A 144179-nucleotide genomic window follows, 5' to 3' on the forward strand; every position below is an offset into this window, starting at 1 on the left:
TTTTCTGTCCGCAGAAACGTATCGCACGCTGGATGAACGGTGTTTCGTAATAATTGTTGGGTTTTAACGTCCGAAAACCGCGATATGAAGGACGCCGTGGCGGAGAGCTCCGGAAATTTCGACCACCAGGGGTATTTTTGAACGTGCACCTAAATCTAAGTACATGGGCATCAAGCATTCTCGCCTCCACCGAAAACGCGGCCGCCGCGAGTCGATCCCGCGACCTTCGGGTCAGCACTCGAGCACCGTGGCGGGTGAATGACCGGTGTCGCACGCACCCGGAAAGGACGCGAAGATATTCGACGATCGTAACAAAAGAGATTTGCCGACAAGGAGAGGGTATGCGTTGGAAGAACGCGCGATCCACTCGAAAACTGTCGATGTACGAACTGATCGGGAGTTCTTCGAAAGCGCGCGGGCCGATATTTATGCTGCCAGATATCTCCGCAATTCCTCGCCGCAAAAGCGTCTGAGCCAGACACGTGAGCTGAATCTCATCTGTAAGCGCACCGCTTAACGGCGCATGTCAGGTGCGGTGTTCTCGCAGATCGGGTGATTAATTTACTTGAATCTTTGCTCGTCTCGCAAATGTGTAAGCGCGCTGCTAGTTAAAAAGAAGCAGTATAAGTTATAGCATCTTAGAAAGGTTACAGCGCACACAGACGGGGAGAGAGTGAAGAAGGAAAGGCACATCGCTCATTCTGTCTGTGTGTGTGCGCGCTGTAAGCTTTCTAAGATGCAATACCATCTAGCAAACCAAGCCATCCTCGCGAAGTTCACAGCAGCTCGCACGCAGAAGTTGTTGGTCTTTTGCAGGTCCTTCGAGTTATTAAAGCAGGTAAACGTGTTGCTTAGGTCGCTTATTAAGTGACATGAATTATTCGCAGATGGTGAGTGGTGTGCTGCGGCGTTATCACGTTAGTGTCGCCGCTCAGTGGAGCGAAGCACCCACGATTCAGTCGATGAGTAGTGCTTAAGGTATCATTCGGTGCCAGTTGAGCTACAAATTCGTGTTCACCGATGTTCACTGAAAAAGCCGTATGTCAGTGTTTCCAAATAGGGTGAGCAACCAAGTGCCGTTGCACTGCCGCAATTCGACCGACACCTCCACAAATTCCCGGTTACAACCGGCCTTTCACAGTTGGGTTTCTTCTATAACCAATTAGTAGAACCAATGCACCGCATAAAGCGGGGCCACCCTCAAAGTGCTCTCTTTCGGTGACGAGACGTGTGAATCTGCAACTTGTACGCGCACCGAGGTAAATGTACACTCAGGTTGATTTCATCAGCGCTGGTCAATCCGTATTGAACGGCGAAAACCCGCTTCAAGCAGCGAAATATCGAGCTCGGCATTGGGATCTGTAAGTGCAACTTCTTCCGCTTGCACCGGGCCCTACCGGTGAAGCTCCCGTTTGCGATTTCGGTTTCAACCGAAGCTCAGTGAAGGTGCGAGCGGTTTACAAATGCAAACCGCGCAACAATACTTACTCATTGGCTATTGCTTCGGTGCCGTTTGCGTCCGAGCCGGCGAGCAACGGCAGCGCAGAAACCACCAAGAAGAGAAGCACGGGCGACGAAAACCGGCGCCAGCAGCACCACGGTTGGTGGTAGCGACGGTCGCGCAGTGGTGGTGCTAGTAGTCTGGGTCGCACGTCGGCCGTCCAGCGCTCGGAGCCGCGGCTGATCCCCATGGGTGTCGACACTCACGTGGGAATCCCGACGCACGCGTCCATCGGCCGGCGGGGTGTCCTAGCCGAGCACCGTGAGCGCATCACGCATGGCGGCCGGAGCTCCGGCCCGCGCGCCACCGACGCGCACTCGCACTCGACGGCATCACCAACACGAGCGTGCAATTTCTCACTCGCACCTGCGCGAGGTTTGCTTGTTTTGCACAGCGGAACGGATCGCACACTCGGATAACGTTGCACACAGCACAGAAAAGGTAGTCGCACGAATCCTGCAGGCGTGCGGGAATCAAGCCGGCGCGCGCACGAGAAACCTTCCTTTCCAGAGAGCAGCGGCGGCGACGGTAGCACACGCCACGCACGCCCAGCCCCGGCGCTCTTTTCGGCGATAAACCGTCGCGCTAACGGAGAAGGGCTGGAGGGTGAAAAAAAAATGTAATAGCGGAGAGCGAGAGAACAGGAGGGTCTAGCGTCGTTAGCGTCGTCGCCGTTGGCGGCGCGCCGGCTGGCTTGGCTGCGCCGGCTGACGCGGCGAGCCGACGCGATCCAAAGACGGTGTGCGCAGATGAGAGGCGAGAGAGGGAGTGAACGTGAGCATCAGGGGGTTCGGGCTCACTCCCACCCCGCAGGGCATGCTTGCCCGCACTCTACCGGCGTATAGTGGAAAAGCCGAAGCTGCAGAGGCTCGTTTCTCTGCACGGCAGCGTCGGCTCGCTCGATGCCTGCCACGGGAACGTATTCCCTCGAGCGTTGTGTGCCTTCTTCTCTCGCAAGGCTCTAAGGCCATTCGTGCGAGTGAAAGACCACGTGTCCCGGTCCCTGGCCGATGACGTAGCGCCTCTGGCGAGGCTCCTCTCGATCGGTGTAGCGAATGCGCTCGGCGCGCCTTGTTCGTGCTGGAAGATATGTTGCTTGCCGCGATGTGTCGGCGGTTGCATCCAATGTTGCATATTTTTGTGTTTCCATAACGTATGCTCCAATAGTACTCAAAATAGCAGTAACAAAAATTATGATAGTACGATAAGTGGCCATTGTGTAAATTTTAAAAACTACAGCGCGTCATCAAGAATTTGGTAACTAGAACTCTAGCTTGAGTAGCGCTAATTTTACATGCAGTGCCCACTTTTGAGGCTGGGCTTCCGCGATATAAAGGATAACAGCACGTAAGGCGGCAAGCTCCGCTGCTGTTGATGTCGTCCTGTGGGACACCCTGAACTTGACAGTCACTTGGCAGGCCGGAATAACAACAGCACCCGTGGAGCAGCGCCCTGAGCCCTCGGTGAACTTATACCATTATTATCATTTCTTTCGACTGCAATAGAAAGATTTTTTTAACCTATCGTCTGGTGTTATGCCTGCACATTGGCAGATTACGAACGTTATCCCCATTTTTAAAAGTAGAGATAAACTAATGCCCGAAACATGAGGGTCATGTAAGCTTCTTGAACACATAATCACTTCGCACATTTATTCGCACCTCGAAAAGAATAACTTTTACATCAGAGCTGTTACGCTCTGCTGTAAAACATTGTAACTTATGTTTTGATTATTTTTTGGTAATTATTCATCCCACACCTTGTGTAGTACCCCCCTGGGGGTCTTTAAGGAAAAGGAACTGACTGATTGCAGACTCTGAAGGGGTGCCCTAGAGTCGCAAAAGACAGCCTACTATTGAGGCTGGGCTTCCGCGATATAAAGGATAGCAGCATAAGGCGGCAGGCTCCGCTGATGTTGATGTCGTCCTGTGGGACACCCTGAACTTGACAGTCACTTGGCAGGCCGGAATAACAACAGCACCTGTGGAGCTGTCGGCTAAAACCGATCCATCGGTGTAAATGTGCACGAAGGGTGCACGAGCAGTTAGTAAACGAAATGAGAGAAGCTCTTCACCAAGCTTTATCGAAGGGACATTACGTTGTGTTCCAATGGCTGCCGGGGCATGGCGGTGTTGTGGGTAACAACCACGCTGCTGATGATGCCAGGTCCGCCCGCGAGGATGCCCAGACAGCCCCAATACCCTTGTCAAGGACAGACGCTGCAAGGGGTCTGCGCTCGTTCGCTGACACAATGTCACAAACTTGGTTGAGTGACCCCAGTGTCTGGAATCGTCGCTTTCATCAACTAGACCCATCGAGGAAGCTTCAAGTTCTATCGCGCCTCTCGCGCCGTGATGCAACTTTACTGTGCCACCTGTGGTTAGGAGTAGCTTTCACGAAGGCGTACGCTTTTCGCATAGGAATGGCAGATACCTCCAGATGCGACTCTTGCAATAGCGATGACACGATAGAACATCTGCTGTGCTTCTGTGAACGTCTTGTGAACGAACGAAACGTTCTGTGCAATGCGCTGGACAAGCTAGACGACAGACCATTTTCCGAAGAGAAGATTCTCGGATCGTGGCCCTACGCATCACAGGCCAACAAAACGACGCGAGCATTGCTACTATTATTGCGATAGCAATTACATGGACAGTCTCGGCTGGAAAATGTCCGTCCCCGTCGCCGTCATTCACCGTATATGTATAAGTATGTATATAAAGGGTGTTTCAAGAAATGTGTCCAACCTTCTCAAAAAGTCAGGAAAATGCGATATTTGCTCGGGGCTTTCAGAATTGCTTTTTCTGTATCGGCCGGAATCTTAAGGTAGTTAAGGACATCATTTAGGACAGTAATTAAGAAAGTTACATTAATTACCTTTTTAATTAGTGGAGTTATGTGATTGTGTCAAATAGAAGGATTGAAGTTCTTCATGCGAGGTACCCATCTGAGCTTTGAGATTTCGAAAAAGCGCCCTGTAGTAATTGTTGTGGCGTAATGAAATTCAACCAAATGCAACGGCTTTCAACAGCGAAAGCCATCGAATTCGATTGAATTTCATTGCTTCGTAATTATTACTAGAGGCCGCTTTTTCGAAATCTCAATGTTGGGATGGGTTTCTGGCACGAAGAACTTCAATTCCCCAATTTGACACAGTCACCTAACAACACTAATTAAAAAGTTAATTAATTTAACTTTCTTAATTACTGTCTCTGGTCATGTCTATAACCATCTTAAGATGCCTAGCACTACAGAAAAAGTCATTCACTGATTTTGGACTTCTCAGAGGAATATGGCAGTTGCGTTCTTCCATGTTTCTGTTCAGGCTTCGCCATTGAATTTGGTTGAATTTCATTACTTCGTAATTATTACTATATGTCACTTTTTCGAACTCTTAAAGTTGGGTTGGGTTTCTGGCATGAAGAACTTCAATTCTCCCATTTAACACAACCACCTAACTCCTCGAATTAAAAAGTTAATTAATTTAACTTTTTTAATTACAGTCCCAAATAATTTCTTTAACCATCTTAAAATCCCTGCCACTACGGCAAAACCAATTCTGAAGGCAGCAATCAAATATCGCATTTTCCTGATTTTTGAGAAGGTTGGACACATTTCTTGAAACAACCTGTATATAGAAAAGCCACAAAGAAAAATAATTCAGAAATTCTTTCCGACGCGCGGAATCGAACGGGCGACCTCTCGCTTTGCAGCCCGCCGCGTTAGACGTTAGGCCACAACAGCACCGTCTTTCAACCTGCTAACGGTGAGCTATTTATATTGGCGTCGAGGAGTTACGGAGTCGCCCTCTATCGGACGCGCCTCGATTGCGTGCTAGGCAGGATACCGACGGCGCGCTCCCCATAGGTTTTGCTGTCGGCGCTCTACAAAAACACCTCGCGGAAGCCCTCCAGGGCATTTCTGTAAGTACTTTTGAAATGAACTGTGTTCTTTACTGTCAAAATAATCATTTTCGACGAAGTGAAAGCACAAGATTGTCTACAGTTGCTGTCTCTTTGCAGAAAACCGAGCACCCGCTTCACGCTGTCACCGCGTTTGAGACCCCTGAACCGTCTTCTTGCGTGAAAGGTAGTCACTCGCTGAGTGCAAACTATGTGAAATATCTCGTTAGAGTAGATTGCCTGTATAACCGAACGGAGCATAACAAAAAGAAGCCTCAAGCCAGCGATCGCACGGGTTCGCGACGACTGACGGTGCCTCTGCATGTATGAGCGTCTGCATGTATGTTCGTACTGATGGTTCCGCTTTTGCTACGAGCGCGTTTTGGCACCGCGGTGTGAACTTTAGGCCGCAAAATATGAGAATTTGTGAGTAAACAAACAACTACTGTTGCGCGAACGCTATCAGAGCAGTTCAAAAACAATTTCCTTTTAACTGCGGCTTCGGTGCGCATGGCAACTTTGTGATCTGCCGTTCCGACGATTCAGTGTTTTTTTTTTTTTCGGTCTAAATTCGGGTACGTTTAAATGTCATTTGACAAGTTGTCTCGCACTGCGTATTGATCGGTCTTCTCAGCGGGCAAATGCCGCTGCTTCTGTTTCTTTATTCAGTGCATTCGTTTCGTTTGGTGCTCACACAAAACGTGAGCAAATGCGACGCCTTTTTTAATGCTCCTTAATTATCGTTTCGTTTGCATTCCAGTGAACTTGCCGCTCTCTGCCATCAACAAATTCATAGACCAAAGCTTTACCACTTCGAGATTGCTGGTGGAAGGAGAACCAGTCTACGAGACCGAGCATGTAGTAGCATGCGACGCCTAGGAAAAGAAAGAAAAAAAATTCGGCAGATCCCACGTGCCGTGAGAATCGATGTTATGCGAAGCATGAGCGGGATAGTGTCAGCAACATGAGTGTTAACCAACACCAGAGGCAATAAGCTGATATGTAGTGCTTATATTCTTCAATACTAGATAGCGCGAATTCGAACAAGACAAAGAAAGAACCCAGATGCAAGGACAGGCGTTACTTGCAACTAAGCTTAATTTAGGAAAGTCTCCCTGGATATATACAACACCTAGTGGCGCGCGCAGGCGCACTGCAAGTACGTTAGTCACAGTTGCCGTATGACAGTTATACTTTTGCGTTATGACGGAGAATTCACGCACTTTTCACGAACCCGTGTGAATGTGTGAAAAGGGTTCTTGACAGTTCTTGAACAAGGTCATCATCACCGTGATCAGTGAGCCCCAGCAGCTGGACCGGACTTGTTAATCGGATCCGTTCGTGATCGCGGCTACGAGCTCGGGTCTAAGTGCAGTGAAGTGCGAGGTATAGTACAGCTGGTGGAAATCCTGGATGCTTCTTACGATGAAATGTTCTATGATGTCTCCTGTCCTGGATGTGGCAGCGAGGTCTTTTGATGCCCTGTCCACATCCAAGCCGTCTTTCACGCAGTATAAGGACCAGGCGTTGTTCGGTCATGATAAATCAATGCTGAAGTCACCGGTAATGATGAGAGGCCTGGTTCTCTCGGCAGATTTATTATAAGAAGCATCGATCCCGGTTGTTGCGTAATCCACGTGGTCCACGTTGCGGACCACGTGGACGAGTGAGTGGTAGTTGAGCGTCTTGCAAGTGTTTTCTGTCTTCAGCTTCCTCGCTTCCCTTGCGTCCGCTGCGGTGGTGTAGCGGTTACGGTGCGCGGCTGCTGACCCTAAGGTCGCAGGTTCGATCCCAGCCGTGGCGGTCGAACTTCGATGGAGGCAAAATGCTAGATGCCCGTGTACTGTGCGATCATGGTACACAATAAAGAATACCAGTTGGTCAAAATTTCCGGAGCCCTTCGCTACGGCGTCTCTCATAATCATACCGTAGTTTTGAGACATAAACCAAACAATTATTATTGTAATCACTTTCCTTGTGTGTCAATGTGTGTGTCTTCGTGGTTACTGTGTTGGTTGAGACTCTGTATCACCTGTGGCACATACCCGCATAACATGAACTCTAGTATTCGGGTATGTGCCACACGTGACTGAGAGAAAGGGTTTTATGACGTACGCGACAGGTATTTTGCGTTATTCATGTCATGACCAGTGAATCGTGTTCGTCATATACTGATCCCCTGCTATGCCAATTTTGGCATATTACAAGTTATGGAGACGAGCAGGAGAGCGCCCAGACGTAGGCGGCTAGATAGATAGATAGATAGATAGATAGATACGTAGATAGAAACGGCCAAAGTGCCTGAGGTTCGCTAAGAAATGCTTCGCATTTAATACAGTAACGTACGTTTGCCGGACTTGTTCTGCAAACGTCGGCTGTGAACTAGGACCCACATGAGCTTGAAATGGCGGTGAATAAAATAGAAGGTATTGCAGCAACCAGCAGCCGCAAAACAGGATAGTAATTATTTGGCGTGTGCCCCAGCAATTTTGGCAGCAGTGTCGTGTCTAACGCCAACAGGGTGGCATCTTTCCCACGTAAATAAATGAGGCTCCAAGAAAATACATGGGGTTGGCCGGTGGGCCGATCATCGGTGGGCCGATCACGGAGGCAATGCAAAATTTATGTAGCTTATGAAGCAATGCATGCCTCATCAAATGGGAAGGTTGCCCGTCGGCGTCCCGCGTCGGCGGCGTCAACACGAGTGATGCAATAAATAATCGTCACGTGATGGTGTCAGCATATGAAGTCATCATGACGTCACAGATCGCCAAAATATGTAGCGTCATTAGGACGCCACATAATGTGACGTCATGATGACGTATTCACACGTCATGGTCGCTTTGCATTGCCTCCGTGATCGGTCACAGAGGCCGTGCAAAACCGCGTTAGGTGCAGAACGCTTTTGAGGGGGGGGGGCGGTAGGACCGGTACATCGACTGATAAGAAGAAGATGGCTTTCGCCTTCTAGTCATCTTTAACGAATGCATAGGGGACCCTGTGCGCTTTTTAATTCAACGTATCTAAACAAGGACTTGCGCATCTGCAGCCGATTTTGTGGACGCTGAGCACAGGGCCGACGATCAAGAGGTCGCATTGGAGGGTTCTGAGATGGCGTCGCACGTGGTAAAAGGTAGCGCTTTTACCATCCTGTGGCAGATAAGCATCATTTGCCGGCGGGAATCGCGCGCGAGCCATTGTCTCAGTGCGCGCTGTCTGCTACTCACCGAACATCGCAGGCCCGACGCAGTAACAAGTCTTCGTCGCGGAAGTGCTTGTTGCACACAAGACTCGTAGCGAATGGCTACTTGCCGGTTCTTAGCTTTACAACTCATGCTTCACGCTGTTTCTTGTCCCGCGGTTACCGGTGCAGGCTGACAGTGGGCTCCTTTGCGTAAGCGCGGCACTGCGGCACCGAGCGGTAGAACCCCATGTTCGTCGCCTTCGGAGGCAGCCACTCTATTACAATGGTTTCAATTGAGTAGAAAATGAGTGAAAACTTCCGAATTTCAACAGACCGCAGCGCATGTGGGACCTGAAACTCGTTTTCAAGGCACGCGGCAGTGCGCCACAAGCAGCCGACGCGGCCGCTGAGACCACGTGATCCTGCCAAGCACGTCACGCCGACGGTGGCGCCGGCGTTTCCAGTGGTGGGCCTCGAGGCCAATACACCATGTAATTCAGCATGCTTTCTTAGTGGCCACATAGATGGCGCGGCGTGCGCGCGTGTGGCGCGCTTTAAAGGGGTACTGACACGAATATTTTCAGTTGTTGTTTTTTTGCGTCAAATGAAAGGTGAAGCCCTCAAGAGCCTAGAAAAGGCAGTGCTAAGCGCGAGTGCGCCCTGGAAAAGTAATTACAGTATGTTTTTAAAAGCTAGTTTCGGTTCCTACTGTACCCTGACGTCACAACACGGTATGAGATTCTCGTCACGTGCTCGCACAATATATAGTGACGTTTCCACGGTCGCTCCGCACCGTGGCTCCGTTGGTGACGCACAAGCGGCCATTTTGGAAGTTTTGGTACCCAACGTCATCACAACTAGCCAGACTGCTGCGTGAAGTCACCAGAAGTTGTACTGTAGCCTGACGTCAGGCTAGTGTCGATATCAGTAGGTGCGCTATGGAAAAAATGACTTTAATATCAAATTAAAATATCTTATCGGCATTTGCTGAGCTTCGCACTTGCTCAGAGCCGTCTCTGCATACAGGAGATTTGTATGGCAGAGTAAACTCGCCTTCGGAAAAAGGTGTCAGTACCCCTTTAAAGATCGTCGCCCCGCTCCAGCGAACGCCGTTGCTCTTCGCTCTACAGGGCGTGGTCGCTTTCGTGCGTTTATCTCGAGGAAAGGGGCGGCCGGTGGGGTGCTTCGCTTCGCTTGCTGCAGCGGCCGCGTTTGCGAAAGGAGCGCGCTGTTCAAACAGAAATAAGTAACAACTGTGACAATTAGTTCGCGCTCGTCTTGTGTGTACCTCTTCGTTCGTTTCGTGCGTCCAGCTTTATGTTTCAGCAGTGCGCTTCAAATATCGAGCTGTGACGCACCATAGTTCGCGCTCGTCCTGTATGCGTTCTTTTCGTGCGTCCTTTGGCCTCGAGCGACCCGCTGGCAATTTCGAGCTGCTTTCCGTTCTTCGCGTTGCATTCCAATTCATTGCTATCGCATTCATTGCTTCGCCGTTATGGCGAAACTGTGACCTTTTTTTTAAGATCGACTGGTTTAAGCGACCGCTTGTAGGCATTCAATAAACAGGCGCATATGTACTCTGACAGTGCCTCCTTCCCTCTTCTTTCTTTCTTTTAACCCCTTCATTCATTTCCCCCAGTGTAGGGTAGCAAACCGGACGCGCGTCTGGTTAACCTCCCTCCCTTTCATTCAATTCCTTCCTCCTCCTCCTAAACTGACTTTTCTAAACTAAATTCTCAAAAGCATTCTATTGCGTTGCCCATTACCGTCTCATTTCTAAACTTTCTCATCTATAGCCATCGACTCACAAACCCTTTCTTGGCTTAGGGACTATACACACGCTATCCGCAAACCCGCTCCGCACGTGGCGGGACACCTGCCGCCCGCAAAGGGAGGAGGAAAAACCGGAAAGACGCCAATCGTCGCACACGGGGTACCGGTTTTTCCTCCTCCGTTTGCGGGCGGCAGGTGACCCGCCACGTGCGGAGCGGGTGTGCGGATAGCGCGTGTATAGTCCCTTAGGAAGTTCTTATCGCTTCGTCGTCAGTTTACGGTTGTCAACAGCTGTCCTTCTCCTATCGCTGTCACGTCTGGTGTACCACAGGGGAGTGTCTTGGGGTCTTTAATTTCCTAATAATTATTAACGATTTACTTTCAAACATTACCTCCTGTATACGTCTGTTTGCCGACAACTGCGTTGTTTACCGAGCAATTAATTGCATTAACGATCACTACAACCTGCAGCATGACTTTCAAACTATTACCGATTGGTGTAACATATGGAAAATATCTCTTAGCCCTTCTAAATGCAAAATTGTATCGTTCTCACGCAAGCGCACTAATTCCACGTTTACAACCAACTTGGCGTGAACCTCACCACTAACCTGTCCTGGTGCTTGCATATTACCACAATCTGCGCTACTGCGTCTGAAACACTTGACTTTCTGAATTCGCATACCCGATATTAGCATGCCCGCAATTAGAATTTGAATCCCCTGTATCGGCACATTACCAAGAATATTTAATATGCATGCTTGAACGCGTACAGAAAAGCGCTTAACAAAACAGGTTGTGGGGCTAGTTGGCGATGCATATTTTTCTTTTTGAAAGTCATCATCATCAGCCTGTCTACGCCCACTGCAGGGCAAAGGGCCTCCCATGTTCCGCCAATCAACCCGGTCCTGTGCTTTCTGCTGCCACGTTATACCTACAAACTTCTTAATCTCATCTACCCACCTAATTTTCTGTCTCCCCCTCACGCGTTTGTCATGGAATCCAGTCAGTTACCCTTAATGACCACCGGTTATCCTGCCGACGTGCTACGTGCCCGGCCCATATCCATTTCTTCTTCTTGATTTCAACTATGATATCCTTAACCCCCGTTTGTTCCCTGACCCACTCTGCTCTCTTCCTGTCTCTTATGGTTACACCTATCATTTCCTTTCCATCGCTCGCTGCGTCGTCCTCAATTTAAGTCGAACCCTCTTTGTAAGTCTCCAGGTTTCTGCTCCGTAGGTAAGTACCGGTAAGATGCAGCTGTTATATACCTTCCTCTTGAGGGATGATGGTAGACTACCATTCATGATTTGATAATGCTTGCCGAATGAGCCCCATCCCATTCCTATTCTTCTAGTTATTTCACTCTCATGGTTCGGCTCCGCGGTTACTACCTGTCCTAAGTAGACGTACTCCTTTACAACTTCCAGTGTCTCGCCACCTATCGTAAAGCGCTGTTCTCTGCCAAGATTGTTCCAGATTACTTTAGTTTTATGCATACTAATTTTCAGACCTACTCTTCTACTTTCCGTATCCAGTTCAGTAATCATGAAGTTTTGAAAGTATTGAGCGCTAAACATCAAACACGTGCACACAGAAAGACATGACGGGAGGGCACCCGTCCCGTCATGTCTTTCTTTGTGCTTGTGTTTAAAGTTTAGCGCTGAATTCTTTGACAAAGAAAAAAAAACAGAAAAGAGCTGCGTGGTATAGACAATTTTACGGACGGGTTTCGGTGCCGCCATGCTAGGCTGTTAACCTTGCCGTGTTTAATCTTGAACAACTAAGCGAACAGTGTTACAGTTGGGGTATACACATGAAAACTGTTGGGTTGGTGCATTCGGCGTTTCATGACTTTATCAGTTCGCGTCAGGGGACATAAAAAAAGAAAACATTCGTTTAACAGCCCATGATGGCGGCGCCCATATGCCTTACGTAACATAGTTTATAGAACTGGAAATTAAGACCGGAAGTCCAGTATAACGGAGATTAAGCTCGGTGTTTCCTTAGAGCCCCTACACATGCGTCACGACGTTGCTTTGCTCTGTCTACTTCATAAATAGGTTCACTCCGTTAAGCCCCATTCTCGAAACAAGCCGCCGTGGTGGTCCAGTGGTTATAGTGCTCGACTGCTGACCCGAAAGTCGCGCTATCGAATACCGGCCGCGGTGGCCGCATTTCTACGGACACCACGATAATCACATCGTGGTGTTCCCTTAAAACCCCAGATGTTATTATTACAGCCTCTAACCTACAAAAAAAAAACAAAAAACGCATTGATTACAAAGTAAGACAACAGAAAGTTCTTAAGAACACGTTTTCAGTGCTCTTTTATCCTTACCCCGTACAAAAATTATTACAAAATACATTCATCTGTCTACTAACGTCATGTTCTATTCATTTTGACGTTGAGATGCAGGTGAATATCGTGTACTATTTCTACGAGGCACAAGTTACCCAGACTGCCGTACATCTGTGACTTTCGAAATTCATTTGTCACGACAAATGCAAGTTCTGGTTACATTACCTTGTCGTTAGATTTGGTTCTTCGTTAAAGAAGACCACGTAGTTAAGGTTAATCCGAAGTCCCCCGCCACGGTATGCTTCATAATCATATTGTGGTCTTGGCGCGTAAAACCCCAGAATTTAATTTTTGCAGTTAAGTTGTAACATTTAATTCTGGGATTAATTCTAAGCTAAACCAAATTTCTTCCATCCTATGGGCGCAAAAACTGCTAGCATGTATGTGCCAGTGAAGCTGGACGAGCCTCGTCACTACTCAACATTGGTCCACTAAGAATGAAGTCATTCGCGGGCAAAAATCTATGTGCCACAGAAATTGGGCAACTCCCACTACTCACCGCTGGTCCACATAAGGAAACATACGGGCGGCAAACACCAATTGAGATTTCTGGACCCTACTAATTGAGAAAGACTTCAACGAACCGTCCGGATTAACCCAGTGATGAACAACGTGGCGGCGCGTTTTAGCTTCAGTGGTTAAGCATCTGTTCGGAGTACTTGGATGGTGTTTTTTTTTTTTGTTGTTGTTTAATTCGTGCTATGGGCGCTTATTTCCTGCAGAAAGACTCCAGCAGCGACACGTGCATTCGCCGTCCACTCTTTCTTTTTCATTCTTATCATTTCTTTAGGCACGCGGCGTCCGGCTCGATCAATCACGTGGTCTGTCACGTGGTCCTCGCCCTTTGAACCGCTCTCTTCGGGGCATCTACCGCCCCCTACTGACGATACTGCGAACATACGCGCAAAAGAAGTGAACAGAGTATAGATATTACCTTTGCTAGACGCGCTACGCAATTTTCGCTGCTGGCCTGCAATGCAGGTCCAGGAGTATTGAGAGTGTCCGGGTGTTTAGTAAATCTGCTACATTCTCCTGCTTTTTATTACCGCTTGGGAAACATTCAATTATGATTTTCTAATAAAGTATTCGTTGTGTTTCTCGCTGCTCTGGTTTATGTCAGCTGGTGCTTTGCGGTGTAACTTTTATAGATCTCTTTGACTTTATTTATTAACGCGATATCGTTAAAGAGCTCATTTCGCAGGAATTCCGGTGTCGGCATGGGCGTCGCTGGTTGTGAGCGAATAGACATCATCTTGTCCGTGACCGAAAAATTGAGAAAGGTGCAAATAAAATAAACAGCAAAAAATTTCAGTTCGACTGACAATCGAACCTAAGCCGTCTGCGTGGCAAGCAGGTGTCCTACCACAGAGAATTAGAACAATTAGTAAAATTATTATCAAAATATACAAAGAGAAAAAACATACAATTCTGACATTACATCCATTAATGCAGCGTTCAACAATTATCTTGGTCGCTGAAAAAAAGCAATCCCTCGGCAATAATAATGAATACAATTGTATTCGTTATTGTACGCATTATTGCATTACCACTCTATGTGAGATAGGAATGAAGTACAGCCGAGGTGTATCTTAAACATCAGTTCACAGAGCACGCTTTTCGTCTGAGAACAGAACTGAAGCGTAAGCAGTGTCATGCTGCGCTCGGAGATCAGTTTGTACGAACTTCTGAAGCACCGATCGTCACGGACGCCTCGCATCGGAAGCGTTCTATACGCCGTCGTTCTCGAACAACCACGTTTGCATTCGGCGCTGGAAAAATATCTTTCCGGTTGAAAACAAACAAAAAAAACGGCAAAATGAAAGATTCATTCCGGAGGCACATGGTTTTGAGATCGCCAGCTCGCCCACGCTGAGACAACGTATAGCATTTTCGGTTCATTTCTTGTTTTCTCTTTCTTTTATATAATACTGCATGCGCGCACATGCACTCTCGAACCGCGAATCCGGAGCAGGATGAAGCAAGTAAACTCTTCAGCGTCACAGAAGCGAAGGGGGGGGGGGGGTGGACGACGTGATACGGGAAAAAAAGTGGAAGACAATTTGTCTCCCAGCTGACAGCGAGCTCCGTGAGTCGACCGCTCCGAGTCTGTTTTCCGATGCGGAGAGCTTCCACCTCTACGCGCAGAGCTTTTCACCTCCATCTTTCAATTCCGTTACTCCTCCTCTCCACCTCCAGCCTTTCGTCTTGCCCTCCTCCTCTCCACCTCCAGCCTTCATCTCGCCCGCTTCAACGGCCATCGTCTACAAAACCCAGCCCGCCGTTCTCTTTCTTCAGTTTCCAACCGCCATTGTAAACATTTCACAACGCGATAGAACGCGTATGTATATATTTCACTTTCCCGAAAAAAGCTTTCACTGGTGACAGCGCCCAGCCGAGATGTTCTCTGAGCGAGTCGGCTCCCCCGCCTCGGCTTCTGGAACTTGAACGTGTGCTTGGTATAGTGTGTGTGGTCCTTTGTTTGCATAATAGTTTTTCCTCTTTTCGATTAAATTTGTATCTCGTACTGCACTCGAGCTCGATTTCCCCCGTGCCCACCTTGCTCGTATCATAGGCTCGTCTTCTTCCTTTCGATGAATAATGCACGTGGCTGCCTCTGCGCTCGGAACCCCTCGACTGAGGAGGAGTGAGCTTCTGCAAGTGCACTCTCAGCACTATAAGAGCGCGTAGGAAGCGCCGTCGTTGAGAAGACGACAGATATTTGTGTGTGTATATGCGTTTGTGTTTAAAATTTAAAAACATTATGCGCACCATCAACTGACATAACGTTGCGAAGGCCGATTAAACAGCGGAGCTGATGGCATCAGCGTTAGCGTGGCCATTGCCGAACATTTCATAACGAAAGCGAGACCTTCAGTTTTTCCAGTATGGACATCAGCCGGTCCTTCTCTTCACACTCCGCTTCGCTTCCGCCACAACTTCGCCTTTGCTCTCCTCCTTTCTACTCAGCTTCACCCTCTCCACGTCGCTACCCTTTCTCTATCAGGCTCTGCTCGCTACACTAGGCTCCTCTCTCAACCACTTAGCTTTGCACGTACCTTCCGTCTCGTCGGGCTTCGCTCTCGCAGTTGGGCTTAAAAGAGCATACGACGGATCCCCAGGGATTTACTTCGGCCTTAAACAACTCCGCTGTTAAAGGGACACTAAAGAGGAAAACGATTTTTCTCGCATTAGTAAAGTAGTCTTCTACGATACCAAAAACACCGCGCTTTCTGCGCGAAGACGCTTAATAAGCGAGAAAACGCGCAAAAAGAAAATACAGGTGGCGACGCCACCTTGGAATTCCCGCGCCATTTGCCGTGACGTCACATATTTTTGACGGCGCCTGCTTGGGCCTACGTAGTTCCTAATCGGTTAAATCGAAGTATATTGTCCTCTGAGGGGGCCAGAGACTTGACATAACGAGTTTGTGGAAATTTCGTCGAGCCAGTGGTGCCAAAATACGTTAAATGCTCTTTGAAGTCTTTTACGTCACGAATTACAAAGTTCGGCGCGAAATTTAAAAAGGAAACTTTGAACTTGGTTTTCTCCTCTAATAATAAATCTATGGTGGTGAAATAAACTACACTGGAGTTCTCCGAGCACACTTTATCAATCTAAACCAATTCATTGTTTCTCTTTAGTGCCCCTTTAAAAAAAAACAATGAAATGAATATGCACGAAGTTCCACACACCAGGTTCAGCTTGAAGTTCCATATACCAAGCCATGACTCCGCGATTAGCTCTGGCGGAGCCGATCGCGGAGGCAACGTCTCAAGGCGAGTATTTCGTGCCGCCGCCACCAGAGGCGCAGGCCACATCCAAGTTCCTTGAGCGTTCGTGCCGAGAGCGCCGCCTGCGTGTTGTCCCTCTGGACACGTTGGCTCCCTTGTCGCGGCGTGTAATCCAAGCGTGTAGACTTCTCGTCCTTGGCTAGAGCGAGACATGCTATAAAGTTACACCTGCGAAAACCAAGGGTCTCTTAATTTCCCAAAGCAAGCAAAACAGAGCTGTCGCTCGAGAAACTTAGTCTAACCGCGTTCAATCAAGAAAAAATTTCATTCCCACAATAGCGTGAAAGCCTTTGCCAACGATTTCCAGTTTGCCGTATCTTGAGCAAGTTGATTCCATTTTATGCCTGAAAATTTTATGAGTCCATCACTCCGTTTCACTTTCTGCAATTCTCGGCTGCTCTTTCCGCCCACTGGTATTGCCCTTCCTTTCAACCTAACTGGCCTACGGTTATCTGCCCTATTTATTACGTGACATACCCAACTCCACCTTTTTTTTTTACGTTTTAATATCAACTAAAACATCAGCTACCCCTGTTTCCTTTCTGATCCACCATACTGTCTTCCGATTTCATAATGTATCACGCCTGCCATTTTCCGTTTCGTAGCGCGCTGGCATCTTCTCGAGGTTCTTTTGTTATCCTCCAACTGTCTGGCCTCGCAAGTTTCCATGTGTATCAAGACGACTACGGCACACGCCGAGCACGTACTGATGTTGACACATGCAACGGCGAAAGAATAAAATTCAGGAGCCCTTCTTCTAACGGGAAAATGGGAGCAAGGGAAGCTTGGCGTGTGCGTGCCTCACATATACTACTTTTCTTTCTTTCTTTCTTTCTTTCTTTCTTTCTTTCTTTCTTTCTTTCTTTCTTTCTTTCTTTCTTTCTTTCTTTCTTTCTTTCTTCCTTTCTTTATTTCTTTCTTTCTTTCTTTCTTTCTTTCTTTATTTCTTTCTTTCTTTCTCATTGCACATGTACAATGCCCCCTGCTAATTGTTGCCTTCCTCCATGCCGGGAATATGACCGTCATCCACGTGTTTAGCAGCGGAATACTTCCGTTGCTACAGGCAACAACGACGGTTATGCGTTCATATCTAGGCAACGATGTAATGCGGCAACGCGAAATGGCCAGTCACCTCGATAGCCTCGATAAACGATCAGATAGGAGCATCCGAAACGGCTGGTTGCCGACAAGGCCGCGATTGATCGCGCATCAATTATTGGAGAACAGCGCGTATACATATGCGCATGAGTCCGGCGCACCTCGAATTTGTATTCACATGCGCCGGTCACAGGCTCACCTCATACGTGTATGTACACTGCGCCGGTCACAGGCTCACCTCATTTGGGTATGTACACAGTCACGCTCAATATGACTTGCAACACGGGGGCGCGTGGCCTCACGAGTTCAAAGACTGCGCATGGCCACAACTTGCCTTAATTTCCGCAACTAAATTATATTTTCTTATTTGGGACCATCCCCAAGTTAGATTAACAGCATTTAGTGGTGAACAAAAAAATAGTGAAAGACATGGGTGACTTGGGTGTTGCAAGTCATATTGAGCGTGACTGTACACCCGCATTTTTGTGCACTTGCGGGCGCCGGGCTTTTTTTGCGGTTACAGCTACCAATACAATTTGTGATGCCGCACAAGTTTCGCTTGAAAAACTAACTTAAACGAACCAAGCCGCAGCCAGCATATGTGAGGGACTCTTATGACGGGCTTCTCGTCAGGTGCAGGGACGACGTTTCACGCCGTTGTCCTCGCCAATGCTCGTGTTTTCTGGGGTTGGCGTTGTGACCTTAGTATCTGGCTTTGAAGCTGTTCTCTACACCGGCTCAAGCTCTCGTTCTTTTGTTGTTCTTGTTTTTTCTCGTTTTCGTCTTGGTTTGACGATGGCACCCCTCTGAAACGGCCAGGGACCGACCTGTAGTCACGTAGCCTCTGCTTTGTATTATTTCGACTTAGCATCCTGGCTCTCTCATTCTTTATTCTTTCTTCATACAAACTTCTTTTCTCATGATGAACTGTTATAATGCTACGTGTTATTTATTGCTGCGAGACCACGCGTTGTGCTCGGAAATCATGGCGAAACAAATTGTAGCTCGCGTGAAGAGGTGGCGAAGTTGAAGTGCAAACTCCGGTCGCTTTTGTGCTTGGGCATGAGCACGGAAATATGAACTGAACGTTTCGTCTACCGGTGTCGCGTACGTGATACGGATGCACGACACACACACACACACTCGTCTTCCTCCTTTGTGCATAACTTAGGCATGCGAATTTGAATATAGCTGCGACTCGCAGGAATCGCAGTGGCGCTCTTTTCTCTTGGCTCTCTTTCTATACGTTATAGGGCCCGTCTGTCTCGTTCGTGTTTCTGTTTTCTCTTACGAAGGAAAGAGCGAATACTTTCACTGTGCATTTAGAGTGGCTCGGACCATGCGCCAGCCCATATTTAAAGACAGAGTGAGGCAGGAGAGTTTGCAACAGCGCTGAGTAATCTCACACATATGCGAAAAGTATTTATTAATACTATCTGGGGTTTAACGTCGCAAAACCACGATATGATTATGAGATACGCCGTAGTGGAGGACTCTGGAGGGCTCTGGGCCCAGCACGAAATGTGTACTTTTACCGACCGGGCGTGGTCACCCGCTGTCGCGTGCGCTGTGTCTCGTATCTTTAGAGGCGCTCAGCAGACGGCTGATACCTTTGTATGTGTTCTGCTCTCATCGAAAAGTTTGCGTTGAAGCCATGAACAGCACGAAGGTCACTTCACTCGCTGCAGCGGCCGCGTATCCTAAAGGAGTGAGCTGCTAACCTTACTTCGTATAATATTACAATACGTTGCTATCGCATTCATTGCTTCGCCTTTGCGGCGAAACTGACTTCTATGCATAAGTGACATACACAGAAAGCGCCACCCAGGCCTGGTGAATTCTTAGCACAGCGTAATAACTGTTTGGGTCTTGCGTCCGAAAACCACGATGCGATCTTGAGAGGCGCCATAGTAGACGGCTCCGGAAATTTCGGCTACCTAGGGTTCCTTAATGTGCTCCTGAATCTAAGCACCCAGGCCTCTAGCATTCTGCGCCTCCATCGAAATTCGACTGCCGCGGCTGAGATTCGATCCCGCGACCGTCGTGTAAGCAGTTGAGCACAACAACCACTACACCGCCGCGGCGGACTTAGCACAGTGTCGTGATGTAGGGAAGGAAGCAGACACAAACGGACAAAGAGTGTCGCGCAAGCGTTATTTGAGCTCGCATACAAACGCTCATTTGGCATCACGTTTACTGCAGGCTCTCAGGAAGACAAAGCCGTATCAGTCGCGTGCCACTTCGACACCCCGACGTCGTCGTGCTCGTAATGCAGGCCTGCGATCGCGTGACGTCGACGTCGTCGGCGGCGCCTGTCATAGAAGGAGGGCACACACATGTAGGATCCCCGGAGGCGACAGCACAGGTACGGGTATGGGCAGTCCTCGGGCGCCGAGCACGCGTTGAAGAAGAAGCCGCCACTGTTGTACGGCGGGCAAAAGCGGGGCCGCGCTGCGAATAGCAGGCAAAAGCTAGTGTAGTCGGGACCGGGGTTTAAAGAATTCGCAGCTGGTCTAGTTGATAATAGTTCCTGAAAATCTTGAAAGCAGCGCAAGTTGCGACAGGTGCAGCAGGATATTGAAGGACGCAACACATGAGCGCTGCTGTGTGTCCTTCAATCTCCTCCAGTCCGTGTCGTAATTTGCGTTGTTTTCAAAATGTTCAAGGGGTTAAAAGCAAGGGGGGAAGGAGCTCAGCGGTACGAATCCTTCTAACGTCGCATGATGCACATACAAAGCCCCGGCAAGCGCATACATACATACATACATACATACATACATACATACATACATACATACATACATACATACATACATACATACATACATACATACATACATACATACATACATACATACATACATACATTCGTGCCACAAGAAGTCGATTACCTCTCCTGTAATATCGTGTATTCTTGTTTTAGAATGTACAAGACACACTTTCCACGGTGTTACCGCTTTCATTTTAACAAACTCAATTTAGCGCGAATAAAGACGGACACAAAGACGGGGCAGACAAGGACAGGTGCCGTCTTTGTCTGTCTCATCTTTGTGCCCGTCGTTATTTGCGCTGATTTAACTTTGTTAAAATGCAATAGCAACTAGCCCAACAGTCTGTTCAACTGAATTAATAGTTTGAAGTGCGCAAAACACAAATATTTAATGCCGACATGATGAAGACAATACTTCTGCTATAACAGTGGAGAGCCAACATCAGGCGGCATTAGGCGTCAACTGGCAAGCTCCAGCTGACGTCAGCCACTGCAGGTTGTGCGCTAGCAAGTGAGGTCATTGAATTTGGCCCAATCCTATACCGTGGACGACAACGTCAAATCCGTTTAATATGAAAAGTTCACAGGACGGTTGTCGCTACAAGTTTTCTTGGCTATGAAGGGAAAGCTACGGCCGCGGAGCTTCCGCACATGTACTTCTACGCGAAGTAGTCCGATATGGCCGCGTGATAGCCGCGTAGCACAAGCGTTTAGTACCATTTGATTTGTCTGCTTAGACAACCATTTGTGGGTAAGGCTCGACGCAAGTTTCTGAGGCGAGTAGACGGAGCAGCCAGAATGAGACGGGCGCTGACCTCAAGCATTTGTACTCATGCATTTTTTTTTTCAATGCAGTTGCGTTGGACCCTGCTTGAGGCCTAGTCAGGCGACTCATAATGTTGCCTTTAGTCTCCTGCACCACGATAATCATGTATTGTCAAATAAATAAATAAAATAAAATAAAAATAAGATGCGGACGGCATTAGCGTTCGAGGGACACGTTAAGGACTCGACCTTCTCACCCGTCCGAAAAGACGAAATGACAACGTATAGCGCAAAACAACTATAAATATCTCACTGGTGTGTGCTGCAACCTGCCCCAAAGAGCTTCCTGTAGAAAATGAGGGATATTTGTTTTATTTCTCGACCAGAAAATCCGGACGCAATGATGGGACTACATTCATTAGCGGTAGCATTCGCACAATTTGGCTCTATTCGCGAGTTTCACGGCCTGTAGGAGGCGCAACGCGTCTTACAACATGGCGCCCAACTAGATTATCGCGCCGAGCTGTTCTTCTGCGGTAACCTGAAAACTCGCTGCCGCTGGGTTTTTTTGGGGAGTTTGGGGGGGTTTTTTTGCCTATAGCTACTACTTTGCGAAACGATGGCAGCACTGAACTATCGGGGCTGTCTTCTCTATGTCGGCGACCGAAAACGGCGACTGAAAGAGAACGAAGATGTGCTCAGTGCCCGATTCGAAATTGCGGTGCAATTATTTACACGCCACTTAAACAGATTCATCATTATGAAATGGCGCCACAGAATGACGAGAAGAACGACCACGCTCGAGAAACGACGCACGCGTCCGCTGCCAGTGGTAATCGAGATGGTGCTTCCGCTTCGCGCCGCATGGGGGCGCGTCGATCTGTGAAACACGAGAATGAAGAAAAGTTGTCAACGAGTACAGTCTTACTGCGCTTCTATTTATAATTACTTACGTCTTACGGGCACCTTAATGACGGGACACGGCTTGGACTGCTGGATGCAGCTGTCGCCCCTGCTCAGGCCGTAGACGCAGCACTCGTTGGGAAGGCAGTCTTCGTGAGAGGAGCAGGGCCGGAAGGTGCCTTTGTACACCTGCGTGCCGCCGACCACACGGCCAAGGCTGCACGTTGTTTCATTTACCTTATTTTACATTGTTTCAATCTACTGTCAATCTCAAAAAAATGTAGCGCTAATTCGGCTCTATAATTCAGCTCTAAGTCTGCGGTTAATGAAGCGCCAATATATTTCTTCCGTAGGTCTTGGTGTAGTTATCAATCGCACGCTTGAACATACGCTATTGGCGTTCTTGTGTAGGTCTCCGCGCATTTCTAAATCCTGCGCTTAATGCCGCTCCACTACCGTGAAACGTTAAGAAGTGCGTGTAGCACGGGCAGCCCAGCGAATTCCTTGGCAATCGCGATCTTTCCGAGGCGGTGGCGCCCTCTCTCGCGCGGCGCCGGCATCAGCCGAATGTTTCAGAAGAGTTTTGATGCGAAGCAGCTATGCTCGACCCTACCTCCCGTGTGAGACGCCGTCCACTCTAGTTACCGCTCCGCCCGCTAGAGGCACTGCTCAAGGAATTTCTTGGGTTTTAGGGACAACAATGGAAAGCTGAACACACCCGCAATTGAAATAAGTAAGAGATGGTTACAGCATTGGGGGCAGAAATTTATAGAGAAAGGACAAAAATAAATATTCGAAAAAAATAAGGACATTCTGCCGTAAAGGGCAGAGAACTGAGCTGAAAATTTGCGTTTTTTTTTTCTGTAGTAAGATAGAGTTAATTGAAGCAGACACATTAGGCCAACATTAAGAAAAAGAAGAGAAAAGGAATATATATATATATATATATATATATATATATATATATATATATATATATATATATATATATTTGTCGAGCCTGGTGGCATACTTGTCACCGCCCCGTTATACAGGGGACGCTCCATCCATCTTTGAAGAATCCGCTACAAGGCGCTGGTCCGCGTGCAATAAACCGAGGTTGCGCGCGGTAGCGCGCGCATTCCTTCAGTGAGCGCATCGGTATGAGCGGTAAACGGCAGTGTGACTCATCCGCAGCTGCTGCTCGGCGCGCTCCAGCCGCTGCCGCGAAACGGCAGCGGCGCCAAGCCGACCCTGAACTTCGGGCAAGGGAAGCTGAAGCTCGACGGAAGCGCCGCCACGCCGCTTCTGAAGAGACGAAGGCTCGCGCGGCTGCAGCGCAACGTGATGCCAGCAAGCGGACCCGGAGCTTCGTGCCAGGGAAGCTACAGGGAAACGTAAACTGCAGGGCTGAAGCTGCAGGGAAGCTGCAGCTGGGGGGGACGCCCCACCACCAACAACAACAAACAACAACTACACCCTAACCACGAACCATCCATCACCAAGGTGCACCAAACAGAACGCATTTGCGGGAACCCCACGGCGACCCAAGCTGCTTCGCATGCCCATCAGGGTTCCCTTACAGGGAGATGTGTGTAATTTTTTTTCTGATTTTAGGTAAATTGTGGCGATTAATTCTGGGTTACTTCTGTAGTTTATATAATTTCAGACCTCGTTTAATTTGCACTGGTTTTGAGCATTGTTAGGCTTGTTTTAGGCCTGTATTGACCACTGCGTGACCATGCGACATGAGACGGTGGATGGACGACAAGCCGAGCCCCTAAAGTGCTACACACTTAGAAGGGTTCATGCTAGGAGACGGGCATGTGTACAGCACATCTATTTGCGACACGGCGTCCTCATTTCTCATGACGGCAAATATTTCAAAAATGCTGAATCATTACTCCTAACTGCGTTTACATTTTCCTTAACACAGTTAGTTACCGATGCCACAAGAATTTCCAGTTCTTCTGTACTTGACCTTGTGTTTGCAAAGTGCCTCGTTTCCAGATTGCTCCGTCAGTGTCAAGGATGGGATATCTGATCACCAGTTCCTTGTTCTTGAGTGTCCTGTTGGGGCTTGCGATCGTATGTCAAACCTTCTGACACATTTGTGAGAGACTATACGAATGCGGATGATGATGGAGTTATTAGTTGTATGGAATCCTTATTCCCTTCCTTTAATGAGACAAATGACGTTAATGAGCTTTGGTCGAAGTTCAAAGACATGGTCATTCATTGTGAAAGCACCTACATGCCTTTAAAAAAGAAGCGTATCGACAGGGAGCACCCGTGGATGGATCGTAATCCCATACATCTGAAGCGCAAGATAAAACGCTCTCGAAAACGTGGCGACACGAAACAACTTCTAAGTCTAGTACTCACTTTTCAGGATAAAGTGCGAGCTGCACGAGATCAGTTCTTTTCTTGCACCTTGTCTTCGTTCATGTCTGAACAACCAAGAAAATTTTGGCGATATTTATCTAAAGATAAAAGCCGCATCACAGAGATCAGAACATCTGGCATAGGCATAGACGAACCTTTTTACCATTGCCAATGGATTCAACCGATTCTTTCAGCCCGTGTTTACTATGAACGCATCGCACGCACACTTGCAGCCTTACACGCTTCGTCATCCGATTCCCGAAATAAATTTAAGCAAAAACGGCGTTCCTAGTCGTTTGCGTATTTTCGACATAAAAAAAGTCAACAGGTCCAGACAAAATATCAAATGTTCTTCTCAACAGGTACGCAGTCTGGGTAGCAGAGTACTTATGTGTATTATTTATGGCGTCCTTAGAATCTCGTGTGGTACCCGATGACTGGCGCTCTGCAAAGATAGTTCGTGTTTACAAGTCCGGTTCCCCTTTAGAATTAAATAATTACAGGCCAGTTTCCTTAACATCCACAACTTGTAAACTGCTAGAACATATCTTATTTAAAGCAGTTATGACACATCTAGAGAACAATCATTTACTTCATGCAAATCAACATGGCTTTAGGGCTGGTTTATCCACAATAACACAGTTAGCTGAGATAACGGATGATTTTTTAAATGCACTGAATATGAGGGGTCAGATTGATGCAGTGTTTTTGGACTTTTCCAAAGCGTTTGATGTTGTTCCGCATGTTGATTTAGTCACTAAACTGCACCGTATGGGCATTGAACACAATATCGTCCCTTGGATAGCATGTTATTTGTCCTCAAGAAAACAATGCGTGGCTGTTAAAGACTGCGTTACTGATACACCAGATGTACGCTCGGGAGTACCAGAAGGGTCTGTGCTCGGTCCTTTAATGTTCTTGGTTTATATAAATGATATCTATTTGTCTGTTCAATCGCCTGTGAAGATCCGACTCTTTGCGGACGATTGTGTTGCTTATGCTAATCTAACTCAACACTCCGATCAAGTTAGACTCAATGATGCGTTGCACTCAATTAGTGTATGGTGTGAAACAAGCGGTTTGAAGCTTAGTACTTCGAAGACGGCAAGTATTACATTTACGAACAAAAAAGAACCCTTAGAATTTGCATATGCTATTAATAATGCTTATAATAAAAAACCCAGCAAATGAGGTGTTTAGGTGTTACACTCACAAACAATTTAGGTTGGGAACCCCATATAGAAAACGTCTGCAGCAACGCGCTGAAAAAGCTGGCATTTTTGAAACGTAAATTGCGCCGTACCCCCTCGACCGTAAAATTAACAGCGTACACAGCTCTCGTCAGACCAAAATTAGAATATGCGGATCTGATCTGGAGCCTACATCAGAAATACTTAATCAAAAAAATAAAAAGAGTGCAAAATTTAGCCTTGAGGTTCATATACACCACATATTCGCCTTTTTCAAGTATGTCCCTTCTTCGCGACAGGGCAAAATTGAAGAAACTGTCACATCACAGAACTGTATCTCGCATCAAATTTTTATATTAGATGTACCACTGTCACTACAAAATACGGCGAGAAAGTTACTTAACTGAGCCCACCGTGTGGTCTGGTCGTACAAACCACAATAAAACAATTAAGAAACCGCTTAGTAATATTAACACACATCAATATTCTCTTTTTTCCTATGCAATTTCACTATGGAATAAATTACCAGAGGAAGTAGTTAACGCTAACACATCAGAATCGTTCGTTGCGCTTTTAAATAACCTTTCCTTTGACGTCTAAAATTATTTTTCTAATCTCCAGACGGGGTCTTAAGGACTATACACGCGCTATCCGCACACCCGCTCCGCACGTGGCGGGACACCTGCCGCCCGCAAACGGAGGAGGAAAAACCGGTACCCCGTGTGCGACGATTGGCGTCGTTCCGGTTTTTCCTCCTCCGTTTGCGGGCGGCAGGTGTCCCGCCACGTGCGGAGCGGGTGTGCGGATAGCGCGTGTATAGTCCCTTACCCCTCTAGGGGCTTTCTGAGCATACTTCATTCGGATATTGATCCACTTTGCCCATATTGTGGTGAATTTGGCTCTTTGAGTCGCATGCTCTGGCAGTGCCCTGCGTTACAGGATTTTAAAAGAAAGGAAGACTGGACGACGGCAATCACAGACCCCAGACAAGACGTCCAGCTTCAGGCAGTCCAGAGGTCTCGTGAACGAGCGGAGGGGCATGGCCTCTCTGTTCCGACATGGGACTAGCCAACGGCTGGGTGGGGACCTGCCTAGTTGGCCCGCTGCCTGGCCTCTCAGGACCACAATAAAGTTGTTTGTCTGTCTGTTTGTCTACTGTGTCTCAATGAAGGTAATTGCGTCTTGCGCTCGCTTTTTCATCTGATGCATAGTCTTACGTGTTGCATAGCCTTATTTATACATTTGCCTGATGTGTTGAATTGTTGTATGTACATGTTTTTCTTACTCTTATGTTACTCTTATGTTACTCTTATGTGCCGAATTGCGAAGCACATTTTTTGCTTATTGATTGTAAACATGTATGCGGCAATGTACGTTGGCGACAGTTGTAATTATTCTTGTTGGTGTTGTTTTTGTATATTCATGTACCCACTCCTGCTTGGGCCCGAGTAGGGCCTGCGGTATTTCTAAATAAAAAAAAATAAAAAAGATTTGTAAATGCAACTTACTTTTGCCATTTATGTGCATTATTGGCAAGGAAGAGACCGCGGACACTGACCTAACGGTAAATTAAGTTTTATAGTTGCCCAAACTTTTATATCCCTTCTGGTTGAAATATTTTGCTACACACGATCGCTTTGGTATATAGGCAGTGCCGTGTTTAACGAGAAGTTGGACATGGGTGTGTTTCTGCAGGAATTACAAAAAAAAAAATTGCCCTTTAGGAATGGTCGCTGCCAGCAGGTAACTATCGCATGTAATTTAAGTGGGTCGTTGAACTCGTTTTATGAAGAAATACAGCATATTTGTCTGTATATCAATTAGATAATTATTTACGTTTTAATTAAGATTAATCTCTTTAACATACACTATCATTAATTGTAACGCTTCGACTTGCCTTAAATTTGGTCTCCAGAACAATGGCGTCAAATAATCTACATTTCCCGCATTTATAGACGGTGGAGCATTATGCGTGTTGCAAAAAGATGTAGGATACTTTGATCAGCGGTAATAGCAATGGCGCAACGGCAAGTTCAATCACAAATGACTAAAATCTGTGTTAAATCAAAAGCAGTTCAAGATACGAGTGACATGTATAGACGCGTACAGTAATATCAGAGCCCCCTGCCTCCTGGAAGGAGGAGGACGCCAGCCTCGGGCGAAGGCTTTCAGTTTTCTAACCAACGAAGGTCATTCATTATCATCAGCATCATCATTAGCCGACAGGATAAACCAAGGAGCAAACTGCGATTGTTGTAACAGAGTGGTGCTTGAGTGCTACTGCTACATTAGCAAAATGGTTATTCAGTATCTTTAGAGCAAAATAAAAAGAATGCGTTCTTGTATAAATCAGTCAGGTGTGAAGCCCACGTGACAGCCTTAGGGCAGGTTTCGACGGTACCGATACAACCAGGCCCTTACGCAGAGGGATCGCGTGACTTAGATAAGTACAAGTTACCTGGTTAAACATGATCGCAGTGACAAAGGCAAACAAGTGCGACGCCCTTTAGTATTGCGTTTAGTCGACAATCTGATTTCGTTAATAGGGCGCTTAGATGTTCATGAAAACTTACGTTAATAGGTAAATAATTGAAATGAAATCCAAGCGTTCCACTATAAGATAACGCTGACATTTAAGATGCCACCTTTATACTTACGGGACTTCTAGCTCCACCACTGTTTGGCTTGTACGGAGGTAGCGGCTGCGTAACGAAAAAAATATATATTTAATTGCTTATTAAGCACATTTGCATGAAAATAAAAACTAAGCTATGTTTTTTTATAGAACATCAACAATGTCGTGCCCTCTCAGCCGCCGCGGAAGGTGACCAAACCACGGCCGTCACTAAAGTAACCCTGTCCCTGGAGAAAGAAACGAAACACAATCCAACTCGACTACATCGCACTCGGGTAAATCGAATTATGCTTTACATTGAACGATTTTTTTAACACGGCAATGTTTTCGCGAAAATGCATAGTACAATCTACGGCTACATGGAGCAAAAATAGCTGGAACACTTGATGTATCAACGTCGGACCGCGCGAAACGCCCCAAGAAGTTGGCTTTCCCTCACAAATTTTAACGGCGGGGCTGCTTAAGCCGAGCGTAAGTCCGTCCGCCGTGGTACAGTGGTCGTGGGCAAAAAAAACCTCGGGCGGGTATGGGCCACAGGAATTGGGCAAGCCCCAGTATACAGAGTACAGCAGGTGCGAGCGTTACACAAAATCACACCATCTCCCGCTAGAGGGGACCATGAGGCGATGCGAAGCAGCGTTTCGTCATGTAGAGCCCGCGTTTCAGAGGGGGAACGGAGAGGAGGAGGAGGAGAGAGAGGGAGGGGGAGAGAGGGAAACGGGAGAGGAGGAGTGAGAGAGGGGAAAGGGGAGAGGGGTGGGGGACAGAGGAAGTCGGAGGGGGAGGGAGAAAGGGGAAGTGGAGAGGAGGAGAGGAGGTGTGTGAAGATGGCTTGCGCATGCGCAGTAAGGGTGGTCACGCCGCACACCCCTACCACCGGATTGAACTTTACTATAAGATGCTTCACATCTAAAGACATTGCTCGCGAAGTGGAGAGGAGAAAGGAAATGAGGAGGAGAGGAGACGTGAAGTGGAGAGGAGGAGGAGAAGGCGAAATCAATAAAAAAAAAGAAGTAAAATTTCCTCGCGAAACGAAATCAAATATCGCTTCGCGAGGAGAGACTCCATCGGTCGTGTACAGAAGGTATCATCATCATGAGAGCAATAAATTGTCCGTCACGCGCTCCCTTCGTTCTCTTCGCCATCTTCGGCTTCGCTCCCTTAACACGCGCGCCGATATGTCCGGCGTTGGAATGCAATAATTCAGATGGGCGCGAGAACGAGAACAGAGAAAGAGGGAGAGGGAGAAAGAAGGAGATGGAAAAATAGAGGAACAGAGAGACACAAAGGGAATAAAGAAATAAAAATATAGAAAGACAAAGAGCAAGACCGAAAGAGAAACAAAGACAGAAATTGAGAGAAAGAGAGATAAATAGAGAGGGAAAGAGAAAGGGAAGAAAGAGAAAGAAAGACTGAAAGAGAAACTGAAAAATTCGCTTCATATCAAATCATAATGCAACAGTCATTTGTAGACATTGTTTTCAGATACGTTCTTATTCGCACTTATACATATTACAGAATGAATTCCTGTTGCTTTAATTACATCGCGTTATCGTGTCGGTAATGTTTTTATTCTTTCGTAACGGTGACCATTGCCTATGAAACCACGTTCTCTCTTGATATCTGTTTTCTTGTGTTTTTGATAAATAAATATTCCCTTCTCATGCTGTTGCCATTTAGAGTTTTTGATGTTATAATGCGGTTAGGGACCATTTAACAATTTTGTTGGGTCCCTAAAAGTGTAAATACATGTACCACAAGAATAATGAAATAAACTTCAAACTTCAACTTCAAATTCAACTTCAAAGAGAGAAAGAGCGAGAAAGAGAAAGAAAGAAAAAGAAAAGAACAGAGACAAAAAGAGATAGAAAAAAGAGAGAGAAAGAGAAATAAAGAGAAGAAGAAAGAAAGACAAAAATGAAGACAAAACAAGGAAGGCCGTCCCCGGCTCCACTCTTCCTTCAGGCTTGGCACCACGAGCGCAAAGCTGCCTTTACTTTTTTTTGGCTTTTACTCACGGAAGGGGACCTTTCAGCATACATTTTGGAGAGTGAGCAATAAATTCATTAAAAGTTGTATGTCAAAATATACAATATATCGAAATAATCCGCGTTTTTAAATACTCGAAGAAGTTTTGTGGTTTAACGTTGTGGTTTAACGTCTCAAAACCACGATACGATCATGAGGGAAGCCGTAGTGGAGGGCTCCGGAAATTTCGACCACCTGGGGTTCTGTAACTTGCACCTAAATCTAAGTGCACGGGCCTCAAGCGTTTTCGCCTCCGTCGAAAATGCGGCCGCCGCGACCGAGATTCTTAATCTTTCTTTATTTTTCTTTGTGGCCTTTTTATATATATACATACTTATACATATACGGTGAATGACGGCGACGGCGACGGACATTTTCCAGCCGAGACTGTCCATATAATTGCTATCGCAATAAAAATCCTTGCATCACACAACCAGCCTTAGCAAGCGCAACTCTCCGTGAAGCCATTCTCCACGATCTTTTTATTCTTGCTCTACCGCCTCATCACGTGGCCTCTGAGACTCGGCGCATTAACGCGATAGCGTTAAAGAGCTCGTTTCGCAGAAATTCCGGCGTCGGCGTAGGGGTCGGCGTCGGCGTCCTTGGTTGTGAGGGAAAAATCAGCGTTGTCCATGACCGAAAAATCAAGAAAGGTGCAAATAAAATAAATAATAAATATCAGTTCGCGTGAGAATCGAATCCAGGCATGCTGCATGGCAAGCAGGTGTTCTACCACAGGGCCACGCCACTGTTTGAAACTGCTTCGAAAAAGAAAACACTATATGAATGCCATGTAATTTGAGGAGTCTCCTTAACGCGTGTAATATTGCGTTGCAGAAACGCAAAATCAGGCCAGGCGTCAAAACATGTGGATTGCGGAACGAGCGGGTGTTTTAAAGGCCCACCCATTACAAAGCGCTCAGACACATTTAGGCATCATCGTCAGCAAAAGCATCAACAAGGTGAGCGGCTGCGTAGGTTCGCGTGTTTCCTTACGGACGCGTGGTGTGCCCTTCGCTGATTCGCGAAAGGGAGAATTGTGGCGTAGTGGCCACTGTCCAACTGTACTTGCAGTAGGAATTCTAGGATAGTTTGAAACGGCCAATGTTACGCGTACAGACGCTTCGTTTCCTTGCGGCACGATTGAGACATTCACCAAGAAACGAGAAGGCGATGCGCACGAGACCCGATTACGCCATCGCGTTCTGCTCTTGAAGGCGAAGGCTCAAGCGTCCTCAAAGCTTTTTGACAGTGTTCGGACGCGCAGCCACAGCTTCGCATGCAGTGCACGTGTAGTGATAATAGCATATCTCGAGCACATTTCACTCGGTAAGTAAAAAATAAATTTTGACAGAAACTTCTGGGCATGCTGGGACATTACCATAGTGTATTTTTGTACGAAGCCTTCTCTGTTTTGCGTAGTTTTTATTTGTTGTCCGGGTACAAGTGTACGTAGCTCCTATGGAGGCGAACAGGGTTCGGGTAGGACTTTGTAACTATCGGTACTCCACCGCTTGCTTTCTATGTAGACTCGGGTGGGGTGCGGGGAAGACGCACCTTGGCTTTTTGTAGTGTTCTGTGTATCCTGTGTAACTTGTAAATCTATCTTTGAGTGGTAGGTCGGTGGCGCCAGGGATGTGCATCACCGAGAGGTCCGTTCGGGTTGCGCGGTGGGTTCATTCTCGCGTCAACTCGTGGGCGAAGTCGTTCGGGTTGGCGACATCAACCTCTGTGTGCACAGGGAACTATATTAGGTGTTTGGGTTCATGAACAATATTTATCTCCTTTCCGCGTAGAATATTACGATATCTTAGATAAAAGGGATACGTGGCTGTCTTAATGCTCCTGTAATGCCTTGATAAATATTAATTCGACTAATGACTAAACACAATAGGTCAGTGAAATGGACAAATGTTATTGTCACATTTCTGACGGGTGTGCAGAGTGGCATCTGGAAGATGTCGTACCTTACGGTTTGTGCCAATAAAAGAACGCTCCTTTGTTTCTGGGAACACATGATATAGCACTCTAAATCGTGAACCGTTTCCCAAAACCGCTCAAAAACACATTCGTCATTGCTGTCGATTGCCCTTGTGTCGTCAGGGGCGGCTACATACAGCCCTCCCCTAGTAATAGGGGATATTCATAATGCTTGGTCCTACGGCAACACTTGGCGCGTCCGGCATTTTTTGTTGAGGAGTCAACCTTGAGCTGAACGTGCACGCCGGGTAAATGTAAAAGTGGTCACTCTGCCCATAAGCACCAGTTCCTGCGTTCAGCATCGGTTAAGTGCTGCGCTCTGAAACAGCTCCGAAAGCTGACTGCCGATGTGAGACTGATCTAAGTGTTTTAACCAAAGTATGTAACCTTTGTCCCTACGGCCAGTCAACCGAGTCTGTCTCAGTTCCAGTTCTCCAGCTGGTGCGATATGAAGTGTTCGTTTAAACGGAGCCGGAATCGTATTTTCTGAATACAGGAAAGTATGCGCAGCCAACGAGAGCATCTGTAGAGTTTCTCAGCATGCAAATGGCTAAAACATACGTAGATAACTATGCCACCACACAATAAATAGGACGAATCATTACAGGCTGTAGAGCTAGTAAATATTTAGTGTACCTCGCAATAACTACAGTGAGCTTCCGAAGTGCACAATACCACTGCGGTCCCTGGAAATACCACGACACGACAGGCTTGGGAGCCATTCAAACCGTAATTGGCTCTAGCTTTTTAGTGGACCAAGGCGGTAAGTGCGATGCAGCCCCATTTCACTGACGCGCTTAGTCGCCGCTGCTGGCGACGCTGTCGTGATGCTATTTTACGATCGCCAAGTGCATACTCACGCGCAAGTTGCGAATTATCATTCCCGCGTGCACGTGCAGCTGCCCATAGCGAACTCAGAAATGTTGAGAACGGAATAAGGGGACTCCAGGGAGCTTTAAACGTACACAAGATGTGTTTATTAACAACGGCATGGCATGACAAAGAACGAAATGTATGCATAGCGCAGTCAAGAATGAATGAAATTGAGAAAGAAAGAAGGAAGGAAAGAAATAGCGAGTAGCTGAGGAACAAGTCATATCGTCTTGAACGATCTCTGAAATAAAATTTAAAAGAAAGGTTTAAGTTCCCGAGGTCTAATTTCCATACACGCGAAACTACGTAGAACGGAGAATGTTTTCTAAACAAGTAACCAGTCGGTCAATTTCGCTGAAACTTGTCGCACTTGAGATGCAAAGGAATGTTATGTTCAAGTAACTTCAGGAAGCTGAATTTTTTATTTTTGGACCTTGTACGTATACAACTTTTCACGATACACATACGATTGCATATAAACAACCGCCCTCAAGTTATTGAAAAAGTTATAAGGATTTTGTTGATTACTCATTTGAATGTAACTTTACTTGCGGCAAAGTATTTGCGCTTCGCCATAGAGTTCGTGCGCGAAGACTGCAGCTGCCAACTATCATGGCATTGTTAAAAAATCTGTATTTCTAAAGAAAACACCCTGTAGAGATCGCTTGGTTTGTTTATAGAGTTTAACGTCCCAATGCGACTAAGGCTAGCTTATTGTACAGAACATGGTATGCTTAATGGGTGGACACTGCGGAATAGAGGGTGGAGACCACAGGCGGTACGGTATAAAAGGGTGCACTATACGGGATAGTTGAAGGGTGGACAGAAAAGTGTGCGTACACATTTTTTGGCCGTCCGCCGCGGTGGTGTAGCGGTTATGGTGCTCAGCTGCTGACCTGAAGGTCGCGGGTTCGATCCCGGCCTCGGCGGTCGCATTTCGATGGAGGCGAAATGCTAGAGGCCCGTGTACTGTGCAACGTCAGTGCACATTAAAGAACACTAGATGGGCAAAATTTCCGGAGCCCTCCACTACGGCGTGCCTCATTATCATATCATGGTTTTGGCACGTAAAACCCCAGGTGATATTATTATTACAGATTTTGGCCGGTGATGGTATTTGTAATATGGTCTTTCAAAGTTGGCTCTGGTGAAGCAGCTGAACTCACCGTTGTGACTTTACTTGTTGGCAAGGCCTGGTTGACCACATCCCGTGAGCCAGTCGAACCCACATTGGAGCAGAAGTTTTTGAAAAAAGAAGAACGGGCACGAAATAAGGATTTTAGCGTTAGTCGTTGTTCACATATGGGTCGCCACAATGGGGGTCAGTGAAAGTATTTTGTCACTTTCGCACACGACGGCGACCCAGGTAATGGGGCTTGTACGTTACCATTATTTGCATCTTGTCACCACGGAACATTGGCTAGTCGATGTTCAACGTAAATAGACACAACATTCTAACTACCGCGAGGTTTCTCATATACGTTCACAAAAACTCGAGCAAGTGCATTAATGCTAAGCGTGTCGTTTTTGGCCCCGTTGGTGAAACAAAACAAAAAAAAAACGATGTCGAACGCGAATACATTTTGCGACAAACATGTAGGATACATTTTTAAAAGTTCTGTTAGTTCACAACATTTTTATAATATAGAGCGCTATCTAGACCATTAACCAATTCACAGGCTTATTGCTGTAATCAACAAAAATCCATTTGGGCCTAGTTGGTCCATATTGCTGAGGTTAAATGTAGGATACGTAGGAAATGCTATAATCAATGCTGGTTCGACTGTCGCATTCCCCTGTTGCTTGTTGCAAAACAAAGAAGAAACGGTCATCCCGAGTCAGCTATTCTGTAGCCGTTGTGTAGTCTTAGTACCAGCTGGCCTATACGTACATGGTTTATTCGTACATCGAGGCGGGGCACCCCGAAAAGAAAACGCTGGAACAATGACTGTATACCTGTGGTGAGGACGCGTCGTCGTCCTCCTCACGAACGTTATCCGAAGCAGCCTCGCCGCCTTTCGAGTTAGGGCGAGACGAACTCGATGTGTTCGCCGGCGGAGAAGACGTCGCTCGCTCGTCTTGACACGTCGCCGGAGCAGGCAGCACCGTGCAAATCAAAACAAAGCACAACGCCGCCGAAGCAGCTTTCCCTGCCAAAGCGACCGACGCGGCCATTCAGCACACCCAGCCAGCCTCTCCGTTTCTTATACCCTTCTTAAAAACGTCAATATTACGTCTATCTCGAGACCAGTTCTAGCTCTGCCTCGCTTCTTCCCAGCTAATCCTCGACGCCTGCCTCTTTCCTTTCCAAGAACGGGCGTTATAATACTCGTTCCAAATCGCGTGCATGCCGGCTGCTCACGGCAGATAAAACTTTTGTCTCGCGACTGCCTTCCGCAAGATGTCTCACTCTAGCTCTCTACCCTCGCCCGCATTCACAGGCCTCCCTAGCAAGATGGCCTCCGTGTGAGGGAGGGTTGTCCTGGCTTCTTCAGAAAGGAGAATATCTGAATAGCCGCGAGTTTGAAATGAAAAGCACCTCGAGCTATCGGCGGCTGCGAATGCGTTTTCCCTTTAACGACCGGCGGACCATGAAAAGTCGTTACACTTAAAGGTTACGCCCATAAGGGCTGCGCTCCGAAAAGCCTTCGCGCGCAAGGAAACGCTTGGGACGTCTGTGTGTTTACGAACGCATCGACGCCAGGACCGTTTGAGACCTCGTTCTGAAGTTATTGCCCGTGGCTGTTGGCGATCGTCGTTTCCTACACACATTTGCTGTCTCTGCGTTATTCTGTAAAAAAAAAAATACTGTATCTCTTTTCTTTAGCTTTTTTAAGAGGACTTAAAGGGAAGCCGTCGAGGATGTTTATTTTGTATTTAGACGGCAGCAACCTCTGGGGTAGTATTTATTTTATGGCCCCTAACGTATACGGGTAGTAAAGAGCCAGCTACAATATGCTTGAACTTTCAGAAGGAATATTCGCGTTTCTCTTTTCGGTTGATGATGGTGGTTCTTTTTTATTTAGACTGATACTTTAGTATGTCTTGCCGCTCGACTGTCGTCATTGTAGCTAGTTTTGAAAAAGGAAAATTCCTTAGTCGGCCTTCGCCAAATAACACAGTTTGAAGTAAGTAAAAAGACGGACGTATCTGTTGTTCCCGCGCACTGCCGCATGTGTGAACATCTAGGCTGTGGAAACTCTTTCTAAAATTTGGATCACCAGGACGAATCGTGCCATTCTTGTGCGTTCCATGATATTCTGTTCGCGTGACTGCATTTCGTTCGCCTTTCTAACATTTTTTTTTTACTTCAGGTGCGATTATTATTCGCGCGGTATTGAACTGTGTTTATGAGTCAGCCTCTGTCTATTATATTATTGGGGGCATTGTGGTACTTAATCTAACTGCTATGTTTCTTTTGGCTTATGGGGTTTACTTTAACATCACAAAGTGGCTCAGGTCATGGTAGACTCCGTAGTGGAGGACTCCGGAGAATTTCTGCCGCCTGGGGTCCTTTAACGTGCACTGGCATGGCGCGGTACGCGGGCCTCTAGCATTTCGACTCCTCTGAAATGCGGCTGCCGCGGCCGGGATCGAAACCATGATCGAAACAGCAGCCGAGCACCGTAACCACCGAGCCACCGCGGCGGACAATTACGTTGCAATATGTTTAACTGTCGTCGCTATCATGTCTGCATATGATATACAGATACAGTGCGGAAAACAAGAACCGGAAACCATACTCTGCGAATGCACCTCCTTCTCCCTTTGTTTTTAGTGGAACGAGCACCTCGTGCCACTCGTGTTTCTCTTCCAAGCACTTCCGGTCGAGCACTCACTTCCGGTTTTTCAGAATATTCATAAAAAGACTTCTAGAAATAGAAATCGATCGTTCTGCTTCAAATTAAGAGTTATATTGGATACGTATGACTCGGAGCATGACTTTACTTAACATAGGGGCCAATTAAACGCCTCGATAATTAATGAAAATTATTTGAGTTCATTGAAGGATTGTGAGCTGCTTAGGGAGCCAGGAATATCGCAATGGTGGCCTCGAATTCGATTTTTTTTAATTGTTGACACTAAATTTACTTCGACTCAAAGTTTCCTGGCGAACGTTGTTATGCTGCTCAGTTATATGCGCTTTTCTTGCGTATGCTTTTTTTTTTTCATGAGCCACCTGGGTGTATTACCATTGTCTAAGCATGGACCAATATAGAAGATTTTTGGGTGTGTGAAATTCAGGCATCCACGTTGGAGCCTTCGCCGCGCACAGAAACCAGCATGAAATTTTAGCTGATAGAACGTTCTTGGGACAGGTCTATAAGAATGATTCCAGGGTTTCTTTCCAGTCCTTACTTTTTAAAATTTTCGTAAAGCGCTCTAATTTGCACATTTCCGCATCGGTGTTGAGGGTTGACAAACATAAAAGTACGTTATGACATTGTTTATTAATGAAATAAAAATGTGCTGACAACGCACAAACGTATACTTTAACGCGGTGCACAAAACGGCCGCTTCACGAGACAAAGATGTTCGCACTTGGTTTTCCATCATTTCGCAGAATTCAATCCATCTCCAGCTTTCCATCTATCAACCTCCCCCATCCTGTTCTAATGTTTAGGGTAGCAAACCGGTTGTCCTACAGTAATTAATCTCCCCGCCCTTCCATCTCTACCAATTCTTCTATCTCTCGTAAAATTAAAATAGCCCTCCACTGCGCAAAATATATTTCTGCTCAGAATATCTTGGGAAATACTGTCCAAATAATGAAGGAGAGAGGATGGCTTTTAAGGGCATCTTTTCGTCCACTTTACTTTCTTCACATTTATATCCTAATTACTACAAATAACATCCCCTATACTTTCCTTGGCATTATTGTCTGCTAGTTCTCACTAATATTGTGTCTAACAAAGATAAACGAGCCCTTAAAAGCCATCTTCTTTCCTTCATTCATAGCAAAGGTCTCGTCCTGGCAGACTTGATGCCTTCAGGTAGTATGCGAGGGATTATTGGTCAGCTGCCAGCTCGTAAAAAGATCACATGCTACGTGACGCCAAAAGGCAAAAAAAGAGTGTTCCACACTCGCCGCCATGGCTGCGATCGGCGCTGACTAACACTCCTAGGTTAAAATGCACATATATACCCTATAAAATGGACGGGGGGATGACCGCCGCCGTAGCTCAGAGGTAGAGCATCGGATGCGTTATTCGAAGGTCGCAGGTTCGGTCCCTGCCGGCGGCAAGTTATCTTTTCGTCCACTTTACTTTCTTCACATTTATATCCTAATTACTACAAATAACATCTCCTATACTTTCCTTGGCATTATTGTCAGCTAGTTCTCGTCCAAATAATGCACATACGAGTTTAACATAAAAAAAAAATATTCGGGAAAATGGATTTTGACAGAGCGTCACAGATTTCCCGGGACGGTTGCTATGGAGTGACCCCAATATGTCTGCGCAAGCTTTTGTTCACTTGATGTAAAAAAAAAACAAAACAAGCTCGTTCTTTTAAAAGAGACGACATGCCCTATTGGTTGCCGTTAAGTAAACGAGAACGAAGGAGGCAGGGCCAAATAAATAACCGAACGCGGCACTCCGCGATAGCGCTACTGACAGGGCAATTCAGGGAATCGCAAGTGCAGCAGGGAAAATAGCAAACGAGTTAACAACGACAAAGTTGAGAGCAGGGTGAAAAAATAGTCACAGTTTCGCCGCAAGGGCTAAGCAGTAGGGGTGTGCGAATACCAAATTTTTCGAATACGAATCGAATACGAATATCCACCTTCGAATATCGAATCGAATATCGAATATCAAAGGAAAAATGCCTCCACAGTAACAATATTTTATTTAACATGTAGCTATGTGAAGAAAAAAAAAACATTAACAGCCTGACTGGCAACACAACATACACTGCTATCTCCAGAACACAATGTCCAGGCTAGCAAAATGCGCATCACAACACAAGCAAATATCACGGCACAATGGAAGTAATGACTACATGTTATCATGAAGAAATATGAGTGGCTCCACATGATCAGGCAGCAGGCGCTCCCTTATAACAGAGACAACCCCCCCTCCCCTGCCACTGAAAAGGCACGCTCGCTTGGAACAGCAGTGGCTGGTATAGGGAGGTACATGGGGCAAAGCTTTGCCAGAGTGGGGTATCTGAAGGTGCCTACAGTCCGCCACCAGTCACATGGGTCACTGTCTTTCTTCAGAAGTGGTCCCGTATAGTGAACGAGTGGTAGTGCGGCACGTTACGGCCGCATAATATTGAAAATGTACGGTTACATGATCGCCAACAGCGCTGCACGTCGGAGATGCACCAGCAATAAATCATGCGTATTGGGGCGCTCGTCGCAGGCAGATATCGTGCCTCCGTGTACTTACAATGTTTATCGCTCCTCTCGGCAACGTTTTTAGCGAAACTAACGCAGCAGAAATGTGGAAGACGAGTTATTTTATGCATGATAATCGAATAGCATATTCGAATTTTTCGATTATTCGAAGTTATCGAATATTCGAAACTTTTCGAATACACGATTTTCGAATCGAATACGAATATTACGAATGTGATATTCGACAAATATTCGAAACTTTCGAATATTCGCACACCTCTACTAAGCAGTGAATGCGATAGCAACAAACTGCAATGTCACACGAAGTTTGCCTATCACTTAACTTCTTTTGCATCATCATCATCAACATCATCAGCTTGTGTACGCTCACTGCAATTCAAAGGCCTCTCCCATGTTCCGCCAATCAACCCGGTCCTGTGCTTTCTGCTGCCGCGTTATACCTACAAACTTCTTAATCTCATCTACCCACCTAATTTTCTGTCTCCCCCTCACGCGTTTGCCATCTCTTGGAATCCAGTCAGTTGCCCTTAATGACCACCGGTTATCCTGCCGACGTGCTACGTGCCCGGCCCATATCCATTTCTTCTTCTTAATTTCAGCTATGATATCCTTAACCCCCATTTGTTCCCTGACCCACTCTGCTCTCTTCCTGTCTCTTAAGGTTACACAAATCATTTTCCTTTCCATCGCTCGCTGCGTCGTCCTCAATTTAAGTTGAACCCTCTTTGTAAGTCTCCAGGTTTCTGCTCCGTAGGAAAGTACCGGTAAGATGCAGCTGTTATATACCTTCCTCTTGAGGGATAGTGGTAGACTACCATTCATGATTTGATAATGCTTGCCGAATGATCCCCATCCCATCCTTATTCTTCTAGTTATTTCACTCTCATGGTCCGGCTCCGCGGTTACTACCTGTCCTAAGTAGACGTACTCCTTTACAATTTCTAGTGTCTCGCCACCTATCGCAAAGCGCTGTTCTCTGCCAAGATTGTTCCACATTACTTTAGTTTTATGCATATTAATTTTCAGACCTACTCTTCTACTTTCCGTATCCAGTTCAGTAATCATGAGCTGTAATTCGTCTCCCAGGTTACTCATTAATGCAATGTCATCAGCGAATCGCAGGTTACTGAGATACTTTCCATTAACTCTTATCGCTAGTTCTTCCCAATCTAGGGCCCTGAAAACCTCCTGTAAACACGCGGTGAATAGCATTGTAGCGATCGTGTCTCCCTGCCGTACGCCCTTCTTTATTGGGATTCTGTCGCTTTCTTTATGGAGGACTATGGTGGCTGTGGATCCGCTGTAGATTTCTTCCATCATGTTTATATAGGCTTCGTCGATGCCCTGATTCCGCAGTGCCTGCATGACTGCTGCTGTCTCCACCGAATCAAATGCCTTCTCGTAATCTATGAAGGCTATGTATAGGAGTTGGTTGTATTCAGCGCATTTCTCTATCACCTGATTGATAGTATGAATATGGTCTATTGTTGAGAAGCCTGTACGAAATCCTGCCTGGTCCCTTGGTTGATTAAACTCTAATGTCGTATTAATTCTGTTAGCAATTACTTTTGTAAGTAGCTTGTAGTCGACGGACAGTAAGCTGATGGGCATGTAATTTTTCAGGTCCTTGACGTCCCTTTTCTTATGGATCAAGACTATCTTGTCATTCTTCCAAGATTCTGGTATCCTCCCCGTCGAGAGACACTTCGTATACAGGGTGGCGAGTTTTTCTAACCTAATCTCTCCACCGTTTTTCAACAGGTCTGATGTTACCTGATCCTCACCAGCGGCTTTGCCTCTTTGCATTCCCTTTAGGGCTTTCTTTACTTATCCTGTCAATACTGGTGGGATGTCAGATTCCTCTGGGCTATTACTGCTTCTTACGTTATCATCCTGACTGTCTCGTCTGCTGTACAGATCTCTGTAGAACTCTTCCGCTACCTCAACTATTCAATCCATATTGGTTGTGACCTTGCCTTCCTTGCCCCTAATGTATACATCTGATTTTTGCCTATGCACAGTTTTGTCTTCATAGCTTTGAGGCTTCTTCCATTCTTTAGAGCATGCTCAATTCTCTCCATATTATACTTTCTTATGTCGGCTACTTTACGCCTATTGATTAACTTCGAAAGCTCCGTCAGCTCTATTTTGTCTGTTGCATTTGAGGCTTTCATGGTTTGACATTTCTTAATGAGGTTTTTCGTCTCTTGGGATAGCTTACCAGTGTCCTGTCTAACGACTGCACCCCCGACTTCCACTGCACACTTCTTAATGATACTAGTCAAATGATCATTTATTGCGTCAACGCTAAGGTCGGTTTCCTCGGTTAAAGCCACGTACCTATTGTGAAGTGAAACTCTTAATTCCTGTACTTTCCCTCTCAGAGCTAGTTCATTAATCGGTTTCTTGCATACCAGTTTCTGCCGTTCCTTGCTCAATTACTCGATATGCGCTTGTTCAAAGGGTCACATTAGGCGAGAGAAACGCCGAGGTGTGCGCAAGTCTAGTTGAATTATAGATCTTACCATTCTATGGTCACTGCATCGGATCTTGTTAACTACTTCCACATCCTGTACAATGCCCGGGTGCACGCACATTATGAAGTCTATTTCGTTTTTAGTTTCGCCATTAGGACTCCTCCACGTCCACTTACGAGTAGCCCATTTTCTGTAGAAGGTATTCAAGATCCGTAAATTATTGCGTTCTGCGAACTCTACTACTAAATGGCCTCTGGCGTTTCTAGAGCCGATGCCATATTTCCCAACTGCATGATCTCCAGCCTGCTTCTTGCCTACCTTTGCATTAAAGTCGCCCATCACTACAGTACACTGTGTCTTTACCTTACTCATTGCTGATTCTACGTCTTCGTAGAAGCGTTCAACCAGTTTATCATCATGACTGGATGTAGGCGCGTAGGCCTGTACCCCCTTCATCTTGTACCTCTTGTTAAACTTAATTACGATACATATCACCCTCTCATTAATGCTATAGTATTCCTCTATATTGCCAGCTATATTTTTATGAATAAGGAACCCCACCCCTAGTTCTCTTCTGCCAGCTAAGCCACGATAGCATAGGACGTGTCCGTTCTTCAGCACTGTATAAGCCTCCTGTGTCCTCCTAACCTCACTGAGCCCTCTTACATCCCATTTAACACCCTCTAATTCCTCGAATAGTAGAGCTAGACTCGCCTCACTAGATAAAGTTCTAGCGTTATACGTAGCCAAGTTCAGATTCCAATGGCGGCCTGTCCGGACCCAGAGATTCTTAGCACCCTCTGCTGCGTCGCAGGTCTGACCGCCGCCTTGGTCAGTTGCTTCGCAGCCGCTGGGGACTGTGGGCCGAGGGTTAATTGGTGGATTCATGTGGAAGGTAGTGGCCAAGTGCTACACCAGGGTGGCCAATCCTGCTCTAGTGAGGGAATGCATTGCTGGCTGTGGTCGCCAGTGAGGCTGCACCCCAGGCCTTTTTACACAATTCCATCACGCGGATTTTTTATTAATCCGGTTGGGAATTGTCCGGCACCGGGATTCGAACCACGGACCTCCTGCATGCGAGGCTGATGCTCTACCACTACGCTACCGCTGCACATTTGCATCGCTGTCACTTTTGCATCAACGTGGCGTAATTCAACAAAACGCCTGCGTAATTGCGGCCGCTGCAGCGAACGAAGCAGACCTTCGCGCTGTAATATCACTTCATCGCAAACGGAGCGAGAAAACAGCAAGTATAAAGGTATGAGCCATCTACTGATCGCTGTCCCGGCAAAGCGCGCGCGCGACCGCACGTGGCCGAGTAAAGTAGTAGTGGTGATTCTGAGAAAGGAAGAAAAAGGCGTTAATTTCTGTCTCCCAAGTGGGGATACGGTTAAACGCCTTATCCGAGTGAAGTGCGGAAATGCTGCCAGAGCCACGCAGCTCCCCCCCGCCCCTCCCCAACCCATCCCTCTTTCTCGCAACGAAACACTTCCCTCTTACTACCCCTTTACTTCCCCTTCTCCTGTGAGTGTTTCGGTTGATGTGCCCTCAGTAGAAAGACAGTTGTCGTGCTCTCCAAACCCAATTTCATGACTTTTCTGTCAATAATCATCATAGAGACTGCCAGCGCATTTCCTTGCTGCTTGATTGATTGTGTGATTAGAGGAAGAATAAGACGCCTAATTTCTGCAGCCCTATAGGGAGCACGGCGCAGCGTCTGTTGCTGCTTGAGCCGCATGAGCCGCAACCGATCGTGGCGCTGCAGCCATTCCTAGAATTTGAGGACATCTGTGCGTGGCGCCATCTCTCGGCGGTAGCAACGGTGTCCTGCCACAACTCAATAGAAAATAGACGAAAAAAATGATATCTCTTGAAAAAATCTAGTTATCAAAAGCGACTCGGGGTTCTATACCACAAATACCTACTGGAACCAGGCCCGTAGCCAGGGGGGGGGGGGCGCCCCCCCCCCCGAAATTTGTATGATACATGGTGCTTTACCAAAAATAAATAATGAAAATAGGCGTTTTTCTCAAATAGTCGAGGTTTTCAGCAAGTGAGCCCCCCCCCCCCCCCTCCCCGAAAAAAATTCCTGGCTGTGGGCCTGACTGGAACATTTTGGTAAAATTGCAGTATCGCGCTAGAAAGCGTGTGGTTTCCCAGGACAATTGAACACCGATCATTAGAAACACATGGGGCCCCATTGTAAAATATTAACCCTTTGAGACGCCACCTATGAATGCGTGTAAATGCGTGAAGTCGATACAACGTTATTTCAAGGCACTCAATATTATGTGGCAACAAAATTATTGTCGCAATACGTTCATTTTTGTGTGTTATAGTAGTCATTCCTAATTACTTTGTAAATAATTATATATTTATTTTGAAGCCAATCACGCTCTGCTTTTTTTGCATAAATAGAATGAAATCTCAGGCTAGAAACATAGTGCAAATACGTTTTCAGTTATGTCCATGTTGAACAAAGAAAAATTATACTTTGCACGTGGCTTGCGAGAAGCGGCACGTCGAACGACTCGTCAAACATGGTAGTGCCTTCAGCGAAGTGATTATATATGCAACAGTGCACTGCAGAATCAAGTTAACTGAAAACAAATTTATTATGCAGGAGGTTTATTTCATCCAAAGCTCGATGTATCATGCTTTTTGTTAGCCCCTTGTCGATACAAATAGCAAAAACGAGTCGTGTACACAATTATGTACATAGTGTCTCAAAGAGTTAAACACTCTGGGAAGCCACGCGGTCTGTAGTGCGACACTATAATTTTAACAGAATGTTGAAATACGTCTCCTGTATATAACCGGGAGTCGTTTTTGATAACTAGCTTTTTTTGTCAGATATGATTTCTTTCTCCTATTTCCCAAACAGTTACGGCAGGCCACCACTCTTACCGACGAGAGATGGCGCTACGTGCTAATATACCCAAATCCTGGTCAGGACGCAGGTGTTTGCCAGGTCGAAAAGACAAAATGTAGCCACCGAAAATCAGAAAAAAAAACTAGCCATAAAATAGCCAATTTAAGCGAAGAGCAGTAAAAGTAGCCACAAGTAGCCAAGATTCTGTGAAACTACGACGTTTTCCTTCAAACTGCCAAGTGGAATGGGCTTCTGGCGAAAACTAAATAAGTAGTGTGCCCGGATTTAAGCCTAACTGCCCGGATTTAAGCCTAACTTGTTGGTTTCAGATAAGATATTGCGCCGAGTGACGAAGCGTCTCGCGTTGTTGCAAAAGTGACACTCTTCATGCGTCTTGCGTGACTTTTCCTTAGAAGACCAGAAGTAACTGACATTACATTTAGAATAAAAAAACGCCAGACCTGCGCGGAAAGCGCAGCACAGTGACAGCGAAAGCTGCGAGAGCGACATTTCTAGAGCCTATTGTAAACACTCTTGGGGCTACTAATACAAATACAGTAGCAAAATACCCACTACGCCATTAATCATAATTTTTGTGAAGTAGGGAATCATCCACTGCGCGATTATTCTTCATTCTGCGGAGAAGCGAGATACCAGCTACACATCTGTAAGGCGTTATGTGCACTTTGTTGATGTGACAGCTGATGACGGTGAAGAATTATAGCTGAGCCCTTTGTAATGGGTTGGAAGCTTTAAACGACCCACTAGTTACGTAATTCGTATTGTGTGACACCCGGTCGTTATTTCACTCCCACCACGCTATATAACATACGTTAACGTGAGAAAGAGAGAGAGGGAAAGAACTTTACTGAGGCCCCGAGGAAATGGATCATGCGCTTATGGGCTTCCTTGGCAACCAATAGAAGTGCACTTGAGAGGAACCCACTACGCTATAAATCATCATAATTTTTGGGAAGTAGGAAAGCAGCCACTATGCCACTTTTTGTCATTCTGCGGAGACCGTGGTTCAAGTTAAACACCTGTAAGGCATTACGTGCACTTTGTTGATGCTGTGCCTGATGACGATGAAGAACTATGACTGAGCCCTTTGTAATGGGTTGGAAGCATTCAACAACCCACTCGTTGCGCGATTCGCACTGTGTGACGCCTGGTTACAGAATGCGCGTTGTGTGATGCCTGGTTGTCGTTTTACTCTTCTACCACGCCATATTACATATGTTAATGTGGTTCCTACCCTACATAAAGCCGGTATAGGGTCTCTTTGCAAAGAAGCTTCAAGCGCCGGCATGGCTCCGTGGTAGAATACTGGGCTCCCACGCAAAGGGCGCAGGTTCGAACCCCGTTCCATCCTGGATATCCTTTGTTATTTCGTTTACTTTTTCTTATTTTGCGCGATAGCGGTTACGGACAACGGCGGCGGCGCCAAAAACTTCGTTGTTGTCACCTCATAACAGCTTTCGCTGTAAAATAAATACGGCGTCAGTACGCCCGACATCGCGATTGCCGGCATTCAAGCATGAATTGTAGTGTTCTGCCTCATAATCATTTCTTGTGAGATGACGAAATTCGCGCCGTTAATATTTATAGTGAAAGTCCGAACTTAATCCTAAGGACTGACAGAAAAACATTGTCGGACATTCGATTTATCGTGTTGAGTGCAGAGCGCCCTCGATGCGGAGCGCGGAGCTCCTCCCACTGTCTTGTTTGCTTCGGAGTGTCCAAAGTAACGTTCACCAGCAGGTGCTGGGCAAACTGATGTTTGTTTATCTTTAATTTTTATTTTGCGACACCCCCGCTTAACATTCAGTTGCTTTTATTCAGGTGGACAAACTACAGCCATGGGCGATACTGTTTCCCTAGTTCCAACCCCGTGTACGATGTATTTGTTTATTGCAAGCGCCAAATGCAATGTTGGAGGCCGGAAACACGCAATGACCGCCGTGTTTTTATACCACATACGCGGACGCCAGTCCGTGCCATGTCACCAGATGTCTATATCTCGGAGAAAGTCGACAGAAGGCAAAGTAGCCAAAAACTAGCCAAGTAGCCAAGAGAGATACAAATAGATGAAAAGGAAATGCCAGGGAGGTTAGCCTAGAATAAGTAACCGGTTTGCTACCCTGCACAGGGGTGGGGAAATAGGGGTCGGCAAGAGGACAAAGAGAGAGAGAGATATATATAAAATAAAAGCGAAAAAAAAAAATTGCTCACATGCACACACATGCAGAACGTTCCAATCAGAGCCGTTCTGATAGACCATTTTAACGCAGAAAGGGCAGTAGCGCTTGCACAGCCTTCTGCTGTGACGTTAAGCCCTGACGATGGCTCAGGATTCTTTCTTCCGAAAGAGTTTGGTCGTCCAATTTATCGGGCGCGTTGCAAAGCGACTGTCTCGGCGAACAGTACTGTGGGCAGTCGCACAGAATACGTCTAATCGTTTTATCACTGCCGCAGCGGTCACATGCTGCGGTGTCGGCCATTCCTATGCGGACCGCTTAAGCATAGGTAAATGCGACACCCAACCACAAGCTGCAAAGAAGGGTATCGTCACCTCGGCGAAGTCCTGGGGATATTCTAAGGCGGAGAGTGGGGTCTAGGGAATTAGCCGTGCGTGCTTGAAGCGCGGCTCGTTCCACTGCGACGTACGGGCATTGGCGAGCAAGCACGCGGAGTTTCCTTGCAGCGTCAGTCCTGGAGAGCGGTATTAATATTTGACTGTTTTCTGTGTGGGTAGAACGGGCAGCTTCACGCTCATTTCCGATAATCCCACAGTGACTTGGAAGCCACTGAAAAAACATGGCTTATCCCTCTGTCATAGGAATCGGTATAACACGAAAGTGAAACGTGTCTTCACAGACGTAGTTGAGCGTTCGTTGCGCATTCGTTCGCCCCAAGGGCGAAGGAATGAATGCTACAGCAACAAATTGTAATGTCACGCGAAGAATGGCACGCAACTCGAAACTTGCAACGTGCTGCTCAAGGAGAAAGGACGCACGGAATGAAGATACACAGGATGAGAGCGAACTAGCTGCCACATTTGTAACTTATTTCTGCGTGAGCACGGCGCTCCTTTCGCAAAAGCGGCCGCTGCAGCGAGCCAAGTGACCTTCGTGCTCTCAACGCGAGACGTACAGACCACCGCGATCACGAGATAAGCGCACGCACAAGCGACCACGCCCTGTAGACGCGGGCGCTTGTCGCAGCGGCGACGACCTTTCAAGCGCGCTCTTTGAGCTCTTCGCGCCATCTCGCTAGCGATAACAAAAACACACTGTAACACAGATCTCTGAGTACAGCCACCGACAAATGGTGTATAAAAATAGCTCGCCGTTAGCAATGCGAAGAACGTGTCGTCCGTGGCCGAATCGTTTCACGCTGCGCGCTGCGGAGCGAGGGGTCGTAAGTTTGATTCCCGGCAACGGAACTTTTTCTTCTGGTTTTTTGCTTTGCCCACTGGTAGTCTTTATATTTTACAACGTCATATCCGTGACGGAAATACGTCAGTGGAGCCGTGGTGGACCCCGGCATAAAACACTTTCGTGTTAAAAGTTATTTCATGTCCTTTCTCAGTAAAATGGTGCGTCTTTTCTGCAATCTCAAATAGCAGTTGCTCGTGCGGGCCGCGGCGTAAAAGTGACAGAAGAGACTGCAGTGCCGCCTTGAAATCACTGAACATAGTCCATTTTGTGCTGGTTCATCACCTATGAAGTGTAATGCGATACGGAGCTAAATCGGCGCAAAGTAGCCAAACCTGGCAGCCCTGGAACGGCGCTTTTAGCCGACGAGCCGACGAACGCGTTCACTGTTGACTCGTGCACAACTGCAACGCCACAACTAAATTTCGACCTCTGGGTTGTTTAGGGGCCCTTCAACAATTGCAGGCAAACAGCATATCTTTCTTTGCAATCAGGCATACAGCATAGAGCTCAGTATTCGTTCCGATAAAGAAACCCACAAAACTAGCGTCAAAACCGCATGTCGGATGATAAGACGCCAGTCAACAATGGGAACACCCTTCCACGCATTCCCGGTAAAGATTAGGTTGCAGCTGCTTTGTACTTCGCACGAGGGCTTCGAATGACGTCAAACGGCCCTTCCACTTCCTCGTGTGTGTTTCCCGCTTTCATATATGAAAGCGAGACCCGTCTAGCAACTGATTCAGTTCATTCTAAGAATGCCATGGCTAGAGCACGGAAATTAAAGACACCAGAAGAACAGTGTGAATACCATGCCGTACGAAAGGAACGAATTCGCCTTGCTGAAAATGATCGCGGAGCTAATCACGGTCTACCAAAGTGACCACAAAGCGATTATTGTTACCGTCCAGGCCCTTGATGCTGGTGATCAAATTGACGCAATATTCATAGGGCCAAACAACGAAACATTCCTTTCCTCAGTAAGGAAGCCTTCATTTTGGTGAGGCCGCCTTATGTCACTCTGAAAGCTTCCTCACTGAGGAGCCCTCGGTGAAGGCTTCCTTGGCGCTTCCTCAGCTTAAGGTTGCTTTGGGGCTACCTTCGTGCGCCCTTAGGTCCGCTCCTGGCCCTGAACGAGCGCTTCACCTCACAGCTAGCCCACGTGATGAGCTAGCCCACGTGATGTTTGTTTCCGAGGCAACCCTCCCACCCCACCTCTGCGGGGAGACGCGAGCGTGCGTGCACGTTAGACTGACAGCGTTTAAAGAGGCGGGCGCTTCAGTGTTGCTAGAACGCACCACGTTTTGCGCTCGACTACGGTGGCTTTTCACATTCAGCAATCGCAGTTGGAAGAAAGCGTGCACGCGTCTCTACATTAACACTTCATTTTGGAAGTGATGTGGTGACCCAACTTTTTTTTACAGAATAAACGCTTGTGAGCAAAGCTTATATTCGATAATCTCGAACGCAGGAGCGCGGCAACCATTCCTACCGCGAGAACGGGTGAAGGAAGCTTTCAGAGTACGCTTGCTTCCTCCGTCGGTACTTGGCTGTAGGGAGGCCTCACGTAACGTGAGGACGCGGTCGAAGGAAAGGAACGTTTCGTTGTTTGGCCCATAGACTTTTCCAAAGCTTTCGACTCTGTTTCACATTACAAATTGTTAAAAAAGCTCACTGTTCTTAAAAACGAAGCATTTAGTAAACTGGATTTCTTATTTCCTATGCAATAGGTCTCACTCTTCAAGTCTTCTCATTCCTCCACTTGCACTGTAACGTCTGGCGTCCCTCAAGGTTCAATATTAGGCCCACTGCTATTTTTGATTTTCATTAACGATCTGTCAAGTAATGTTCCTGTTCAAATCCGCATGTATGCTGATGATTGTGTTTTGTCTCATACGATTAAAACTGCTCATGATCAGATCATCCTTAACGATTCATTTGCATCATTTTAATCATGGTGTGACACTTGGCAAATGCAAATCAACTTCCGAAAAACGGTATCCATGTCATTTACCAAGCGTTCTTCCCCCCCCTCCATTTACCTATTCGTTTAATGGTTGCCCTCTCGGAAATGTTTCACAATACAAATATCTAGGTCTCCTTTTCACTCAGGATTTATCTTGGTCTCATCACAACGAACTCATGTGCAACAGTGCGCTTAGAAACTTAGGCTACCTGCAACGCACTTTACGTTCAGCACCTCTCAGCATACGACTCCTCAATTATAAAACACTGGTTCGTCCAATATTCGAATATGCGTCCGTTGTGTGGAACCCACACAAGATATAGGATATCAACAAAACAGAATCTGTTCAGAAGAAAGCTGTACGCTTCATTTATCGTCGCTTTGACAGGTATTTTTCACCTAGTTCCCATCTTCCTATCCTACAGCTTACCAGTCTCTCTTTCCGTCGTCACGTTGAATGTTTGAAGTTTCTTTATACCTTAATTAATTCCCCACGGTTCCGCCTACTCAGCAAATACATCGCACCCGCTAGACCAACAACCACCCGAAATTACCATGAGTTGAACATGTATACTTTTATCCATCGTACGGTGGCGTTTTAATATAGTTTTTTTGTTCATTCTATTTAATTTTGGAATGCTTTACCTGGTTACGTTCGATCTTTATCACTCGATGACTTCTTATTGTATATTACGAGCCATTGATGTTGAGCGCACTTGTTATGCTCTTCTATGTATGTATTTGCCCACTCCGGCGATAGCCCTGCGGGGCTGCAGTATGTTGAAATAAATAAATAAATAAACAAACAAATAAATAAATAAATAAATAAATAAATAGGTTATTATAAAGCAGCAATAAAACATCTCCCCCATCAGCATGTGGTGTTTGTTAGAGCTTATTATTTATTTATTTATTTATTTATTTATTTATTTATTTATTTATTTATTTATTTATTTATTTATTTATTTATTTATTTATTTATTTATACTGTCAACCCTCATAGAGGGTCATAACAGAGAGGACAATACGAATACATACACAAAAATGTACAAGGTACATAAAGTTGCATAATGTTTGGCACTTCACAATGAAAACAGGCATTTCCTTGAACAACAATTCAAAACCAAAAATAACAATTCAAAATTCTCTGACATTTTTGACACGGCGTTAAAAGTAGTCCATTGACTCGGCTCTACACGAGCCTACGGTATGCAGCCTCCGTCTTATATCTCTCGGCTCTGGTGTACGTACAGCTGCACGGGCTGCGGTTCATATTAATTTGCATTGAAGGACAGAGAGCTACGGTGCGTCATACGAGTCCCTCTCTTTATATCGGTGCGGCCCGCACGCGTAGCGCCGATTTATGCAGCTGGCTCCCATGTAGCCATCACTGTCAGCAGTGAACTCTTGCTGTGTGACATGACTGGGATTGAGGTCACACGAATCACAGTCTGCTATTGAGCCCCGTAGCAATGCATCGTTTATATACCGCACTCACCTGCGTTCTCCACATGCTCGCGCACTTGTAGCCGGAGCGCTCGCCGTCAGAAAGGAACGACGCATACGCCTACAGCGTATAGACAACAAAAGTTGTGTCAAAGATTTTAATATGCAGCGTGCGGGGCGCTTCATCGCCGAAGTGCTCAGAAAGTTGAAGTACACAGAGGGATTCGTTGACAAGGTAAATACTTTTTTCCCTTCACTATAAGATGAAGAAAAGATTACCTGTTACACTTTTTGGTGAGCCTTGATTTGCCTTGATAATCCTCTATAAAAATCACAGCATATCCACGGAGTGAATGATGATGAGTGGGCGAAGCTGCGGAGGTTCATCGGTAAACCGTGAATCTTCCGTGAATTCTGCCCAGTACATCATCACCGACGTGAGATCGGGCGCGCTTATACTAAAGGTTCGATGAGTTATGACGACTTGCAGCTCACTTTAATTTTACATGTACGCTGTGAATTTTCATTGTTTAGAAAACCATTGCTTTAGAAAACATCTGGCGTCTTTCGTTGGTTTATTTCATCAATCAACGGCGTTTTGAACAAAATTTTTGTTGTTTAATTACGCACAGGAGAAATCTCACCAGGCACTACCTTGGAGGTAAACAATGGCTGCTAATGGGAATGAGAGACAGAAGAAGTCGGCTTTTAGCTATAACTTACACTTCTACTTCTACTAACGTTTCCTACTGGAACATGCCAATGGCTGCTAATGGGGAATGAGATACAGAAGAATTCGGCTTTTAGTTAACGCGCACGCTGCGAATTTTTTATCGTTCAACAACGCACAGGAAAAATCTCCCACCGGCACCACCTTGGAGGTCAAAGCGTAAGACTGGTTACGCACTACGACTACTACTACGACTACGAGGGACGAACGGGTGCCGCCTTAAGGAGCTTCGCCCCTAAAAATACACGTTGACTCCCTTTTTGGAGTTCATTATACTCCCTTCGGAGAGTCGTGGGAGTCGCGACTGTCCCAAAGAGAGTTAACGTTTATCTGTAAAGAGTGTTATATATATGGCAAGTCACGACTCGACAAAAAGAATGGTAGCTGTTATCTTTTTGTCACAGATGTCACAGATGAAATACTCCGACGTTTCTGAACAAGCGCTAGAACTGTTGTAATGCAGAACTTCCGTTAGAGCTGCGATATTAAAAGTTGATTATACAACATTTGTTAATTATCCAGCATAACGGAGCGGCAGTTATTTTAGAACAACACAATCCGACGTTTCTGCACAAGCGCTACAACTGTTGTATTGAAGATTTTTCGCTAGAATTACAATTTCAAAGGTTAATTAATCAATATTTGTTAATTACTTAGCTTGGCGGATTGAAAAAAAAATGTCATGACGTGCTGCATATGGCAAAAGAAAAATACTACGCCAATATGACACGCGTAGCGCATGCTTGTTTTTTAATACTTGCCGCAAGTTCGATGAAACACTGCACACTGGAAACTCAAATATGCCTCTTCCATTTGCAGCACGAATCAAGATTACTTAGTTCACAATTAAGAAGCAATATAACATTGTGCACCCAGAATTATAATTTCCAGATGCCGCCCTGAAGAAAGCGTCAGCGCAATTAAATCCCTAGGACTCAAACCCTTCGTCTTCCGCAAGAAAATTGCAAGGCTGTGTATTTTCTACCTACCATGTTATTACTTTCCATAAACACATTAAAAACTCATCCCACAAACCCGTACATCTCGTTGCCTTTTTAACTCTTGTAGCATCCAGCGATTGCAGAGTTGAACAGCTCATTGTAACCAATCGTTTTTGCCTAGCGCCATCGTATAGAGGAACAATTTACACGATAAAGTTGTCGACGAACGTAACCCCGTTACGTGCAACAAACTGCTTACTGAGGACCTAAAATATTGACCTTCATAACGACCTTACCGTGCTTTTTTTTTTCTTTTTTGACGATTTGCAGCTCGCACTGTGACTTTTCTACTGATTTATGTTGTACTAGATTCAGTATGTCTCTCGGTTTCTTGTCTTGGTTTTCATTTTTGTTCTCTTCTTCAAACGAACTCACAGGCTCAGTCGTGTTGGGATCTCTAACCATGTCTTTGTGTCCTATTCTTATCTTCCGTAAGTCCGCAGGGTTGTGTCCAGATAAGATCGAACACGAAGTCCCGGTCACCATTCCCGATTTTGATCAAATTTACGGCAGGCCTAGGCATCAGACTCGAAGTTCGAAGTCTCGAGGTTTCGAAGTTAGTTTTGTGAAAAAAAATTGTTCGCCTGAGATGTATATATATATATATATATATATATATATATATATATATATAATATATATATATATATATATATATATATATATATTGGCCACAAAAACACTTTTCCGCCAATTTCGCGATTTCTGAGTTTTGAGCGCACCTATGGATAAAACGGTGCACTTCTTGGTGTCACAATACTTATTCCCCTGAAAGAAAAAGTAAAATACAATCTTATGAGTCTAATATTTCCCTTACCTGTTTAGTATTTTCAAAGAAAAAGAATCACAAACATTGAAATCGCACCAAATACCTGTATTTCTGGAATTTATTGCTTCAAACAAGTTAAAGTGAGGATAATAAAACTCGGTACATATTAACTTTGATATTTGCGCTCACTTTTCAAATAATTCCCATGGTTTTATCGAGCTCCATTTGACTCCATAATTGGGCTGTAAAATAAGGGGTTTACCAAAAAAGCCGTAGTTTGAGAATAGTTTCCTCAGCTCAAAAAGGCCTTCTTTAATTTTTTTTAAATCCCTCTGATTGAAGTCAAGGACGTCATCTACCATTCTGCGTGAAAAAACGTTGCATTATTTTGGTTATTGGCAAGTTCTAAGCCGTCACATGTGACCAAGTCAGCCTGGCGGCCACGCCTATCGTTATGTGCTGAAAATCGGATATAAGTTGTTCAAAATAATTGTACGCGACGTAATCACAGAGCAGCAGCTCCACAACAACAACTCTGCAGCCAGGTGTCATGGTGCAGCAAGCATTGTCTTGCGATTAGCCGCTTGAGAAACTTGAAGCAGCGACAGTTCGGTGGTGCGGGCGCTAACCTCAGTGCCGCTTCGACTGCGGACGAGCACCGCTTGCGCGCCAAACTACGCTCACGTGATGAATGAAACAAGGAATGCTTCACTGTGAAAGGTAAAGGCTGTTAAGTGCTAACAAAGGCCATATCATACAACTAAAACTCTGCCGGCCATTTTGCAACGAGCGCCTGCAGCAGTGCGCTCATGTGTTGCTTCTTCTCTTCTGATGGTCTAAAGATAATTAGGTTCACTCTATCAGCAACATATGACACAAAAGCAAGCCACTGACATCGAAAGAAAGCTGTCAAACGTGCTTCCGATGGTCGAACAACTCAAACTGCAGTTGTCCTCCATCTCGTGCCAGAACACTTGTGTCAGCCGGCAGTGCACAGAAGTGTGTCCAAGTGGTCTGCTTTCTTAAAACATTGCTTTCACAATACTGTATTCTTGTGCGTCCGCATATATAATATTTAACGCAAGCCGCGCGTTTATCGCGATATTCTGTGGCTTCGGGCATAATAGCAGGGGCAAAAATACATGCGTTCTCTACTGAAGGCGCTCACTGCAAAATTGCCGGCAGAGTTTTCGTTATATAATATGGCTTTTGTTGGCACTTCACAGCCTTCAACTGTCACAATGATGCCTTCCTTCTCTCCTTCGTCCTCTCAGCGTAGTTTGTTGCGCAAGCGGAGCTCGCCCGCTGCCGAAGCGGCCCTCATGTAGTATAATGTGAGCGCCAGCAGCATCGAGCCGCCGTTGCTGCGGGTTTGTCAAGCGGCTGATCGCAAGACAAAGCTTGCTGCACCATGACACCTGGCTCCGGAGTTGTTGTGGAGCTGCTGCTCTGTGATTGCGTCGCGTACAATCATTTTGAACAACTTACATCCAATTTTCAGCACATAACGAACGGCGTGGCCGCCAGGCTGACTTGGTCACTTGTGACGGCTTATAACTTGCCAATAACCAAAATAATGCAACGTTTTTTTTTTACGCAGAATGGTAGATGACGTCCTTGATTTCAATCAGAGGGATTTAAAAAAATAAAAAAAAAGGCTTTTTTGAGTTGAGGGAACTATTTTCAAACTAGGGAGTTTTTGGTAAATCGCTTATTTTTCAGCCCAATGGAATAAAACGGACTGCGATATAACCATGGAAATTATTTTCAAAGAGAGCGCAAATGTCAAAGTCAACATGCACCGAGTTTTAATATCCTCACTTTAACTTGCTTGAGCAATAAATTCCAGAAATACAGGTATGTTGTGCGATCTGCCATGTTTGTGATTTTGTTCTTTAAAGGTGCTTCGACGGGTAAGGGAAATAATGGACTCATATGATTGTATTTTACTTCTTCTTTCAGCGGAATAAATATTGTGACGAAGCAATGCACCGTTTTATCCCTAGTTGCGGTCAAAATTAAGAAATCGCGAAATTGGCTAAAAAGTATTTTTTTGCGGCCAAAATGTGTATATATTTTTTACAGGCGGACAAAATATTTTTGCACAAAACCAACTTCGAAATCACTGTTCTGGGTCTAATGCCTAAGGCTGATGTAAGTTTCATCAAGAGAGAGAGAAAGAATGTAGGAAAGGCAGGCAGGTTAACTAGACAATGCGTCCAGTTTGCTACCCTACACATTGGGAGGGGGCATCAAAATCGGGAATGGTTACCAGGACCTCGTGTTCGATCTTATCTGGACAACCCCCCCACCTCCGCTCCCTTTATGCAGTACCCTGACAGGGGCCCTCAAGGAACAATGAAGGTTTATAATGACGAAGATTATGAACAAAGCCAGCCCGCCATGAAAAAAACAAGAGGCTCGTACTTCTCGCTCACTGATTCCTTCAATAAGCTGCTCCGAGCCAACAAAAATCTTGCTTGACTTTTTACGTCCGGCTTATTTGCAAGCCCCTCAGTCAAACAGATTCTTTTTTTTTGGGGGGGGGGGGGGGGATGAAGTCGGATTTTCCGGTAATGATTACCATCTCATCGGTACTGTTTTCCATATCGGAAAAAGGAATCTGTTCCGTACGTAAGAAGCGGTCGCCTTTTATGTTGTTAAATGAAATAAGTCAAAAAAGGAACAGCCCTTTGGAGCAAGTGACTCGTAAGTTTGTATGCAGGCTATATATATATATATCAAACAGAGGCAATCATGGGAAAGTCATATGAAACTTATAGTCAACGCTGCACACAACAACAGGAGGTACAAATAATCATATAGTGTCGCCACCGGCAGCAGATGAAGCTCAATATGGTTGGTGCAATTGCTGCATCTGGTGCAGACTTACGACTTATTTTTACAGATTGTTTGCCCACCCGCAATGTAAGGTAGCTAACCGAATGTTGTCCTAGTTAACCTCTCAGTATTTGCATCCTTTCACGCATCTCTCTGTCTCTATCACTGTGTATGTGTGCGCACAGGAGTGCGTGCGTGTGCGTGTGCGCGTGCGTGTGGGTGTGTGCGCGCGTGTGCGTTTACTCACCAAGCCCGAGGGGCGGTTAATGACCACTTCAGGTACCTTCCGAACTACATTAAAATAATTCCAAGCGTGTTTCTTTTCTTTCATTTCTTTCCTAAGGGTGAGACACTTTATTCGCCGAACTTGTGCCCAGAAGGAAGTGACACACAGAGTGAAACGATAGCCTCGACTCTCGAGAATAATCGTCGGCCGTCGGTAATCTGATCAAAGGTAAAACACGCCGGCATTCATACATGTGGTATCGAAGTTTTGAGCCTTATCGCTGGTGGCCCCGTTAGTTACAAACTAAACTCTCTTGTCCCGCGTTGTGCGCGCAACCTCATCGGAAAACTCTAAAATGCTGAATGTTGCCAGATATTTGCGCGCGGTTTGTGCAAAGCAGTGGTCACACATGTGACGTGCCGGTTGCATAAAAATAAAAAAGGAGAAGCACGCGTGGTAATAAGAAAAAAAATTTTTTTGGCCATGCTTATTTACGGAATGCCGCAGCTGAAACTTGACGTGTCAACAGCAGCAAAATTGACATAGCATTTCCGCAGTATATTTATAGTAGCGTATAAACATATATCATGGTTGAACAACACGGTCGTTCCGGAGCGCTGTGGCAGCGCTGAGAACTTCACATATAGCAACAGTAAAAAACGACGACTGCTGGAGTGATCCACCTATGCGAAGCAAAGCCAGCAGACGGCGTGATCCACCTATGAGAAGAAAAGATCATCGCATGCATACTTCATTGTCCGCGTAATACAGCCTTAAAGCTTCGTGGTACGAAGAGAGTACTCTCAAACGATCACCAGCATGCTAAGCACAGACAGTTGATTCGGCTTACAGGGGGGGGGGGGGCTATTTTGTAAGCGTTCTGTCACAGAACGGAGGCGGTCCGTTCTATCGGGCCACATGCGATCGGTGGAGGCTCGTTTGACGGTCAAGACGTGAGAATAGGCAAGAACGGTCTCCGGCTCCGTTCTATCGATAGAACGGATACAAAACGGTCTCCGGACGACTTTGATAGGATCAAAATTCCATTCCCTGGCCCCAGCGCTTATGTTTCGATAAAATACAAGTCGCCCGGAGACCTGTTTTTATCCGTTCTATCGATATAACGGAGCCGAAGACCGTTCTATGACCGTTCTTGCCTATTCTCAAGTCTTGACCGTCAAACGAGCCTCCACCAGTCGCGTATGGCGCGATAGAACGGACCACCTCCGTTCTGTGACAGAACGCTTACAAAAAGCCCCCAAGGTTGCAAACAGTCTTCTGAAACATCGTTCAACGCACAAATGTACACGTACCCGCAAAAGAGGACACCAAGAATGATTCCGACGTTCTTGGTGTCCTCTTTTGCTCGTCCAGGATACCAAGAACATCAGGACACCAAAACAGGAACGCAAAGAACGGCAGGAAAGCACGGACGCCACTAACGCCAGAACACTAAGAACTTCAAGGACGTCGGCGCTCGCAGTGTCCTTGGTGTCCTGGCGTTCTTAGAGTACTCTCGTCCATGTTTTCCTCTGATCGGCACTGTTTATCTGCGCACTGCAAGCTGTTTCATAGGGCTATAAAACCAAAATGTGTTGTTAGTGCCACAGTCAAGCTTCAAAATTTCCTCCTAAGCAGCACTGGTTCCTCCACACCCACTGCACCACTTGAAGTTCATTTTGATGTAACCACTGCTAGTCCCTGTATACGCAGGTGAAGCCAGTTGCTTCGGCGCGTGACGGAGAAGTGCAGTACGAGCTTCAACTCGAGAAACATCACTGCGACCTGCACGGCAATCTGCACGCAGGCATGGCGTTCGCCCTAGTGGACCTGTACACGTGGACGACGGCCTGCACGCGGTACGACCAGGACGCGCCATTCGTCAGTCTCAACCTAACAGCCAGGTATTCGCATAACACGCAGTGTATATGTGTACGGTTATGTCACAGCTCGCTTCGAACCACTTGTTCCCGTTCTTTATTTTATACTTTTTGCTGCGATAGCAATTATATGACACTCTCTACAAGATTTAGCCGTCGCCGTCATTTTCCGTATAAAGTCAAATCGATAATATCGCTCCGCGCATCGTATGTTCGACCCGCGACGAACGCGGCTGAAGCAGAGACGAAACGAGCCGACCATCTCCGTCGCACGGAGAGCACATGCGATAACGCCACCACGCGTGCAAGGCCTGCCGTCGATCGCTCCTCAAGAAGAGGGGAAACGCCCAACCCGTCTTTCGTAAGGAGCATGAAGGGCCGCCAGGAGAGATGAGGGGGAGGGGGGGAAGGCTGCGTCGCACGAGGGGCGCGTTCGCGCGCGCTATCTCGACAGACATCAGGAGACTGCTCGTAAACGTGCTGTGCTCCCAACGCTTGCCTAGTGAATAGAGAACTGACAGCACCAAAACCGCTTTAGTCCTTGGAGCGGCCGTATTCCCTTAAACCACTGTTTTGTTGAGTTACGCGAGATCGGATCCAGAAGAGGTGATTGTTAGTCTTACTTCGTATAACATTACAATTTGTTGCTATCGCATTCAATGCTTCGCCCTTAAGCGAAACAGTGATTTGTTTCTGTCACAGCGCAGACGTGAAGTAATTAACGCCACTTCCTGCATATCAAATGACTCTGATATGTGCATTACTTACGCGTCCGTGTGTCTAAACCACACTGAAGTCCAACAGTAACTCAGGAAAAGTACTTTTTTAAAGCGGAAATGTTTCATGCCATCTTTCAGCAGGAACTTATCGACAAAAGTGACAATAACAGTGAACAAAGCCGGTCGTTTTCTAGCACCTGCGCCAGATGTATCTTTTTCCATTGCCGGTTTCCTCTTTCGATCTCTAATTCCACTTCCTACTTTCACTTCCTGCCTGTTTATTCACTTCCTGTTTCCTCCTCTCGGTCTTTAAATTCACTTCCGTTGTTCACCTCTTTCTGTCAATTCATTCCCGGTTTCTCTTTATGTAAATCAACTTCAGGTTTTCACCTCTTTCTGTTATTTTACTTCCGGTTCCCTCGGTCTCTAAATACACATTCGGTTTCCACTTTCTTGATTCACTTGCGGTTTCCACTTCCTGTAATAAAAAACTGCGAAATAGACAGAGAACCAGTAAAAGAAGGACACAGAAAATAGCACTGGTCCTCAGTCTTGTGCGTTGTTTTAACGCAGTAGCGTTAAAGGGATCGTTTCGCAGAAATTCCGGTGTCGGCGTCGTCGGTTGTGAGCGAAAAATCAGCGCTGTCCGTGAGCCAAAATTCGAGGTAGATGCGAATAAAGAAGTTATAAAAAATCTTGGATTCCAGTGGCACCCAGGGATTCGAACCTTCGAGCCGTCGCTGCGCGACGCGATGCGTTTAGCCGCTCGGCTACCACGCATACGTCCTCTAGCATGCCAACGACGAGCTATTTATATACACCGTTTACGGTTGGTGGTACGCACATCTTGGAGGTGCTTCAGCGTGGCAGTGTGTTGGCTATCACCCGCGAGATGGCGCAAAGGACTCACGGGCGCGCTTTGAACGGTAACGGTCCGCCGTGTTTCGTCGCGCCGCATGCGTGGATATTGGAGGCGGAGGGCGTCCGCACTGTGGCTTTCGTTGCGGCACGGTTTAGGTCTCCACCGAGAGGCGAAGCCAGGCTAGCGATTGGGAAGGCGATACGAACACGGTCCGATTACGCTATCACGTTCCACTCTTGAAAGCGAAGCCCAAGCGTCCTCCAAGTTTTATTTCAAGTATGTCGTACCAATTCACCCAAGCATCTACATTAGCCACTTTTTGCCTCTTGGTCCAATTCTGGTTTCCACATCACTTACCGTTACAGCCTAGCTAAGGAAGACCTCCGTGACGAGTTCGTTCAGAAACGATAGTCAACATCGTGGGCATCATACCACGCTCCAGAAAGAAGATGGAAGGGACACAGGAATACATACGTCTCATCGTTAGCATCGGAGCATTGGGTGAACGACGAACAAGGAGCTTCGCTCTAGATAGAATGCAAAAGAGCGTGTTGGATCGACTGCCATCTTTACAGCGGAGCTATAACTGGCACACCCTGATTTTGCGGCGTCCGTTCACGTGTCCGCGTACAAAAAAAAAAAACCTCCGCGACCTCCTCCGAGCAAGTTGTGGCGTCACAGATCACAAAAATTGGTGACGTCATCGACTGAAATTGTCACCCGGTCAACCGTGGGCCGATCCCTGACGCAGCGCCACACCACGTGAGATGCAGAGAGCGTCAGTGTTGCGGCATGGCCTCCGAGATGGCGGGCGCGCGGCGGGTTTGAAAACCCGCCGCGCGCCCGCCATCTCAGAGGCTATGGTAGCGGTACGCGTTTCGTATACGTGTTTCGCCCCATCAGATCGAGTCTAGGCGTTGCGTTGGCGCGATTGTGCATGACAGGCGTGGGTGGAACGCGCATTGTGAGAGAACGCCCGAGGAGCAGCGCTCTCATGAAGAACGCCCACGAGAACGGAGACGGGAGTGCGCCCGTCAGCTCTACCTTCCCATTGTGAATGGCCCCGAGTTTTCAATCGAAGCTCGTGTTGCCTCATAAGCGCCGTCGGCGTTGTAGGTGTAAGCGCTGAAACCCCGGCGCCCGCGATCGCAAAGAAGTGTGGCCTCGAAGGTACGCCTCACATGAGTATTTGCATGCGCCGTTTTCCAATAAATGATGCTCGCTGTAAATAGGTAGTCGAGATTATATACAGGAGTCCAATGGGAAGTTAGTGCCTGCGTACGTTAAGAAGCTCAGTAGAGAAAAGCAATGAAGTGCCGCTTACGCGTCCTCTTCATCGGCACTGAATTTCCGGCTGGAAGCTGTCTTCGTCCGCCGTATTCATCCTCATGCAGTCCTACGCTACTAATGATGACGGTAACGGTCACGCTTACGGCGTGCTTGAGACACAGGTCGCTCATAGAGTTGTTAGTAGCCATAGTTTCCAGCCAATGCTAAGGCTTTAAACATATTACTAGCGAAGGCCGCTGGTCACTTGCAAATAAAATTTACGAAGCGAGAGAGAGAGAGTAAGAGGAGCTGCGCAGAAATCTCTGTGCTAGACTTAGAAATAAATCATTCACCTTCGTTTTACCTTCTATTAATAAAGCTATGATGATAAAATTGACATTAGAATTCTTAATATTAATTTATCTATGTAAATCCATTGAGTATTTCACTGTAATGCCTCTTTGATAGTGTATGTTGCAGCGGGACATGACCACACAATGTGGTCGAACAACCCCGCACGCCTCGCATCGCGTCGAATTTACGAACGAAAAGATTTGCGCATTCGGGCCCCGATTCCTGCCTCTCTGTTAGCACGGGCTATCCTGTAAACCATAGGACGACTAGTAAACGTGACGGCGACACTATCAAAGCAAAAAGCTATTGGACGCTACGAGCGCGGATCGTGCGGCAGCTGCAGTGCGAGGAAACAAAAACACGACCCCCAATGTCTCTCCCAGGTTCCTCTCTCCGCCGAGGCTTGGTGACGTCGTTCTCATGGACTCCCGTATCGTCCACGCAGGAAGGAGGGTCGTCTACGTCGAGATGGACATTCTTGATAGGGCCACGAGGCGCCTGCTGGTTCAAGGCTCCCACATGATGTTCATTGTGTCAAGACCTGCATTTCGCGCTCGTTGAAAGAATCACTGGGCTCGCATTCAGAAATTCCGGGAAAATGCATTACGCCAAGTATGTTCGTAAGAGAATACTTCAGCCAATCCTAACGCCGTACATATCATTATCGATGTCAGTCGGCCAATGACAAAAAAAAAAGAAGCACTTACGAAAAAGAAGTCTCGTGAATGCAGCCCCTGCATTCTGATAAAAAAAAAAAAAAAAAAAAAAACTCGCTATGCTTTCATCTTTTCGTCTTTTAGTGGCACGACCACCGAGTGACGCCCTTGTTTCTCTTCAGAGCACTTCCGGTCGGTCACTTCGGTTTTCCGAATATCCATAAAAAAGTCTCCTAAAAATAGAAAGCGATGTTTCTGGTAAGAGAGCTATGTCGTATACATACGACATCAAAGCATAACTTGACTTAAGATAAGGACCAATTAACTGTCAGGATAATTAGTAAAAATCGATTGAGTTAATTTAAATATTGTGAGTAGCTGGGATCGTTGCGGAACCTGACGGAGCAGATCTCAACCACGCGCTTCTTTAGCACGTCGTCCTCTGAGATCCGCTTTCGGCAGCACGCGAAGCAACCAAGTTAACCCAAGGAACACACCATGGCACACGAACGCCGCCGTGCAAGTGCCCCACCCAGATACCTGTCATTAGGGTGTTCTCCAAAATATAGTTTTTTTTGGATGCTACCACCCACTGTGTTTGTGTTAATCTTAATAAAAGCTCGTTGGAGTAATGCTACTACACGCCTGCATTTGTTTGTTCACGTGAACTTCGTGCGTTATTGAATGGTAAGTGTCACTTGAACCACAGCGCTGCATTTTTTTATTGCGGGACTATTACCCATGCACAAGATTTGCGCATGGATAAATTTTATAGCGTGCCTACTACGTATTTCGAACTAGTTTGTACGTACACTGCTTTGTTCATATACAATGCTGCAGCGTCCGCTGTTCATTCTTGGAGTGCAGCTCTTGGGCGCCCGCTCCTGCGCTGAGCGCCGTCGCCGTTGCCGTCGGTGGCGTAACCGGAAGACGTAAAAGGTTAACTGAGAGACATGAAAAAATAAAGAGGAAAAAAAATACCCAGGAACGAATGGCATCTGAACACGGTCCCTCCGCGTGGCAGTCGAGTATTCTACCACAGAGCCACGCTGGTTTCTTTTTTTCTTTCATGGTATTTATTATAATGCGTATTTGAAATTATCACAAACGCTACGACGTAGTGATGCATTCACTTAGCGGCAATATTCGCACAAGCAGTGCACAAGCATTCAAAGGCTTACATGCATATATACTGTGCAAGTCCAGTAAACATGTAATGTTCTTCAAAGCTTGTCACCCAGGGAGGCTGGTAAGGATGAACAGCTCATCAAGATGGGGTGCCAGTCTGGTCCGACGTCAAGTTCTTCAGTTAACTGTCGTCTCTGCGATGTACCAGAGACAGTAGAACACTGTTTTATTAGCTGCAAAGATGTCATTCTGCTTTGGGACATCCTTCAACGAACTGTCAAAAAATATTTTAACATTATTTCACACACTATACTTTACCTTCTCTCAACGTCTCTTCATGAAGTGCCCTTTGAGATGTTTTTTTTCCTTATGGGACTGCACAGTCTGTGGAAAACGCGCATGCAAGACCGTAATGCAGAACTAACCACTGCTTCAAGTATGCATTTCATGCGTATGGCTCTCCATCTAAAGGACATTTACACAGAGCTACGCTGGTGCTTGAAACTCATTTGCAAAAACACTCTATTCAGGCGTCATGCCGGGCAAGAAATCGCGTTAACCTATGTGATATAGCGTGACAGAAGACTAAAATAACCAGTCATCACACAATGCTAACTGCTCAACGAGTGGGTGGTTTAAAGCTTCACGCCCACTGCAAAGTGCTCAGCCATAATTATCGTCATCAGCCACATGCAGCATCAACAAAGTGCACATAATACCTTACAGATGTGTAGCGGCTACCTCGCTTATCCGCAGAAAGACGAACAATGGCGTAGTGGGTGCTGTCCTCTATTTCACAAATATTAAGATTTATGGCGTAGTCGATACCTTGCGGAAAGCAGAAACTTCAAACACAGTTGGCGTTACCGCAACGCGAAGATGCGCTCATATTTCGCATTAGCCAGTATCGTACTCGTCGGTGAATTTTTAGTTGTTGGTTACTTGGTTACTTTGCACCGTGGTGCGAATATTCCGCACCCTTATTTTAGGAAATTGCGCATGCGATGTCAGTTATTCTTCTGAAGAAAGTAAAACAACAGCTGGATTCATGAATTACAGAGTGAACTTGATCTATCGTTCACGGTTATTCAGGAATCGCGCCAGTCCAGCGCGCTATTTTAGGCGGATTAGATGTCTCATCAAATGCGCAGATCAACCGTACGCGTCCCGCGGTGTCGGCGCACACACGAGTGATGCGAAAACAATCATCATGTGATGACGTCATCATATGACGTCAGCATGACACCACATAGCGCCAAAATTTATGACGTCACAATGACGTCATCGCATGACATCGTCGCTTGGTCAAAAGTGGGCCGATAACAGAGGCAGTGCAAACCAGGTGAGGTGCAGAATGCTTGCAAATCCTCCGATCCTGGAAACAGTGCAAAACCATGTTAGGTGCTGAAAGCTTTTGGAAGAGATCAGGGTATAGGATCAATACAGTGACTGAGAAGTTAAGGAGATGAATTAAGCCTTCTAGTCTACTTAGGCGAATGCGTAAGGCACCCGGTGAGTTTTTTTTTATCACCTTACGTCTTTTCAGCCCCCTTTCACGTCACAACTTCGCATCACTCCAACCCTCCATTTTCTCCTGAACTTGTGCCCTGTTCGTGACGTCACACTAACGATCAGGTGCTGAAGTCTAGCCACGGAATTCGCGAGTGAAACTTTGGCCGCAATACTTTTTCAGTCAGTGAAGCTATCAGTGCGATATTAACGACAATAGAGTTCTGAACGAACAATTTAACTCTCTATTAAACTGAATTTCCGCGTTCCGCGTTCCAGCGTCCATTTGAAACACGTTTTGGCTCGACCTCAACACGCTGCACGCCGCTTATCATACGGGTCTACGTTTGGCACACTTTGCAGAGAGGCAGCTTGCCGGAAGCCCGCGTAAATACTCGACCCTTTTGGGAATTTTTTTTATCGCCGCAAGGAGTCCCAACCGGCGCGCGACGCTCGTTACGTTTGGCTCATTTAACAGCGCAGTCCATCTTGTCAGATGCAGTCGACGACCGCAATTTTTCGGGAACCCCGGCAGCCGCAATCTCCATTATCAGGCTTTTCGGCAGGCACAATACCGTCATGTACCACTAGGAACGAATGTTCAGCGGCAACTAAAATTTCAGTTCTGGCACGATCTCCCTTTCCAGTCTTTCTCCCATCTTTTCTGAAGTAAATGTGCTCCTATAGGCGCTTTCCGAACACGTTCTGTAACGTCTATATCCGATTTCTGGACGAATAAACAGCGAGCAAAAGACGCAGAGATCATGTACTCCCTTTTCCGACTTCCGGGTACTCAATTCCCTTCCACTCACATCTTCCGGTCTCTCAATTCACTTCCGTTTTCGACTTCTAGTCTCTGAAGACATTTCTGCTTCTCACTTCCGATTCAAGTTCGCTTCCAATTTCTACTTCCGATCTCTTGATCCTGAATATAACGCGGAGACTTAGAAATGTGAAAATGCAACATTCTTTTCGCGCAGCCTCAAGCCCGTTGATTTTTTAAAGACGATAGTCTTTCTTGGGGAAAATAAAAGTTGTTTTCATAAAAAAATAAAAGTTGTTTTCATTCATTCATTCATTCTTGGGGAACTTAAACGCAGAAATTTTGGTCTGTGCGTGTCTGTCTTTCTGTCTGTCTGTCTGCCTGTCTGCCTGTGTGTCTGGCTGTCACACGATTCAATTTCAGCCACCCGGCCGCAGTTTAAGCACTTGCTGAACGCCCAGCCATCTTGAACTGGTAGCTGTGTTCATACTTGTGAACACTGTCGATCGAAAAGCCAATATTACGTATTGATGTTACGCCTCAGACATGCGTAAGTATTAAGGTGGTGTGTTCCTTTACTAGAAATACATAAGATACGTAATTCTAGATTCTAGTGTTTCTTAGGCTGCGCTGAAACGGCGCAGAAGCGGCCTGCAGAAGGCTATCGTCTTTCGACGACATTTGCAGCGTAGCACGCAGATACACGGCCAATTTTCCTTTGAAATAGCCCAGGCGAAGTTGCGAAAATGGCGGCCATGCCTGAAGCGCTGCTATACACAATGTAGAAGTAAGTCAGAATTGGAGAAGTGCAGCCAGAAGTGGCTGCACCTTCCAGAAGGCAGAAGTGCGGCCACTCTCCTCCGCGTCTCTAGATATCATCACCGCAGTGTGGGTACACTGTTATTAACGCGATAGCGTTAAAGAGCTTGTCTCGCAGGGATTCCGGTGTCGGCATCATTGGTTGTGAAGGAAAAATCAGCATTGTCGGTGCGCGAAAAATTGAACTAGATTCAAATAAATAAAACAATAAAAACTTTCGATTCGAGTTGGAATCGAACCCACGCCTTCTGCGTGACAAGCAGGAGTTCTACCACATGGCCACGCCAGTGCTTGAAACAGTTTCCGAGAAACCTTAGCGCATTTAATATTTCGTGGCAGCAGCGAACACCAGGCGTCAAAACATATGAATTGCGCAACGAGTGGGTGCTTTAAAGGGCTCCCATGACAAAGCGCTCCGGCATAATTAATCCTAATCATCAGCAACAGCACCAGCAAGGTGGGTGTGAGGTTCGTAAGGGAACACGCGCAGGTGCGCGTGTTCCCTTACGAATAAGTGGTCACATGGAAAATGTCTATACGCGCGAGGCCAAATCGGTATTTTTTAAGAAAGTAGGTAGGTCTCGATGGGCCTGGTCACGCCGAGCAGCACAAACCCCCGGGAACAGGCAATCATCAAGGTTCGTACACTTCAGGCCAATAAGTCCATATTCCTTGATGAGCAGTGCTCGCTGCATAACGAATGCGGTACACTAAAAAATTATGTGTTCTAGTGTCTCGCAGACACGACGTACATGATGGATTGTCTGCACGACCTTGTCGGTATAATCGCTCACGCACTAATACAGAGCCAACTCTTAGCTTATTTAAGAGGGCTCTGTCACGACGAGGCAATGCACGACCACGAATACGGGGAGGGAAAAATCCGCTTGCTACACGTTGGTCAGGGTGCTGCTTTAAATGATGTCGGCGGATCAACGGACGAGCGTTGTCTAACAGGCATGATATTTCTTGGCAGTCACTGGTTGTGGGCACAACTTGAAGCTAGGTGATCGGCCCCTTCATAGCCAGCAATACCCACATGAGAAGGTATCCACTGGCAAATGAGGGACACCCCACTAGAAATAATGTTTGTGGCAGATTTTACAATGTTGCATGTAATTGGACCGTCGCAGTCTTTTCTCAGCAGTCTGCTAAGGGCAGCACGAGAATCTGTGAGTACGACAACCTTTGGTGCTCCTATTTCTTCTTGAACAGGAAGTGCGTAACCTTCATGCACGTCAGGTGTTTACTTTCGGTCTCATGATTAATTTTTGTTTCCACATCCGGACTGCTAATTTTCCACTTCCGGTCTCTTCCTTCAAAATAAGGAGCGGAAACTACAAGAAAACGAAAAATTCCACCTTGTCTTTTTTGAAGTAGCGGGTGCACGAAGGAGTTGTTGTCGCCATTTCTTGGCCACGGCTACCGCCTTCCACTTGGTTGTTAGGGCAAAAAAATTAAGAAACAGAAAAAATATCTATACATAAGGTATACAGTCCTGCATCTGGTTAGTTTCCAAATGTCTCGTCTTAACAGAGCACACACACACACACAATTGGAGTGCACACTTTCAATGTAGTTCGCTCAATAGTAATCACAAATATTAGTGCCTTCAAAACGAACGCTGAAGCACTTTCAGTGCTTTGTGATTTATCCGTGACAGCCATGGGCAGGCCTGTAGCAAGGGGGGTGGTCCCTCGGGGCTCTGCCCCCCCCCCCCCCGAAATTTTGGTGGAGGGGGTGTTTTACCGAAAATGAATAATGAAAATAGATGTTTTTCTCAAATAGTCAAAGGTCTTAAGCAAGTGCCCCCCCCCCCCCCAACCCACCCAGAAAAAAATTCCTGGCTTCGGGCCTGGCCATGGGCCTAGCATTTTCGCCAATGAGAACGTTCGTAGCTATGTGAACAGCGCGGGAGAGACGCGAAGACAAGGGACCGACGAGGACCGGCATTGTAGAATGCCAACTAGCCCGGTAACGCACCTTGCTTCAGAGAGCGTTCGCTCTGAATCCTGTGTGTAGAGTTCCAGTTCAAGTCGCTCCCTATGTGTTATGTACTTGGGACAGTCGATCAACCAAGGAGGACTCCATGCGACCAACAGATTATGCATATCCTCGTCGTCTTCGTTCAACCTGTGGAAAAAGGGAGGTGTCTAGCAATTTTTTAAGAATCCTTAACGCGACACTTAACGCGTGGCCTCCGCGATCAGCTCTGGCAGCGCGTTGTAGCCGATCGCGGAGGCCACAGTTGAGACCAAGGAGGTTTAAATATTTTTAACTCTTTGTATCCCAGTGTCTACATATATGTGGACAAAATATATCACTGAAGTGGGATCAGACTAGCCAATGCATTGCCTTAAAAATCGATTTGAAATGTTGGCATTACTTCAGCATTTCATAAAAAACATCTATATGTGTCAATTGCTGTAAAGAAACAGCGGTAAGTGCGCACAGAACAATGGCGTTCTTTTCGAGTCGCCTGCAGAGGTGTATGCCTACATTTTCTTTTTTATGAGTCCACACCATATTCTTAATAGTTTTTAAATTACTCGGCTTTATTCGAGAAAATGTAGGGTTTATCTTGTTTTTGTGTGACTTTTGTTCCACTGTGAGCGACCAAAGTTTTGTAAGTTGGGTTGTCGCTGCGGCGTCCAGCGTTTGTGGGCGCCAGGCATACCGAGTTCGTGTAAGAAGCTGATAGAATGCCGCATGGTAGTAGGACCCGCTTCGGTTGCCGTGCGGCTATACACAGAACATTATCACTATTATAGCAAAATACGCCTTTTAGAAGTCATTTAAAATTTATTTGCTTTTATGGGGACGTGGATTAATTGATGAAGACATACATGCGATAATTTTCGAGCTGACTAGCGGAAGCCAATTTCCCCGATTTGGAGAGCACTGATTATTAGCGAGTTGAAGCAGAGCCATCAATAGGCAAGTGCCTGTTGAACAATGCTACTGCTGATGCCGAAATCATTCAGTTTGAACGTAACCATGAACGCATTGGCAATGATGTCCAACGATGATAAAGATGATGACGAAAACGTTCAAGTACAGCTGTGGGCAAGCAAATGGGCCTGAATGTTGATGATGGAAGTGTTGAAAATGAGAATTAACGCGTTGATGATGGCGACAATGAACGATCATGATGAAAGTGTTGTATCAGAGCCGTTAGCAAGCGGTCACATGAATGTTTATGATGATGATGATGATATTAATAATGAACGCGTTGGACTGGTGATGAAGGCGCTGATTATGGTAAGTAGTGATGATGATACTGATTAATGCGCTTAAACAGAGCCGTTCGCAAGCAAATTTCCTATGTACGATAAAGAAGGATGATGGACCGAGCGTGATTGGTGTTCCCAAAGTACACATATGTGAACACTTGTTTTAGAGGCGAAGCTCCTTATAGCGGCACCCGTTCGTGTTCGTTCCTCGTAGCGTAGTATGTAACCAGTCTTACGCTTTGACCTGCAAGGTGGTGCCGGTGGGAGATTTCTCCTGTGCGTTGTTGAACAATAAAAAAAATTCGCAGCGTGCGCGTTAACTAAAAGCCGAATTCTTCTGTCTCTCATTTCCCATTAGCAGCCATTGGCACGTTCCAGTAGGAAACGTTAGTAGAAGTAGAAGTGTAAGTGTTAGCTAAAAGCCGACTTCTGCTGTCTCCCATTCCCAGTAGCAGCCATTGTTTATCTCCAAGGTAGTGCCTGGTGAGATTTCTCCTGTGCGTGGTTAAACAATAAAAATTTTGTTCAAAACGCCGTTGATTGATGAAATAAACCAACGAAAGACGCCAGATGTTTTGTAAAAGCAAAACGAAAGAACGCCAGATGTTTCTAAAGCAAAACGAAAAGACGCCAGCTGCTTAACGAAAGACGCCAGATGTTTTCTAAGCAATGGTTTTCTAAACAATGAAAATTCACAGCGTACATGTAAAATTAAAGTGCGCTGCAAGTCGTCATAACTCATCGAACCTTTAGTATAAGCGCGCCCGATCTCACGTCGGTGATGATGTACTGGGCAGAATTCACGGAAGATCCACGGTTTACCGATGAACCTCCGCAGCTTCGCCCACTCATCATCATTCACTCCGTGGATATGCTGTGACTTTTCTTCTAGAACCAAAGCTAAAGTTCATTCATCCATCCATCCAACCAAAGCTAAAATTTGCAGGGTTTTTTTATATTCCTACTGTCGTATGTATTCTAATTGCATACGCAAACAAAATTTACATGCGCAATTTGGATTGGCCGTGGGATACACAGGGCTAAAACTCCTTGGTCGAGACACAACCAGTGTTGCCGCTAGGTTGCCCCTACTACGCTGATAGCGTAGTAGGGGCAACCCTTGGCTATCTAACGATAGCCAAGGGTCGTGGTGAGCTGCGCAGCGCTAGCGCGCGTGCAAGTCAGCGCACTGTGGATGTCGAACGCGCTGAAAGGCTTGCTACGATAAAGCTGCGGATCCGATCATGCCGCATTTTCATCAAATCGTTACCAACGCCCTGAAGAAACTGAAGTACGCCAAGAGTTTCACTGACCAGGTATGGCGTCCGACTCGAGATTTCTCGATTACTAAACTAAGAGTTTTCGTTAGCGTGTAACTTCATTTGCGCAAGAAGATGTAAATAGCTGTAACTCTAGGAATGTTGCATTCGTGATGCAAACTACTCATTCTTCCACTGGATTCAGTGAATGCACTTGTGCAGGATGTTTGCTCGCTTGCTAATCCAGGTATCGCTGTTGTACACGTGGGTTAGCCTCGTCGTCTTCTAAACACAGTACCGCATTGTGTTGAACTTCGAACATTTATTAAGGTGATAAAATCCGGGACAGCTTACCGCTATCCCATGGTAGGTTAGTACCCTAAATCGTTAATGATTTGTTCTAAACACACCGCATATACTCATGTATAGGCCGCCTCCGTGTATAGCCCGCACACTCGATATTGGTCTCAATAACATGAAAAAAAGAAGAGAGAACTAAAACGAGCAAAAAACGCACCTAGTCCCACAAAGGGATCCACTTAGTTTTCGCCACTCGCCGCACACAAGCGTGCTTCAACCGCTCGACGTTTGCGCAAGTAGGTCATTGAAGGCGAAATTTCGGTGGTACTACTACGAGTGGATGGCCGCGGACAACCACGAAAGAACACCGACAGGGCGACTGAAGCGAGCGTCTCTTCAGCAAGCGCGAGTTTGGATCCTGGACTCGTGGCATTCGTTGATAGTGGACACCATCGCAAAAGGGCTTTAGAATCATGGGGCTACCAAACGCCTCGAACGGCACAGAGGACGATCAGCTTTGGGAGAGTCCCGAAGAGCTGAGCTCGTCCGCCAGTGAATTTTCCGACAGTTCGAAAGACGAATCGAACACGCAGCTCGAGCCACGAGTCCAGCGGTGGTCATGTTACTTTAGGCCGAGTCACGCTAACGCCGTTTTTCATATTCCTTTAGTCACGCGAACGCCGCAATGACGAAGTGAACGCGCAGCTTGCGAGTCTTTAGCTACGAGGCGTGCGGTTGGTCACGTGATTTTGATGGCAATATCAATTATACAGACACTCCAGGCGCATTGCTGCCGTCGCCGTGATGTTCCGTATAAAGTTCAAATAGATAACATCGGCCCGCGTGTCATATGTTCTACGTGCGAGTGAAAGCGTGCGAGGGCCGCCGACGATTGCCACTCAAGGAGAGAGGTACCAGACCGGCCGTGTCAGTCACGCGAAAGGCGCATGATGGGGTGCCGGAGGGGGGCTGCGTGGCTCCGGCAGAAAACGTGTACTCTGAAAGGTCGGGCGTGACCACCCAAGGTAGCACGTGTGGTATCTTCACAGGGAATCAGCACACGGCTTATACCTTTGTAGGTGTTGCGTTCTTATCGCAAAGTTTGCGTTGAAGCCAAGCCGCTCGAAGTTCGCTTCGCTCGCTGTAGCAGCCTCATTTTCTTACTCCAGCGTTTTGTTGAGTTACGCCAAGCCGCATGCAAAACAAGTGTGCTGCTAGCCTTACTTCGTATAATATTCAAATTTCTTGTTGTCGCATTCATCGCTTCGCCGTTGCGCAAAACTGAATTTTTTATACCGCGCGCGGTTTTTCGCTCAAGGTCACGATGGCATGACATATAAGACTTTGCTAGGCGACTGCTGGTGATCGTCTTGTTTCAATGGGGATGCGAATAAATATCAACATTTACCTTCATCGTTACATAAGCAATCTTTGAAGTGAGAGTCAAGGAACGCGATTCATCGCGGGCGCTTACACTGCGCAGTCCCTGCGCCTTAACTTACAACACTAACAAAAGCACCGCTGTGCTCGCAGGTGAAGATCGTGACGGCGCAAAAGGGAGTCGCCCAGTTCGAGCTTCGGCTGGAAAAGGAGCACTGCGACCTGCAAGGCACTATGCACAATGGCACGGCATTCACCCTGATAGACCTGTACACGTGGGCGACTGCCTGCACGCTGTACGATGAAGGCACGTCGTTCACGAGCCTGAACATCGAGGCCAGGTATATGCAAGATCGCATTGATATTATTGTTGCGAGGCTTTTAGGTGGAAGTGCACCAGTATTTCTTTGAGTCGTATTATTCCGTCATCATTAATGATATCACTGTCCGAGATAACATATGAAAAAGAAAAAAAAAACCAAGAAAGAGCTCGAGTGGTGTACATTGTGACATACAAGCTATCATATTGTCGCGTGGCTGTGAAGGTGAAGAAAGCAGTATTTGGTGAAACCGGTAAGGATTGTACTCTGTTAGCTGAAGTTGTGCCAGGAAAACAAACAACACTCACAGAACAACGATGGCGAGTAGCAAGGTCATCGGTCGTCAAACTTTGACCTATGGTGATACGTGTTTTTATCGCTGTAGCATTTGTATGGACACTCCAGGTGCATTTTCGCCGTCGCCGTGAGGTTCCGTATAAAGTTCAAGTTGCGAAACATCGCCCCGCACGTCTTATGTTAACGTGCGAGTGAAAGCGTGCAATGGTAGCCGACGATCCCCGCTGAAGTGGAGAAGAAACATGCTGGTCGTCTTTCGTCGCGTGAAAGGCCCATCAGAGCATAGAGTTTCCTACAATATTTACAAGAAAAAACTTTGGCGCGAGGTCGGGTGCTAAAGGAGTTACCTGTTAGTCTTGCTTCGTATAATTTTTCTATTTGCTGCTATCGCATTCATCGCTTCGTCCTTGCGGCGACAATGTGACTTATTTTAGCTCATTTCTCTCCTAGATCAACTTTTTTTATTTATTTAGTTTTTGCTCCCTTCCTATAGCACTGTTTCTTCAGGGTTTGACTTCCTGTTCGTTGAGTAACAAAATTGCACACTTACTAAGTAGGGCCTATAACTGCTCATGGGCACCTTAAGAAATGAATGAATTTGCTACCTTCTAGGCCGAATGAAGTCTTGTCAAAGGTTTCGGTATTTTCCGTAGGTTTCTGGCTCCAGCGGCGCTTGGAAGCGAGATCTTCATCGACTCCCGGGCGGCCGACCCAGGCGGCAGGACTGCTTTCGTGGAAATGGATATTCTCGACAAGACCACCCAGCAGATCCTTGTCCAAGGAACTCACACTATGTTCATGCTCTCGAGCAGAGTGGGGCGAAATACTCGACGCGATAATAGAAAATTTATAACGTGCGATAAATAAACGTTCCGTCGCAAAATCAGATCATTATCCCAGTAATATTCAATTATATGGGGTGGTGGCTGTTGCAAACAAGTGTACCCTAGGTAATATGCCGTATTCAAGCGCCTCTTCTAACACAGGTAAAGCTCGATTAAGTTATTCTAGATATATCCGGAGATAACTTCTTGTATTAGATGTGAAGCATCTTATAGCGGAGTTCAATCCGGTGGTGGTGGTGGTGGTGTGCGGCGTGACCACCCTTACTGCGCATGCGCAAGCCATCTCCACACACCTCATCTCCCTCTCAACACCCCCTCTCCCCTCTCCACTTCCCCTATCCTCATCCTCTCTCTCCCCCTTTCCCTCTCTCCCCTTTCCCCTCTGAAACGCGGGCTCTACATGCCGAAACGCTGCTTCGCATCGCCTGATGGTCCCCTTTAGCGGGAGATGGTGTGATTTTTGTTAGTAAAATGATTCGCATGCAGTGCACTGCCATTGTTCATGATGAATTCAGTGCTTGAATGTCTAACGGGAGTGGAGACGCATAACGGATCGTATATGTACAGCTAGACGAAACGTGTTACTGTGAGTAAATGTGTGATGGAGGTTAGCCAGCCATGGAAGAAGCGCCCAGAGGCAAACGCACGTCACACGTGCACATATCAACGGACACGGGACGGAGCACAAAGACGCAACGATAAACATATAATATAGGCTTGTAGTAATTATAACGTTAGCGTTAGTGAAGTATACCACAACAATTACAGTTCGGCTGACCTACAGACACGTCAGCCGCTCGTCACCAGACAAGGCACCAAGAGACAAAGAGGAAGGCTTTTATAGACATGTAAAGAGAGATGCCAGCACAAAGCCAATAACGATAACCATACAAGCTTGTAGCACTTATACCGTGAACAGTAGTGAAATATACCGCGACACTCATAGTTCGGCTTACGTAGCTGTTCTATAAGCGCATTCAGTGTGGTTGCTTTTACGAACTGGACTCGAACCAGACGTTTACTAATGCCAGATCGGAAGCTTAGATTAAGTGATTGATTTCGCCCCTATCGACATGCGGCTGCCCCTATCTGTATTCGACACAGCTTGCTTGGGCAGTGGTCACACTGAAGTAAGTATCTATTTAGACACGGACCAGAAACACACAAAGAATCACGGTGACGCTTACAACTTTCTAAGAATGCGAAGGCGAAAGACTAGTTCAACCCATAGCGATGTGGAATCAAGCTCTCAGCCCACGCGGTGACGTATAGGCAACACTTATAGGCGCCAGGCCCGTAGCCAGGGGAGGGGGGGGGGCTACCCCCCCCCCCCTTCCCCGAAATTTTGATGAAGTAGGTGTACTTCCGGGTACTGAATTCCCTTCCGCTCACATCTTCCGGTCTCTCAATTCACTTCCGTTTCCGACTTCTGGTCTCGTAAGTCACCTCTGCTTATCACTTCCGATTCAAGTTCGCTTCCAATTTCTGCTTCCGATCTCTTGATTCGGAATATAACGCGGAAACTTAGAAACGTGAAAATGCAACATTCTTTTCGCGCAGTCTCAAGCCAGTTGATTTTTTAAAGACGATAGTCTTTCTTGGGGAACTTAAACGCAGAAATTTTGGTCTGTGTGTCTGTCTGTCTGTCTGTCACACGATTCAATTTCAGCCCCCCCCCCCCCCCCGCCAACACGATTCAATTTCAGCCCCCCCCCCCCCCCCCCGCCAAAGTTTAACCACTTGCTGAACGCCCAGCCATCTTGAACTGGTAGCGCCGTTCATACTTGTGAACATTATCTATCAAAAAGCAAATGTTACGCATATCTGAGGCGCAACATGAATACGTACGTATTAAGTGATGTGTTCGTTTACTAGAAAATACACAGATACGTAATACTAAAGACCCTAGTGTTTCTTAGGCTGCGCTGAAAATGCTAGTGTTTCTTGGGCTGCGCTGCAAATGCTACGCTATGAGCCAGACGCGGCGATTCAACATAGAGGAGGAGGACTCATGTAGTACGGCCGGTAGAAGACTATCGTCTTTCGACAGACATATGCAGCGAAGCACGCAGATACGCGGTCAATTTTTTCATGTATACCCCGTTGCAGACAACCTATCAAGCAACCCTCCGCCCCCTGCCCCCTCTGAAAAATCCTGTATACGCCTTCGATTAACATGTCACCAGGGGTGAATCCGCCGACTATCAACTGTCGCTCTGTCGTTTTAAACACAGGAGAATTAAGGCGCTGGTACTGCGTGTTTTCCCACTTTACCCTAGTTCTCGCTGTTTCAACATATATTGTATCCAAATTGGACGAAGGGAGTGTTGCATTTTACAGTATTTTTGAAGTTACCGCGTCGGACTTCTTTCAATAAATGTCGCAGGTAGAATTAAGACCGGAAGTGGAAGCCCGAATGGAATGTAAGGCAGGAAGTGCGTAACCTTCATGCAGGTCAGGTTTTTACTTTCGGTCTCATGATTCATTTTTGTTTCCACATCCGGACTGCTAATATTCCGCTTCCGGTCTCTTCCTTCAAAATAAGGAGAGGGAACTACGAGAAAAGAAAAATTCTACCTTGTCTTTTTTTGAAGTAGCGGGTGCACGAAGGAGTTGTTGTCACCATTTCTTGGCCACGGCTACCCCTTTCCACTTGGTTGTTGGGGCAAAAAAATATTAAGAAACAACAAGAATATCTATACATACAGACATATACAGTCCAGCATCTGGTTAGTTCAACATTTCTCGTTTTAACAGAGCACACACACACAATTGGAGTACACACTTTCAATGTAGTTCGCTCAATGGTAATCACAAATATCAGCGCCTTCAAAGCGAACGCTGAAGCACTTTCATTGCTTTGTGATTTTTCCGTGAAGGCCATCACCCCCCCCCCCCCGAAATTTCGGTGGAGGGGTGTTTTACCGAAAATAAATAATAAAAATAGTTGTATTTCTCAATTAGTTAAGGCCTTCAGCAAATGTCCCCCGTCCCCCCCCCCCTTGAAAAAATTCCAGGCTACGGGCCTGGCCATGGACCTAGCATTTTCGCCAATGAGAACGTTCGTAGCTATGTGAACAGCGCGGGAGAGACACAAAGACATTGTTTAGTTTTTACCAAAACTAAACAATGAAAACAGGTGTTTTTATCAAATAATCAAGGTTTTCATCAAGCCCCCCCCCCCCCCCCCCGCCCGGAAACTTTCCTGCCTACGGGCCTGATAGGCACCGTGCAATCAACACCTCCTATGGTGCAATGGGCTTTTCCAAATGGGACAACAGCGCAAGGACCCACAGCCCAGCGAGCACAAGCAGCCAAATTGGGCCTTGTCCAGACTACAATAGAATCGAACGCGGTTCGCGCGTCTCCCCCCCGCCTAGACCATGCATGTTGGGCAGGGCCACCGCCATCGGACCAATGGGGAGCACGCGTCTCATCCTTCTTCACGACCCTACTGCGCTGCTACTCACGCGAGCGGCGCAAATACAAGGTGGACGCGCAGCTCGCACGCACACGTTCTTTTATTTCAATAGGAATTATGTGGAAACTCGAAGCGTATTTTTGCCGTCACCGTGACGTTCCGCATAAAGTTCATATACATCGTCCCAGGCATCATATTTTCTATGTGCGAGTGAAAGCGCGCCAGAGCTGCCAACGATCGCTGCTCAAGCGGAGAGGAAATGCGCCGGTAGTCTCCGTCGCGCAAAAGGCTCGTGGAGGACTGCCGGAGTGAGGGCTGCGTGGGCACGGAAGGCAGTGCGTATCTTGACCTGCCGGGCATGGTCGCCAGCGGCCGTGCCCGTATCACTAGAGGGGGTCAGCAGACTGATCATACCGTTCTACGTGTTGTGTTCTCACCGTTCAATTTGAGATGAAGTGATAGAAAAAACAAAGGTCGCTTCGCTCGCTGCAGCCACCGCGTTTCCTTACGCCAGCGTTTTGTTGAGTTACGCTAAGCCGCATGCAAAAGGAGTCAGTTGCGAGCCTTACTTCGTATAACATTCCAATTTGTTGCTATCGCATTCATTGCTATCGTCGTTATTTGTTGCTATATGTTGCTATCGCATTCAAAACAAACAAAAGAGATCAAAAAGACAAAACGTGCCACCTGCTACAAAAGTCTGTGGAAGGGGAGATGGTAGGTGATCACACAGGCTTGTACCAGTCGCAGCAGGTCCCGCTCTCGAAGTCCCGAGCGCCTGTTTGAAACCCGTCGCATCATGGCGAGAATCTGTTCGGTTTGTCGGGACAGGAGAGAGAGTTTGCTTTCCCGTTTGCTTGAACGTGTAGCCCAAGTATGCGAGCACGCTCCACATGAGGGACGGGAACGCCATCCACGTGCACCACGATCTTGGGTGGAGGGGTAATGCTACGCGCCCGGATGAGATAGAAATCAAGCGAATTGGCCGCGCATCTGCGTGCTGTTGTGCCAGAGCAACTGACCGAATGGGGAGGCGAATAAACACTTGCACTTCGTTGGAAGTCCACGGCATCGCGGTCAGCGTCTACCCTGCGACCAAGCAAAGGGCCCGCACCTGCCACCTGGAGGCAGGGACTTAGCCCTGCATGCATTGTCTGAAATCCAGTCGTTTCAGCCAGTCCCGTCGATTGACGCCAGTCGTTTCAGCCAGCCACGTCGATTGACGCCTGTCGTTTCAGCCAGCCACGTCGATTGACGCCTGTCGTTTCAGCCAGCCCCATCGATTGACGCCAGTCGTTCTTCGAAGCTACCCAGCTACGGAAAGCAGCATTCCTGAGGACGATGGAAAGGCTGCTCCACACCTGGGACCAAAGAGCCACCCTGTCAACAATGGACTGGTCCCCTATTTAAGACCGGCCTGGTCCGTTGTTAGAGAGACGCCCCAGCCGACTTGGTCGTGCTGGCAGGCTCTGTCCTGCTATAACCTGCTATAAACTGCGATAACCTGCTATAACCTGCTATTACCTGCTATACCTGCTATAAACGTTGTTACGTTTTCATAAACGTTTGGCCTCCTTGATCTGCTCATAAGCGATAGTCCGATCTCGGCATCATCGGCTTGCCAGCCTCCCGGCTTTTTATCGACATGCAACCCCCATTCCTAACAGTGCTTCGCTGCAAATGTCGTCGAAAGACGATAGCCTTCTACCGGCCGTACTACACAAGTCCTGGTCTCAACCGCGGCCACCCGTGATGCTGTTCCCAGGGCCACTCCCAGCTGGCAGCACCATATCGTCGGCAGAGGCTTTTTGGTGCATAGCGTCGCATTTTCAGCGCAACCTAAGAAACACTAGGGTCTTTAGAATTACGTATCTATGTATTTTCTAGTAACACAACATCTAATACTTACATATTGATGTTGCGCCTCAGATATGCGTAATATTTGCTTTTTGATCGACAATGTTCACAGGTATGACCGCAGCTACCAGTTCAAGATGGCTGGGCGTTCAGAAAGTGCTTAAACTTTGAACGGGTGGCTGAATTGTGTGACAGACAGAAAGACAGACCGAAATTTCTGCGTTAGAGTATCCCTAGAAATACTATCGTCTTTAAAAGAAAAGCTCAAGCAGACGGGCCCCAAAGACTTGCGCCGTGATTGCACGTGTTGTTGACGTTGGCGCAACACATGCTCGCAAATGCATGGGGGTGGGGTCCACACCCCGGCAACAGACGCATGAGGACGTTCACATCCCCGCTCCCACAATCCTCTCCTCAGAAATTTTTCACTTTTGCATGCGTGACCATAACGCACGCATGAACATACATAAAGGGCGATTGCGCCCCTTGTTGCCGGCCAACACACAGGCGCATTTTTGCCGTCCCCGTCATTCTCCGCATGAACTCTAAATCCATTACATCACCGGAAGCGGCGTACGTTGTGTGTGCGAATGAAATCATGCGAGCGCTGCCAACGACCGCTGCTCAAGGAGAGAGTAAAGGCGCCGGCTGTCTTTCGTCGCGCGAAAGGCGCATAGAGAGAAAAGCCGGAGAGGGGGGGCGGCTGAGTGGCTCAGGCAGGAAATGCACACTTTGACCGGCCGGGCTGGTCGCCTACACCGCATCTTTAGATTAGATCAGCAGGCGGCTCGTGCCTTTGTACGTGTTGTGCTTTCATCCCAAAGTTTGCGTTGAAGCCATCGACAGCACTGTCACTTCGCTCGCTGCAGCGGCCGCGTCTCCTCATACGCCTGCGTTTTGTGGAGTTACGCCAGGTCGCATGCTCAAAGAGCGAGCTGATAGCCTGACTTCGTAAACCATTTCAATTTGTTGCTATTGCATTCATTGATTCACCCTTGCGGCGAAACGCTAACTTTTTTTTTAAAATTAATGTCATCACTTCGCAGGCGCCCCCATATCCTATAATTTTCATTGGAAACATAACAGTAACAAGCATAGGTCGGCAAGACGTGTGGAGCTCACTCAGACTCCCTCATGAAATATATTTTGACTTTAGGGCTCACACTCACCAAAATTTTTCTCATCCGGACTCAGACTCACTGAAATTTTTCTGAACCGGACTCACTCGTACTCAAACTCACCAAAATCTTGCCCACTCGGACTCACGGCTCAATCTGAGTCTGAGTGAGTCAACTCATGAGTCCATTAGCGTATACTAACTTTTAACATCAATATCTCATATCTGCTGCTCTACTTGGCGCGTTTTGATCTCGTACCTTCAAATACGAGTTATCAATGGTTACAATTCTGTAAGGGCGTTTGTATTGAAAGAGATGACTCTCACGAGATATTTTTATCAAGAATTTCCCGTGAAAGACTTTGCTGGAGGGAGGTCAAATCCCCCTCACCCCACCCTTCTCCGTAACTGACGCCTCTGATAAATAAATATTAGACTAAATAAATAGACTCCGCCACCGCCGCGCGCGACTCGCCACCGCCGGTCCGCGCTTTCCAGAGGAGTGACGTCGTAGCCTTGGCAGACGTATTGGCGCCAGCGCGCGCGTAGCTATTCGCCTTCGCTGTGCAGTCGCCGTCTGACACTGTGCTGGAGCCGCTTGATAGCGCCTCTGACTGGCATTTGCAGTTGGGTAACGCCATGGAGAAGGAGAGCGCAAATGCTGCTCAACGGCGCAGAAGAGCCGAGAAGCTTATCTCATCGAATCCCGAAGTAGTTGCCTGGCAATTAGCGGTTCAGCGTACGAAGAATGAACAGAAGGAGGCTAATAATCCTAGACAATCTGGAAAGCTAAAAATAATCAGCTGAACCTTTGCTAACGCTACGTATATCCTGGAATAGCCGAGCCAAGCCACTGCAAATTTTTTCTTTCATTGTATTTATTAAAATGAGTAATAGACTGGCGCTTGAAAGCTATTTGCAAAGAATACCCTATATAGGCGTCATGTCGGGCAAGGAGCCGCGTTAACCTATGTAATATAGCGTGGTAGAAGATTAAAATAACAATCACAGATCAATCTCACAATGCTGATTGTGCAACGAGTGTGTGGTTTAAAGCTTTTCTTGTGCACGCACAATAAAAGCTTTGTTGGCATTCAACGCACGCCCTCGTATGCTGTTTCTTGTCCATGTTTAGCGCTCTGTTTTTATGATGGATCCGTACCAACGAGCTCACATCCAAACTCTTCTAGGTCATCATTAACGTTCGGAGCAAGTGACTGAAGCAAATGTGAAGCAAGTGAGACTTGCCATTGAGGCTTGAAACGTTTGAGGCTTGCGATTCAGCACAGTTGCTTGGGCTTGCACTGCGTGGTCTTGCCTAAACTTCCCACACTAACGAAAGCACCACCGCGCTTGCAGGTTAAGGTCATGATGGCACAGCAGGGAGCCGCCCAGTTTGAGCTATGGCTGGAAAAGGAACACTGCAACCTGCAAGGCACTATGCACAATGGCACGGCACTATGCACAATGGCACGGCACTCACCCTGATAGACCTGTACACATGGGCGACTGCCTGCACACTGTACGATGAAGGCATGGATTTTATGAGCCTGAACATTGAGGCCAGGTATATGCAAAATTTGACCCATATTATCAATACAAAGTAATTTATTGGAAGTAAATCATGATTCTATTGATCACATTATAGGCTCAACATCAAAACGCCATTTTGTGAGATATTTGAAAAAAGAAAGCTAGCTGTAGTCATGTAAATTGCGACAAACTATCATGTCACATGGCTGTGACGTGAAGAGCATGCAGTCAAACCGGTGAAGACTGAAACTGGTAAAGGTTGAACCCAGCAGAGGAGAAAACTCTCGTAGTAGCTACTATGTTAGCGACGAGCAAAGTCGTAGGTAATCGAAACTTGATCTATGATGAAACGCATTATTTCTTTACACATGCCTCAGCACACACATGTTGCACACACAATACACACACAGAGACGTTTTTTACCCATGTTCCAGCGTAATTGTTGGTATTTGCATCAGTTCTTGAATGTACACAGCTATTCATGTCGAGCATGCATACTGATTAGAAGCGTCAAAAATGTTTGAGAAAGTATCAATACCTGAAGGTGCAGCTTGTGCTGAGTTAAAACAGTGGGCGAACATTGTCACTATGAAAGACACCATAAAGTATGTGCACATAAAGATTTAAAGCTCTAATCAAGAAGAAATATATGCACAAAAGGCTAACATTGTATGAGATAGTCTGAAGAGTGGTGTGAAGACTACTGTGAAATCTGCTGCATGGGTTCTGCCATCCAAAGTGTCCTGCGGTGGGCTCAGGCCAGGCCTGAATCCACGGGCTCAAGCCGCACTTCGGCCTACTTCATGAACAGCCTAAATCAGGCCTTCAAGCACATGGAGCATTATGCATTAATGCATGGTCCAAGGCATCCTGTGCCACGCTGAAGTGACACATGCTAACAGCTGGCTCATGGTATACCTCAGGGCAGAAGACTGCAAAAGAAATGAACTTCTAATGCTTCCTTTTCCACCGAGAGACAAAGGTTCGATAGTGGTGGTTAAATTGCAATGGAGGCGAAATGTTGGAAGCCCGTGTACTATGTGATGTCAGTGCACATCAATGAACCCCAGGTGGTAAAAGTTTCAGGCCTCTACTGCAGCACGCCTCATATTCACATCGCAGTTTCAGTACGTAAAACCCCCAGAAATTGTTGTATCTTTTCTTTGAGTAAGCAAAAATAAATCACACGAAAAACTGCTTTTCACACCATGTCGTCATGATTAGTATAACATTCACATGGGCCAGTGTACTATAGAGTGAATGCACTCCAAAAGAGGAGGACCTGTTTAAAGCCGGATGGCCTAGACAACCTCCTGTTTTTGCACAAGAACGCACAGATTTTTACGGGGAAAGCTGTTATGCGGTCACAACAACAGTGCCATAGTTGTCTGCCGCCGCCGGTGACCGTAACCACTATCATGTGAAATAAGAAAAAATGAAATCGATAAAAAATATCCAGGATCAGATGGGATTTGAGCGCAGGCCCTCTGCGTGGAAGTCGAGTATTCTACCACAAAGCCACACTGGTGCTTGAAACTCCTTTGCAAAAGGACCCTATACAGGCGTCGCGTCACGTCGGAGAAGTCGCGTTAGCATGTGTAATATAGCGTGGCAGAAGAGTAAAATGACAACCAGGTGTCACACAACGCTAATTGCACGAGTGTGTGGTTTAAAGCTTCGCACCCACTACAAAGTACTCAGCCATAATTCATCGTCATCAGCCACATGCAGCATCAACAAAATGCACATAATGCCTGATTTTCTTTCAAAATAAGGATCTGCTTGGCACAAAACAAGCACTAGACGTTTCTGGAACGCTAATCCAACAATCAATGTCGACTTAATATTTGCCTTAGGTGTCTCTTAAAACCACGATATGTTTACAAATGAAGCCATGGTGGGGACCAGATTAGTTTCTACCACTTGGAGTTGTCACGTACCTAAATCTAAGTACACAGGTGCTCTTCCACTTCGCCGCCACCAAAATGCGGTCACCTGGAATCAAACCTGCGTCCTAGAGCTTAGCAGCTTAACCCTTTGCGTTCCAAATTCTCGTCCTAAATTAAAGAAAGCAAAGCTTAAGTAAATTAATTTTACTTGTTTTAGAAATGGTGCATAGTGCAGTGAGAAAATGCGCGCAGGAATGAACCACTAAAGAAGTTGTCGAGCAGTGCCCGACCACGGACTACTGTGGCTGGGTTGCGTTGTCGACTGGGGCCAGACGACGGATCGCAGAGGGTTGAAGGGGGTACCGACACCAATTTTTGGAGCTTACTCCACCATACAAATCTCCTGTATACAGAGATGCTGCTGAGCTAGTGTGAAGATCAGCAAATGATGATATTTTATTTTGGCGTTCATATTTCCCATGGTGCACCTACTGAAAACGACACTAGTGTGACGTCAGGGTACATTGTGAATTCTAAGGACATGCACCAGTATGGCTAGTTGCGATGACATCTGGTACCAAAGTATGCAAAATATATGGCCGCTTGTGCGTCACCAAAGGAGCCACAGAGCAGAACAGCCATGGAAAAGTCACACTATCTCGCGTCAGCATGTGACTAGAAGCTCATATCGTGCTGCGACGTCAGGCTACGGTAGGAACCAATACTAGCTTTTAAAAACACGATGTGATTAATTTTTCAGCGCGCACTCACGCATACCAGCACATTTTCTAGGATCTTGAGCACTTGGCCTTTCATTAGACACACGAAAACGAGAACTGAGAATTTTCATCTCAGTACCACTTTAAAGGAGTCCTGACACAAAAATTTTCGCCCCGCGTTTTTTTGCTGCAATGTGTTGCTGGGGGCCTGTTAGTCATAACACGGCGCATCGTTTGCTGCAGCGCGCGACGGATAATTAATTACAAGCTCCTCATTACCGACACTGCCTCAGTTTCGGTTTGACAGAGCTACAAAAATGACAAGCCGCCGGGTGCAACTATCACCACCTAGCGAGTGAAACGCTCGGTCACGTGAGCACACAGAACAGTGACGCATTTCCGCGCGGTCTGTCATCGTAGGGCTCATCGTCGTCTGATGGCGACGATTTTCTTGCGGCGGGGATGGAAGAAATTTTCGACGTGGCGAATCACTTCAGGTTTGACCCGCTAGCGAGGAGCGATTCGTCGGGAAGCGCGTCAAAACAGAAATGGCGGCTACGACGTCATCAAAACTTGTACCGGCTGCAACGGTTACGTAGGGGAAGTAGGGGGGTCACCTCGGGTCACCTCCGAGGGTGTCAATGCACTAGGTGCGGCCTATAATGCTGGATCGCGCTCGCGAACTTCGAAATTCATATAAAATAACTTCCAAGCTTTATTCGCTGTCGATATTTTGCAGATGGTACACGCACGTACACGGGAATCGATCCAGCAGGTTATCTCGGCCGCGAAATTTTGTGTCAGTGCCCCTTTAACCACTGTAATACCGGTGAGGGCAAAACAACATTTCAACTCATGTAAATACCGGATTTTCTGCCTGCTAACCTGCTACCACAGGCCAATTAAGACACCAATAATAATCATCGTCAAATATTACTTCCAGCGTGCCCAGGTTCAGCATGTACATATGTGGGCCTTGGCTAAATTTAGTAGAGAACACCCTGGCCAAGCCAGGGATTAGTAACACATGCGTGGTCATGTATAGACCAGAACCACGGAGAAAGAAGTATTTGAGGAGGAGAATCTCTCGGCCGCGGCAGCGCGCGAGGGCGGCGCGATAGCGTCACGGCGGAATGCGGTTACGCCGAAGCACGACAGATGACGCTTTCGGCCTGTTGCCATCTTTTGCATGCTCTTCTATGGGCGCGACGCATAAAAATCGTGATAGCGCCTCATACATTATAAAATTTCTAAGATTTCTGTCTGTAACATCAATAGGTACATATGACAGATACTTTAGCTGCAGTTACTAATCGATATTGCCGGAATTATAGGCCGTACAGCGCTTGAAACGAACTGCTAGTAGCGGCCCATGAGCAGACGACGTCTGCCGCCGCATGCACACGCCCCTCGCTCCTCGCTCGCATGTTCTGCGCGCGCATGCGTAGGTGGCCTTGGGAGGGAAAGTTCCCTTGGCGATTTGCTGTTTTTTTTTTTCCTCTTTAGCGCTCTCAGTGGCTTCCGCGCGTTGCGCCGGCGGAGCCGACTCCTCGATGTTTGCCCGCGCTTTTCACGCCGCGAAAAAGGAGAGTGCTTTGCAGATTTCGACCAGTGCTACTTCAGGATGAGGCGGAAATGTGTCGTGCCGAACTGCAGCAGTGGGTACGGGTCCTGCAAGGAGAAGGTAATTACCTTCAAAGTTCCTAGAGACCCAGTGAGGTTGGAAGCGTGGGCTCGCGCCATACCAAGAAATGACCGACAGCTGACGCCTCGTGACTACGTTTGCGAGAAGCACTTCTCGGACAGTGACATAGACAGGCGGCGCTATTATGGAGAACTTGGTGGCGAAGTTCTCCTTGACAAATCGAAACGGCCAGTGTTGTTTCGAGACGCCGTGCCCTCAATCTTTCCGCGCGCTGTCCCAGATACTTGTCTGCTGTTCTAAAAAAAAAAGACAATGTGAAATTTCAACCACCTGGGGTTTTGTAACGTGCACCCAAATGTAAGCACACGGGCCTTTAGCATTTCGCCTCCATCTAAATGCGGCCGCCGCAACAACCTAAATCTGAATTGATGGCATATATAGGGTAAGTCCCATCATTCGTTGAAATAAATTATACCTAACTCATTGAGTTGACGTTATCAAAAATTATAGATTTCACGTTGTACAAAATATATCACGCTGGTAATTTTCCTGTATGTGACGCCATTTTTCTCGTTAATTTACCGAAAAAACTTGGAGTGCGCTTGAGCTTCGCCTTTGAGAGTAGAACGCGATAGCGTAATCGGGCCCTGTGCGCATCGCCTTCTCAATTGCTAGCCTCGCCGACACCGACGCCGACACCGGTATTTCTGCGAAACGGGCTCGTTAACGCTGTCGCGTTAAAACACATCCATTCGGGCGCGAACGGCGAATCGGTGGCAAATGGCCTTGAACCGACGAGCTTCGTCGGAGAGCGCGGTGAGAGGGACGCGCGCATTTTTCCTTCTCCGCAGGCGGACTCTCACGACAGAGGGCGCGGGAGCGCTGTGCCCGATTTCGTGACTTTATTAGGGCGCCCGAGCGAGCGCAGTTTCGCCTCCTCAAGAATTCTTGCTCCGTGACCAGAACACAGCGAATTCCATGCGTAGCGCCATATTGGCATCGCGCGTCGCGCCATCTATCGTACACACTACGAAACAACATGCCCGGGCTGCCGCGCCAGCAGACGCTACACAGAGCAAGCACGGAACTCCCGGAACTCAGCCCGTCGGAGAACGTGTTTCGCGTTTTTTCTAGCCTGGACATTTTCGCAGTTTTTATTAGAACATCAAGAACACCTTGCTCATGCAAGTCCACAATGCATACGCTATATATACGTGCTCAGCAGGCTGCGGAAGCAACCTTGTCAGGTAAGTACGCTGTCACATTTGTAAATAAAACGTCCTCGCTGCAGTACGCGTGAGTCGTAATTGCAATGCAGCTCGCGAAAGAGTGAAACGATGCTTTGTTCCCGCATATTACAAGTGCGCACAAAATTTTGTGAAAACTTGTCATTTTAACATGCATCGCGTAATAATTAGAGTACGCTTTGCGCGTATTTCGCAGAACGTAATTTTTGTTCCACGAGCGCTCTTACAATAATGAGTCTTGCTCACAAAAGCGTGCTATCAGGGAGTATCACCTGCAGTGACGTTCATCGATCCCTTTTGGAAGCTATCTGCACGGTTTTGATTCTGTAACGATGATGATTTACACGCGAAACGATGCTACACTTAGTTAAGCCGATATTGAAATGGGCGGAATCCAGCTGTCTCTTATTAAATGTGTGCTGTATAAATATGCTAAAAATTTAGCTGCTTAAGCTAGCGCTACGCCTGCGACGTAAAGGACACTGGCGTGAGTACTGTTTACTTACGTGCCAATATATGTATTATGTGCAGCTGGAAGCCCCGTGTCCAAATAAATTTGGGAACATCAAACACTGAAATGAAAGCACGAAATTCTGGCCAGCTGTTGAGGAACACCGTACCATTTACTACCTTTTAAAGGCGAAAGCTTGTAACCTTGAAGGCATGGATGCCATCAAAAGCACTAAAACTTGATACTACGTTGAAAGTGGCAAAGCACGCTGATTGCTTGTGCTTGAAAGCACTACCTTGCACTACATTTTCGTCAAAGAAAACGCATAAGGGTATGAAGTGCACCCCCACACAAAGCTCGCGCCTGCCTTCAACCCAGCTGCGTGTCACGCAAATTAGGTTCGTAAAATGAAATAGGTGGGCATCACACTGAAGAATACACGCAGTTAGTGTACTTACTCGCGCATTTTCACTCGGCTCCTAGTTTTTCTGCTTGAATCACAGTTATCCATTCGCGGCGAAGCTCAAAACACCGCGCCGGCGCTATTCCCGTGGCGCGTCGTGATCGCCGCTGACAACGCTAATATCCTCCTGTTGCGCTGCTTGTTTTGGCATCCAAAGACGACGCAGAGGTGCCCAGACGAGCTCTTATACGCTGAAGCGGTGTGAACGGGTACTTTTTCGCACTTTAAAGCCTCAGAACTACAGCTTGCCCTGTTTACTTAGTGCAACCCGCGCGCGCCTCGGCAGTCCGGCCAGCCCGGCGTCTGGGTGCGAGAGTATCCGCTCGGCTCGCCAGCAGCCTGGGTGCGAGACAGGCGTGCTCTGGTGTATAGCCATACCCAGTTTCAGAAAAATTCGTATCGTATAGTGCTCTACCGACAGAGCCTTCGTTTCTCACTGTGTGCTGCCATACTATATGATGAAAAAAACATTGCCAGTAACTGCCAGTAGCATATATGAATATGAGTAGGTGCGTGTATGTTGACTTTATTATAAAACCTGAACTGAATTGTGTTATACGCCTTTGATGTACATGCACCTTGTCCTATATACTGCCACTGGAACTTTTCTGCGATTAATGCACTACAATAGCTAACCCTCAAAAGGCCACAAAAATTCGAAGTGTAGCTGCATGAAAAAAATATATGTGCTCTGAAATTTGCATTTCTGCACATATTTACACCAAAGTTTGTGGACTTCCAGCATTTTCCATATGAACTGAATCAGCACCTGCAACATTGTTACACATTTACCACAACAAATTACCTTGCATTACGATGTTGGCATTCTTAGCTGCATCGTTTTGTTTGACTTCTCTCTTTAATTTTTTTTTCTTTATTCTTGTGTGCCCTTTTGACTGCATTCCTTTACAACTGTTTCTTTGGCTTTTACGTCTTCTTTTTAGTTCGTTGAGTAATAAAGGTGCACCTTTACTAAGGCCTAGAGTTTTTCATGGGCACTTTCAGATGTGAATGAATGAATTTGTGCCATTCTCCGTCATTTTCAAGTCTTTTCACTGACTCGGGTGTTTTTCGCAGGTTTGTGGCTACGGCGACAATCGGAAACGTGATCCAAATCAATTTGCGAGTCATCCACCCTGGCAAAAGGATTCCTTTCATTGAAATGGATATCCTCGACAAAACCGCCACGCAAATCCTCATCCAAGGAACTCGCACTATGTTCAAGTTCTCGGGAGAGTGCGGTGAATTATTTGACGCAATCATAGAACATTAGAAGAGTGCAATAAATAAACATTATGTTCCAAAATCAGATCATTGGAACACTAATATTTATCAAGTACTATTCATCGAGTGTGGTGGCAATCGCAAGAAGGGATGGACATACCCCAAAAAAAAACCGGCAGATCCCACGCATTGTGGGAATCGATGTAATGCGAAGCAGCCAGCAAAGAGCTGCATACATCGTCTTGTATGTCATTGAGGAAAATGCGTGTCATGGTTTTCATGTTAACTCCTATTATTTATGTTCGTCACACAGTAACGTCGCGCAATACCAACTTGGGGGTCGATCAACCTAGAGGAACGGCCGCCAGCGCACCATGAGCGTGGCACGTAAGTCATGCTGTACATGACATGTGTGTCGTGACTTTCATGTTAACTCGTGTTATTTATGTTCGTCACACAGTCACGTCGCGCAAGACCAATTCCGGGGTAGATCTAGCTAGCGAAACGGCCACCAGCGCGCCATGAGCGTGGCACGTAAGTCATGCTGTACATGACATGCGTGTCATGATTTTCATGATAACTCGTGTTATTTATGTTCGTCACACGATCACGTCAGAAGAGACCAATATTGGTGTATATCAATCTAGCGAAACGGCCGCCAGCGCCCCATGAGCGTGGCACGTAAGTCATGCTGTACATGACATGCGTGTCATGATTTTCATGATAACTCGTGTTATTTATGTTCGTCACACGGTCACGTCGCAAGATACCAATTTCGGTGCATATCAATCTAGCGAAACGGCCGCCAGCGCCCCATGAGCATGGCACGTAAGTCATGCTGTACATGACATGCGTGTCATGCTTTTCATGATAACTCGTGTTATTTATGTTCGTCACACGGTCCCGTCGCAAGATACCAATTTTGGTGTATATAAAGCTAGCGAAACGGCCGCCAGCGCACCATGAGCGTGGCACGTAAGTCATGCTGTACATGACATGTGTGTCATGACTTTCATGTTAACTCGTGTTATTTATGTTCGTCACACAGTCACGTCGCGCAAGACCAATTCCGGGGTAGCTAGCGAAACGGCCACCAGCGCCCCATGAGCGTGGCACGTAAGTCATGCTGTACATGACATGTGTGTCATGATTTTCATGATAACTCGTGTTATTTATGTTCGTCACACGGTCACGTCGCAAGAGACCAATATTTGTGTATATCAAGCTAGCGAAACGGCCGCCAGCGCCCCATGAGCGTGGCACGTAAGTCATGCTGTACATGACATGCGTGTCATGATTTTCATGATAACTCGTGTTATTTATGTTCGTCACACGGTCACGTCGCAAGATACCAATTTCAGTGCATATCAATCTAGCGAAACGGCCGCCAGCGCCCCATGAGCATGGCACGTAAGTCATGCTGTACATGACATGCGTGTCATGCTTTTCATGATAACTCGTGTTATTTATGTTCGTCACACGGTCCCGTCGCAAGATACCAATTTTGGTGTATATAAAGCTAGCGAAACGGCCGCCAGCGCACCATGAGCGTGGCACGTAAGTCATGCTGTACATGACATGTGTGTCATGACTTTCATGTTAACTCGTGTTATTTATGTTCGTCACACAGTCACGTCGCGCAAGACCAATTCCGGGGTAGATCTAGCTAGCGAAACGGCCACCAGCGCCCCATGAGCGTGGCACGTAAGTCATGCTGTACATGACATGTGTGTCATGATTTTCATGATAACTCGTGTTATTTATGTTCGTCACACGGTCACGTCGCAAGAGACCAATATTTGTGTATATCAAGCTAGCGAAACGGCCGCCAGCGCCCCATGAGCGTGGCACGTAAGTCATGTCATGCTGTACATGACATGCGTGTCACGATTTTCATGATAACTCGTGTTATTTATGTTCGTCACACGATCACGTCGGAAGAGACCAATATTGGTGTATATCAATCTAGCGAAACGGCCGCCAGCGCCCCATGAGCGTGGCACGTAAGTCATGCTGTACATGACATGCGTGTCATGATTTTCATGATAACTCGTGTTATTTATGTTCGTCACACGGTCACGTCGCAAGATACCAATTTCGGTGCATATCAATCTAGCGAAACGCCCGCCAGCGCCCCATGAGCATGGCACGTAAGTCATGCTGTACATGACATGCGTGTCATGATTTTCATGATAACTCGTGTTATTTATGTTCGTCACACAGTCACGTCACAAGATACCAATTTTGGTGTATATCAAGCTAGCGAAACGGCCGCCAGCGCACCATGAGCGTAGCATGTAAATCATGCTGTACATGAAATTCGTGTCATGATTTTCATGTTATGACTTGTCATTTATGTTCGTCATACAGTCATGTTACGCCATACCAATTTTGGTGCACATTCGATTAACCAAGCGACCAGGAGAGCACAAAGTCGTAGGCGGCTAGATAGATAGATAGATAGATAGATAGATAGATAGATAGATAGATACGGTCAAAGTCGCAGAAGTTCGCTAAGAAATGCTTCGCATTTAATAATAATACATGCCAGTATTATTATGCCGGCACTCCAAAATGCCGTCGGCATCGGGGAGTGCCTTTTCTCACACAGTAAAAGCTTAAGTTTACTTGAAGTTGAGTTTACTCGAACCTTAGCAAGTTTCGATTGAGTTATTCTACATATATTCAGAGTGAACTGCTTGCATTGCTAGTAAAATGATCCGCTAGAGGGATGCAATGGGCTGCTACTGTTCCAAGATGGATCCAGAACTTGAGTGATGAAACGGAGTGGGGACGCCCAACAGTTTGTATGTGTCCAGCGAGACGAAATGTGCAACTGTGGGCAAATGTGTGATGATTGTCAGCCAGACGTTAGGAAGAAGCACCCAGAGACAAAGAGGAAGGCTTTTATGCACACGTCAAAAGACATGGAACTGAGCACAAAGTCACATAAACATAAACATATAAGCTCATAGCACTTACACCATGAACAACAGTCAAGTACCACAGCACTCATAGGTTGGCTGGCTTAGCTGTTCTAGGTGCATCAGGTGTGGTTGCATCGACGAGCTTAACTACAACCACAAGTTCACTGCAGTCGTATTGCAAGTTGGGGTCAATATTGGCCCTGGTGGTTCAGGACGGCCGTAAAAGCGGTGGTGTTGCCTGCCACAGCCGCACCAAGAGCTGGATCGCATCCCGATTCTTCAGGGTCAGTGCCAGGACATGGCCTGGTTCAGCAGAGACGGCGCCGGGGAGCGTTCCGTGTGAGCAGTGACAGGGCAAAGAACGAACGGGACAATGCCCATACCAGCAGGAACCAGACAATAGTTGAAGCTGGGGTGCGGCTAAGCCAAGACAGAGCCGTGATACCGGGATGCAGCCCGGCATCCTATCCACACTGCACAGTCCAAAGCTCACTGAGCGGTCCCGTTCCTGAAACTGGTCGTTCCCATCTCTTGAAAGCATCTCACACAACCTGCGCACCGATCCCTCGTGCACCCGCACTTTTCTGGCCCTGCACACTGAACGCAAACGCTTCAAAGCCTGCGCACTTCGCTTTCAGGCTCTGCATACTAAACACAAGCACCGATGCAGACGCTCATACCTTTGCAAGTACGATCCTCGTGGTACGCTAACCGACGCGAAATATTCCACAAAATTGAGTCCAACGGGATGAAATGACCAACTGAGTGTACGACACTGAATGTCCAAACAAGACGAGAAGTGAGAACTTGAGCAAGTCTAAATGCCAAAGCGACAAAGCTGGAATGCGGGCAAGCACGTGCCTGCTGAGCTGCCTCACTTAATGTTGATGATGATGACAATCCTAACCATACTGAAACCTGCCCACTCTGAGTGGGTGGCCAAGAATCAAGTGGATATAAACATTGCACAAATCTTTATTCTGGAATGTTTAAAACCCATTAGAATGGGTAGCTTTCCTGTACAGTAATTATTGTTACCCATTTTGATTGAACATTTAAAGGAAAAAAAAAAAAATCAAATAACTGCAAACTGAAGCAGAGTTCTAAATTTCTTTGTGACATTTACTAAGTGTGCTTAATTTAAATTTTAAAACGTAAATACTCAGAAATGTTCACCATATATTAGTGCTGGGAATTTCGCTGAACTTTCTTGAACTATAACAAGTTTCTGAAGGAAAAAAAAAGACTCAAGTTGTCACCAGATTTGCTTTTTAGACTAAATATGTCAGATTTTGCAAAGTTGAATAAGAATTGGTGTGAGCTCAACCACAAAGCAAAATCACTGATTCACATGTTAGCAGCAGACACTTGCACATAGTCTAAGACATGGAATTGATTACTTGTAACTACTAATTCAACCACAGAGCAAAATCACTCATTCACATGTTAGCAGCAGACACTTGCACATAGTCGAAGACATGGAAGTGATTACTTCTAACTACTAATTACATTTTTCATACTATTCTAATTGATCGATTACTTTTTTAGTCCAATTGACAATCCCTGCAATTCACTTTTTTTTCCTTCTATTTCAGTGACACGTAACTGTTACTTGATTCACAGACAAGCTTCTAACAGAAAATGCTGCCTCCAGCATATGTATTTGGCACAAAGTGCGGTAGCACGACAAGAGCCGTGGAATGTGGCAGCCTCATATGGAAGTGCATGTTTCGACAGGCGCTCTGTATTTGTGCCAGCCTTAACCAGCGAATTGGGACAGTCATCGCGATGTAGTATTCGCCTTATCAGCCTCGAAACTACATGGCATGCGAGATTTACTGACAAATAGTCTTCCTCCTCGGAACAGCTGCCATGCTTGCTGCACTTGAGGGGTTGGACTCGCACTGCGCCTTCCAGCTACATTTAAATTCATATAGTTGCTTCGCACGCTGGGTTATTTCCAAGGCTATATTGGTTTAATCTGCCTAGGAACGTCCAGGAAGTTGTACTTGCTGGGAAGTGCATCTTGGACTTCTAGGGCTGTCCTAGTCACTAGAATGATGCCTGTTTGTACAGGCTTCCAAACAGCTTTGTTTTAACTGCCAATAAGAATTTTTAAGAAATAGTCTGCTGTCACATTCAAGAGTGCAGCTGTCCTTATCAGCTTTCTCAACCACGTGGATGAAGGCAAGGTTCAGTGTTTGTGACGTAATGAGATGAAACCACCTATACTCCATCTCACAATTACCTTGCAGCACTGCCGAAGCTATGGGGAGTACAGAGGCAGTACTCTTGCACAGCATATAATATAGTTCCGGGCATAACTCTTTCATTATTAATCATATACAAGGGCTTTAGCTGTGCTTCTTGCACGATGCGTTACAGCGATACGAAGTATGTTAGGCATGTACTTCGCAAACTCTGAATTATTGTAGCAATTACCGGCTGGTAATTGTAATAACCTCCCTAACCGCGATGACGTACAGCAACATGGTAGCCCCCATACAGCTCAGACCATACGCTTCCATCCGAATTCGTGCTTTTTACTGGCTCTCTACCCAGGCAGCAAAAAATAAGCGGTGTAACCTGTCATCGCTTAGTCTCATCTAACGCTAGGGGCAAGGCATCAGGTATATTTTGTTGCTATTATTTAGATCGCTCCTTTGTTTACATGCTGCTTGGATTACCAAGGTGGTGCCGAACAGTAAAATTAGTTTGATGTAAACATAGCAGATGGCGCCACAACATTAGCGCTGGTGATGCATCCACGATGAGAGACGCCACGAATGCCTAAAATTGTTTGCTGCGCCGAAAATTTGCTCTTCCGGTCAAGACCAGTGCACGATGGCCGCTGAAGGTGTGTGAAATGAATCTGCAGAGTGCTACAGGACAAAGATCAACTATTTTTCAAAAGAAGCAAGGTTAGTGGTGCTTAATGTGTATAGTGCAGTGAAAAAAGAACTTTGTGAAAGCACACGTATGAACGCTGCCATAAAAAGAACCGCGTTCCTCACAAATGCCAGCGAACGCTCCGTCTACAAATGGGTTTCTGAACATCGAAGAAACGGCGAGGTGGCGTCCCCGAAGAGGTTCTTGCGTGGTGGCAGAGGACGCGAATGGAGAAAGAAACTCGACGATTTTGACTTGAGCGTGCTGCGACAAGTAGTGCATGATCACTTCAAGAGGAATGAAATCCCCACGGTGCAAAAGCTTTCCTCTCACTTCAATGAGGATGAAACTCTGCCTTCACTTTCACCCGCAACAATGCATCGCATGCCGAGCAAGATAGGTTTTCGGTGTAAGAAACAGTCCCGCAACGCTCTCCTTATTGAAGCAACTCACATAGTTCAGTGCCGACACAAGTGCTTATGGCAAATAGCAGAACTGCGGCGGCAAGGACAGCCCATTTTCTACACTGATGAAACATGGGTTAACATAGGGCACACAACAGATAAGGTGTGGGTTGACGAGAGTGTCAAAACTGCGGAACGAGCAAAAAAGGCCGGACTTTCAGTTGGCCTGCAGAACCCGAGCGGCAAGGGAGCCCGATTGATCGCGATGCACTGCGGAAACGAGAATGGCTTTGTGGAAGGTGCCGGAGAAATATTTCAATCAAAAAAGGGCACAGGAGACTATCACGAAGAGATCGACGGTCCCCACTATGAAAAATGGTTCGAAAAAACTACTACCACGCCTTCCTCCGAACAGCATGATTTTCCTCGACGACGCGCTGTATCACTCCGTGAGGCAGGAAAAGGTCCCCCGCATGAGTAACCTCAAAAGGGAAATGCAGGCGTGGCTTTCAGAAAAGGGGGTTCCGTGAAGTGACGATATGGTAAAGGCAGAACTGATGAAGCTTATTCAGACTGTGAAAGTAGATGGCAACGCATATCGTATTGACTGTATTGCTGCTACAGCCGGACACCTCGTTTTAAGGCTACCGCCGTATCACTGCCAGCTCAATCCCATAGAGCTGATGTGGAGCGACATGAAGCATTTTGTGGCTTCCGCGAACCGGGCATTATAAATGGAAGAGCTGAAGAAACATGTTGCAGAGGCCATAGCACAAGTAAGTCTGCAGAAGTGGAGAACTATGTTAAACAAGTGGTTGAGGATGAGGAAGAGAAGATGAAGCAAATGGACGACATTATTGACAATGTGGTAGACAATCAACAAGCAGTCGTAGTCAATTTAGGGGAGGACACAACTTCTGACGAGGAGGACAGTATGGATGATGAACACCTTGAATGACGGTGACCTCTAAAAGTTAAAAAAACTTTCCCAAAACATTTTCTTTAACAGTTATGCAATAAACACTGCAGCACAATTTTTACGTTGAAAAGCATGTTTTGTGTATTTACTTACTGCTCAACTGAAGGCACGCACAGTACGTTACACATTGAGGTACCCACAAACTGCAACGGGAACTGAATATTGAGCTGTCGGATCGTCAGTATCAAGCTACTTTTTGGCAGTACCATAACAGAGCCTTGGTGACTTTAGTTGGAAGATATAATAATACACGCTTCGCGAATGCTGTAATATACGCAACGTTAAAATAGCCACACTACGTGTAGATGGGGGTGGGGCGGGGCGAGTTATTAGCCTTATTTATTTATTTACATTTTCAGGCGTGAAAACAACCTATGTCAACTGCGGAGAGCAAGTACCGAAAAAGCAGGCGAGCCGATGCTAAAGAGATGCCCAGCAGACGACACGACGCGGATGAATACATCTTGAGGGGTTTTCGCATTTCCCGTTGGCTAAGAAGACCTGCAGCTTCCACAGTGCTGGAAGGTACTTCTGAGATGGAGTATAAATATGGTTTCGATAAACCATGCAACAGTATTGATTGTTATCAAAAAGGACAGAAAAGACAGGCCTACTGTCCTTTTACTGCAATGATTGGAATCAAGAACAGAAGTGTTCAAGTGCAGCGCCAGCTTTGTCATCATGCCTCACAAGGGCCTTTAAAAAATCGGATGTTCACGTAGCTCGTCAGCAAATCGTGTTTCTTTACAATTTCTAGGTAGACGACCTGCTTCTTTAGCTAAATGATTTCTCATATTTTTGAACAAGTGGCCATACACCAACATTGAACACTGGCCTTACCCCAAAGCTTTCTCTGTGGGCCAAAAGGGTGACGGCGACTGGTGTGCAGCCTGCTGTGCTCAGTGACCATCATACCGCAGAGTTTCCAAAGTGCTCAATTCGTAATGCCCATGTTTGACACAACAACATGAATATTGCTGCTGATTGACTAGGTTGCAGTAATTAGCTCAACTACTCTGGCTTTAAAGCTGGCAGCATGAATCAAGTTGCCAGTCAGCTGATATTCAATGGCATGCTTCTATATAGTGGAAGGACATGCAAGCATGAATACCAAGCTGTGTGTTGCCAAGCAATCAAGCAACGAACCATCGGAAAGAGGCGGTGTGGTTGCACCCAAGATATCACAGCACGAATAGTCATACACGAGACACTACATGATTTGCATCATATTTAGCAGCAGAACTGCATGTAATTCCTCTGGCTTCACGAGACTGATCTGTAGAATGGAAACCAATATTTGGAATGACTGGACGTAAACTAACAACAGCGCAAATGGACGAAGATGAAAAGAAAACAGAGGCATAGCGAAAGATTTGGATATACATGCTTTACACATTGGCTGCTTACCACCAAATGAAATGTAGAGAATTTTGTGTATCTTAACTCTATAAGTCAACCAGGCAAAGAGATATATGAACCAGGAAAACTCACAATATGGCACCTTGTGAAATATTAACATTTCCCTTGAGAGGTTCCAATATATTAGAAAGCATTCCAAATCGAAACTTTGTATGCTCAATATGTCTTTGCAAGGTATGTTCCGAGGGCGAAGGGCAACTATATTCCCTGGGAAGGCTGTAGCTGTGTCCTGCATGTCAGTTGCAGCGTCAGTGACTTGACAAGTGTGTTAGCTTCTCACCATGATGCCCAAGTTGACAACCACTCCAGTGATGATGGTGAGATCTCATCATCGCTGAAAAGGTGTCAGATTCTTTTCTTCAACAGTGCCTTTTCCACCTCACTGTTCAAGTATCTTCTTCTGTTGGTTGCAATTTCCTGTCAGCATTCTCTTCACTGTGCTCCAATTCATCTACGCATTCCAAGGGTAGCTCGTCGGATGCTGAAAATAATAATGAAAAAAAAAAAGCTTTTAGTATATGTAGTATGCATGCGGTTTAAGCACACACTGTCGTATTAAAAGCATCACGTGCAGGGCTTACAGAGAGGCGTGAAGAGCCCTTGTGACGCAGCATGCAAGAAAGCAGAGGTGTGCGAACGATGCTGTTTTAAAACCGAATCGAAAGCAAATAGAATATTTGTGTGATGACTCTTCCACAAATATTTGTATAAAACGAATATTCAAGCAAAACAGGGTAACACTAGCGGTGAGTAATGAAATGAAAGCTGTAGCCATTGAACGACCCCACACAAATGCCCACAAGGAGACGTGCAGCTCGATGTATGCATATTAACTAGTGACTTGGTTTGGTTTGGTTTATTCAAGGCAAAATTGTTAAAGAATTGCTTTGGGGGACACGACTAAAGGCTGAGTAATTGCCTGACTTGGTCGTGCCACCCTGGCAGCAAAGCAGAAAAAGCATAATAATCAGGAAACATAACAGTATATGTGATTCTACACAGATTCCATGATCAAGCAGAACTGCGAGTAGAGAAGGTCACACATGCAAACAGAGATCTCATTAGAGTGGTGGCAATACAACAGATGCGTGCTTTCAAATTAATGCAAGAAACGCCTTGACTAGGGCATACTTATGCTCAACAGGACAAATTAGATTATAGTAAACAAACTTTCATGTAACATGTATTGGAAAATTTCACATTGCTATTGGTGAACACCTCAGGGCTCATACAGGTTTTAATAGACCAAATTCAAGGGTTTTCAAGGACTTTCAAGTTCTTACCAAATGTTTTTCTTAAGGGGTACTGATACTGATTTTCAAAGCTGAGTTTAACCTGCCATACAAATCTCGTGTACTACACAGAGATGGCTCTGAGCAAGTGTGAAGCTCAGTAAATGCTGATATTTTATTTTGGTTTTAAGGTAAATTTTTGCATGGTGCACCGATTGGCAGTGACACTAACGTGTCAGGTTACAGTACCAATTCTGGTGGTGTTGCGCATCAGTATAGCTAGTTGTGATGGCGTTAGGCGCCATATAATACAAAATGGCCACTTGTGTGTCACCAATGCAGCCAAGGAGCATAGTGGCTGTGGAAATGCCACGATATCTTGCGTGAGCATGTGATGAGACGCTCATATCGTGCCGTGATGTCAGGGTACAGTAGGAACCGAAACTAGCTTTTACAAACATGTCGTTAATTTTTCAGGGTGGGCTCGCGTTAATCAGGACATTTTCTAGGCTCTTGAGGGCTTGGCCTTTCACTTGACAAAAAAAAAAATACAGCAATGGAAAATGCTTGTCAGGACCATTTTAAGGATGCAGAGCAGCAGTCCAAAGATAAATTGCTTGCTATAACAATGTTTAACAATGTCTCGAAAGCGATATGCTTTATGCATTAAAAGCACAAAAATTGAATGAGAAATGTCCAGTATTGACCACATTGTCTTTTTATTCGACACACACACAAAAAAAATCTGAAAATGTTTGTGCCAGTACCCCTTTAAAGAAATAACAGCTTACAGCATCCTTCACTAGAAGTGGTGGGCCCTGTGGCAACCACCACACAGTTTTAGAGCAAGCATGAGGCGGCCTGCAGTCGCCTCCTGCTTACTTTTTAACTTTGTGTAAAAGAGCACAATGTACGAGAGCGTGCAACAATAAAATTAATAAAAGGCACCACGTACTGTCGATTAAGACTGGTTCATAGCAGGCATCAGGCAGCTCAAGGCAGTCTTGGGAAGGGGCTGCAGGAGGAATGAGATTATTGTGTGAGTATAAGACCACACACTCAAATTTTGCGTGAGAGATAATGGCTTACAGCTGGGATCATTCGGCGAAGAGGCGGGCCTTATTTCGGATGCATCATTTACGGGCAACCATAACGTGGCCACAGAATCTGCATTAAAGATAATAATGTAGTTGGCTGCGTGTTTTAAGTCGGCGAGAGAACATTATTGCTGACATTTTCGGAGGTGGGACAAGCAGGCGTAACCACTCACTAATGTCAGTTTCAGGTTCCTGCGGTTCCTGTGGAGGGGGCTTTTCCTGTTTCACGACAGGTCGGTGTGAGAAAATTGTGGGAACTGCGTTGGGCCTCAGCTTTTTTTTCCCAAATTCTTTCAATATGCGTGGCTCAAATTGGTCTTCGGTGAAATGCCGCTGGAACATTTAGGGAAAGAGTTATAATCAACTCGGGCAGGATGAATAAAACGTCGTTTATACAATTACAAGCGGCTGACTGCCCGCAGAATATTCCCTGCATTATCAGATCATAACCATTCACTGTTCAACCAATTCGTAATCAGAGCACATTGATAAAATTATTTCGGCTCGTCTAACGCATCCTTCGCGTTATTCGAGGGTTGCAGGTTCAGTCCCTGCCGACGGCTAATTGGTTGGTTGGTTGTTCCTTGGCAACCTGGCGCAACCCACTGCGGGGGATCGGCCATGAAACGGGCGGCACCTTATTTTAGAGATAAAATTGTCTTTTTGTCCCCTTCAAGTTCTTCACTAAATACTACAGATAACGTCCGCTGTATTTTCCTTGGCTTGGAATTGTCTGTTAGTTCTCATCTAAGTGACTGAAACACATATCGAATCGAGTAGAAAAGAATAGCTCCTCGATCTACAAGACATTTCGATTTTTCAGTGAAACAAACAACGAATGAGCAACTCCATTTTTTTTTTTCTTTTTTGGCAACGTACGAATTGCCGCAGCAAAATCGCCGATGTGCAGGCCGGAACAACTAGAAAGAACACAGCAAACGGGGATTCTTTGAAACGAAAGCGACATGAGAGACGCCTCACCTCGCAAACAACACTATTCTTTGTGGGAACGAAGTTCTTTCGGCCAATGTTGAGCAGCCACTGCTCCCTACGCAAGCCGTCACGCTTTCCCTGTGGTATCATGAACACAGCGCAACCATCTCCAGGTTTCTTGCAGCAGTTGTATGCGCAACAGCTCGGCATTTCGCTAGCACGCAGCGCAGCGAACACAACAGAACGTCCACTGCTGGGCTGAGGAGAAAAATGGCGCAAACGAAACAGGAAAACACAAGCAAAGCGCGAAATGCGTGCATTTCCAAGGGCAGCGGCAGGGAGACCAATCATCGTACAGAAAGATGGGGTTCAAAGGTGTGGCGGTACTTTCAAAACGGAGATTAACTTGGACGCAATTAACTCAGCTAGGCAAGATATTAGGCTGAAATAACAATTGAACTTGGTATGTCAAAAGTCAACGGCAGTTGTTACAGGGAACACTCATATCCCATATGCATACGTCGGCACCAGCTACAAAACGAATCTCGAAGGCCATGCTTTGGCCAACTGCAGATGTAAAAGCGGGAAAAAAAAAAGAAAAAGCTGCTCTCTATTAAGCAGAGCTTAATGCGGGGAAAGATGGGGGCAAGCAGACAAAGAAAAATATTTGTATTTTTTTATGAATTTAAAGAGCTAACTTGAATAACTCGACCCATAAGTTCCGACCTTGCTGCAGGCTTGGCACTTGCAGCCGACAGAATGCATTGCCTTCGAGAGTAGCTATCATTGTTCGGACAATATTCTGAAAAGAATTCTTCAGCTTGAAATTGAACACTGTTTATTTTGCTTTTTTTTTCTTGTGAAACAACGTTAATGAATCCGTTGATTGTTCTTAGTGCTTGAGGTGCTTTCTGCGGAAGCGCCACGCAAAAGCATGGCCTTCAAGATTCGTCCACAACATACCACGGCAATCCCTCTTTCGAGGTAACAAAAACAAATCGTGAAAACTGTGCTTTCGTTAAAATATTTCAATTAATTTAATTTTAATCATTGCTTATAAAAAAAGCATAGCCTTCGAGATTAAAAAGTCATCAGAGGCTTCAAGGGGCATGTTTAACGGAAGTATAATCGCTCCACTGTTCAGGTCGGAAGACTGATGGGTGAATAATTGCACTGGCATCAGGCCGGCAACTCAACCTCACGCCGAAGTACGATCTAAGCGCGGGATAAGCTACGAATCTTGCTAATTCGTGACACTGACCTCAATTAAGTTAGATATCTTTATGACTCCATTCCGGTGACAGGGATCAACAGGCTCACCGATCCTTAAGTGCCTTTTATCGGCAAAAATCGCGTACGTTCCGCCGAAGTTGAGGATGCAGCGCGCTATCAACGCGATCGCTTTCTTTAAAGATTTGCCTTATTGTCAGTCGTTTATACACAAGGTGGGTGATGTGTTTGTTTCTACTTTACCTACTATTGATTCGCTAAAACTGAGGTTACGATCGTTACGATCCCGTAAGGATTCGAGCAGGCGCACGTGACTGCCGCTCGTTCCTATCCGGATTGTGTTTATCCGCACAGAGGACGGATAAAGTCTACTTGTATCCGTCCGCTGCTAGGTTATCGTTCGTTCCGAAGCCGCGCCAAATCGTTAATCTAATCGAATTTGCCGTTAAATCGACAGATGTTAATAGCTAAGGCACTGGGGAGCCAAGGCAACGCATTCACACGCCACAGTGGTCTAGTGGTTATGGTGCTCGACTACTGACCCGAAGGTCGCGGGTTTGAATGCCGGCCTCGGCGGCCATAATTAAGTGGAGGCTAAAATGCCCGGGGCCCGTGTGCTTAGATTAAGCCAAGTGTTTTATAGAAAAATCCAGTGTCGTTATAACATTTCACTTTGAACGAATACTTGTAAACACAGTCCTCTGTCACAGCGAGACTTAAAAAAACTTGAGCTGCATTTGTAAGTCAGCGTTCTACGTTACCACAAATATCCAGCTTTATTCCAAGAGGAATGTGCGGCAAGCAAGGAAGGTTGAGGTTGTTGATCTTAAAAACAACACAGCAACACGAGGACGAAGAAAAAAACAGCGAGACAGGCGCTGTTTCTTCGTCCTCGTGTTGCTGTGCTGCTTTCAAGATGAACCCCACCAAACTTGCCCAAATCTCTGTTCTACTTGAGGTTCTTGCACCAAGTTGCCATAATGTCATGAACCTCTAGCGCCTTCTTGGCTTTAGGTAACCTTTTCTCAAACAGATAGATCTGATAGTGTCATAAAGAAGTAAAACATAAAAATTAGCAGGTTTGTTGAACTTGCACTGCACCATAACTAAATCCAAGTGAACACTTGGATTTAGTTATTGGTCACTAAATCCAAGTGAACACATTGAAGTACAGTACTCACGGATTCAAAGGCGACATCAAATTTTTTAGTATGACGGCTTTTATGCGCAGTTACTCGAGATGACCACGTCACGTCGTGACGAATCTGGTCTCTAAAGAAACTGTTGGCTCTGATCTACGTGTTCGAGTCGAAGTCACGCTGATATGGCCCAAACCAAAGACGGTAGAAAGGAAAATGTGCATTAGTTAGCCCTGTATTGTCCTACTTCAGTCTTTGGGTACTGTATATGACATCACACTGTGACATGCCAGCTCTGGGAGTTGGGTGAGAAGTTCAAGAGGGGTGGGGGGGGGGAACAAGCACTGTCTTCCACTTTCTCTCTCTGTAATCAAGTTCTGACTGCAAAAAATGTCGAAAAGGCTTAGAAGGCAGGAGAAGCTTGGCCCAGATGGCAAAGGTGCAGCCGATTTCCTCCATGTTTGAATAAATAGTTCTGCCCATGTACTTGAAAATGTTCTCCCACGGCAGGGTTGCCGCCAATTATGCGCCTTATGACGTCAGTCTAGAGTGTGCTCTTATTGGCACAGGGTTGTGTGCATCCACCTTTGAGGTAGAAATGCTTTTAACTGTAATGTAGTAGTTTTCATTAAACTGGACTTTAAGTTTTATTTCTTGAAATCTGTATAACAATTACTACATTACAGTTTATAGAATACAAATAACGTCCCCTGTACTTCCATTGGCTTCATTAATTGTGTTTTGGTTTTCGTTAAGGTTGTGTGTAACAAAAAAGAAAAACGAGCCCTTAAATTCCCCTCTCATTGTGTAAGTCATAGCAGTGTGCTTGTTATATGGCCCCCTTTTCAAATCACTTGGTACAGGTGAAGCTGATTTCCTGTAAGGACCAAGTGGCCCAATTTGAATTGCAACTTGAAAAGCCACACTGCAACCTGAACAACTCACTCCATGGGGGCATGGCCACCGTCCTGATTGACCTGTATACCTGCGCACTACTGAAGACGGCCTATGAGAAAAACGTGCTGTTCTCCACCACCGAACTGAAGGCAAGGTGAGCCCCTTGCACATTACAGGCACTGTGGCTAAGACCGACTCACACACTGCTGCATGCAGGCACAGGCACTTGATGGCACATGTGGCCTTATGGTACGGCTGCTCATTGTTTTAAACTGAACGCACGAGTGTCGATCGCCCAGCCGATAAGCGCCATACGATGGAGCACAGCGACAAAATGAATGAGAATTCGCCTGTGCATGCGGTGAGCAGTCCTGTGCAGCTATCTACTGCTAGGCTGTTCCGACAACCGGACAGCACTCCCGCTTCTTTTGAGCCCTGTTATCGTCATCCTTTTTTCTTTTCTTAATGCTGCCATCAAGTTAAAGGGGTGCTGACACAAAAATTTTGGCCTCGCGTTTTTTTGCTGCAATGTGTTGCTGGGGGCCTGTTAGTCATAACACGGCCAATTGTTTGCTGCAGCGAATGACAGATAATTAATTACAGGCTGCTCGTTACCAACCAGTGTCAGTTTCGGTTTCAAAAACGACAAGCCTCCGGGTGCAACTATCACCACCTAGCGGGTTCAGCGCTGGATCACGTCAGCACACAGAACTGTGACGCACTTCCGCGTGGTTCGCGAGCAGCCACCGAGTAGTAGGCTGCTGGAGCCAACGTGGCAAAAAAACATGGCGGCTATGACGTCATCATAACTTGCTGCAGCGTGGTCACATGAGGGAAGTAGGGGGTCCCCAAGGGTCCCCTTTGAGGGTGTCAGTAGCGCGAGGATGTTGATCGCTCATGCAAACTTCAAAATTCATTGAAAATAACTCCCAAGCTATATTCGCTGTTGGTATTTTGCAGATGATATACGCACATTCACCGGAATCGATCCCGCATGCTATCTCGGCCGCGAAATATTGTGTCAGTACCCCTTTATAAGGAAAAGGTCAAGCGATTGCGCTTGAGATGGATGGTATGCCTTAGGGTACATGCGGCTGGTCGCTACTGTGCCCTGACACAAATTGCTACAGCGCGGAACTAACTTTGATCCGAGCCAGAGAAAGTGTGTCCGAGACGAACATGCCGGCACTTGCCCGTTGCTCAGGTAAGGAAACAAGTCAGCACGTCTTCTACTGTGAACAAGCAAGACTGAGGGACCGCTTTGCCTGTGGCCACAGGTGACGTCAACAATGGAAACTGCAGGAGCCTCATGACTGGAACACCACCAGATCTCGGTTGCGCTCGAAGGTCGAAAATGAGAGCACTTCAAGCTGGAGCGGGGTGCTCTAAAGGAGCCACCTGAACGCGTTCATAGCACCCCGTTTCGCTTCGCGTGAATGTAGGAGAAATTGAGAGTTGAAGCAGACAACTTTAGACCGAGACTAGAATAGCAAAGATTAATTACTTTTTGGGTTTCTTTGACATCACAGACCTGTATGCTTTTCATTTATATTAGCTAAATATTATTATTAATACTGTGACTCAAAATGTTCTTTCAATCAAGAAACCAGCCAATAAATGTTGGGCCTGCTTGCTTTGTAGCTTGTTACGACATTGCGAAGAAAAGAGCAGTGTTTTCTGGCTGTTTTGACACAAGGTTGTATTTTCCCTGCCGCATGCACTGCAATAAGCATTCAACCCGCACCTTCACAGGAGCCTTGTCTACAAAATGACAATGCAAAGTGCTTAACCGACCCTTTAAAGGGAGATGCGGGTCGAAAAACACGAGTTTTCTAAAAAATTATCGATTTTTTGTTTTCGCCTGTTTTGTTAAGATTAGTACCTCTACTGTTCTGAAAAAAAATATCAATGTCGAGACTCAACTGGAAATGCTTTAAAATTGCGTCTAAAGAGCACAAGGTGGCTGTGAAAAGGCCGAAAGTGTGTCATCTTCGAGCACCTTGCCGCTGATAATGCGCCGCCGCTCACCATTGTCGACCGCATGAGGCGAAGAGCCGAGCCTCACTCTTCAAATAACAACGGTTTCCCGCGCTGCTGCAGCGCAAGAAATAATAAAGAGAAGCACGCTTTTGCCGCCTTCTTCGAGCGCCGCGACTGGCTTTAAATCACGTGGTACGGATCGGGAGCCGCCATTGGCCGCTGCGCGCCTGTGTGTGCTGTGAAGCCTACTTGCAGGATCCGTGTCTCGTCGAGCAGCGCAGCTGAACAACGCTTTTCTCGAGTGCTTATCCGTTATTGATGAAGAAAGCCGTAGGAAGCGCGGTCACCGGCCTGTGAAGTTTCACGCGACGCACAAATTGTGAGGACGCCGGCGCAAATCAAAGCCGAACACTCAAACCACGAAAAGATCGTCTGCTGCCGCAAGGCGTAGTGGCAGTGACGCCGATGCGTCCGACGAGTTTACCGCGGCATTCGAATATGTGAGTGCCTCCCAGAAAAAGATCGGACTCTTCGAAGACGAAGAAAAATCGCAGGATGATGAGTCTTTGTTGATTGCTGATATGACAGCACTGAACATGTTGGTTTAATCGAGGGCACTCCAGTTTTGAACGTGTTCTGGAAGAGCTTGGCGTGCTCCCGTCTCATGATCTGGTTGCTCTTGGCTCATCACGGGACAGCACACGCCAGAAAAAAATGTCTCAAAAACTAACAGGAGAAGCAAGGGCCCGTCAGCGTGCACTGAAGAAAAAATCTCTTGTCGAGGAGTCAGCTCGAAAGAGCCGTGAGGGCCAAACCTATGGTGCTGGCGCATTTTAATGGCAGTGGCCACTACAAGGAGGATTGTTCTTTCTTGTGTACAAATTCCGTTGCATTCAATGACATCTTTGATAAATAAACATGCAATTTTGACTTTAAAACTCGTTTTTCTCAAAACACAAATTTTGCCATTTTTGTCAATGTGCCCCTCCTTTTTCGGGTACTTCTGGTGCTCAGATCTGCATGAAATTTTTCCCAAAGTTTTTCCAAAGTACGAGAAATGCAATTATCTTGTTTAAGTTTCGATATTCTTATTATAAAATAAAAAAAAGTTATGTAAACTTTTACTAGGGTAGGAGAAATATGAACTTCCAACGTTAAAATTTTTCACGTCTAGTACATATTTTGTATGGACTTCCTAATTAGTTATTTGCATTCCGCACTTTATTTGAAACATTATGAACTATCAATTGTAAAAAATTATTGAAGTTTAGGTCTGAAAAGAGGGGGGGCAAAATGCTTCAGTTTTTCACTTTGTCATGTTGCAGAACTAAAAGTATGCAGCTTGCAAGAAAACTAATTATATATTTGAAATCAGCATAAAAAGTTCTATAAGCAGCTCAAGTTTCATTGCTCTAGGGTGAATATTAAAGAAAAAGTGTCTTCGAGTAGCATCTCCCCTTAATAACACAAATAGCTTACTTAAATATATTAGGCAATTTGCTTGTGTCAGCAGCCAATGTTCGTAGAAACATGCATAAACGCATGTTTCTTTTCTGTCAGACAATTGACCATGCGGAGTCACTGAGGCGAGAGAAACCTGATCAAGTTATGCCAAACCTGGTCAGTGTGTAAGCAGCGAATCAAAACAGAAGAGAAGTCACCAATGATTACGATACACACATATGTGAAATTGGAGCTTTGCAGGAGTCTTGCGTGATCGGCACTGAGCTTCTGCCTGGGCAATTAATTCCTTTAGCAGCAGCAGCAGACTAAGCACTTTCACTGGTTGCATTGCTCATTGTTCAGAAATAAAGTGTGAACACGGGAACGCACGGCTTGCATGGTTCCCGTTGGTAATTGACAGCTTGCGAAATAGTTACCGTGCATGCGCGAGCAGGTTTGTTTTTAATGCGGATAGCCTCGATCACAGACTAGCAGGCAAACTATTTTTTTTCCATTCTCCTCTAATCCCTTCCTTTCCTTTCTTTCGTTCCTCGCGTTCTCTTTGTACAGGGGAGAACTTACAATAAGGCCTGTCATTCCTGCAGTGTGTTTTGAAAAGCCTTTGCGGTGCTCCGCATTATCGCTGGAAGCGGAGGGGTGAATGTGCTTAGAGCTAGGAAAGCAGTCTGGGAACGAGAGGTTCTGTGTGGAAAACATTCTTGCGGTAAAGCCGACTTACTGGTGTTTTCAAAGTGCACGCAACGGGGTGTCAACTGCAGAATGGAAACGTCACATGGGACCAGCATGACACAACGAAAAGGGGAAAGTAGTGTGGTCTTTGCGTTCTGTGACGTGCAGTATCGCGCACTTTTATTTGCTTGTCCTGCATTTCGGCCCTTCCTAGAACATCGACAAGTTACTGTTCTTGTTGCAGTACAGCAATACGCTGGCCAATGTTAGAAGAAGGAAGGGAACCATGATGATTGTACCATGGTTCCCTTCCTCCTTCTAACATTGGCCAGCGTATTGCTGTAGTTCTCCACTCTGTTCCCTCCATGAGCCGTTTCTGACATGATCTGCATTGATGGGCGGCATTTCAATTGGTGATAGAACGCCCCAACGGAAGGCCCATCCCATAAACAGCTGAAACGCATCGGGAATGGCGCGCGTTTGGCATTCAGTTTTTTTCTTTCTCAGAATTTTCCCGACGCGTACAATGCTCCATGTCAGCTTCACATGCTGTCCAGAGGGGGCCTTTATTCCAATGTCACGAAATCTTTTGCAAAAGCTTCCATTGGGAGTACTACAGTTAGAACTCAGGCATATAGTTCAGATATGGCCATGTGCAAGTATTGGTGATTTAGCCTAGTGTTTATGACGCTCGGTTTCTGAGCACTGGGACCTAGGTTCAAAGCCTCACCACCGACAACAGTTTTCCTTATCAGCTTATTTCATTTTACCGTTGTACGCATATTTTTGCTATGCTCTGCGTTCACTCACTTTCAACCTCGCTTGCGCGAATCATTCTCTCGGTCAAACACCATATTGATGCGAAACCCACGAGTGAGGGCTTCACAGCTGTGCTTTAAAAAGCAAAGGCATCAAGGCCGTTGGTATGAATAAGTTGTTGCACAAGACAGGGAGCAGTTTCAGTGTTCGCTCCAGAAGTCTCCCAACACTAGGTAGGTACTTCAGGTTTCCAGTTTCAAGATCACCATCAGGCTGACTACGCCCTGTAGGGCAAAGGCCTCTCCCATGTTTCACCAATTGACTCAGTCCGGCACTTGCTGCAGCCATGTTCCACAAACTTCTCGATCTCATCTGCCCACCACATTTTCTGTCTCTCCTCGCATGTTTGCCTTCTCTTGAACCCAGTCTGTTAGTCTTAATGACCAGTGGTTATCTTGCCTACGCGCTACATGCCCTGCCCATGTCCATTCCTTCGTGATTTGAACTGAGATGTCCTTAACACCCGTTTGTTCCCAACCCACTCTGCTCTCATCTTGTTCCTTAAGGTTATCATTTTCCTTTCCATTGCTTGCTGCATTGTCCTCGGTTTAAGTTGAACCCTCTTTGTAATCTCCAGGTTTCTGCTCCGTAGGTCAGTGCTGGTAAGATGCAGCTGTTATATATGTTACTCTTGGGGGATAGTGGTAAAGTGCCTTTACAACAAGGACAGTCGATGATGTAACCGAGCCGCTATGGAAACTTGGTGGCTGCAGCATTGCACTGCTGGCCATGATGCCATGGTTTCAAACCTCACCACCGCTTTTGGATTCCAGCGGGGGTGGAATGTAAAGATGCTCGTGTTTGATGCACTGAATGCACCAACAGTCCCAGCTTGTCAATATTTTAACCTGGAATCCCCTGCTTTGGCATACCTCTTGATCAGATTGAACGAAAGAAGGGGTATTTTAAGGGCCCGTTTTGCTTTGTTAGACAAAACCTTAATAAAAACCAACAGACAGTGAAGCCAAGGAAGCCAAGGAAGGTATAGGGAATGTTATTTGTAGCCTTTCAACCGTATTGTAGCACAAATGTGAAGAAATTGAAGTGGACTAAAAAGCAACTTTCCACCAGCAGAAACCGAACCTGTAACCTTTGGATAATGCATCCGCTGCTCTACTAATTGAGCTACAACGGTGATCGTCCTCCCGTCTACATTATTGTGTATTTCTCTGCATGCAAACAGGAGAGTGTTAGTCAGCGTTGCGCATAGTCCTGACTAGATTCGATCATATTCTTGATCAGAAAGCCGTAATCTTGATCAGATTGCAGTTTTAGCACGGAAAACCCCATAATTATTTTTTATGGCTTAATGTCAAAAGTGGGGACCAACTACATCATCGCATTGTCTTTATTGCGCTACGTTATGAATAATTGTGAGTGCCATCTGAATTATAAAGTTTATTCTGACATTTTTTCTCCCTTTCAGGTTTCTTGGTGCTGCCAAACTGGGAGACACCATCCTGATGGAGGCACGAATCACCCGTGCTGGACGCACAGTGGCCTTTGCTGAAATGGACATTCTCGACAAGACCACCAAGAAGATATTGGTTCAAGGGACACAGACTGCACTAGTCGTTCCCCAAGAGTAGCAGTGTCGACAGTATTGGTACGAAACAAGCTTCACCTAGTGTGATGTTGCATTCTGGACAATTTACCAATTCTATGATGAGTATTGCCATGTACTAGTTACCTGTTTCTTATATGCTGTGAATGTGGAGTGGAGTACAGAGGAAAAGTTAGCCTGGGTGTTTAGTTACTGCTGCTTTTGTCATAGATTGTTGAAGTCCATCAAGTCCAAGTCAACAATACTGTTGCAGAATGGCGGGGAGTGATTTCAGTTATGCTAGTACATTACGAGTTTTTTTTTTTTTTTTCATTTCTAAAATGGCCGAATCTACTTATAGTGGGACTTAGAAAAACACAATAGTTTAATGGTACTGACAATATAGTGATGCCAGTTTCAACAATATTTTGACACTGCATTCATCTGACCAGAGCACCTCAAACCTGTGTTGCAGTTAAAATGTAAATGTAAACTGCTACAGTACACTAGTTGGTATGCAGGAGTAAATGTTGGATTTGGCACTTCTTGATTAATGGATTTGTTAATTTGAGAATAGTCCAACGAACCTTGACCATTTACCTTTCTTTGGGCTGTTTGCATTGAGGCATTCATATAATGTCGGAAATTAGTTTCACTGAATGACTACAGTGGAACTTCGATTATACGACTTTCAGGGGACCGCGCAAAATCGTCGTATAATCCGGGCGTCGTATAATCGAAAAACCGAGAATATAGGCAGTGACGGTCATTTTTGCCCCACAACAGCGGGCACATAATGCCTAAGAAAGTCCGCGGCACAAACCTACGCTGCTCCGAGGAACGTAGATTAAATTAATTGAAAAAATGACAACCACGCATTTTATCGGAGGTGTGAACGAACCTTTATTTCTCACCTTTTAAAAAAATCTGTGATTTTCTTCTGAGAGTTTGCCCAGCCACGACGCATCAGCTTTCTTTCGATAGCTGCAACATCTGGCAGCAAACCGCCGAATGTGGTCGACGTAGCACAACACGTCTGCGTAAGTCGGAACGGACACGCTAGCCTCTGCAGCGTCGTCCATCTCTTCCTCGTCGGAAGTTCCCCCGCAGTGTCGGGACGCACAGTTTCGATAATGTCATCCAGCGACACTTCACTGCACACTGCAACGTCGTCGTCGGCACCAACATAGTCCGCGAAAGATCCAGGCAGCTCCAGGCTGCCGAACTCTGGTTCATCGTCAACAGGCAGGGCAGCTTCACTGGTAGAACAAGCACCACTTCCATTAAAGCCGCAGTGCCTGAAGGAGTTGGCGATAGTTTCTGGCGTGACTGCGTCCCATGCACTAGCAATGTAGTGTATTGCAATCAAGCACAGAAAGCTTCTTATCCAACTGCTTGCGTTCCATGCCCGCCAGCCGACGCTGCACCAGAAACTTCCGATATTTCTGTTTCATGCACTTGATGACGCCAGCGTCAAGTGGCTGCAGCTGGCTAGTGCAATTGGGGGGCAGAAATACAACTTTCACATTTCTCAAATGCGACATATCTGATGGATGGCATGGCGCATTGTCAAGCAGAAGAAGAATCTTTCTGTTCTTAGTCCCCAGTTTGGAGTCCAGCTGCTGCAGATATGTAGAAAACATAGCAGCCGTCATCCAGGCTTTCCGGTTGAACGTGTACTGGCACGGCAGCCTTTTCAAATTCTTGAAGCATCGCGGCTTCTCAAACTTGCCGATCACGAGGGCAGGAAGCTTTTCAGAGCCGTCTTCATTAGCGCAAAGCAATACGGTAAGACGCTCTTTGCTTCGCTTACCCCCGTGACAGCTCTCTCCTTTGAATGCCAATGTCTGTTCTGGCTGCATATTATAAAATAATCAGTTTCGTCCGCGTTGAACACGTCGGACGGCTTGTATTCCCGTATCAATTCCGGCAGCAACGCAGTCCACTTTTCTACAGTGTCGGAGCTGACTGACGCGCTCTCTCCACAGCAGCGGCTGTACACAACTCCACTGCGTTTTTGTAAAGCGATCCAACCAGCCATTGGAGGCTTTAAAGTCGTCAATGCCGCAGCGCAATGCAACTGTCTCAGCCTTCTCCTTCAAAATTGCGCCATCCACGGCGATTCCTGAACTGCGGGCCTGACGCAAACCACTCAACGAGGGCCTTCTCCATGCAGCATATTTGCCATCTTTCGCGGCCTTCCTGTTCAGGCCGAACTTTGCCGCTTTAGTAGGATGCTGTCCTTCTTCGCGAGGATCGTTTTCAGCGACGACACGGGAATGTTCAGGTCGCGGGCAATGCTGGCCTTCGTTGCTCCGTTCCGCTTCTCTGCCTCCTCGATTACGCGAAGCTTTTCTCCGAGTGTCAGCGGTTTTCGGTTCCGCGACATTGCGAGACGCAGCACTCGCAACCAAGAATTCGAAAGCTTCCTCGCACACCAATGTCCGAACACAGAAAATTTTGCACGTGGACACAGCAGCTGCGGCGCAGCACAACCAACCGATGAGGCAACCACGTGAAGGAATGGCACGGCAGTAGGCCTATTCGATTTGCAAACTTCGACCAATCGCGAGCGGCTAAAACGCCCCAGCCCTCTGGTAGCTAGACAGCGGCGAGTTCCGGTTCCCGCGGCTGTCGCAAACATTGGCTCAACAATCGCCGTTCAAACACGTCCGGTATAACGACACGAAATCTAGTGAAAGTTATCGCATACTAGAAAGCGAGCTCGAAATTATCTGCCATGTTATCTGCTCACAACGGTCACTACAAAACCACCCAAAAGAAGAGAGAGAAAAAAAACAAGGCGACAACGGAAGTGCGCAGTGCAATGCGACAAAACGAATGCGCTCCGGCTGGCTCCGGCCAACGTTGACTCTGGCTAGCTATGGCCGACCGCGTGTCGAAAAATGAAGAGGCTCTGTGGTGGCAGCACGAATACGAACTCGGTTTCCGACTTTTTTCGCCCGGCCCGCAGTGTGTTGCGTGCCAGCCCGCGTCATCGTAGGTCTTTTTTTTCTCGGACAGTCCAGCGAAGCGTCGTACGAGGGCGGGGGCCGGCGAAAATTGCGTCGTACAATTGAGGTTTTTAATACATTATTTCTATGGGGGTTTTGCCGGGACCAAGCCAATTCGTCGTAAAACGCGGGTCGTCGCAGGACCCGGGGGACGTATAATCGAAGTTCCACTGTATACAGTGCAGACCACTTATAACGTAACCGCATATAGTGCAGGACCGGTTATAATGCGGTCTTTTTCGACTCCCGTTTACCCTCCCATAGAACGCATGTATACGCATACCGCTTATTATGCAGTCCCCCAAGATGAAATACCGTTTATAATGCGGTTGCGAGAAAATATTTCTGACAAACGCGGTAGCGAGTGCAGTTCTCAAAGGAGGTACGCCGCTGGGGAGGGAGCGACGAGGTCGTTACGAAGGGCGAAGGCACGCACAGTGAACGAACGAGAAGCGGAGGGAGGAAAAAGACCGCGGCAGCACTGTGCGGGCTCGCCGAGTGGGGAAGGATGGTGGTTGCCTAGGCGACGGAGTAGCCTTTGCACCGGCGGCGGCAAGGCTCCGCAGCCGCTTGCCGGCAGTGCGTTACGCGTGGAACGCACTACGATCGCGTCCTCATCAAGTGCGCTTTAAAGTAAGTTTCCTGTCGGGAAAAGCGTCGTCGTTATCACACTTGCTACAGATATCGCGTTTGCTACCTCGTCCGCAAATTGAAAAGTTTTGCGGCTTCATGACGCGAGCTTTCGCCTTTTCTGTCATTTGCGCGGGCTTAAACGAGCTTGGCGGGCTTTTGTCGCCGTTGATCTCCCCAGCCGCGAACATAAACCGCACAACCTTTCTATCATGCGCGCTGTTCTTGGGTTAGTGCTTGAGTGCGATCTTTTCGACGTCCGATCTTCATGTTGTCTTGGAGAAACTTCCCACGACAACATGCTGAACCGCACGCTAGGCCTAATCAGCGTTGGTTGCTTTTCGGTAGCGGTCGCGGGCGATGAAAGTTGCGGTTTGGTGCGGAATCAACGAAACTTTTTGTGATGGCTGCACTTGAAGGGAAGAGAATCATATCGTTAATGAAAACGAGGGCATGGTTGGCACAAGCAACTCTCGAATGGTGGTTCCGGATTCGATTGCAATGTCTTGGACATCGCGTGCGCGCCCGTGAAATCGAACGATCGGTACCGCTCAGCACGTGAAATTTCGGTCGCGACTCGACATGGTTTCTGTGTAATGCACATACCTCGAGGTGGCCTGAAACGTAGTGGGCGAATTTCCGCGAAGGCACTTTGTTTTGTTTGCTTTTTCCCCCGTGTTCATTTCGTTGGCAATGCGTGTCTTTGGCGGTTAATTTTTGAACATTCGGAGATTTAAGTGGTTGTAAGCGCCCCAAATCGCTTATGTCGATTATCGGAAACGCGAGGCTACATGCTCAACGCGTTTTGCGCAGGTGCAGCCTTTGTAGAAGGTTGTTTTGGTTATAGTGCGGTACCGCTTATAGTGCGGATATTCGCGACTCCGGCGACTTACGTTATAAGCGGTCTATATACTATATCGCTTAATTGTTATCATCAGTCTCCATGATTCAGGTTGCTGGATGTAGTCGCATGAGCTATAATTAGCAAATAGTTGAAGGTTGGTGCCTTGTGTATGTCTGTCTTAGCATTTGCGCTTGTTTTCCCACATCGCCACGGGGCAGCCACTTCTCCTTCTGTGAGGAGTGCTGCCTTTTTAGTGGTGGCATTTTCACTGCTGTTTTGCTTTTTGAGCTCTTCATTTGCATTCCAGAACATTCTTTTGTAGGTGAACTCTGAGTTATAGAGGCTAGAAAACTTTTCTATTGTGCAGAGCGGCGGAGTATTAGCGTAATATTCCTCGATCCTCTGGACAGGTGGCGCTGCCTCTAGCTGGCATGCGTTCAGTGCGGGCGCTTGCACATGCTATCCTACACTTCTAGAACTTGGTGAAAGCATGTTGCTTTTATCATTTATTTTTATTTCATTCGTGGTTCACTCCATGGCGCTCTCATCCATGCGTATTTGACTCAAAAGACAGCCCTGGCTTCGGCTGAAAAGTGTGCAAACGTTGCTTGCTGGATTCATGGTTGTGGCTCTCTTGGCCACGATTTAAATTCTTCTCAATCTACTTCGAGAAATAAGTGTCCTGCATTGTGCCAATGCTATTCTATATGGCCATAAAATTAGGGATGGGCGAGTAGTAAACTTGAGGTTTAAAGCGAATCCTAAGCGAATAGTGATTTGGTCGAATAATTTCAAATCGGATAGTTCGAATAGCATGTACCACATATTGTTATGAAAAATGAGCAATTTTGTCATGACCCTTGCACAGTATTTTTAAGGATTCGAACTAGGTATGAGTGAATGTCACTTTTTTGGTTTGAAATGAAGTGGAAGCAATTGAATAGTATCAAGATTTGAATAGCAGTAGGGTGCACGTTATAAGTGGTACAGTGCGTTACAATTTAAAAATTACTTACTGAGCACAAATAAGCCCATACGACACGCTTTTAAACTTAAAAAAAAAAAATGTACATTTAACCTTGAAGTGTGGCTTCGCAGCAGTGCAGATTTTTCCTGGAGGGTGGTTTCACGGCACAGCAACCAGACACAGCAGTGAAATCACCTTTACAGGGTGTTATGTGGGGTCAAATATATACTTATATTCGTTCATTTCGAATACTTCGAAATTTTGAATAATCTAAATTCGTATCGAAGCGAATTCGAATGCTCCAATATTCGCTCAAATATTCGAAACGCCCAATTATTCGCCCATCTCTACATAAAATGAAAGTTCCTTTAGGGTTGCCACAACGCTAATTACACAAGTGTCTACATTGAAGACAATGTAAGTAAACAATCAGGCTTAAAGGACCCTTGAACCACCCAGGGGTGGAAATTTAGTTGTGGTGTTGCAGTTATTCATAAGTCTTCAACAAACATGCAAACGCAGAAATTTGTCCAAACGGTGCCGTAATAGCAGAGCTACACGCGTTTCATGATCCAAAAGTGGTCCCTGCTCACTTTGCTCTTTCTTCACTAAGCCCTGTTCATCCATCGGCTCCTCTCTCCTCCTAGCTGAGTGCTCCTCCTCGCGCAGCGACGAGAAAGAGTGGTCAGTGCTCGTGCCTGCAAGTGGACAAACAGTTTCTTTTTGTGGATGACATGACCATACGTGAATGTTGATGTCACGACGAACTCTGGGAATTCTCGAAAGGTCCAGAGAGGAGGAGGGATTGTTTGTTGGAATTAGCGGTGCGCCCGTGCTTGTAGCACTGCTCCGTTTGGCTTTGTTCATCGCGATGGCATTCTGAACTCGATGCGCGCATTTACTTGAAATGTTAAAAAATTATCGCAGGTGGTTTAGGGGCGCTTTAAACCTAAACTGAGCAGAGCACAATGGTGCTGCATCTGCAAACTGCGCACCTTGAAGCCCCCACTTTTTGCTGAAGAGAGCACTATAACAGCACCAAAGCTTCTGGCAGGGCTGGTTAAGGGCACTAAAGTAGTATTGCAACACTAAACAGTGGACAAGAAATCAGCATAGACAGCATCTTTATTGTTTAGCATGTAACTTCTTACAACACGAAACTGAAGCACACCACATTAAACTCGACACAACACTCACTGGCACCTCCTCATCTTAAGAAGTTTTTGCTTTTCTCTCCGCGAATTTTTAGACTTGTTTGAAGCTTTGGCGAGAAAATGCAGTTCGTAAGAGCATAAAATTTATGACGAATGAAAATAGCGCTAAAAAAAGATAGAATGAGACGAAGAAGGCTACAGCTCTTTCCTTCGCTCGTCCTACGTTTTTTTTGCGCTATTTTCATTCATCATGAATTACCAACTCGCCCAACAGTCCATTCTTCTAAGTCATAAAATTTAATAATGTTTGCTGTCACTTCACGACTGTGGACTTGGCAGCCAACCATTTTGAGTTCATTTCCTTGAATAAACCTCATAAAACAGGTCATGCTCTGAGCATGCCGCTTGTTGCAGCTAAAAAAAAACAGTAAATGTGTTCTCAAGTTCTGTCACAAGGTGTTCAAGTGGCTTCGATGGGTAAAGCAAGCCACCATGATCAAGTGCTTTCGTTAGTGAAGCGTTACCACTCGACATGGCCTGAACAGGAAGAATGTGTAATCATACCTGCCAAGTCTCCCGGATTACCCGGGAGACTACCAGATTTCGAACGTTTCTCCCGGTTGTACGGGTCATAGGAAAATCTCCCGGAAATCCAGTTTTGCCCCGCGCGTCCAGTGCTTTGTCTGGCCACATGAGCAAAGTTGTCTGGCCACGTAGTAGAAAGGATTCTTTTTCTTAACGATGGTAGAAAGGTTCCACTCAGTTTCATTGCGCATGAAGTAGCTGTTCACTTTGCGCCGCAGTCCAGCACTTAAAAGGGTAGCCGTTACCGATGTCTGTCGAGATAGCGCGTTCGCCAGCGCTCGCGACCGTCCCCGTCTCAACGGTGCACTTGTTTTACCTTAGATAACCCTTATGGTTCCTTGCCCGACGAAATAACTGGTAAGCAAGCGACGACAGGCCTCGCACGCGGAGCGATGTTATCGCATGTGCCCTTCGCGCGACGGTGACGGCCGGGTCGTTTCGTCTCTGCTTCAACCGCGTTTGTCCCTAGCGCTAGCGCGCTTTTACTCGCACGTGTCACAGACGATGCATAAGCGATGTTATCGGTTTGGACTCTGTACAGATCAGCGGCGACCGCAAAATCCCGCTGGCAGTGTTCATATAATTGCTATCGCAGAACCCCCCCCCCCTCCCCCCCGCGGTCGGCATACTTTATACCCCCCGCCCCCCTTGAGTAGATCTCCCGGATTCCGTTCCTCCAAACTTGGCAGGTATGTGTAATGAAGATGCACACTCGAGACACAATATTTTCTTCAGGGTCTTCCGTACAACGTAACCAGTAAAAGCTAATTAATTCGGATTTCTAGGGACCGGTAAAAATGTCCGAATTAACCGAATGTCCAAATTGTCGAATGGTCGAAATAAACACAATAAATGCAAGAGCTTTTTCAACATACCTTTACTTCACAAAGTAATCGCGGATGCTTGTCTGCTTTCGAGCAGAAATTTGCGCAGACACAATTTTTCTGAGCCCTTCAAGGTGCTCAGCAGCTCGCATGCTGTCTGCAGTGCCAAAACAAAATTCTTCAAGGACGACGAGGGCCTCCGCGGCTTCCTTCACAGTACAAGGGGGCCTGTGTGGCTCATGGTGTGGCTGCTCCTCTTCAGGCTCTTCGTTCTCGGATTTGTTGCCTTGCATTGCTTCCTTGACAATTTGCTGATCAGTCAGAAAGCCGGCAGTGGCAACGCCATCATCAATGCCGATATAATCGTCGAGTGTCACTGAATCGTTTCTCGATAAAACGGCGTTCAATGATGCACACCAACGGGAAATAAGCAACAAAATGGCACTGCCAAACCCACACGTGAAGAAAAGGCATTCAACCAGTCTCAAGTCGATAATTGATGTCCATGGCGATGCTGTGTTTAAACTTCACTTTTGTTCCGAATTGTTCTTTTTTCGTTTTCGAGCCTCGCCAGCGGCCCGAAAGTCGGTCGCCAAATTATCCGATTTGCGGTCAAATCTGTCCGAAATAACGAGCGCCCAGTTTCATAGAGTGATGCGTATATTTACAGGGACCAGATTACGTGTCCAAATTAACTGGTTTTATGAATTAACGAGTCAAATTAACGAGCTTTTACTGTATGTAATAAAAAATCGGCTGTCGTTCTTTTTTCCAAGTAGTCCTTGTGATGAAGCAAGGAGCTGTGCTTCTCCTTCATAGCTGTGGCACCTAGTAAATTTCCTTCGTTCAACAGCCTGTCCAAGAGCCGTCATTTGACCAGCTTTTTGTTGAGATGCATCAGACGGCTCCAAGGTTGCGGTGGTGAGTTCAGGCATAGAATTTTCACCTCTGGGTGGTTTCACTACGTGGTAGATGCTGATGTTATTAATAATGATCAAGAAATGTTCTGGAGTCGTATGATCATTACATCCAAATGACCGACGCACGATTCCAAAAGCATTCTCTACTTTGTCCTGACTGAGTTCGCAGTAAGCAAGTACTTATACTGGAGCTTAGAAGTGACATAATCCACAAGAGACAGCATACTCTTCTGTGTTACACGGAGTCCTAGGGCAGTCTCTGCACTTAGAAAACCACCACCATGCTTCATTTCACGCTCCTCCCATACACTTAATAAAATAAGAAAGTCTTCCAAAAACTGCACTTTTTGAGTCTGGTCAAAGACCTTGAGAAAAATGAACTTTTCTGAAGGCTTTAAAAAATGCTTTGTAGGCTTGAGTATACGGAACTTTTGCTGGAGATCACGCTTGTAGCAGAAAAGTCACTTGTGAACATGCTCGCTGAAAAGCTGGAATGCTAGGTTGACTCGCATTTTTTCAGAAGCGTTTAGCCCTACATGTGCTTTTGTTGTACGAGGCGTGACTTTCAGTGTAATGGCCTCCCTCTCATTGTTCCAAGCCTCTGATAAGACCAACGCGGAATGGCCCTGTGGGATCTGTAATCCTCTTGAAACAGAGGCATTCTGCATGCATTACAAGCACCACACAAACATGCACACTCGGCTGGTCTCAATTAGAACTCGCAATACGACTCGGATGGTGTTTAAAACAACGAGAAGGAACAAACAAATCGCACTACGAATGCAATCTCATGCATTACAAACTATTCAAGAAAACTTAAGGTCTTGAATATTCACCAAACGTGTCCAGTCCTCAATTCTTGCAACGATACTTGAATGCTTCTCTTCCAGAAAACACACGCAAACTCCAGCGCTGATCGTCGTCGTTCCCTTCCGTCATCGGCCCCGAATGTTTCTCTTCCAGGAAAGAGTCACGCAACTTTTCACTGCTCACACGGCGTCATCACTCGATTGTTCAAGGTCGACTGGCCAATCTACATCATAAAACACGTCTTCTTTGGCCTTACTGAACCACTCAATAGAACAACACAACTTCTTCACTAACTTCACCATCTCCAGACCGACTCCCCATCCCTGCATTCTTATATCTCCACGGGCCTGGGTTCCAGAAGCTTCGGGTGTCCTTGGTGTGCGGCACAGCCAAAGCTAGAGAAAGGGCGATGCCGGTTCCACTCGTGGTGGCGAATGCGCCACCGGTAGCCGTGTGGTTTTCTCGAATTCTCTCGAGCTTGCATGGTGTTCGCTTTCCCAGCGTGCATCTGCGGAGAAGGTGAGGAAAGTTGTGCTTGGGAAAGGCAACTGGTGCTGGCACCTTAAATTGTGGCGTGTTTTGATACTCGTTTTTTTTTTCGTTACACACGCTCTTTGACGGAACTCTCGGCGCCGTGGTTTCCTGCTGTCGCCTGAAAGCGGCAGCGGGCGCGCCAAATAAGCGCTCGTTTGTGACACTGCCCCCCACTTCAAGAATATTATCACATAATATTCAAACACTAATGAGCGCACCCATACACAACCAAAAATCCCACATACACGAGTCCATAACTCAGTCCATCACAAATTGCTCGTCATTATTCACTAGAGAACTTTCGAATCAATTCACTATGCAATTCAATCTCGAAATACATAAAATGTAAACGCAGGTACATATTTCATACAAACAATGTCAACGCACAAAGCTCTGCATTTACAATGCTTACACAGTTATATCGATAGCATGGCTTACATAATTTCACCCGTACAGATACTTGGCAGGGTGTCTACCAATTAAATCTTTCCAAATTCCCCGACTTTTCCAGGTTTTTCACGACCATTTCAAGCAAATTCCATGACCGGTACGTCTGCTTGGAAGAAACTGCGCACTGGAAACACACTCATGAGTGATAAAAACAAATTATGAGGTGCTCGTATAAAATGGAAACCATGCTGCTTTATTGCGTTATTTTGGCTGAAAGCATCCTTTACAATGAATAAAATATTAAAAGATACAATAATTGTCCATCGATAAACAGAAAAGCTTGTTTATTTGCATCGGCAATGCCTTCACTGTGCGTCTTCCATCAATTTTTGCTTCTTTGATTCAAGCTCTTTCACAAGAGCCACAGTCCTCTTCTTTTTTTCTTTCAGCATCCGATAAGTCCAACCGTTCCTTCTTTTTCCTCTCCAAGTCTTCTTTCCATCTGATGTTGGCACTTCGACCATGTCTATCATCTTGTCTGTTACGTCAACTTCTGCAACACCACCTGCTGCAGACACCTCATCGTACACTAACCTTTGTGCTACAAGTGACTCCTCCTTTATATTTTCCACAAGACATCCCTTGTTCACTGAAAATCCCCGCTCCACGGAAGAATTCCCATGTTAAAGACACAGCACAATCTTCACAAACAGCAGTAGCTCTTCATGAAAACTTGCACATAGTTCCACCCACAGCTTCTCCAAGCGCTTTCTTGCGCGATCAAATTTTTCGCAGACACACTTGTGCAGTGCTGTTCGAGCAAACTTGTACATACGATCTACTTGCTCTCTCGCTTGTAGGCCTGTAAGGCGCCCAAGCTCTATAAGTACCTCAAGTGCAATGTTCAGCTGCTTCTGGCCAGCTTCCACACAAGCGGCACAAACTGCTGGGTTTGAGCAACTGGCCCCCATGTCAGCTTGTATTTCAGAGTTGATCTTTCGATTATCTTTGCTGAACAGGCCTTAATAAATGAGATGCATTCTTTTTTTTGACACTTACCACCGCAGTGTGAGATGGTTTAGTGATCTTTCGCAACTCACTTTTGGCGGCAAGGACTATGTCAGAGGCAGCTATACCAACGATGTTGTTCGGGTTCTCCAGATCAGTTGTCATCAGTTTAGAAAATGTGTCTGTAGCATCCAGCTTTTCCTTTAACACGATTCGTCCCAGAAGTGACCGTGACAGGCCATCCAGTGCTTTGCGAGAAAAGGCAGCATTGGCTTCGCTGTCTGAAACTCAGACAAAAATGGCTTCATTTCTTCTGAAACTGAAAGCATAAAGGCCAGCTTTACTGGCAGCATCTCGTCTTTCACAGCCATCTTGACATGAGCATGGCTGCCACACGTTGGAGGTTTCTTTACTTTCTTGACATGCTCAACATATTTGACCACATTTGGGAGGACTTGCAGTGCCCTAGCAAGAGCCTTGCCATTTTCCAGCCAGCGCACTGAGCAAAACTTTAGCGGAAATGGTGTGCTCCCTGTGAAATTGACATAGTCGGCTCGGTGTGCTGGGACATTCTTGAATAGGTTGTGTATGCTTCTAAGAAACACTACTGTGTTCCACTTCGCGACATTGTGGCCTGTTTTAAGTGCACCACTCACAACGTGCAGTCCGCAGCTTCCTGTGTCCACAACATTCTGATTTCCATCAGACCCAGAAAACTCTTGCTTCAATGACTTCAACAACTTCAAATTGACGTTTGGACCTTCCTTTGAAAGTTGAAGTATTTTTGTCGGCTCAATGTTCTCGGTGGCCTTTCTGAAAGTGGCAGCGACATCCTCTGCGCGAGTGTGTCCTAAAAAACAGTACGTCAGGTAGCGGGTTTTGACAACATCGTCAGCTGGGTCGCAAAACCTGACCAAAACATCTATTTGCTCTTTCTGAGCAGTTTTGTTCAGAGACTCATCAAAAGCCATGACCACGTGTGGGACACCATGTAGGTTTGATAGCAGCCTGTTTCGGAAGTACAGGGCTATACTGTAACAAATTGTGTAGCCAACTTTGTCCTTACCAAGTTGCAACTTCTTCGCAACATTGCACATGGGGAACATGATGGGGAAAAAGAGCCGCTAATGCTGCTGCTGAACGAAACAAACTGCTTTCGTGACACAATTCTTGACTAGAAACCCATTTAAAAATGCCTTCCCATCAGGCACGGCAGCCACTGGTTTAGCAGGCACGCTTTCAGCACTTGTGCTTGGCAGAGCCGATACACATTCACTCGTAGCAGTCACAGAACACGGCAAGTTGGGTCCAGCACCGAAAAATGCGCGGATGTTTGTCTGGGAAGCACTGTGCACCACGCTCACAGTAGCTAGGTTTTTCTTGCTCACGCGTGACCGGAGACAGCAGCGATGCCCATATTGCTGAGTGTGAAAGTCTCGCATGCTGCACACTGAGCCTTACTTGTGTCGTTTGGCACTGCTCTAATCCATGAGGCGTGCTCGGATATTCCTGCGTTCACCCAATCAGGGTTAAATGAACACTTTTTCGCGGGAGTCATAGTGACTTGCTGCATGCTCACTGCATCGCAAGAAGAATGGCAATAAGGCTGCAGCCCAGGCAGCTTGAGATGTAAATTGGATTGGATCCGATCTGATCTGGATTACCATATTTACTCTACTTCTGTTTTTGTATCCCAGTCTAATTTACGCACCTGTAAACTACACTTTTCAGTAAAAAAGATTCGGTAGATCCTACACATTGTGGGAATCGGTTTCATGCAAAGCAGTCAGGGACTACTACTTAGCTGTATTTTATGGCTTTGAGCCAAGCGTCACGAGGTCAATCAACCTGTTTTTGTTAGTGTGGTAGCTGTGTGCACATCGTGGGCTTACCAGGCACGTTGGCAACACTGGCGTTTAAAGGGTAGCTTATGGTGCGACCTAACGTCAGCCCTCACATTAGAGTACATACTACAGTATTATCGAAACTAAGTACACTTTAGGTGCAATCATGCGAATATCATACGTAACTTTTGATAATGTATGCCTCCTGGGTTGAGCAATGCTTCAATATAGCTTTTCTGAATCATAGGAATACACATGTAATGTTGATTAGGCTGCTATAAAAGCGGAGCCAACACTGGAACCACAATTGACGTCAACCCGAAATGACACCTGTATTATAGGAGTACATATGTAGTGTTTATTGCTTTGTTATAAAATTAGATAGCCAGCACTACAACCACTATTGACGTTGCACCGACATAACGCCTGCATAGGGTATTTTTTAGGGGTGTGCGAATATCAAATTTTTCGAATACGAATCGAATACGAATATCCACCTTCGAATATCGAATCGAATATCGAATATCAAAGGAAAAATGCCTCCACAGTAACAATATTTTATTTAACATGTAACTATTTGAAAAAAAAAAACATTAACAGCCTGACTGGCAACATAACATACACTGCTATCTCCAGAACACAATGTCCAGGCTAGCACAATGCACATCACAACACAAGCAAATATCACGGCACAATGAAAGTAATGAATACATGTTATCATGAAGAAATATGAGTTGCTCCACATGATCAGGCAGCAGGCGCTCCCTTGTAACAGAGACACCCCCCCCCCTGCTACTGAAAAGGCACGCTCGCTTGGAACAGAAGTGGCTGGTATAGGGAGTTATATGGGGCAAAGCTTTGACAGACTGGGGTATCTGAAGGTGCCTACAGTCCGCCACCAGTCACATATGGGTCACTGTCTTTCTTGAGAAGTGGTCCCGCATAGTGAACGAGTGGTAGTGCGGCACGTTACGGCCGCATAATATTGAAAATGTACGGTTACATGATCGCCAACAGCGCTGCACGTCGGAGGTGCACCAGCAATAAATCATACGTATTGGGGCGCTCGTCGCAGGCAGATATCGTGCCTCCGTGTACTTACGATGTTTATCGCTCCTCTCGGCAACGTTTTTAGCGATACGAACGCAGCAGAAATGTGGAAGACGAGTTATTTTATGCATGATAATCGAATCGCATATTCGAAGTTATCGCATATTCGAATCTTTTCGAATACACGATTTTCGAATCGAATACGAATATTTCGAATGCAATATTCGACGAATATTCGAAACTTTCGAATATTCGCACACCCCTAGTATTTTTCCAAAGCAGTTTCTATACCTGGCGTGGCTCTGTGGTAGAATACCTTACTACCACGCAAAATGGTTGGGTTCAAATGCTGCTGCAATCCTAATTTTTATTCTTTGCATCAGTCGGGTCCACGCTGCCGGTGTCGGTTTTTCTTACTGTGGCATTTAAATTACCTATGTCTGTTCTTGCCGTTCATTGCTGCCAATCGCCTGTGGCGCATACCCGTGCACTGCGTCTCTTGGTAAATGGGTATGTGCCACACGTGTGTGGAGGAAAGTGTTTGATGACGTACATGACAGTATTTGCACATTATTCATGTCATGGCCCGACAGTCATATCGTCAAATCCTTCTACCCTCCCATGCCAGTTTTGGTCTACACTGAGTTGAGGCGATCATGAGAGCCCTGAGATATAAGCGGCTAGACAGACAGACAGACAGACAGACAGACAGATATGGATGGATGGATGGATGGATGGATGAGTGGGTGGGTGGGTGGGTCGAAAGAAAGAAAGAAAGAAAGGCGGGGCGGGGCAGGGCAGGGCAAGGCAAGGCATGATTACTCTAAGGAACGGCACTTCCCACACGCCGAATAAGCATTTGTTCTTGTTCAGTGTGACCCCGGCCTCAGCAAGACGGGACAGAACCTGGTTCAGTCGGACTTCATGTTCCTCTTGAGTGCGTCCAAAAACGAGTATATCGTCGATCATATTTGCTACCCCTTCCTGTCCTTGAAGAATTCTGGCGATCTGCTTCTGAAAATACTCGGGCGCTGAGGTAATAGTAAATGGAAGGCGGCAGAAGCAGTTGCGAGTCCGTAGTCAGTTTCACTTGGTGGAAACTCGCTGTCGCGTCCAATTGGAGAACACTGTTGCGTCTCCGATAAGCCCGAGGACTTGTTCAACCGTTGGGAGGATGTGCCGTTCTTGAAGTACGACTTGATTGAGCCGGGTAAAGTCAACACAAAGATGGTAATCTCCTGACGCTTTAGGGACCACTACCAGTCCAGAACACCACGGCGTTGGATTGTCGACGCGGCAAATCACTCCGTCACTTTCGAGCTTGTTGAGCTCACACCTCACGGTTTCGTGTAGCGGAATGGGAATGCGACGAGGCACGCTGAGGGAGAATGGTGTAGCACCAGGCTTCAAGCGGATTCGATATTCCTCCCTGAGAGTGCCAAGTCCGCAGAACAGTTCAGCTTGAAGTGATGCCTCAGGGGCCTGCACTCCGCCAAGGAATTTCACAACATCGAGGGCTTGTATAGCCGGAAGTCCCAGAAGAGGGACAGAGAGTGATTCAATGACAAAGAGTCGCTGCAAGGACGTCTTCCCGCCCCAACGGAGTTGGGCTGTATATGAACCGAGTACCTGCAATGGTTGACCTCCAGGTCCGGTAAGTACAGTGTCAACCTTGTCCAGCTTGGCTGGAAGGCCCCCGCCTCGACAGTGCTCATGTGAATGGAGCCGACTTTTTGCTTTGATTTCCTCGAGCGACAAACTTCCGCGAAGTGCCCTTTCTTTTTGCAAAAGTTGCGGATCGAGCTGCGTGCCGAGCATTGCGTTCGAGGATGAGACGCGCAGCCACAGAATTTGGAGGGGAGTGTCTCTGCATTATGATGCTCGAAAGAAGGCTTCGCATTCTGGTGATGTCGAGCAGACTTCTGCATCTTCGTAGCGTCCATTTGCAAAGCGTTGGGGCTATTATAACTTGCTCCAGCTTGCGGCTGCCGCTTTTCTTTTTCCGCGTCTTCCGCCTGGCGTGCTTGCATCCAAGCCTCTTTGAGAGCGAGTTTAGCGTTTCGGCAGAGCTGGTCTGAAAGACGTGAGTCGCGCAAGCCGACGACGAATCCCTCACCTACTAGCCTTTCTTCAACTTGCACTGAAGGATAGGCGCAGCGTTTCACCATCCTGCATAACTCAGCATAGTATCCGTCGACGCTGTCGCCTGGCTGCTGTAAGCGTCTGTGAAAACGCGACGACTCGTACACATGGGTTGCATGTGACGTCACTTCCGACTTGCAAAGTGAGCGACCGCCATATTTAAGAACATCGTGTTGGGCTGCGCGTGCCGCTTACCGCCGCGTCAGAGCTTGTCGTCGTCGTTCGATTTATTTTGAGCGATATGGCGAAAGAAAACGTGCACGCGCTTTGCCCGTCGCGCTTTGAAGAACCCGTGGGACCAACTCGGGTACGTTACCGAGCTAAAATTGAAATGTGCGTTGGCATCGACCCTTACAAACTGCGCATCGGTAAGGACGCTGCATTGGACGTCGATCTGCTGCCTGCCGTGACGCATGGCGACATTGTGAATTATTTGGTGCTTTCAACAAGTCACGTCACGCTGCAACAAATGGTGGCCTACAAATTGCTGGATGGCCACAACTACTTCACCAGCGGATGGGTGAAGAGCATAGCAGCTAAGCAGCTTCCATCGCAGCGTGTCGTCGTTCTAAGCGAGGTTAATTAACGACGCTCTTTCATGTTACAGTCAAAGTAAAACTTCGTGTTTGACCAGACGCATGGGCATCGACAGGATTTTGTTTTGAGGGGTGCAAGCCAGTGTCCGATCATAATGGCAGTAGTCCGGTCATAACGGTCGTGGCCCAGCAGTAGGCTCAGTGTCCCAGCAGTAGTAGGCTCGGTGTCCAATCGGGGTTCGTGTCATCCATTAAATTCGCAGGTTTCCCTGTGAAGAAGGTCATGTTCACATGTGTTGCACCGTTAGGCCACTGTGGTGAAGTGTAGTGACGCGTTGACGCAGTGGTGTTGAAATGTGGTGGCACCGTAGTGTTGTGAGACGTGTTTGGAGGCAACGGCAGCGACGACTAAGCAACGAAGGGAAGACGACGACGGCCGCGCGAAATACCACGTGTGAAAACCAGGCCCGCCAAACGAAGAGAAAGTTCGCGGGGAAAAGCACGGTGAAGGCCCTTGGGGAAGACCAATGAGAAGAGGGCACGTGCAAGAGGAGAAAAAAGAAGAAACGTTCGAAGACTGGTCAAGGCAGAAGGGTTGGAACAGTCTGGAGCGAGGATCACTGGTGTCGCACGACTGCGAGTCGGGTTCCGGACCCGACGCAAGAAGTCCGACAAGGCCATGACGCTCCAGCTGCCCACGGTATACCTGGGGGTATACGGTCTCAAGGAGTTCCGGCTGTGACTGCTCCAGGTCACGTCCTTGGTGCTCGAGCTCAACTCCCGATCCAAACTGCCCGTGGAGGGCAGAACCTCCTGTGTGGCTGTTCCCTGCCGGAAACGGGCCAGTGCGACACAAGTGGAGCCTAGGAGAAGCCACAGATCTGGCGAGAGCAAGCAGCCTACCCCGTCTTCGGGCAAGCTCCGACGTGCTGGTCAGCGACGGTGACGTCGTCAGCATCGCCGCCTCATCAGACGCCTGCCTACCAAGCCATCGCTGCCCTCAACACCACCGGTGACATTTTATCTTTATGAGTGTTAGAGCGGGACGGTAGAAGACTCGTTTTAGGTTGTAATTAAGACAGATCTTCTAGTTTGTTATTTTTTTCATTTTCATTCTCATTCCTACTTAAAGTTTCTTACTTTTCTTCTTTCCTGTTAACACGGCTTCGTCATTTCCTTTCTCTGAGCCTCCGTCTCAGAGTAACGACTTAGAATACCGCAAACCTGCATGACAGCCACATATAACAACTCGAGATGCGTTTATTCAAGGGGAAAAGCTCGTCTCTACGTCGCTGTGAATCTAGGCAGCATTCTGGAGAAGCGACGCAATCACGTCAGTAAACGTGTTAAACCTGTACACAACTCGAAAATACCCTTACCTGTGATGAAGTGAAGACTGCAGGCACGGATGTATTTCTCTTTCTTCAAGTCTCTTCGCTTAATGCGCGCCAGCCAAGCGTTACGGCGCTTTGCGGACAACAGCCTCATTCGTGCGCATTGATTCGTTATAATCGCGGGCAAACTAAACATTCTAACACGTGGCTGTGCCTTGTCTTTAGAAGCAGAAGTTCCACTTCTTGTTCTGCATCCGAAAACAGCGCAAATAGTCATGGTCAGGCCGGTGGCGCGTCCGAAGAACAGATCTCGCCATTGCAAAGCTTCTGCCTACGCTTCCAGACTCTTAAAGTGCTCTTAAACATGGCGGCTTTCGGTCCTGTCGTTCTTGGATGTGACGTCCGTGCAACCCATGTATAGTTCGTTGCTTGGATGCACGAAATGCTATGTAAGACGGTCTACCTCAGTCTTGTAGGAAGTGAGGGACGCCGCATCAAGCAAAAATGTATCGAGGAGCGGACGCGCTTCGGGGCCCATGCAATATAAGAGCGAGCGCACTTGTGTTTCCTCCGGTGCATTCTTGAGACCCGAGATGGCTGCGTAGTAGTCAAAGCGACTTTTCCATGTCGGCCAGGTCCCAGCGTTGCCGAAGTCGAGCGGCTCCGGCGTCTGAAGGTTGACACCCATCCACTTTGGGCTGGACTGCTCAGTAGACATGGTATGGACGATGGGTAAGCGCGACGTTGGTGCTCGATCCCACGTATGACACCATGTAGTGTTATCAGTTCACAGGAGACTGTGACATAGGCATGGCATAAGCGCCTGAGGAGCCTGTAGTAAGACAACCGGTCGACACTGAACCCAAACAACAACTCGCTTTATTCTACTCCGTACATCTAGGAGGGGGCGCCACTCATTAGCCGAATAGTAGCGACCTCTACAACAACGATGAGTGAATTGTCGTCCAGTGACCCTGACAATGATTTCTACGATTTAGGTTGCATGCAGGATGCAGAACTCGCAAACTCCGGTGAACTGTCTTGACTCGTCGGGATAATGTCCATTGCAGTGGGGCTGGCTTGCAGATGCTCAGTGACGAAAACTTCAAAGTCAAATTAAAATATTTTATACGTGTTGTCTGACTCCGGTGTGTGAACAGCGTTGACGCTGCATACCGAGGAAATGAAAAATGTCCCTTTTGCGATGTCTCAAAATCGTGTCAGTACTCCTTTAATGGGGAGGCAATCACCAGGCAGATTTCAAGGGCTGACGTATTGGCCCCCCGAAACACACCATGAAAGCACGAAAAAATTTAGGTAGGTCCTTCTAGTGCGCCAGCGAATGCCAGTTGTGGTCCAAAGACTGAGTCAGAGCCAAGGGTTGATAACACGAACAAAATAGAGCTTCTGCACATGTTTTTTTCTCTTCTTTAGACGACTCAATGAAGTCTCAAAAGCAATGTGCGTTGGATGTGGATCTCTGTCTCCGCTTCGAACAGCTGAGTAATTGAGATACTGTAGTGACAACCGCACGGTCGCCTATACTTTCCAAATCTTGCCTCCAGGGCATCAGTGTGGTACTTCCCCAAAAGAGAATACTTGAACCCTAGTTCGTCCAGGCAGTATTGTGACACTTCTATCAGTGCATATCTCGATAGTCTCAAAGCAGAGTGGGTTTGATTTGTCAGCGTGCCTGTCTGCGTACCCATGCTTTTCCATCTGTCAAGCCAAGCAACAAATTTATCTAGGAATTCTATTTCCTGTCAACCCATTTCACTTAATGGCTTTTGCCAGGGATAACGTAGCCTCCATCCCTTTTGGGGTGTTTTAACATTTACAATGTTCCACCATCTTAGAATGAAGTAGATAAATCCAGCCTCAAAGCTGATGAGACAAAGCTGCTATAGATTTTCAGAGCTAATCTTCTGCCTTTCTAAGTTGGTGGGGTTCAGTGATTTGTAAGTGAGGCCATACGCAACCTTAACAACACTGTCTTGTTCAGCCTCATAGAGCTTTCTCAGAGAAGTAAATGAAGCCCCTTGCATCTTCACACCCTGTTGTTGCTCACATTCGAAAGGATGATAATATAAGCATTTGTCACAGGTCTTTGATTCAAACAATTATTGTGGATGCACTTCAGCAAATGAACTGTGTCTGTTATAGGAAACAACGGCTGCTGCTGTTATGCTGGCTGAGGGTATACAATCTTAGGCTCATTATTTCTGCCGAACAGGGACATTACTTTCCTGTTAATAGAATTGTTATCGGTAATGACAGCAACTACGTGAAGACCAGCATCTTCCAAGTTCATTATCGCTCTTCGCAGAACACGATGGAGTTCTGCACTTATCCTTGACACAGGAAGTATGTCAGCAATGTCTTTGTATGATGAAAGCAATGACTGAACCATAAATGGGTGAGCCGTTTTGGCTGGCTCGGCACAATTAGCAGCAGCCCCTGTAAGACAACCACCTTTATACTAAAAAAACTGCTGGAGATTTATTTCGTCCATCATGAGCACAATATTCCATTCATGAGGATTTAGCAAAACAGCTCATCTTTTCATGAACCTCAAGAAACCTTCTTCAGTTGGCTCCTTTGATGGACTCACACCTTGAGCAGCGCAAACTCACTTAATTTTTGTTTTACTTGACAATAGCACCTTGCCACTACTTCTGAGAAAGTTATATGAATTGGGCAAAATTGTGTGCAACAGAGAAGAGAAAACCAATAGTTCAGCTGAGTACCTACACGCATTTCTTTCCCATTAGCTGAAACTGCATTAGCTGATCATGAAGAAGAGCTACAACCATTTCGAGCACTGCACTCACTTTGTTCATTTTTTTGATGGCTTCGTTTCTTGCAGTAGTTCGGCACACTGTCCAGTAGATTTTCCAAGAGGCAGAAATCGAGAACCTGTCCAGGTATATCAATTTCTTCATTCGATGCCAGCTGTACATGTTTCCAAAACACACACACACGCAAATCAGCTGACACTGTCACTGATGCTAGGAGCTCTGGTGCTTGTGTTGTAGGCTCAAGGTAAGCAAATATGATGCAGTTGTCACAGTAAACATTTGTCCAGAAGGCGTTGCGGTGGAAACGGCGGAAACGCGAGGATGTGTCTTCTAAGCTTTGTAATTTGTTGTTTGCTTCTTCCGCCTCATAAGCTGCCCTTGATTGCTGGACAGTTTCGTGGAGTTGTGCGTTTTCGCTGCGTCTCCGCTTGACATCTGGTTCGTCTCGTGACTGAGTCGTAGAAGAGAGGTAGCCTGGAAGACAGTCGGAACAGCGTCAGACGTAATCCGCTTCATTGGCACCTCTATTGTTCGCCATCCGTGTAAGTGGAGGTTGTGCACAGATGCTCAGGCTTGAAATGGCCTTCACAGACCTGCACATATGACCACCAAAACACAATGATTGTGGCAAAGAATGCATCATGACATGCACATATGCACAATATCGGCCTGGTATCATGGCTAGTGTGTTGCCAACACCACAAAAAAAATATATATATACGTTAGTCGGTTAAACATTGCCGCGCGCGCATTCAGGTATTTCTTTGTACGCAAACTGTATTCGCTGTCGGTGCGCGAACGACGCCAAAGAAAGCAAACTGGAGACAAAGCACAAGCCAGAAAAGTTGCAACCGTGAACATCTAACATAGCGTGCACAGTGATGCATGAATATCTTCGTTCGTGCACGACTGTTCAGTGCAGGATTACGTGGCATGCACTTTGGGAAAACAGCAGGCCACTCCTTACCTTTGGATCTTTCAGAGTCAACACGTCGACGTCATCTCGCTGCACGGCATGCTGCCATTGCGCTTTTCGTATGGGATCAGCAGGAAATGAAAACAGACACACCTTTGGCCCACCGTCCAATTCGGCAAGCAACAGGGCCCCATCGCTGCCAGAGTTACCCCGTATTTGCACGTGTGCGGCAGTCGTAGCACTAACACAATTACATGTCACGCCAAAAGCGGACGACTACCGGTGTCGCACTGATCTTCTCACACAAAACAAAGATATAGTTACTGCATATGCTACCTTTAGGTATATGCTACCTAAAGGTAGTATATGCGGGAGGAAGGAGAAAACAACTTTGTTCAGTAGTAGGGAAGGAGGAAAAGCGAGCACGGACATGGGGGGATGCTAGGTCGGGGCGCAAGGGGCCGCAGCTGTCGCCGTCCATTCTGCCAGCCTGGATTGAGTGGCCTGCTGTGGGCATCGCAACGTTTTTTCCCGGTCTTCGGGTGAGGGGGTTAGCTGAGCTCTTTAGGGGGCGGATGATGGTTGCATCCCCATAGAATGTGGTCCTCTCCCGCCTGAGCTAGGCCGCAATACGTACACGACGAGACGCTCTCATCCCTCAGTATGGCCGCCAGTCTCCTGCGGCTGAGCACAGTGCCGGTTTGAGCTCTGTGCAAGGTCACGGCCTGGTGTCTATTTAGGCCGCCACATTGAGGAGGATAGCCTTGTCGCTCCTCTCTTTGTCGACGGAGGGGGTCTCCATAACTTGTTAATGCCTCTTCAGGGTTTGCCGTATCAAAGCTGCACCTCTGCCCGGTTTGTATTTGTGCGGGCTGCGAGGTGGGCAACTTCGTTTCTGGGGTTTCTCTCGTGGCTGGGGACCCAGAGAAGCCTCATGCTCACCGCTGGCTCTTGGAGTTTCTTTGCCGCGGTTTCGCTCACTTGGCCTGACCTAAAGCTTCTAATCGCTGACATGGAGTCGGACAGATGAAGAGCGTCCCTTCGACAGCTGTTGTCATGGCGATGGCGGCCCCCTCCGCCTACAGGATAGACGTAGCTGTGATTTCCTCGGTGTTCAGGATTCTTCCCGTTCTGTCCACAGCTGCTATCGCGTATATAGGGGAGGTGTCCACATACGCGGCCAGTTTGTTTGCCAAACTCTTCCAGAGGGACTCAGCGCGCGCGTCGGCGTTCTTTGTTGTGCTCTCGCATGTTCTTTGGCAGCGGTTGAATTATCAGGTTGTTCCGTATCTCTTTTGCAATTTTCACACTCTTTGTCGTTCCTGTGAGGGGAGGAAGATTCATCAATTGCAAGATGTCGTGCCTTGTTGCGTGCATAACAGCCTCCACCACTACGCAACTCGTTGCGCTTCAATGATTTTACTGACGGTGTTTTGGAGGCCTAATTACATCATTCTTTCGTTGCTCGCCCTTGTAGGGAGTCCGGTGGCTATTCTGTAGACTGAACGCGCAATAGAGAGTATCTTTGCGATGTCGGTCTTTCGTAGCTGAAGGAAAGGGCATGTGTATACGATCCTATTAACTATGCCTGTATTAGCTTGCATGCTTCTTTCTCTTTGAGTCCGAACTTGCGGCCAGTAATGCGTCGTAGCAGGCCCGTGACCTGGCGAGATGTGCTTTCCAGTCATTTCAGTGTTTATTTGCAGCTGTTCTTCTCTTCTAGGAAGAGTCCCAATACCCTGATGGTCTGCACCTGTGGTACTACTTCTCTGTTGACTATGATTTGTAGTGCACTTTTGACTGCCGGTGTTGTTTTGCCAGCAATAAACAGTTCTGACTTGGCGGAGGCGCATTTTAGTCCATTGCCATCCACATAGGCTTGTACAGTGTTGGCCGCTTCTTGCAGTGCTCCACTGACGGCTTCGGCATTGCCTTGCCTTGTCCAAATAGTCACATCGTCCACGTAGATGGCATGGCGATTGAGCGAGATCTTGTCAAGCTCTTTGGACAGATTCCTCATTGCACAGTTGAAAAGAAATGGGGATAGTACAGCACCCTGGGGGGTACCTCTAGCGCCGAGTTTGAGCAGGGGGCTCTTGATGCCTCCGATGCTGAAGGCGGTAGTCCGGTCCCTAAGAAATGCGATGATGTACTTGTGCGCCCGTGCCCCAACGTTCATGTCCGATAGGTTTCTGAGTATGGCCTCACGTTTGACGTTATCGAACGCCCTGTGCACTCGAGCCTGAGTATTGTGCGTACTGCTCCTGGAATGCCTGTGTCCACCACGTCCCTTATGAGCATCCACAATATCTAGCGTGGACATAGCAGCATATACAGTAACTCTAAACAAAGATACATTGTAGCACCGCCTATCGATGAAAAAAGGCTTTCCGGAGGAGCTATGCGTCATGATTACTGAGAAGTCACCTAGATGACGCTAGCTGCAACACTGATGGGTCCATTTCGACAGATTTTGCTAGGGCTAGAGAGACGCGGTTCACGTCTCCTCGCCCGTAGTAGCAGTGCAAGCAGCCCGTAGTAGCAGTGCAAGCAGCCCGTAGTAGCAGCGCAAGCAGCAGAGCGGAGGGGCTTGGTGTGGTGACGTCACGGGGAGGGTGTGGAGGCCTTCTGCTAATCTAGGTGGCTCTGCAACGCATCCACATTCGCATTAAGTTAACCCTTTTTGTGACGTTCTGCAGTACCGGTGCCCAGCGCATCAGCCTCGTACTCTGAGGGGATGTCAAAGTGAAGGACTTTAGAAGATGACGGTCCATCACCACCGTGAAATTTGCGTCAAAAAGCCACATCTCAAGACGCCGTAATGCCCATATAACAGCATAAGCTCCTCGCTGACTCTTAGCCCAACGGGTTTCGGCCGGTGTTAGCTTGTTGCTGAGGGAAGCCATTCCCTGCCATTTTTACCGATTTGAGCAAGGCATGCTCCTAAAGCTCCATCGGATGCATCTGTTGCCAGAATGTAGCCCTTGCTTACATCAGGCGCGTGAAGTGTCAGCGCACTTGATAACTGTTCCTTAATGGCTTCAAAGGATTTTTGTGCAACGTCGTTCTACGGTATTTGCTGTGGGACCCAGCGCCCCGTCGTTTGTGGTAACACAAACGCAGAGTACCCGGTGTTGTGAAATTGTTACCAGTGGTAGCGTGTAGAGCAGAGCCGCAAGGCTGATGAGCTGACGTAGCTGAAGAGTAGCCTTCGCTCGGAAGCGGAACAACAAAGCAAGCGTTTTGAAAAACGAGAACGTTACAGCAGGTAAAAAGTTTCGTTGAACATAGCCTGCCAGCTCGACAGTCGGCTGGAGCAACTGCCTCTAACAAGGGACCGGTACAGCTTTAAGTAACGTTTAGTCCATTGTTTCGCATCCTCTCCACGGCGCTTGGGACGTGGTACACATCACTGTCTCACTTTTAGGAAGTCCTCCTATGTAGGCGGGGCGTTAACCGTCCGTCGTAAAGCAGACACGACACTACAGGCATCGTCGAATACAGTTTGGTTCCCATACGAGTGAAGCCTGAGGAATTCCACCTGCGCGGGCGAGGCACTGACTGTTCGTCGTAGCCGTAGGCCGGCACAGCTTGGTCGAAGATGGAACTGTTCCCACGGGACCGCAGTGTAATGGCGTTGGTGGGGGAGACAAGGGTTTGCTGAAACTCTGGCGACTGAGCAATCTTTCCGTGGGAAGAAAGGTTGCACGAAAGCAGGAACTGTGGCACAACAGCATCCCACCCCCGCCGCCAGACAATGCATCCAGAGTTCGAGCTGTCCAATGCAGCTCAGAGATTGGATGCTGGTTGACTGCTGTCGATTGTAGCCATTCCGCCTGTGAAACTTTCACAGCTACGGTTCATTGGAACGACGGAGAATCAACACTCCAAACCACACAGGTGGAAGCAAGCACCCTCTGAATGTCAATCATATCTCCAGACCAAGGCAGCAAAGAAATTTATTGACTCTCTACTATATCTTACATCACTAGAGACGTATCCGTTAGAGAGCTCAAAGCACTGGCCTTCACGAATACTGCGGTTACGAGGTACACCTGCAATGCCAAGAAAGGATACGTTACGTAGCCTAATAAGCAAAGTGGATGATTGGGCCAGTTGGTGATTGATGATCGAAGTATACTGCGTGGTAGACAACACGGACAACAAGAAGACGGGGACAAGCGCAGTATAATAGCATGAAACGATTCTTATTGTCATACGAGCAGGTTGGAATCTGCTGAGGCTGCTGAAGAGAGCCACCCTGCCCACTTTTCGCGCAATTTTTTTCTCTGAGCGGTAGCGGCTGGCCTTCGAACGATCCTTCTTGCTAACATTTGAAGAATTTATCTGTCGAAGCACATTTGGACCGGAAATACACATGATAGTGCAACACGATAAAATATAGCTTCTGTTTAAAGTAAAAGGCAAAGAAAAAAAACTAAAAAAGCATGCAAAACATATTAAACAATAATAATGTAACTCATAACTTATCTGAGGGAGTTGCGGGCTGCACTTCAAAAAGCTCTGCTTAGTCCGTCTGCATTTGTGTGCAGCTTGCCCTTATAGCGCACACTAAAGTTATGGTGCTGAAGTGTCAAGCTCCACCTAAGTAAATGACCGCTTTTAGAGGACATGTGCAACCGAGTGAAGGGGCAGTGATCCGTTTCCACTACGAAGTTTGATCCTGAGACGTAACATGCGAGCTTACCAATTGCCCAAACAAGGCAGGCCCACTCTTTCTCCGACGTACTGTAAGCCTCCTCTCTGACACTGAGCTTTCGGCTCAACTACAAAAATGGCCGCTCATGCCTGTCGGCATCCTCTTGGCACAGAACTGCTCATAGGTCGCGGTCACTTGCATCACATTGAATGATAAAACTGTTAGAAAAGTTTGGCACCGCCAGCACCGGTTGTTCTGCGAGAACGCCCTTCAGGCACTCAAAAGCCTTCTTCTTTCTTAAGTCCCACAAAATGACGGTGGGCTCCGTTTTGCGGAGAGAATCATTCCGACTTTGTGGTGGGATGTCGGTATTCAAAAATGGCAGCAACTTTCAGCTTAGACGGGCTACTGTGGCTGCGACCCACGATGTGCCCGAGATAGCTTACGTTAGCGCATCCCAAGTGGCATTTCTGCGCTTTCAGGGTGAGACCTGCGTCGCGCAGTCGAGCCAGAACTATCCTCTAGTCAGTCACATCCTAGATCGCCCGCGTGTTAGAGAAAATCGCCACGTCATCTAGGTACGGGAGGGTGAAATCTCCCAAACCCTGCAACACCCGATCCATCAGGTTTGAAAAGCAATACCGAGCGTTCTTTAAGCTGAAAGCAAGCATTAAAGGACGAAATGTTCCTAGTGGGCAGATGAATGTGGCATAGAAGCTCGCTCTGTCAGTGGGACCTGCCAATATCCCCACACTATATCTAACGTAGAGATATATGTGGACTTCCCCACTGTCTCTACTCTCCTCAGTATTAGGTATCGGATACGTCTGATCTAAAGTAACTTTATTTAGTCGACGATAGTCCACACATGGCCTAGAGTCTTTTCCAGGAACCTCGACTAGAACTAGTGGGGAGGTGTAATCGCTTTCGCCTGGCACGATAATTCCAAATTCGCACATGCGATAGATCTCAGCTTCCATGATTTCCCTCTGCCTCGGCGATAAGCGTTATGGCTTGCTAAAGATCGGCTATTCGCTTGACAACTGAATATCATGCTCTATGAGCGGTTTTCCCTGGTTTGTCGGAAAATACTTTTTCGTAGTCTCGAATAACTTTCTTCAGATCGTCGCGCTAGCTTTCCGTGAGAGTTTGTTCTTCGGCGATAAGCTAAGGAGCTCACTAACTGCCGCGTCGCTTTCGCGTGGAGAACTGAAGAGGTTGGTCACTACTTCCTCTGACGCATTCAATGCCATGCTCACCACTGCCTGATGCTTAATGTAAGGCTTCATTAAGTGACTGTGGTAAACCTTATTTTGCTTTCGGCCCAGTTTTACCTCATAGTTTGTATAGCCTGGATACAACCTCATAGTTTACCTCATAGCCTGGATATCACTGTAGCTGGCCCTTCCCACTGCATGTCCATTTTTTCATTTTACGCTGACGTAGCTATCTTACTTAGTCGCCAACATTGAATGTGCGCTTCCGGGACAACTTATCGTAGTAAGTCTCTACAAGCTCTGGTTTTAGACAGTCTCTCAAATAGATCTAACACGCAGGTCACTACGCGCGGTTCCCCTTCATAACGTCCCCACGAGTCTCTCAACAGTCGCAGTGGAGATCTCAAGTTTCTCCCTTAGGCCGGCTCGGTGCGACTAAACCCTGTTGTCTTGTGGGGAGCGGGCCTTATGGCGAACAGGGCTGCGCGTATGTATACCTCCCAATCTTCGTTGTGTTCAAAGCAAAGTGCTCCCAGAACGCGCTTAAGTACGGCATGCATCCTCTCCACTGGTTTGACTGAGGATGTGCGATAGAGCTGTGGATCATCTTTACTCGACAGCGTTCAAAAAAAGCAGTTGCCAGACAACTGGTAAATGCGCTTCCATTGTCACTGTGAATCTCTGCTGGAAAGCCAACGCGAGTGAAAATAGACATAAGTGCATCGACAATGCAGAGAGAAGTGAGCTCTTTCACGAGAACCGCCTCTGGAAACTTCGTTCCTACGCACAGTACAGTTAAAATATAATGGCAACACAAATGGGACTCTGGGAGCGGGCCAACAATATCTGTGACGAGCCTCTGGAACGGCTCCGTGATAACAGGCACCAATCTCATCGGAGACTTTCGCTTGTCAGTGGATTACCCTACTCTGTGGCACGTGTCGCACGACGGTACAAAGTTTTCGACGTCCTTCCAGCATTCAGGACAGTAGAAATCCTGCCCGGGCCTCGCCTTGGTTTTCTTTATTCCAAGGTGTCCCGCCCAGGCATTTCCGGGCGCCAGTTCCAAAAACTGCCGTCGGTACTTCTCTGGCTCTAGAAGTTGGTCGTACGTTCGACCCCCAGCGTCCCGATAGCTTCGATACATTAGCCATGCCTTCGTGCAGAATGAAATGTTCTTACAGGCTACTCCTTCGTTACCGATATGCCGGACATTCTTTATGGAATCATCACTTTTTTGTGCAGCGATGAGTACGTTCCTGTCTACTTTACTAATGCTATTCGCAACAAGTGGGGACGGGACTAAGTAGGGACGACTGAACGTTCTCCTGAAGCACCCCATTTCTATCCACCTCAGAAGGCTGTTCGCCTTTGGTAGTTAATACCGTATCCGGCGCCTTACTACTCTCAGGTTCCTGCAATACCATAGCCGCCTCCTAGCTCGAATGCCCCTCGGGAATGGTCTCACGATCGATTGTTTCTTGGTTCGAAACCGAGACTTCAAATTTCTCCGAAAGAGTGCGGGACCGCGATCGTGTTAGTGCCATGCACGTAAGGGCAGATCACAATGACTGGCCTTTTTCTTTCAGGAGCCGCTCCGATTTGTTCGAAAAAAGGTACGGGAAAACTCGGGGTAAACTCGGGCTCACAGCTGCCTCAGTGCGCAAAGTTCCGAAGCTCCCTCTAGACCTACAGTAGCAATACGCAAACACGCACTTTGCTCTTCTGTGACCTGTCTGATCCAGGCGCATTTTCCAGCGTAGTCGCCAGGGGAGATGCAAGATGGGTGTTATGTCCATCATAGCAGCCGGATATCGGAGTGCCCGGCATTTCTTTCCGTTTACCAAATTTTCCCGCATGTAAGTTTGAAGTTCTCGTCCGACTTGCGAATGCTTGCGAAGGCAAATAATTTCTGCTTACAGCTTGATGATATGTGGCCATTCTTTTTACAATTGTAGCACAGAATTGGCCGTCTCGCGCTGTGCCGCGCTGTGCCGCGCTGTGCCGCTCGCGCTGTGCCGGCGCGTTCCTTAGCACTTGCGGTCGACTCGGGTGCCTCTCCTGGCTTTCTCTTTTCCCTCTAATTGTTAGTCGCTCCCTGACTGAGTTCTCCGCGTGGCGGAGCCATCTTTGGTGCCTCGTTTTGCGCGGGAAATTGCTTTAAGAAGTCCCCTTTTTCTTTTGAATTCTCGTGACTCAAATGGAAATTCCTTCACATGTAGTACTCATCAGCTAGTTCAGCAGCTTTGTCGATGTCTGTTCCTTTCATTCTGTCCTGAAGCCAAAGTCTGGCATCTTCAGGCAGCACTCGTTAAAACTGCTCGAGTGCTATACAATCAAGCATTGTGTCGTAGTTACCGTAAGCCTCGGCACTTCTCATCCATTCTTTCAAATTGCATTTAAGCTGGCACAGGAACTCTGTGCGCGACTCACTGCCCCTTTTTGCTTGCCGAAACGGTTGCCAAAGTGCCTCGGCAGCCAAGGGGTACTTACGAAGCAGGGCAGCTTTGACCTTAGCGTAGTCGTCGTAGTAGGCTTGTGCGAATAGTGTTATTTTGGTTCGAAGCGAATAGCCCTCAGGGTCGAATACTTTCGAAGCGAATTCGAATAGTTTCCAGTCGTCCAAAGAACCAGACTGAACAGTTTAAAGTTCTAAGCAAAAAGCCTTTATTTCCGAGGTCACAATGTACAAAGGCATCACAGAGAATCCTTTGACAACATATATTGAACAGTAAAAATAAATATTATAGACTATCTGTAAACGAGGGTGCTTCCTTCTACACAGATAAGCTAATGAGATAATGTAGAACATACGCATGGATAGAAGAACCTCACAGAGTCCTATCGAAACATATTTCAAGTAAAAAGATAATGGCATAAGAACTAGAAGCTCCGAATGCATTGGAGAACGTCCTCCCTTTTAGTTCAAAGGCTACATCACAGCAAAAAAAAAAAAAAATCCCAGCAACGCACAGCGGTAAAATCTCAGAAGTTCCTTATTTCTGCTAATGTATTTAGAAACTCCATTGAAAGTGTGTTTCAGATGCAAAAAAAAAAAAGAACATCACAGGTAATAACATAATAAAGGTGTCCCTTCCCACTAATAAAACGAAAGTCAGAAGTTCTCACGCAGAAAAACTAGTTCTTCGACATGTTGGGGAAGAAGGTTCTCTCTTCTTCAGGTTACAATGGCACCCGCTGTCAAGAATAACATTTCACTTGTTTGGGTTGCTGGCACTGACCTGAGATACCTGCGGGCTATCCTTACAAGGGGTGGATTAAGGTGGCTGGCTTTGCTCTTTTACCATTCGAGTGGGTTCTCACAGCGAGGAAGGAGGGGAGCTCTCAGGTAGCTCTCAACATCGTCTTTGATGGAAGGACTAGACCTCTTAGGACCATCTGAAGCAAAGCTTGCAAAGGCCCGCCACACAGAAGAATCTTGGAAGCTATCTGAGCCAGTGCTATACTCTCACTCGATGGTTCACAGTGTACAACTTCCACTGTTCCCTCTGCTGCTTTGGTGAGAAGAGTGCAGGCCAATTTCTCCTCGGCCGTTGCCGTATAACAGTCATCCTTAAATCTTGGATCCAGCCACATCGCCAGAGCTCTATCTTCCGATGTCTTGACACGAGGAAAGCTTGCCTTGATGCTACGGGCCAAGCTTAAAGTAATAGCTGATGACTCATCTGACTGAGCTGCGTATCGAGCTAGCACAGTGCTAGTGCCCTCCAGCAAAGGAATGACTTGGGACAACGTGGGATAACCCAGATAGCTGTCGTGGCTTGGTAAGTGGATCAAGCACCTTCACAACAGTAGTCATCAGCTTCCATTCAGCTGCAGTGAGGTTATCAACCCCATGACAGTCCGAAAGCTCCATGGTGATCGGTTTGCGAAGCTTCAGCAGCCTAGACAGCATCTGATGCTTGCTATATTCCAACGCGCGGGAACATCTTGCACCACTCCGAGGACAT

At 46.7% G+C, this 144179-nt stretch overlaps 6 protein-coding genes and 1 pseudogene across 8 annotated transcripts in view; 3 read left to right on the top strand and 4 right to left on the bottom strand.

Moving 5' to 3' along the window:
- LOC119372104 (voltage-dependent calcium channel subunit alpha-2/delta-3) overlaps positions 1–2077 on the bottom strand; it is a 205891-nt gene extending 203814 nt beyond the window's left edge. For both annotated transcript variants that reach the window (XM_037642567.2, XM_037642566.2), the window contains exon 1: positions 1489–2077. In XM_037642567.2, coding sequence (XP_037498495.1) covers positions 1489–1691 — 203 coding nt within the window. In that variant the 5' untranslated portion in view covers positions 1692–2077. The remainder of the gene's footprint in view (positions 1–1488) is intronic.
- A 17719-nt stretch (positions 2078–19796) lies between these two features.
- On the bottom strand, positions 19797–28507 carry LOC119372682 (uncharacterized). The gene is made up of 4 exons (XM_049420113.1): positions 28503–28507; positions 28264–28308; positions 22103–22269; positions 19797–20065 (listed from the first exon to the last, which is right to left on the bottom strand). Exons 1-4 carry the CDS (start codon positions 28505–28507, stop codon positions 19821–19823), a joined length of 462 nt encoding a protein of 153 aa, XP_049276070.1. The 3' UTR covers positions 19797–19820.
- On the top strand, positions 28505–63386 carry LOC119372683 (uncharacterized). Its single transcript, XM_037643128.2, has 4 exons — positions 28505–28516; positions 51854–51919; positions 58965–59155; positions 62719–63386. The coding sequence occupies exons 3-4, from the start codon at positions 59061–59063 to the stop codon at positions 62894–62896; spliced, it is 273 nt and encodes a 90-aa protein (XP_037499056.2). The 5' UTR covers positions 28505–28516; positions 51854–51919; positions 58965–59060; the 3' UTR covers positions 62897–63386.
- An 8301-nt stretch (positions 63387–71687) lies between these two features.
- LOC119406484 (acyl-coenzyme A thioesterase 13-like) lies at positions 71688–82727 on the top strand. The gene is made up of 4 exons (XM_037673229.2): positions 71688–71759; positions 73536–73723; positions 74653–74812; positions 82599–82727. The coding sequence occupies exons 1-4, from the start codon at positions 71688–71690 to the stop codon at positions 82725–82727; spliced, it is 549 nt and encodes a 182-aa protein (XP_037529157.2).
- A 10575-nt stretch (positions 82728–93302) lies between these two features.
- On the bottom strand, positions 93303–102737 carry LOC119372105 (THAP domain-containing protein 3). 2 transcript variants are annotated; one of them, XM_037642569.2, is made up of 6 exons: positions 102339–102737; positions 101531–101690; positions 101350–101427; positions 101216–101275; positions 99309–99509; positions 93303–93851 (listed from the first exon to the last, which is right to left on the bottom strand). In XM_037642569.2, exons 1-5 carry the CDS (start codon positions 102639–102641, stop codon positions 99415–99417), a joined length of 696 nt encoding a protein of 231 aa, XP_037498497.1. In that variant the 5' UTR covers positions 102642–102737; the 3' UTR covers positions 93303–93851; positions 99309–99414. The 2 variants fall into 2 exon arrangements, with proteins under 2 accessions (XP_037498497.1, XP_049275947.1); XM_049419990.1 differs by having other exon boundaries at positions 93303–93934.
- A 736-nt stretch (positions 102738–103473) lies between these two features.
- Positions 103474–123023, top strand: LOC119372107 (putative esterase PA0474). Its single transcript, XM_037642570.2, has 4 exons — positions 103474–103735; positions 105523–105710; positions 111915–112094; positions 122825–123023. The coding sequence occupies exons 1-3, from the start codon at positions 103667–103669 to the stop codon at positions 112075–112077; spliced, it is 420 nt and encodes a 139-aa protein (XP_037498498.1). The 5' UTR covers positions 103474–103666; the 3' UTR covers positions 112078–112094; positions 122825–123023.
- Positions 123024–136828: 13805 nt separating this feature from the next.
- Positions 136829–144179, bottom strand: part of LOC119406485 (uncharacterized) — a 16357-nt pseudogene continuing 9006 nt past the window's right edge.

Source organism: Rhipicephalus sanguineus, chromosome 10, assembly GCF_013339695.2.
Source record: "Rhipicephalus sanguineus isolate Rsan-2018 chromosome 10, BIME_Rsan_1.4, whole genome shotgun sequence".
In the NCBI taxonomy this organism is placed as follows: domain Eukaryota; kingdom Metazoa; phylum Arthropoda; class Arachnida; order Ixodida; family Ixodidae; genus Rhipicephalus; species Rhipicephalus sanguineus.

Bases quoted from the DNA above. Each gene is read 5' to 3' on its own strand.
- LOC119372682 (XM_049420113.1), bottom strand. The intron at 22,270-28,263 runs GTAAGTATAAAG...AACAACGTGCAG, and splicing joins GTGGTGGAGCTAGAAGTCCC to CCTTGGCCGTGTGGTCGGCG. The intron at 20,066-22,102 runs GTAAGTAATTAT...TGCTATTCGCAG, and splicing joins CATTAAGGTGCCCGTAAGAC to CGCGGCCCCGCTTTTGCCCG.
- LOC119372683 (XM_037643128.2), top strand. From the start codon at position 59,061: ATGGCGTTCGCCCTAGTGGACCTGTACACGTGGACGACGGCCTGCACG. The intron at 59,156-62,718 runs GTATTCGCATAA...TGTCTCTCCCAG, and splicing joins AGTCTCAACCTAACAGCCAG to GTTCCTCTCTCCGCCGAGGC.
- LOC119406484 (XM_037673229.2), top strand. From the start codon at position 71,688: ATGCCGCATTTTCATCAAATCGTTACCAACGCCCTGAAGAAACTGAAG. The intron at 73,724-74,652 runs GTATATGCAAGA...TATTTTCCGTAG, and splicing joins AGCCTGAACATCGAGGCCAG to GTTTCTGGCTCCAGCGGCGC. The intron at 74,813-82,598 runs GTGGGGCGAAAT...CCGCGCTTGCAG, and splicing joins TGTTCATGCTCTCGAGCAGA to GTTAAGGTCATGATGGCACA.
- LOC119372105 (XM_037642569.2), bottom strand. From the start codon at position 102,641: ATGATTGGTCTCCCTGCCGCTGCCCTTGGAAATGCACGCATTTCGCGC. The intron at 101,276-101,349 runs GTAAGCCATTAT...TTCCTCCTGCAG, and splicing joins TTCGCCGAATGATCCCAGCT to CCCCTTCCCAAGACTGCCTT. The intron at 99,510-101,215 runs GTACGTGGTGCC...TATTATTTTCAG, and splicing joins TGAACCAGTCTTAATCGACA to CATCCGACGAGCTACCCTTG.
- LOC119372107 (XM_037642570.2), top strand. From the start codon at position 103,667: ATGCAGCGCGCTATCAACGCGATCGCTTTCTTTAAAGATTTGCCTTAT. The intron at 103,736-105,522 runs GTGGGTGATGTG...CACTTGGTACAG, and splicing joins GTCAGTCGTTTATACACAAG to GTGAAGCTGATTTCCTGTAA. The intron at 105,711-111,914 runs GTGAGCCCCTTG...TCTCCCTTTCAG, and splicing joins ACCACCGAACTGAAGGCAAG to GTTTCTTGGTGCTGCCAAAC.